Genomic DNA, 144,179 nt, shown 5'->3' with positions numbered 1-144,179 from the left:
GAATACATCTTTGAGGTCCGCTAATTCGTCGAGAAACACGATCGTCGCGCCCTTGTTGAGATGCCGGCATTCTTCGGTGAAGTTGGTTACCAGCAGCTGAGCTTGACCTCTCCGGAATTTCGCGATGCCTCTTGCGATGCCGACACCTCGTTCTAAGAGCAATTGGATATTTCCTTCGACGATGCCTTCAGCGGTTTCTATGTGTGTGCTACCTACGCTGACTGCGACGCTTGATCGGGGCGGCACGGTCAATTCTCCGTCGAGGACGTTTAGAGCGACGTGTTGCGTCGAAGTCGTCATAGTAGGTATGGCTTTGTCTGCAGAAAGCTTGATGAGCTTGGGACGGAGGTCGATGGTAGCCCTATTTTCATTTAGGCAGTTCATGCCTAAAATCACGTCTCGGGAGCACTGCTGCAAGACCACAAAGCTAGTGGGGTAAGTACGCCCATTTACGGTTATTCTTGCAGTACATCGTCCCGATGGAGTAATCAGGTTGCCACCTGCGGTGCGAATTAGCGGGCCATCCCAAGCGGTCGTAACTTTCCTGACTGGGAGGTTAACAATCCACTGATGACTGAATAGTCAGCTTCGGTGTCTACTAGGGCAATGACTCTGCGACCGTCGACATCAACTTCAAGGTGGCTTGTTCGCGTCCTCGCATTGTACGTGGGCCTTGGTGTCCGATCTCGGCTGCGTCGTTTCTTCAGGTCATGGCCGGGGCATACCGTTGTTACTTCGCTGGGCGGCGGTGTCGGCTTGCACTCTGGTCGTATTCTCGTCGATGTCGTGTGGAGCGGCGATGAAATGGTTGCGTTGTCGTTAGTGGTCGTCGGCGGCGGATGATCTTCGTCTTTTTGCCGTTGAGCAACCTCACCTCCAAAGGTTGCTGCCTTTAGTTTCCCCTACGGGGGCTACGAGACTGTCCTTGCACGTAACTGCTGCCCGGCGACGCAAATCGGGCATTGTACGGTGATGGGGAGCGTGACAGACGCCTCGGCGACGAGTGCTCTCCGCTGCGCAGGAAGTCACTGATTTCCTGTGGTCGGTCGCCAGGACGGGGTCGGGGAGCGTCGACAGCGAAACTACGGAGGCCGATCCGCCTGCACGGGCAGTGACGAAGGATGTGTCCTGCCTCACCACAATGGAAACAGAGCGGTCGGTTGTTAGATGTCTTCCAGGCGTCGCATTTCCTGAGGCTTGGAGATCGTTGGTAGGCTTGGCGGACGAGGGCCAAGGCGCGGCTTTCGGAAGCAGGATGGTAGCGACGAGGGCTTGGGAGGTCGCGTCGGCTTGGGAGGTTGCTTCGGGGTGCAGGACGGCATAATGAAGCTGCATAGTCCATCGCTCCTGATTCATGCTCTGGAGCCGTTGGAGTCGTCGCTTTAGGAACGGCCAGCGCCTGCTGAACGTCTTCACGGACAACGTCCGCGAGCGTCGCCACCTGGGGTTGTTGCGATGATGGCATCAATCGGCGGAGCTCCTCTCGCTCGACCTCCCGGATGAGGTCCCGAAGGTTCTTTCCGCTTGCAGATGCACTGGGGTAGCGGGTTGAGCAGTCCGGCTGAGGTGGTCGCTCGTAGTGGTGCATCCGGGTGGCCAACGTCTTCTCGAAAGTAGACGCCTCCGTTTCAAAATCCGCCACGGTTCTTGGCGGATTTCGGACAAGATTTGCAAAAAGCGATTCTTTAACGCCTCGCACTCTCACCTTCGTTCATGTTAGGGTCGGCGCGGCGAAAGAGGCGCTTCATCTCCTCAACGTACGCCAGGACAAGCTCGTTAGGAAGTTGAAATCTTGACTGAAGGAGGGCCTGGGCTTTTTCCTCTCGGACGACGCTTGAAAAGGCAGTCAAAAACGCTTCCTTGAAAATCTCCCGATCCTTCATAGCTGCCTTATGATTTTAGAACCAAACTCGGGCATATCCTTGAAGAACAAAGTAGACCTGCCTGTGTTTCGCAGCGTCGTTCCAGCCGTTGAATTCTGACACACGGTCGAAAAGGTCCATCCAGTTTCCAGCATCTTCATCCGGTCGTCCATAGAAGCAGGGGGGCTCACGGTGCTGGACGAAAACAACCGGTGCTGTAGGCTGGGCCATTGTCAGCGTTGATGCCTTCCGAGATCAAATGGGGTCAGGCAGCAGACCGTGTTCGGGTAGTAGGCCTTGAAGTCGGCGGCTGCCTCGGTGACCTGTAGGCTGGTATTCCAGGGGGACAGGAACACTGCTTGGGTCTTCGCTTGAAGGATCGAAGGTAGCACCTCCACCAGATGTCACGTAGTGGTGACAAGGCCGTTCACGCCAAAAGAAGACACAGGCGTGATGGTACTGAAATAACTCTTTATTGGGGCCGACTTGCGCCCGCAAAAGAACTAAGGAACTTGGCGGCGGCGGTAGCAACAAACGTGCTCGTCGGTCGTCGAACAAACAATGCCCGTCACACTCGTCAACGCTCAATTTAAAGGCTGCTCAGAGCAATCTAGATAATGTCACAAACAGCTACCAGCACAAGCTGGAACATTCTAGAAAGACACGCGAGTGGCCGGAACCTTCGGGACAGATCCCGGTGCATCTTGCGCTACAACAAAACTGATAAAGGTGTGACTCGCGACATCGAGCATAAACAGACAAAGAATGCATAAATGATACGCGATCCAGAATCAGACTAATAAGGCGACGGCTGTTAAAAAAACAACAAAGAGTTTTGAAGGTTTCGCGGCAATATCATTCCTTTAATCAAGCTTCTCATCGTTTCTACAAAACTATCCGTCTCCGCGACGCACTCTAGCTGTGTCTCGATTTTACATGGTAGAGGAAAATACCTGTAACCATCTCGTCACTAAGAAGCCAAATGCATAGTTCACTCTGTTTTTCAAAGCCAAAAGGACAAACAACTTATTTGTTTATGTCGGGCGTTGCCTTTAGACTGGCGTCATGCATTTAATAACACGTTGAAGAAATATCGATGTGATCGACAGTAGCATGTCCTGTCTGAACAAGCATGTTCCTCACATATTTTCTCAAATGTGAAACATCTGATATAAAGTGGAGGATACGACCAGGTTCAGTAGGGTGCTGTGTTCTTCAAGCAACCGTTTCTTTCCTTCCATAGATGCCAAATAGGCACCACATGCTCCTATTGTATGTAGCTCCATCGCGCGTTGAGAAGACAACATGCAGACAGGCATTCTCACACATTATCACGGCTTCAGCGACTATCTTGGCTAGGATATCCACCTTTACACTGCTGGGAGGCAAATACACCAATGATCTGGTGCCACTTCCGTGTGGATGGTTGGAACAAGGGAACGAGGCCATGATCACCGGTTCAGAACTTCACTGCATTCTTTGGTAAATAATCTTCTGTCAAGTATTTCAGCTGATGAAGTTAAACAGGGACATCTGTATTTCTATTCAACCTTCCAAAAGGCTCGTTTGAGTGCTCTTTCATGACATGACACATGACAATCCGGTCATCATTATTTACAGTAACAGTAAAAGCACTGCACAGTGTAAACTCTATGGTCTTTTAGATAGGGGCGAAGCAGCAACCATACGAGCCTGTGAACCCAAAACAAAGATGAAGCATATAGGCACTGTTTTCCTCATGACTCTCCCAGTGTCTATGAAATATTTTATGAGTCAAACAGCTGAACTGACAAGCACCTGTCAAAGCCCAAAAGCAGCGTTTGCTATTGAATGAGCTCTGAAACTCTTCTAGAGGGAAGGCAGGCTCACTATTGGAATTACTCTTGCACCAAGCATCATGAGTAAAGTATACAGGAATACCAAGGTGGACCTTTGTTACAGGCAAGTATAAAAAGAATTCAAAGACTATGTCCAGTGCCTTTCTCAGTGTGCATACCAGGTCATGAACCTTGAGCCCGGTCATAAGTTAGATGTTCATCATGACGTTCTGATGCTGACATTTTAAAACTCCTGTCTCAGGCTTCAAATGTTTTGACTTCCATAGAACACTTTTATCTTGGGATATCAGTCACCTCCACCGGCTATTGAACAAGCTTCTTCTCACTTGAGTACTGAATTGTGGCCCTCTCACAGAAGTGGCAGGTCAGCTGCTGGAGAGATGACCATAGATGCTGAGCTGTTCAGCGCCATAGTTCGTTGATAATGCACCGCAAAGAATGCACATTTTTTGTGCGAAACCAGGCACAAAGGGCCGTTTACTATGTTCTACGCGTTTACCCGTGGAACCTTGTAGCCCTATGATAGAGCATCCGCCTCGCATTCGGGAGGTACCGGGTTTGAACTCTTGTGTCACTGGGTACAGATCGGTTTCCAATGGGTGCAAGGTTTCCTCCGGCCTGTAGTCCAATCTTCTAGTGTGCAATGCTTAAAAAGTAGGCCATACTGCAGTCCTGGTCGGGTGGGTTCGGCACCCGAATCGGCTGCGCGAGCTGGCCAGTTTAAAACCGGCACCGGACAACCAGCGGTAAAAATGGGTCCATGCATCCTCCGGCCTAGCTCCCTTCCCTCACAATGGGGTGCGCTTGGAAGAGGCTCTGCTCCCCAGATGCGGCAGCACATACTTTGAAATATTTTTGGTGAGCAACTACTGTCAATATTAACATGTGTTTTTATTCGTAGAGTTATATGTAGCTTGGCTGGGCCAAGAAGTACCGTTCAAATAGTTGAGGTTTAAGCTTATCGAAAAAGGTTCATTCATTGCTACTGCTTCCCAATTTGCAGCCCGTGAAGTCTTACAGGTAGATCAGTCACGCTTATGGTGTTATTTTCACAACATTGTTTTGCAGTAATGTGTTTTCTCTTTACTTTAAATCACATGTACTAATATTTCTGCAAATAATTTTTATCATCCCCATTTGAATCGGGCCTAGAAAGTTGACACTCACGCACCACAAGTGTCAGCTCATGCGCTGATCACAACAATCTTAATAAATAATGATAATGGAAGTTCCTAAGGCAGCCAATTAAAAGGAATGCATTAAAAAAACAAAAGCGCAAAAGAGTAACACCAATGCAATGTGACATCAACCAATACAACAATGCTTGCCGCCTCGTCAACAGAGGGCACTGAGAAGTCTCCGGATATACTTTCAGCTCGGGTAAATTCCTGTTTTACCTGAATTGCAGTCTTGCGCTGGGGTCCACTAAAAACATTTATGGTAATAATACCTGTCATGTAGTGTCCCACGAGGTCAATGCTCCACATTGTGACCACCTCCAATAGCTGCCGGCACTGCATTTGCAGCAAATTTCTGACGCAAGTGTTCGGCTGCGTGGCTCTAGTTTGGTTCAATTTGAGAGCTCTTTTCAAGCGGTTGCACACTTGCATACTGTTGAAAATTAGTACCGCAGCTTTCCCCATTAAGTTAGGGACATCTGATGGCTGCAACTGTGAGCGCTGCTTGTGCAGCTGTGCAGGCTATGCCTGCAATGTGCGCTCCGCCAACTGCTTGTTCTCCGCAGCTCTTCGGGGTGATTCTGACCCAACTGGCTGGCAATAAACTTCAATGCTTCATCACTAATAGAACCTGGCTTGTGCACCAGAAAAGTAGTGTAATACTCACGCGGGCATACAGTTACATCCAGTCCATTATCTGAGCAAAGCCGCAGCGGGGTATTTTCTGGTTTCATCTGAAAGCACAGCTGTACTTTTTTGGTGCCGGTACCAGTTTAGGCCGTACTCTGGAAGGCCCTCGGGGAGCTTCATTCACTGCTGTGGGTGCCGCTGGGTTGGATGTGAACAGGAGTCGCTACTGCTGGGGCACACAACCACCGTTTGCCACAAGGTGAACTACAGGCACAGATAGGGTGTTCGTTTGGCCCTTCGGAAAGGCACCACAGGTGAGCGGTGGCCTTGTGAGAACAACTGGTGCAGATAACGAAGGCCAAGAAAATGCGGAATGGGTTGAAATTGTACATCAGCTGGCTTAAGAAAGGACACTTCATGTGCAGCACGTATCATGGACAGTTAAATAGACTGCTGTTTGGTATACAAGTCGCTGTTTTCAAGGGCAGAGGTGGTTCAAGGTACTGAACTTCTGTGCAGACTTGTATGGAAGCTTGGTGTATGCTTGCGGCCAAAGCAAATCATTCATACTTTTGTTGCCGCTTCAGGGATGTTGCTATGATTGCTAAATAAGATAACCATATTTCATAGGGCCTCCACTGAAAAATAGGTGAACCAGCTAAAAATTACACAATTTGAGATATTACACTGCATAGAACTACAGCACCTTTTTTTCACTGCAAAATAAACTACTAAGGACATAATTTATATCCAACAAGTGACATATAAGAAAATATTCAAGTTTAACTATTGCCTTTTTATTTTACAGGAATTTTGAAGTAACCAAGCTTGCATGAGCAATAACAGATTGCACAAAGTGAGAGCTATCGGTTCTCTTCACATTAAAAGCCCACAACTACTCATTTGCTTTCGAGACATTTGTTGGCGAGAAGGGTTTGTACAAGTTCTAAACAAGCCAGTATTTGGATAAGAATCTGGGTACTTTACAAGTTGAGGAAGTCTTCGCTACAAAAATACTCTGGTGATGTTTCACATTTCTTGAATTGCAATACTCCTATTAGCTGCACATTCTGTGTTGATGTGGATTGTTTGTTTTATTCAGTGTCTTACGAAGAACGTACGTTACTGCTAGAGAATCGATTCGAAGGAATGGTGAAGTAGCATTTCAGAACTCAGCCGGTGTGCCAGCAGACAGCTTCATTTCATTGCAGAAACTTTGATGGCAATCCACTTTTATTTCTTTTAAAGATGATGTTGAATTCAACGACAAGGCACCTGCATTGCAGCCTGCGTTGCACCGACCTTTTATTATATATTTTTAGCGGCTATTGATGAATTCCTGTGTGGTGTGTTTACTAACCAGCCATTTAGATACGTTGACATTTATTTGTCTTACATAATCAGAGAAATAACATTTTGACTCTTTAAACGTTATGGGAAATGTTTGAAGTTTGCTCATGAACTTCCAATCAAATGTGCGCTGCAAGTTTTTATCTCAGCTCGGAGTTTTATTTCGATCACATCTGCTGGAACTCAGCTCCACGAGCGCAGCAAGGGCGTCTTAAGATGCCCATTCAAAGATAGTTAAACGAGCCGTAGCTAGTTCGTGCCTGGAATCTTTTCTAACAAAGTCATGCCTGCGTGCAATGCACACCAGCGTTATAACCATAAAAACCTGCTGCTTTCAGCTGGCTTCTCATGTGAGATCAGCTCAGATGTTGCCCAGAACCTTCTTAAAAGGTAAACAAAATGAAACCGTGCCAACAGCAGGGAGCCATTGCCCCGAAGAAAGAATAGAGTCATTCTGTATAGGCGCAAGGTCACCCAAAAAATAAAAAGTGGCAAGCAGGCATGAGGTCAATGTGGTTTTTCAGCGCCATGAAAGCCCGCAGGGTATGTCCAAGGATCAGTGCGGATGATGCTCGATGATGTAAAACCTGACAAATCATTTGTCAAATGTGCCATGTGCGTTAAGTGGGCCAGACAGGACGCTGCTTGAATGAATGCACAGTGGATCATCAGCATTCAATTAGTAATAAAGAAGACACACATTTTCCTGCTCATTGCATGTGTGGGTTGTGAAGCACTATTTAAAAGTATTAGTATTTTGGGTAGGAGCACTGACAAAGTAACCCGTGAGATTTTGCTAGCGTACCATACAAGACAAAAGACGATAATTGTGTTAGTGAAACTGCTGTTTACTTGTACAATGCGGAAAAGAAATTTTTAACCAGCTTTGGTTGACTGTAGCGCAAGTTATGATTTGCCCTCTTATTCCTTCTGCCCCTCCCTTTTGTAAGCACTTGTGCACACAGCTATAAAAGTGGCTCTGACGAATAAATAAACCTGTTCATAATTCGCGCTCTTCTGCCTACATTGTGTTTATTTTTTCTATGTGCGCCTTTCTTCGGGCAAGTCGTTCATACAATAGTATGTACCACCTTGCCTGACAAGAAGTCTCAAGCTACCAAGCGAAAAGCTGCACTAAGGGAGTTTCATCAAAATATTCATACTTAAGATCATATCTGGTGTCTGTATGTGATGCCTTGGGAGCAAATGACTTCACAGATGCAGCACAGGGGGAAGGGCCCTGCAACAGAACTGTCCATTTTGCATGCTGATGTTCCCCTCATATCTTCTGTGGCTTTATCGCATTAGCGGACCAGGACGGATGTTGACCGAGTAGCGAGGCACGATTGGATATGCTGCCTTTGTTAGCTCTATTTAAAGCATACTACAGCCTCATCCCTTTTTGTATCTAATTAGCAAAATTTATATTTGCTCATGACACCTCTTCTACGTAGCACAAGTCATATAGGGCTTCAGGCTTAAAAATAAGCTGTGACTACGCCGCGCCACAAACTGTCCCATTAGTTGGAATTGAAAGTGTCCAATGATTGGGTGTACCCAGAAAACCCAATCGCTATCAACACGAATAGTGTTACCCTTATCGGGTGAAAGCGGATACAAATTACACATAATTTTTTTTTAAATGGTAGACACTACACAGAGCTTTTTAATTTGGCTTGCGCTTCACAACGTCCTTGCATTAGAACATTACCGCAATTACCGCTTTAAAGTTTATTATACTTATGCAAAACGCATGCCGGTTATATTCATTTTCATACATTTATTGTCACAATACAATAAATTACTACCCTGCCTTTGAAATAAACAAAATACAAACTACGGGTTTACCTGAAGATCCAACCGAATCTTTTTTTGTATCGTGGCATTCGTTTATAAGTTGTAGCCATGTCGCGTTGATTCTTTCCAAATAAACGACATTGGCCAAAGCTTCACCTTTCTTCCATCCCCTGCTTTTTGATAGATTACAAAGCAATATGAGCACTATGGTGCCGAAATAATGAAAAAAGCTGGAATTCAAGAATGCGTTAACAAATCAAATTTTACAAGAAAAATAATATGATATATTTTTAGAGTGGGCATATAGCTGCATAAGTAAGTAGACAGCATTAAGCGAAGAAAACAGGACAACTGTGCACTGACAACTGTAATGTACACAGGAAATTTATAGATTAGCACTGTTTACACACAAGCTCAAGTTAATGTATATAAGCTGTGTAACACCTGTGTTCTTTATATGAAACTGTTCTTTATTCAAAGATGTATATATAAAAATGTTTAAAATAACACAATAGCTGAGAAAGCAGCTTGAAAAAATGAATTCTGTCACCATGTGAAATGTTAGTGCGAAAAGAAAGGTGGTTTTTTGTCTAGTCTTTGCTGTCACCAAAACAATTGTCTTCAAGAGAACGTGTCCGCCGGGCGAGCGATGGAACCGTGGTAACAACTGCCTTGAACTTTAAGGTAGACGGCAAACACTCAATTTGCCGCCCGATGATGCGCTGGCTGGACGCTGTGAAACGCCACCTGGCGGCCATTTGATTAGCGGCCTCTGCACTGGATTGTCAGCATCGCCCAGAATGGAGGAAGCTGATCAAGGCCGCCGACCCCCAACAGGATAAGGCGTTTCTGATGATAATTTCCTTGTCTTCACATGTCATTGTAGTATGCGTAAGCAACCCCTCTGTCAAACTAACAGGTACCGATATAATCCTAGATTAGCAAAAAAGAGTTATGAGTGTGATGCCACAGGCAGTAGCGAAATTTTTAAATACACTGGCAACAAAAATCTACAAGGACAGTGTTAATGTACTCCTTTTTCTCAATAAACTACATTTTCTAGTAGACACGTGTTCGTACTGGTTGATTTCCTTGTGTAGCGTAATTAACACATCAAATTGTACAACCAACAATTCTTCACTGCTGATTTGCTTTTATAAACATACTGAGAGCTGCAAAAAAAAACGTTAACTTTTATCAACAGATTAAGCAGTGTATCCTACAACAGCTACGTCACTCCTCTAACAAAGTACCCCATAACAGTTTTTAACTCGGGCACATGCAGAACATAGGTATGTTATAAACCATAGATCAGCTAAAAGATGTGAAATGTACTAATTTCCGCTTTCCCTTCTGCCCAGGGCACTCATCTGGCACAAGTACTTTTGGGGTCAGGAAAGCTTTTAAGATGTACTGAGGAAAGGCACTTCACTTCTTTCACAAAAAAACCATTGATAATTAGAGACCGAGCTGAATGAACATTGACATCATTGGAGATTTTTTTGAAGTCAGCGAAGATGGAGTTCTGCACCTATAACTGCGAAAAGGAGAAAGGTAACAAATGAGCAGAAAGCAATTCAGAATGTCAGAATGAATTCATGAAAAAATAAGACCGTCATGCTAAAACACCCATAACGAGCCACAAACAAAACCCTTACAGAGTAGTCGCGGATTACTTTTATAATATTACATGATACATATCCACTGAATCGCAATACAGCAGAGTAGAATGCAATTCCTCCTTTATGGCTGTACGCATAATTCCTCCAGGCTTCAATGCTCGTTGAGCACAGACTAAACCTGTTTTAAATGTTGCTGTGCAGTTAATACGTAGTCCACACATAAAATATCGGATGAAAAGCTGCCGAAACAACAAAACGCATTTCAGAACTACACATATAACAGTGTTGATAAAACATTTTACCTATAAGCATGCATAGACACACGCAAACAAAAAAAACTGAATTTCGGTGCGCACAGCAGTCATGTTGCTAGTTGTACACCCGAACATTTAGGCGCACAAAGAGCAAAGAAATACGAACTGTGATCTAACTTGCAATCAGCCAGAAAGCATTCAGAATGTTTTAACTGTAACCGAAGCTGCTACCTAATAACCACTTTCTTAAGACCACTTTATTGCAGGTGAAACAAAAGTCTGTATCAAGTGATGGAAGGTGTAATGAAAATTCATTCCAACAATTCTCGCCGCATTTATATACTGATAACAATTGAAAAGGAACGAAGCAAAGAAATAGCTTATTACTACTTTACAGTGCAATATACTACAACAGTCATTATTTCTCAGAGTAAATAAAAAGGAAGCTCGGCAGCCGAAGGACACCATGGCCACCTCAACTAGGCTCCTCTGCTCTATGCCATGGAGAGAAAACGAGGTAAATGAAAGAGAGAGAGAAAACTTTTAATGAGCATAATAATCAGAATTCGCAGGAGCTGGGTGGTCGGTGCCCCCTAGTCCAGGGCTCCGCTGGCAGCAGCTGCCTTGCGGACTAGCTGGATAATCCAGGCTTGCTGGTCCAGGTTGTCGCTGGTTAGGGCCGCCTCCCACTGCTCGTGTGTCGGGCATGGCACTAGTAACGTTGGGTCAGGTTTGTCCTGGCATTCCCAAGAGATGTGATAGAGTGTGGGGCTTGCACCGCACCAACGACAGTAACTCGTGTATTTTGTTGGGCTTATCTTATTTAAAATGTGAAGATTAGGGAGCGTGTTTGTTTGTACTTTTCTCCAGTCTATAGCGTCTGAGGAAGGAAGTTGTTTGTGTGGTGGTGAGAAAATTCTTTCTAACCGTAGGTGTTCCAGCCTGTCGCCGTAGGGTCCTAGGAGAGGGGTGGGGTAGGGATGGGGATTCGTCCGGTTTGTGAGAGCTCGGGCCAGATCATTCGCTACCTCATTTCCTTCTAGGCCTTCGTGTGCAGGTGTCCACGTAATTGTGTGCGTCTGGGTGATGGAACGTAATATTGCACACGCTCTTCTGTGAGGTTTTCCGGCCAGGTAGTCCCTGCAGGCTGGTTGGGAGTCCGTCACTACGTGTGATGACTTCCTTTGGCGGTCTTGTGTTTTTATGGTGACGGCTATTGCCAGTGATTCCGCTTCCGCAGGATCCTTGCATAGATGGAAGCCTGAATAATTGGCCTCTTCTGGTGGTCAGCTGCAGCTATTGTGAACTTGCCAGGCTCGCCGTAAGCCCCTATGTCCACGTAGACAACTTCCGCGTCTTTAGACAATTGTTTTTCCAATGATTTGACTCTGGCTTTCCTTCGACCCTTCTGTAACTCGTGGTGCATGTGCTTGGGTATCGGGTTCACATAGATGTTGTTTCTTGTGGATGTCGGAATTTGTGATTTGATCTCAGAAGTTCTTAGTGCCTGTCATAGCCCTAGTTTTGACAGGATTTCCCTACCCGCCTGCGTTGTTGTTAGGCGTTGTTTCTGACTCTCTAGAACCGCCTCCTTGAAGCTCCTCGAAGTTGTGCACTCCGAGTGCCCAAAGACGTTCCGTTGATGTTGTTGGCGGGAGGTTTAGGGCCGTTTTACAGGCTCCTCTTATGATAGTGTCAATGGCGCTTTTATCAGTGATTCTAATTTCGTGATATGGGAGCCCGTAGGTAATCCTGCTAACGACTAGGGCTTGTACAAGGCGGAGGGTGTCCTCCTCCCTCATCCCTTTCCTGTGCCAGGTCACCCTTCTAATCATTCTGGAAATTTGGTTGACTGTGTTTTTGAGTGTTTTGATTGTATAATCCACTCTCAAATCGCTTTGCAACCACAGCCCCAAAACTCTGATCTTGTCCTTCTCTTGAATTGTCTGGTCTCCTAGGGAGAGCTGAATTTCTCCTGGGGACTTGTAATTTCTTCTGTCTAGCCTGATAAGTTCGGATTTTTCTGGGGAGTATTGAAGACCGCTCTCCCCGGCAAATTCCTCGACTAGGTCTATAGCGGCTTGCAGAGCTTCTTCTTTTCGCGCCAAGGATCCCTGAGTAGCCCAGATGGTGATGTCGTCCGCGAATGAAGTGAAGCCAATATCATTGCGGGTCAACAGTGTTTTTGCTAAATTTATCATTGCTATCTTAGCATTGGAGAGATTATAGAACCCTGCGGTGCTTTGTTCGGCATGGGCACTTTTGGTGATCGGATCTCTTCAATTCCTATGGTGGCTGTGCGATCTGAGAGGAAAGCCTTCACGTATTTGAAGATTTTCTCCCCGCAGTTGATAATTTTTAATTCGTGCAATATGGTTTGGTGGCCAATGTTGTCAAATGCTCCTTTGAGATCTAGTGCCAGAATTAAATTTTCGCCTTTTCGGGGTATGGCGTTGATGACTTCTTCCCTAATCCGGAGGAAAGCATCTTGCGTGCAGAGTCCCTTGCGGAAGCCCAGCATGCAGGAAGGAAAGATGTTGTTTTCGTCGATGTAATTTTGGAGCCTGAGGTGGACTACTTTTTCATAGAGTTTTCCCAGGCAAGAAGTGAGGGAGATAGGACGGAGACTCTCCACAGCCGGTGGCTTTCCAGCCTTTGGTATGGTGATGATATCCGCGTGTCTCCAAGCTGATGGGATCTGTCCCTTCTCCCACAGTTCTTCGTTGATGTACTTCGTTAGGTCTTGCAAATGTTCGGTGCTTAAGTTCGTAATCATGGCGTAGGTGACTTTGTCTCCTCCAGGGGCCGTGTTTCTTGTAAATGTACGGGCGGCTGAGTAGACCTCCGCCAGTGTTATGGGGGAGTCAAGGGAGGGGTTTGGTTGAGCCGCATTTAAAGTTTGGCAAGCCGGAGTAGGGTCTCCTATGTATTTCTTGTGCATGGCGGTGATCAACTCTGCATCTGTGCCCGGGTATTTGTGGGCTATGGTGTGGAGGGTTCTTCTTGTGGCCGTTTTGGTTTTTGAGGGGTCTATCATGCTTCTTAATATTGAGCATGCTTTAGCCATGCTTAGGGTACCTTTCAGTGAATTGCAGAAATCTGCCCAGTTTTGCTTGGCGACCTTTATAGCATACTCTTGTGCTTCAGCCGTAACCTGTGCTATCTTCATTTTAAGTTTTCTATTTAATTTTTGCATTTTCCACCATTTCAATAGACTTTTTCGGGCTTCCCATAAATGTAGGAGATCTCTGTCTACTTCTGGGGGTTTTGTCGTGTTGATGGTCTGGGTCGTTTTTGCATGAGCATCCTTTAGGCTTTGAACCCAATCTTCAATGGTTGTGATGCCGTCGTGTGGCGGTCTAATTTGTCTGAACTTATCCCAGTCCGTTATGTTAGTAGAGCCAATGTTCCTTTTCATACGGGTTGTCATTAGGGATAAGCTAAAGATTTTGTGATCACTGCCGAGTGTGTCTTCTAGATTGGTCCACGTGCAATGTCTTATGTTTTTGCTGAAAGCTAGGTCTGGGCAGGTGTCTCTGCTTACACTGTTTCCTATTCTAGTGGGGGGGACAAGGTGTCCGTCATAAGACAGAGATCCAGCTGCTCAGCCGCTTCCAACAACTTGGTTCCCTTCGGGGTGTCGTTGTGGTAGCCCCATGCCGTATGTACAGCGTTTAGGTCCCCCATAATAATAAGGGGGTTCGTTCCCGCTATGCGTGTGCATTCCAGTAAAAGTGGCTTGAAATCTTCCTGCGTGTTTATTGGAGGACTGTAAAGGTTTAGGACAAACACACTCTGCTTTCTTCTTTTTTGAGAGATGACCTCGATGAGAACTTGATTAATTTCACTGAAGGGAAGGTCGTGCAGTATGACTGTTAGTGTGGGGGCCACTAGTGTAGCTATTTTAGGTGCCGTGTCATGTGTGTATGTGAGGTATCCTTTGAGGTATGTTGTGCATCCTGTTTCTTGGAGATAGATGACGTCCGGAGGTATCTGTTGATTTTGAATAAACATCTGCAGGGAGCTGCGTTTCCTCTTGAAGGAGCGACAGTTCCACTGCCAGAGTTCTAGGTGGTTTGGCTGCCGGTTAGGGGAGGCAGCCATCAGCGTTGCTCGCCACTAACTCGCAGTCGTTGAGATCTGTCATGCCAGCGGACCTTCGGTGGGCTTTTAGTCGAGGGTCATCGGGGATTCCCGTGCGTTTTCGCGCCCCCTGAGTTATTATTTGGATTTTCGAATTGAATTCTTCTTGAACTGCCGCAAATTGAGTTTGCGTGGCAATTTGTTGGTCTTGGAGTTGTTTGGTTAGTTGTGTCATGGTCTGCTGCATTTGACTAATCATTTGTTGCATTTGAGTAAGAATGCTTGGTGTGTGTTTTCTTGAGTGTGAAGTCCGAGAGTTTGTGTAAGCGGTTTCTGCCGTTGCGTTTGGAGTACACTCACCTGTTGAGTTTGAGATGCGGAGGTGTTTACAGCATTCTGTACCGGTTCTGGCTGTACCGATACTATTGATGAGTTTTGGGGGCAGTTTGCTTCTGACCCATTGGTAAGAGTTGTTGTAGTTGTTGTTCTACCTTATTAAGGCGTTTCTGTTGTTCTGATAGTTTGATTTTCAGTTGTCTATTTTGCTCTTCGAGCCTAGTGCAATCCTGGCATGGACCATACCCGTTTAGGGCAGTGGGAGAGGCAACCTGAGCCCAGCTTACCCTTTTGGTGTCGTGCTCTAGCTTGTCTGGCGTCGCCCCTATCTCTTCTGGTGGTCCCTGCTGGTTGGGCCTAATCTGTTGTGTCTTCTGTTGGGAATAGTAGGCTCTCAAGTCCCGTCCCTTGGATCTCGATCGGAACTGGGGTCTCTGTTTCTCTGCCAGCTGCTGTTCCTCCTCTCCTATGAAAACCAGCGGCGCTCCATCGGCTTGATCTGCTGATCTCTCCGGCTGACGTGCTGCTTGGGGGCTTCTGTTGCTGATTGTTATTGCTTTGTTTAGCTTTGTTGTTGTAACGTCCGATATGCGCCCTTAGGCGCTGCTTGCAGGCCTTGTCTCCCGTTGGGTGGTTTCCCTGGCAGGCCACGCACTTGGCTTCACAGGTGTGGTTTTCCTCTGGTTCATGAAGGCCGCAGTTCCGACATACTTTGGCGTTGGGTGTTGGGCAGACATCCGCTCTGTGGCCTGCCTTGAGACAGTCTTGGCCGATCTGTTGGGTTGGTCGATGTGGGTAACATGCCGTCTCTCCCCCGTAATAGATGACGTAGCGGGGGAGAATGGGGCCTATGAATGTTAGCACTGCCGTGCGAGACTTTCCCAACATTCGTGCTTGAACGATCTCGACCCCTTTTGTGCGTAGTCGGATGTTTGATAGAAGCTCCTCTGATGGTGTGTTTGGATCCACTCCATGAATAACTCCTCTGATCACGTCCTCAGGCGCCGCCAGGTAGAAGTTGACTTCGTAAGCCTTGTTTTCCAAGGTCAGACTCTTGATGTGCCGTATGGCGTCCCAGTCTCGTCGTAAGGAGTGCTGACTATGATGATGTTCGATCCTGTGCGGGGTCTCACAACATCGTGAAAGCCAACATCGTGACATGTCAAACATCAAAACTAGTTGAGCACTTGCTTCAAGCATGTTGTCCCACTGTAGGCAAAGTAACACATGCTGAGATATGCTCTTTTAACGACTAGCTAAGATTCTACAGTGTTACACCAAAATCAAAATATACTTTAGGTTTAATTACATTAACATAACAGGAGCCAAAACTACGCAAACAAAAGCAAACAGTAAATCCAGTTCCCTAGAACAAAACACAGACTTAACTGCTCAAATGTTCACCTTGACTTATACCAGCGCAGTCTTCACTGTGGCTGCCCAGACCATCAGTTGCAGTTCCAGCACAGTACTCACTGCTCTTTTCTTGATAGAGGTGATGTGCTTGCATTATATGTTCATCAACGCCAAACTGATTGCAACATCTTAATAAACATTCCTGAGAAGGGAAAAACACATACCCAACATACCCACTTTGGTCTTCAAGTAGATGCAGAGAAAGGTCAGCATAAGAAGCGACATCACACTTCGGACAGAAGAATGACGACAGCAATAGATGGCACTCAGGGAGATGATTTAAATAGTCAAACATCTCTCCAAATGCTATGGTGCAGTTTTCTATACTACAGACAAGATGCCAACAAACAGCAATATTTATTAAAGTAGTCTGAGATTCATGTAATGATCGTACTTCACTTGGTTTGAATGTCACGTCCTGCCCATATCCTAACGCAAGCTTGGATGCAAAGGATCTATCCAATTTGCCTTTCTAAGTGCTCTACGCATTCAGCAGATTGTGAATGCAGATATTCGAAGCTCTGAGTCATTCTACCAGAGCTCTGGTTGCTTACACAAGTCTAAAACCTAGGAGCAAAATTTTCTATTATTTCCTCTCCCTGTAGATGCAAGCTGAACATCGGTTTGCTTATGCAGGAGCTCTGCTCTGTCTGAGAGAAGAGTGCCTTAAAGTCAGTAGGTCAAACCCATGGATAGGTACTTCTTCATTTGAGGCCGCATTTTTATGTGTAAGTGCCTATGGAGAAAATTGTGCACAAGACTGAGTTGCTTCCACACGATCGCTCGTTAAATATTCTTCTATGAAAGGTTTCAGTTGATGTACTACATGGTCATCTGCATTTCTAAACAACATTCCAAAAGGTTCTTTTGAGTGCTCCTTCATGACATGGCACATAAAATTCCAGTCGTAATTTCGAAAGTCACACACTGTACAGTGTGAAATCCATGGTTTATTTGATAATGGTGAAGCAGCAGTATATACCGGCCTGTGGACCGAAAACAGACACCTCTAGGCGCTGCCATCCCAATGAGTCAACAAGTGTTTACGAACGATTTAATGATTCAACCAGCTGCACTATGGTGGCTAGAAGGGTTTAGGTGACTCGATCGGGAGGAGGTGAGCGCCGCGCCTACATTTCATGCCTTACCTAGGTGGCGCTGCTCTCCCTATTGCGATGCGTCGAGCGCTCGGCGCGCTGGAAAGGCTGGCCGCGCCGCCCCCGCCTAGCTTGCAGAAAGCTGGATATTTGCGTTCACGCTAGGTGAATCTCCGCAGGTTAGTTTGAAATCGGAGTGAAGAGTTGACAGCCTACATTGACCGTGCGCTTTTAGCTCGCGAACGCGTTCGCTAGAGAGCAATCTTGCGATTTTCACACGATATCGCGACGCTCAACACAACGAATGGAGCGCTACAGAAATACGCAGCCATGAACCTCAGCAAGCAAACCAGCATGTGAATATGAACAGACTCATTAAAAATTGGAATCTTGGACCATGGTCAGGAACAACATGTATCACCCAGACGTACTGCACGTATAAATATATAAAAGTGACTCTTTGGAAACTGGAAAGTAGAGTTAGGAACATCATGTATCCCAGATGCATACTGCACATAAGTAAACATTTAAAAGTGTCTCATTGGGAAAATCGAAAGCTCAGACAATGAAGAGGAACATCATGTACGACAGAAACATACTGCGCACAACTGAAAATATAAAAGTGACTCAATGAAAAATGGAAAGCTTAAACCATGGTCAGAAACATGATGTATCCTAGCAAACATACTTCATATATATATATATATATATATATATATATATATATATATATATATATATATATATATATATATATATATATATATATATATCATCATCAGCCTGATTATACCCACTGCAGGGCGAAGGCCTCTCCCATATTTCTCCACTTAACCCGGCTCTGTGCTAGCTGCATCCACTTGACCCCTGCAAACTTCTTAATCTCATCCGCCCACCTAACTTTCTGCCGCCCCCTGCTACGCTTTCCTTCCCTTGGAATCCAGTTTGTTACCCTCAGCGACCATCGGTTATCCTCTCTTCGCACTACATGTCCTGCCCATGTCCATTTCTTCTTCTTAATTTCTACTAGAATGTCGGTAACTTGAGTTATTTCTCTGACCCACTCTGCACGCTTTCTATCTCTTAATGTTACCCCTACCATTTTTCGTTCCATAGCCCTCTGGGTTGTCCTCAACTTAAGTAAAACTCTTTTGGTTAGCCTCCACGTTTCAGCCCCATAGGTGAGTACAGGTAAGATGCAACTGTTGTATACTTTCCTCTTGAGCGATACCGGTAAGCTGCTAGTCATAATCTGCAAGTGCTTGCCAAATGCGCTCGATCCCAATCGTATTCTTCTTGGTATTTCCTTTTCGTGGTCCGGGTCTGCGGTTACTACCTGTCCTAAGTAGACATATTCGCCTACTACTTCCAGTATTTCGCTACCTAATGTAAACTGCTGTTCCTTCCCGAGGCTGTTGAACATTACCTTAGTCTTCTGCATGTTGATTTTCAAGCCTACCTTTCTGCTTTTCCTGTCTAGGTCATCAATCATTATTTGCAGTTCATCCCCCGAGTTGCTTAGCAAGGAATGTCATCAGCAAATCGCAGGTTACTGAGGTATTCTCCATCTACCCTTATCCCTAACTGCTCCCATTCCAAGTCTGAATACTTCCTCTAAACAAGCTGTGAATAGTACTGGGGAGATTGTGTCTCCTTGCCTAACACCTCTCTTTATGGGAATTTTGTTACTTTCTTTATGCAGAACTATGGTTGCTGTGCAGCCGCTATATATATCTTCCAGCACTTTCACGTATGGCTCGTCTACCCCCTGATTTCGCAATGCCTGCATCACCGCCGAGGTTTCAACTGAGTCAAATGCTTTTTCGTAATCAATGAATGCTATGTATAAGGGCTGGTTATATTCCGAGCATTTTTCTATCACCTGATTGATGGTATGGATATGATCGATAGTAGAGTACCGTTTCCGAAACCCTGCTTGATCCTTTGCTTGATTGCAGTCTAAGGTTGTCCTGATTCTATTAGCGATTACCTTAGTAAATACCTTATACGTAACAGACAGTAAGCTGATTGGTCTGTAATTTTTAAGGTCCTTAGAGTCCACTTTCTTGTGAATGAGGATAATGTTTGCATTCTTCCATGGTTCCGGTACTGTCGATGACACCAGACACTGCGTATACAGGGTGGCCAGGTTTTCTAGCACGATAACCCCCCCCCCCCCCCCCGTCCTTCAGCAAATCTGTAGTTATCTGATCCTCTCCAGCTGATTTCCCCCTTTTCATAGTTTCTAGTGCTTTCTTGACCTCGTCCTTCGTCACTGGTGGAACGTCTGACTGTTTTTCCCTACCGCCAATCTCATTACGGTCCTGACTACTTTGGCTACTGCAGAGATCTGTATAGAACTCCTCGGCTACTTTGACTATCTTTTCCATATTAGTGATGACGTTGCCCGCCTTGTCCCTTATCGCATACATCTGGTTTTTGCCTATGCCCAATTTCTTCTTTACCGCTTTAAGGCTTCCACCGTTCTTTACAGCATGCTCAATTTTCTCCATGTTATACTTCCTAATATCGGCCACCTTGCGCTTATTGATTAGCTTTGATATCTCGGCCAATTCGATCTGGTCTGTTGGATTGGAAGCTTTCATACTCTGGCGTTTCTTAATCAAATCTTTCGTCTCCTTAGACAGCTTACCGGTATGCTCTCTAACTATCCTACCGCCTACTTCTACCGCGCACTCAGTAATGATATCTCTGAAATTATTGTTCCTTGCCTCTAGGGTAATGTCGCCATCCTCAGTTAGAGCTAAAACCTATTCTGCAGCGAGATCCTGAACTCTTCTGCTCTCCCCCTCACCGCTAATTCGTTGATGGGTTTCTTTCTTACTAATCTGTTGCGTTCCTTCTTCAGATTTAGGCTAATTCGGGACCTCACCATCCTGTGGTCACTGCATCGCACTTTCCCGGTTACCTCTACATCTTTTTCATTTTTTTCATTTCATTTCATTTAATTACCCTAAAGGCCCAAGTGGGCATTACATAGGGGGGGGAGAAGTCATAATAACATTGTACAAACGTTTCATAGTGTCATCACATGTTAACAACAAAAAAATGAGAAAAAGTGATATACAGAACTAACAAACAATTACAAACAATATTACATACGTAGATCAATGGCAACACGAGCACAAATCAGAGAAAAACAAAAATAAACGAGCGTAAAAACTATAAAACAGGCGTAGTTCTCAATTTATTAAACATTTCCGACTAAGCAGGGAACATCGTTTCCAAGGCTTCTCTAAATTTTTCATGGTTCGTGAGGCAAACAATATTTTTATTTAGATCGTTCCATTCACTAATTGAGAGATGAAGGAATGAATACTTTAACAAATTTGTTCGCGCAAAAGAAGGCTCCACTTTGTGATCATGGTCGCGGCGAGGAAAGATTTGAGTGGCCGGTTTTATTTTCTCGATGCTGTAATTTGAAGGGTTATAGTAAAGCTTGTGGAAAAATATTAGGCGATTAATTTTTCGCCTGATCTCTAAAAGCCGGAGACCTAACTCTCGCTTAATTAAAGAAATGCTAGAATACGAGGAATAATTGCATGCAATAAAACGCGCAGCTTTGTTTTGCAGAGATTCAAGTTTAGCTATTAGGTATGATTGATGAGGATTCCAGATAATCGAGGCATATTCGAGTTTCGGCCGTACGATTGTGTTATAAACAAGAAGTTTAGTGTCTTTGTTGCAATGACGTAATGACCGTCGCATGAAACCCAGGGTTTTGTAAGAGTTCCCTAATATGTTGTCAATGTGTGTGTTCCAAGACAGGTTGGCTGACAGGTATACTCCTAAGTACTTGTGACTGGATGTGTTCTCAATGGCTAGGTTATCAATCTTATAAGTGTAGTAAATTGCTTGATTACGTGTTGTGAAACGAACAAGTTTAGTTTTTTTAATATTCATAGTCATCTGCCATTCAGAGCACCATTTGATTAGGCGTTGTAGGTCATTTTCTAGTTGTAAACATTCGGTGAGGTTAGTCACAGAGCGATAAATAACGCAATCATCTGCAAACAATCTGAGCGAAGAAGTAATGTTAAGAGAGATATCATTTATGTATATCAGGAATAATGTGGGCCCTAAGACGGAACCCTGGGGTACCCCGGATTTTATTACCTGAAATGAAGATAGGGCATGCTCTATTTTAACGGCCTGTCGCCTATTGCTCAAATATTCCTCAACCCAATTAACCACTGTGCTATTAATGTTAATGTGCCTCATTTTAAGTAATAATCGTTTATGTGCTACGCGATCAAAGGCTTTTGATCGCGATTGTGTTCAACCCCCGCGATAATGGCGGGGGTTGAACACATTATGAAGTCGATTTCATTTTTAGTCTCTCCGTTAGGACTTTTCCAGGTCCATTTCCGGTTCTTCCGTTTGCTGAAGAAGGTATTCATGATTCGTAAGTTATTGCGCTCTGCAAACTCAACTAGTAACTCCCCCCTGCTATTCCTAGAACCAATGCCATAGTCACCTACTACCTTGTCTCCTGCCTGTTTTTTCCATACCTTGGCATTGAAATCGCCCATTAGTACAGTATACTGCGTCTTTACTTTTCGCATTGCCGATTCTACATCTTCGTAGAAGCTTTCAACTGCCTGGTCATCATAACTACATGTAGGTGCATAGGCCTGTACAACCTTCAGTTTATACCGCTTATTAAGCCGAATTACGATGCCTGCAACCCTCTCATTAATACTATAGAATTCATCTATATTACCCGCTATATACTTATTGACAAGGAAACCTACTCCTAGTTGTCGTCTCTCTGGTAAGCCTCGATAACACAGTACATGCCCATCTTTCAGTACAGTGTATGCCTCATTCGGCCTCCTAACCTCACTAAGCCCTATGACATCCCATTTCATGCCATCTAGTTCCTCTAACAGCACTGCTAAGTTAGCTTCACTAGGTAGGGTTCTAGCATTAAACGTTGCCAGGGTCAGTTTCCAATGGCGGCCTGTCCAGCGGAGCCAGACTTTCTTAGCACTCCCTGCTGCGTCACAGGTCTGACCGCCGCCGTGGTCAGTTGTTCCGCAGCCGCTGGTGACTGAGGGCCGGGGTTTTATGGAGCTTATCATAGGAGGTTGCGGCCAATTACTGCACCAGGGTGGCCAACTCCTGTTCTGGTGAGGGAGTGCGTTGCCGGAGGTGTTCACCGGCATCAGGTCGCACCCCAAACCTGTTTATGCAACTCCATCAACACACGGATTTTTTTTTCTTTCATCCGGTGGAGAATTGCGCGGCACCGGGATTTGAACCCCGGTCCTCTTGCATGCGAGGCAGATGTTCTACCGCTACGCCACCGCTGCACCTTATATATATATATATGGTAACTGAAATTATAAAAGCCGCTCATTCAAAACTGGAATGCCTGAAGTGAACATTTCAGAGCAGTCGTCGCTGTTTTAACATCTTCAGTCGCTCCCGCGTTTCGTCCCCTTTTGCGTTCTGAGATTTCACGTAGAAATGAATCCTTGTGAGCGCACACAACTATGTGATTTTGTTTTTGAGTGCTTTTTTGTGTTCTGAGCAGCCTACAAGAATCAACTTTGTAAGCAGGAGAAGAGATATCAAATTCATGAGGCTGTCGCTTTTTGCTTGCTTCACACTGAAGCAGAGAGTGAAAGTCTTTTCTAGTGACATGACTGGTGCACTCAGGTGCTCAGATAGATATAACTGTTCTCCTCTGTAAACAGCTGCTGTCAGGGCTGCGTCAACTGGGGGACTACGTTACTTATTTTGGACAAGCTCCTGGCAGCACTCAGCACTTTGCTGTTGCAATGCTTTTCCGCGTGACATAACCGACCACGTAAAAATTAGCCTGGAATCACTTGCTTGAACACACATCGCACGATGATCAGGGTCACAAACACTCAGGACTTCATATACTTTTGTAAAGTCCCCAACATCCAAAAACTCATCAATTATTTTCTGTGAACTCGTTTCGTTTACACTAGAAGCATCAAGATGGTTCCTTATAAGTCCAGTAGAAACGTTTTGTTGGTGGTCTTGCAAGTTTTGAAAGCATACCGTGTTCACACATATTAAATATTGGCTGGCAGTCGGGTGCTCGATGCAACCAGACATTTGTCGAACGATGCGCAAATATCTTTCGATGGGGTCCTGACAAGAGTGTCTTGTCATGAGATAATGGAGCCCCACCTCGGTTGTCAAGAGCTTGAGGAAATGTAGTGTGCTTGTAAGAGTCACGCGAAGACCTTCAGCTGTGCTATTGCTGAGGAAGCCTTTCGATCCAGCAGTATCTTCCCTGGAGTTTATGCAGAAGAAGAAACTTTGTATGCTTCTTCGTGGTTCCCTCAATGTCTCAGGGCAACTGAGATGCATCTCTCTGTCATTGCTTTAATCAAGCTTCTCGTCGTTTCTACAAAACTAACCGTCACCGCGACGTACCCTACACCGTCTCGATTTTACTCGATGGAGGAAAAGACCTCTAAGCATCTCGTCATTAAGAAGCCAAAGTTCATTCTGTTTTCCAAAGCCAGAAGGACAAACAACTGAATTTCGTTATGTCGAGCGTTGCCTTTAGAGTGGCGTCATGCATTTAATCACACCTTCAAGCAATATCGATGTGATCGACAGTAGCGTGTCCTTTTGACACTTTAATTTGTGTCTGAACAAACATTTTCCTTACACATTTTATGAAATGTTAAATATCTGATAGCAAGTAGAGGAAACGACCAGGTCCTGCAAGCAACCATTCCTATCCTTCCATGAATGGTAAATAAGCGCCATATGCTCCTATTTCATGTAGCTCCATCGCGCGTTAAGAAGTCAACATGCAGACCGGCATTCTCCATTCCTATCCTTCCATAAATGGTAAATAAGCGCCATATGCTCCTATTTCATGTAGCTCCATCGCGCGTTAAGAAGTCAACATGCAGACCGGCATTCTCCATTCCTATCCTTCCATAAATGGTAAATAAGCGCCATATGCTCCTATCCTTCCATAAATGGTAAATAAGCGCCATATGCTCCTATTTCATGTAGCTCGATCGCGCGTTAAGAAGTCAACATGCAGACCGGCATTCTCACATATTATCACGACTTCAGCGACTATCTTGGCTGGGATATCCCCCGTTACATTGCTGTGGGAGGCAAATACACCAATAATCTGGTACCACTTCCCTGTGAGTGGTTGGTACTAGAGAACGAGGCCATGATCACCGGTTCAGAACTTCACAGCCTCCCTTGGTAAATATTCTTCTATTAAGAGATTCAGCTGGTGATGTACAACAGGGACATCTGCATTTCTGTGCAACCTTCCAAAAGGCTCGTTTTCGTGCGCTTTCATGACATGACACATGGAAATCCGGTCATCATTATTTGCAAAGTCCAGTAAAAGCACTGCACAGTGTAAACTCCATGGTCTTTTTCATAGTGGCGAAGCAGCAGACCATACGAGCCTGTAGACCCAAAACAAAGAAGAACCCTGTAGGCACTGTACCTCATGACTTTCCTAGTGTCTAGAAAAAATTTCATGAGTCAAACAGCTGAACTGACAAGCACCTGTCAAAGCACAAAAGCAGCGTTTGCTATTAAATAATTTCTGAAACACTTCAAGAGGGAAGGCAGGCTCATTACTCTTGCACCACGGTACTGGCTTAGCATCATGAGTAAAGTATACATGAACACCAAGGTGTACCTTTGTTGCAGGTAAGTATAAAAACAATTCAAAGACATAGATTTCCAATACTTTAGGAGAACATTAAGTCCAGTGCCTTTTTCAGTGTGCATAACGAGGTCATGAACCTAGAGCCCGAACATAAGTTGGATGTTCATCATGAGGTTCTGATGCTGACATTTTAAAACTTCTGTCTCAGGCTTCAAATGTTTTGACTGCCACAGAACCCACATAACACTTTTATCTTGGGATGTCAGTCACCTCCACCGACTATTGAACAAGCTTCTTCTCACTTGAGTACTGACTGAATTGTGGCACTCTCACAGAAGGGGCAGGTCAACTGCTGGAGAGATGACCACAGATGCTATAGCTGAAAAGATGAAAATTCCTGCATTCTTTCAGCGCCATATTTCGTTGACAATGCACCGCAAAGAATGCACAATTTGTGTGCGAAACCAGACACAAAAGTCCGTTTACTATGTTCTACGCGTTTACCCGTGGAACCTTGTGACCTTCTGATAGAGCATCCGCCTCGCATTCGGGAGGTACCAGTTTTTAACTGTTGTTCAACTGTATACCGATCGGATTCGAATGGGTGCAAGGTTTCCTCCAGCCTGTTGTCCAATCTTCTAGAGTGGAATGCTTAAAAAGTAGGCCATACCGCACTCGTAGTAGAGTGGTTTCGGCGCCCGAATCGGCTGCGCGAGCTGGCCAGTTTAAAACCGGCACCGGACAACCAGCGGCAAAAATGGGTCTATGCGTCCTCCGGCCCAGCTCCCTGCCCTCCCAATGGGGTGCGCTTGGAAGAGGCTGTGCTCTCCAAATGCGGCAGCACATGCTTTGAAATACTTTTGGTGAACAGACGACTGTCAGAACTAGCAGGCTTTTTTATATTTGTAGACTTATATGCAGGTTGGCAGGGCCAAGAAGAACAAGCAGTTAAAATAATTGAGGTTTACATTACCAAACTTCTACTGTATTTGATTGCGAAAAAGGTTTATTGCCACTGCTTCCCAATTTGATGCCCATTAAGTCTTACAGGTAGATCAGTCATGCTTATGATGTTATTTTCACAACATTGTTTTGCAGGAATGTTTTTTCTCTTTACTTTAAATCACCCGTACTAAATATTTCTGGAACTATCTTTATCATCTCCATTTGCCTCAGGCCTAGAAAGTTGACGCTCGGGCACCACAAGTCTCAGCTCATGCGCTGATCACAACAGTCTTAATAAATAATGATAATTAAAGTTCCTAAAGGCAGCCAGTTGGAAGGAGTGTGCAATAAAAAAACAAAAGCAGAAACGAGTAACACCAATTGTGACATAAACCAATACAACAATGCTTGCCGTCTCCACAACAGAGGGCACTGAAAAAGTCTCCGGATATACTTTTAGCACACTTGAATTCCCGTTCTAGCTGAATTTGTAGTCTTGAGCTGGAATCCACTTGAAATATTTGTGGCAATAATACCTGTCGATGTAGCGTCCCACGAGGTCAATTCTCCACGTTGCAACCGCCTCCCAAAGCGGCCAGAGCTGCATTTGCAGGAAATTTCTGACGCAAGTGTTCGGCCGCGTGGCTCTAATTTGGCACAATTTGAGAGCTCTTTTCATGCGGTTGCACGCTTGCATCCCGTTAAAAATTAGTACCACGGCTTTTCACATTCAGTTAGGGCCATCTCCTGGTGGCTGCAACAGTGAGCGCTGTTTGTGCAGCTGTGCAGGCTATGCCTGCAATGTGACATTCCGGCCACCGCTTGTTCTCTGCAGCTCTTCGGGGTGACTCAGACCCAGCTGGCTGACAGTAAACTTCAATGCTTCATCACTTCAATGCCTCAGCCAGGCTTGTGCACCAGGCAGGTGGTGTAATACTCATTCGGGCATACAGTTTACATCCAGTTCATTTCTGAGCGAAGCCGCAGCGGTGTATTTCCCGGTTTCATCTGAAAGCACAGCTGAACTGTTTGGTGCCGGTGCCAGTTGAGGCCGCACCCTGGAAGGCCTCTGGGGACCTTAACTCACTGCTGTGGGTGCCGCTGGGTTGAATGTGAACGGGGATCGCTACTGCTGGGCACAGAACCACCGTTTTCCAGAAGGTGAACTACAGGCACAGATAGGATGTTGGTTGGGCCCTTCGGAAAGGCACGCTAAGCATGTAACAACAGAGGTATTCTTCAACACAGAGGCTTTACAACACCGATCAAACACGAGAGAGACACATAAACAAACATCAAATTGTTTACCGGGCACAGCTGCAGTCCGACGCCTAGAGAGTCACGATGTGGCCGCCATACAAGACGAGCGCCGCTCCCTCGCAGGTCCGTGAGTTTGCCAGGAGCGCGTGATCCCCGGGAGTCCAGCCGAAGAACTAGCGAACACGTCGCAAACACTGACTGACTTACTGATTACGCAAGCGGCGCGGTCGCGCCGCGTCTGTTTGTTAAGGCGCACTAAGGCTAGCGCGCACACACACTTAGCATCGCTGGTTAGAGTGCTCCCTTTTCCTCCCGTCGAGCCGCGCGTCGTCATTGGCTAGGACCCGTAGAAAATTCTGGAGAGCTCTGGCATATTCCACACTAATGAATCACCGTCATCGCCGGGTGATGAAAAAGAGGGTGACGGCGACGCGTACAAAGCTACGCGCTCTCTCGTGTGAGGAAGGGGTTTCTTCTCGAATCTTGTGAAAGTACCCATGCGGCGACGCGCGGGCCTCGCGCCGCGCCGGCTTAGTAAAAATATGCGCCGATTTCGTGACACTGCCCCTCCCTTAAAGAATATTGTCCTACAGTTTTCACCACACACGAACATAGCGCGCACACGCATGCGCTCACAAACTACATTGGGCAAATGTCCACATCACATTGCACATACATTGCACAAATTTCACGAATTGCAAACACAAATTGCAATTCACACATCAATGCCATGTTCACAAACATAACAATGCACTGTAGTCGGATACACATGAAAATCAGCAACATAAAAGCGCCCCACGTTTTTTTTTTCTTGAACGAGCTGTCCTCAAGGTGCACTTTGAGACAGTTATTTTGGTTCCCGCCTTCATCGATCTCCTCTAGGCTCGGCTTAAATAGTCGGCTCCCACATTTTCGCTACCTTTTATGTGTTCTACCCTAAACTGATATTCTTGTAGAAGCAAGCTCCAACGTAACACATGGCTGTTCAAGTGTTTTGCCTGCTGGAGGAACCGGAGTGGCTGGTGGTCGGTTTGTACTATGAAAGATGTTCCATAGAGGTACGTGTTAAACTTCTCGATTCCCCACACAAGCGCTAAGCACTCTTTCTCACTGGTACTGTATGCAACCTCTCTGGCAGATTTCTGCTAGCATAAGCTATGGGGGGAAGTGTACCATTATGAGGTTGCAGCAGAACCGCCCCAACGCTTGTGTCGGACGCATCTGTGCGTAACACGAAGGGTTGCTGAAAGTCTGGAAGCCGCAGAATTGGAGAGGTAGCTATGTGCCGTTTCAATTCTGTGAAAGCTATCTCGTGTTCTGGTGTCCACTTGACTAGGTTACTTTTCCCTTTTCTTTGAGAGTTGCGTAAGTGGGGCACTGGTTTCGGCGTAGTTTGGAATGAACTCCCGGTAGTATCCGGTGAACCCCAGGAAAGAACGCTCTTGCCGCTTTGTTTTTGGGGCTGGTGCTGCCTGAATCTTTTCTAGAATTTCCCCCAGAGGCGCTAGTTGTCCCCTTCCGATTCGGTGTCCTAGAAAGTCTATTTTATCTACTCCGAGTTCACACTTGCTGGGGCGAATTGTTAGTCCAGCGGGCTCAATTCTCGTGGAGAGTTGTTCCAGTCTAATGAGGTGTTCTTCCCACTTTTTGCTGGCCACGAGGACGTCATCATAGTAGTGATACACATCGAGAAGACCCTCTGTGATTCGTCGCATCAGTTTCGCGAAAACGGCTGGTGCGGTTTTAATACCAAAAGACATGTAGCGAAACTGGCAAAGTCCAGACGTGGTCGAGATCTCCGTTTTAGGTTTCGAAGCTTCAGAGAGCAGGATCTGCCAGTATCCCTTCACGAATTCAACTTTGGAAAAGAACTTGGCTGTTCCGACGCTGGCGAATACCGAGTCGGCCCTCGGCATGGGTTCCGAATCGGCCACCAACACAGTGTTCAGCCGCCGGAAGTCTACAACGAACCTGTTTATCTCGTCTGATTTTCGTACGAGTAGTACGGATGAGTTATATGGTGACAAGGATTCCTCAATTCTTCCCAATGCCTTCATCTCTCGTACTTCCCTTTCCACGTTTTCACGAGTAGTGAAAGGCAGCGGATACTGCCGCACATGTATTGGGATGTCATTTGTAAGTTCTAGATAACATTCGATCCAGTCAGTTTTTCCTGGCATGTTAGAGAAAATCGCATGGTGTTTAGTCATCAACTCTACAATTTCAGTTTTCTGTACTAGAGATAATTTGGGCCCAAGCCTTACATTTTCCAACCCTTCTGTCTTTTTAAATTCGGGAACTGGGAGGCTCTGTTCTTCGTTCAGGTCAGACACTGCAATAGTTAGGCATTGAGGTTTTCCTGTCGGGTTTACTCTTACCTCGTATCGTTTTAACAAATTAGCATGAAATAGCTTCAGACCACTTGGCGTTTGATAGTGTAGTCTACATCGCTGTTTCTGTCCTTTACCTCGAAGGGCCCCTTCCACTGTGGGAGTTCTTATCGATCGGGAGCAGCACAAGCACCTTGTCGCCCGGTTTAGCCCTTCGGTTGTACACCTCAGCATAGCGGGCACCAGCGTTTTCCAGCTCTTCATGTGCTAGTCGGCACGTCTCTTCAAGTCGGTTCCGAAGGCCGAGTACGTGTTGTGGTACGTTGTTTTTGCTTCCTCATCCGAATCTTCGTTAGTCCAAACTACTTTGAGGATCGTCAGAGGGCCTCTCACGTGACGGCCGTAGAGGTGTTAGAAAGGAGAAAATCCCAAGCTGGCTTGGGGCACCTCTCGGTATGCAAAACGTAATGGAGCCAGGTAGCGGTCCCAACGCTGGGCTTTTCTGCGCACATACGCTTCAACATCATTTTGAGTGTTCCATTGAATATTTCGACTAGGCCGTTAGCCATAGGGTGGTACGGAGTTGTTTGCAGTTGGCGTAGCGATAGAAGTCTAGCTACTTCCTTTATGAGATCCTAGGGGAAGTTACTTCCCCGGTCGCTGAGTACTTCCCTAGGCACCCCGACCCTGGAGAACATCTCGAGCAGCGCTTCCGCGACCCGCTCGGTCTCGACAATGGGGAGTGCGACAGCATCTGGATAGTGGGTGGCATAATCTATCAAGGTAAGAATATACCAATTACCGCTTTTGGATGGTGGTTAAATTTGTCCTACTACGTCGATCGCCACTCTCGAAAATGGAGTTTCAATTATAGGCGCCTTCCCGAGAGGGACACAGGGTACGCGACCCTTTGGAATCGTTCTCTGACAGATGTCACATGAAGCGACGTATCTCTTAACATCTGTACAGATACCACGCCAGAAGAATTCCTCCAATATTCGAGATTTCGTTCTTTTACATCCGAGGTGACCGGCCATTATGCCGTCATATGCCGTCTGTAGGAGCGTGTTTCGGTGTTTCTATGGTACTACCAACTGTCGCAGTCGTCTCCCTGTCGCGTCGGTATAAAATCGATACAACACCTCATTGTTCTTACGAAATTCTACACTACTTTTCCCGTCTCGACATTTAGATGTTCTGCCCATTTGCGTGAAGCACGTTTTTAGTGTTTCGTCTTGCTCCTGTTCTTCTTTATAGCTTCTATCTTCAGCCGCTTTAGTCACATTGGGAGTCTTCAGTGTGGGAAAGTTCCTTCCCTGAGTTTTGGCTTGTGCTCGTGTTACGGCAGCAACGCTATCGTCTGCCGTTTCCTCCTTCGGTTCAATTTTCGTCGTCGCTGACGGTTCCAATTCACAGCTGAGCGAATCTTCTGGGTCGTCCGCCCCAAATTAAGATCGTACAGGGGGCGTTCTGCACATAGTGCCGTTATCTCTCCACTATAGTAGGGCGTCTTCACTCGGGCTTCGGGCAGGACTCTAATAGTTCCATCGGCAAGATATACAGGTCTCTTCTGCCCAGTAAGTTGGTCGCTTCGAACTAGTTCTTTTTTATCATTGCCGTGCTACAGGCAGTGTCTCGCAACACCGAGATGGATCTTCCTCCTACTTTTCCTGTGACGACAGGCATCTTCTGCGATAAAACCTCAGCCCGTGGTCCCATGGCCGCGTTCACAACTGGTACTTTCTTGCCACTCTTTAGTTCCACAAAGCCGTCAGCATCTTCTTCCAGGTGGTATTCCGATGGAGTGTCTATGCATGCTACCTGGGGGGGGGGGGGGGCGGGACTTTGCCAGTGTCAGGACATATGCTTGCTCTATGGCCCTTCCGTCCACAATTTGAACACCCCGTCGACATATTATTTGTGAACCGGCTCCGGCAGTTAGATGCGTAATGTCCAACCTTGTTGCACAGGAAGCACTTCAGCGGTGGCTTTGAGCTTGTTCGTGTATTGCGGAAGTCGGGTTTCTCTGGGTTGTCAGCATTTATGTTTTTAATCTTGGTCAAATTCACTCCTCCTTGTGCTTCCAGAAATTGGCCCGCAAGTTTCATCATTTCTTCCAGGTTATTCACTTTTCGTTCTTATAAATAAAATGACAGACCAGGGTGACAGCTGTTCAGGAATTGTTCCTTGATTAGTAGTTCGCGAATGGCGCCATACTCTAATTTAATTTTCGAGAGTTCAGTCCAGCGGTCAAATAGTGACTCAATGGCATAACATACTGTGCTGCCGTTTTACCGTCCATAGGGTTTCCAATCCTGAACTTCTCACGAAACCCATCCGTCGTAAATCTAAACCTTTTAAGTATTGCAGCTTTCACCTTGTTATAGCTGCCTGCATCCTCAGGAGGAAGTCTTCCAAGTACACTTAATGTTTCGCCGCTAAGGCAAGTGCTCAAGATGGTAGCACATTCACTGTCTGTCCAATTTGCATTTATGGCGATCCTTTCGAAGCGCAAGAGGAACGCATCGAGATCGTCTCTTCTCTCGTCGTACTTCGGGATCAATTTACTTGCGTCTATCCGCAAGCTGCTATGTCCTTCACTGGGGCTATACACTTCAGCAAAACCATTGTTGTTCCTTTAATTTTGGAGCTGAAGTTTCATAGTAATTCCTTTTCCCGCTGAAATTCCTCTTTCCCCTCCTTTCGAGCTTTCTCTCGTTCTTCCACGGTTTCTTTTCGAGCTCTCTCTCGTTCTTTCTCGGCTTCCTTTCGAGCCCTCTCTTGTTCTTTCTCGGCTTCCTTTCGAGCCCTCTCTCGTTCCTCCTCGGCTTCCTTTCGAGCCCACTCTCGTTCTTTTTCTGCTCTCTCTCTTTCTTCCTCCGCTTCCTTTCGAGACCTCTCTCGTTCTTTTTCTGCTCTCTCTCTTTCTTCTTTCTCTCTCTGGCTAACCCATTTGCGCAGTTCGGCACCGGACAACCCCAGCTGGGTGCCAGACTCAATCAGCTCTTTCAGATTCATATCTGAAGCGCGAACCGTTTGGGTGTAGACTAAAGCCTGCTCAGCGAACCTCGCCTAAATGCTTCCGCGCGGCACTACCTCTCGCTATCGCTCTGCTGATACACTGTTTACGACCTCTTCGTAAACTCTTCCAGCTCGTTCTCCGTTCTCTGAGCTTGAGTGCACCAAAAGTCCTGTCGCGGACGCTAGAATAATTGTCACCCGTTAATAGTTAGGGGGATTATTAACGATGCACCCTTAACGGTGCGCACACTCCCAGACACCCTTAGAGTGAGTGGGGGTAGCTGTACCGGTCGCAAAGGAGACGCCCTCGACCAGCGTGGCAAGCTCAGCCGGAATTCAACTACCTTGTATTGACATAAGGGGGTGGCTGTTTCGTGCCCAGCTGTCGCCGGCTCAAGCCAGAGTAAGGGTCGGAGTCAGAAGTAACAAACAAAAAAATCTTTATGCACAGCAAGAGACGATACAGAGGAACACACAAACACTGTAATTGCACAGACGAGAGGTTCACAGAAAAACGCTAGGCATGCAACAACAAAGGTATTCAATAACACAGAGGCTTTACAACACAGATCAAACACGAGGGAGACACATAAGCAAACACCAAATTGTTCACCAGTCCGACGCCTCGAGAGTCACGATGTGGCCGCCATACAAGACGAGCGCCGCTCACTCGCAGGTCCGTGGGCTTGCCAGCAGCGGGTGATCCCCGGGAATCCGGCCGAAGTACTTGCGAACACGCCGCAACCACTGACTGACTGACTGACTGACTACACAAGCGGCGTGGCCTCCATATATAGGGCGCGCCGCGTCTGTCTGTTAAGGCGCGCTAAGGCTAGCGAGCGCACACACTTAGCTTCGCTGGTTAGAGCGCTCCTTTTTCCTCTCGTCGAGCCGCGCGTCATCATTGGCTAGGACCCGTAGAGAATTCTTGAGAGCTCTGGCATATTCCAGACTGATGAATCACCGTCATCGCCGGGTGATGAGAAAGAGGCTGACGGCGACGCGTAAAAAGCTACACGCGCTCTCGTGCGAGGAAGGAGGTTTTTCTCGAATCTTGTGGAAGCCTCCATTCGAGCCTCGCGCCTCGCCGGCTGAGTAAAAATGTGCGCCGAATTCGTGACAGTGGGGTTGAGAATCGCGCACGTACACTGCAGTGCGGGGGCGACCAGGTGGGTGTGTCACATCGTTGCATGGCACTGAACAACACGTATGTAGGACACAGGCACATGGACCACTATATCCGATGCATCCAGGCAGCTTCATGTCCTCCGCGCACACATGTGTTTCCTGCAATGCGAGAACGTCGCACTGCAGACGCAGGAGAAGCTAGTTCTGTGTGGCGGCGGCGCAGTGAGCGTCAGTTCCACTGATACGCGGCCTTGAGGTGGTTGGTCTGTTAGCCATGATGGGTGAGAGCTTGTTGTGCTGCCAAAGCCGCAGCGCACACGTGTCGCGCTGGCGAATTTTCAGGAAGAATTCGACAAGAGCGCGAACCGCTGCCGAGAGAGCTGCAATGACAGTGTCTTTGTTGTCAGGTGGTAATTCAGAGCGGGGCTCGCTGCTGGGGGCTCTCTTCCCAAGGACTCGCTGGAAGTCGCTGCCTTACTTGTCAGCGGTACGTCTGTCTCCGTCGATTTTCGCGCCGGCAATTGCCTGTTGCGCATTGGCAGTGGAGGGGGGCTTCTACTCCCTAGCTGAGCGCCAAGCTTCCTTCCTTCTCATTGTTTTGTTGGTGGTAGCCAGGATGGTGGCCCCTTTCCGCTTTTATGCCACCTTGGACATCGGGGCTCGGTGGCGGCGTGTGGAGGAACCACAGTTTACACACCTTGGCATCGCTGCGTCGCAGTCTTTAGTTGAGTGGCTTGCGCCACAGCTTAGTCAGCGCGAGGAGGAGGTGCAAGGCTGCAAGAGCATAAAAATAATGTAGGAAACAATGTAATTTCTGGGAATATAGCCAATCACTGCAAAAATGTGAAAAGATATCTTGCGCCCCTGTATTACATAATTGTTCGATTATCGGCAAAGGGCGAGATCGTACGTCTAAGGAGAATATTGATGCTATCAAGCACACCATCTGTTTATCGAAGAAAGTATTGTCGCTGGCCTCTCGCGCTCGTACACGCAAAGCACAGACAGTGTCCACGCCGAGAAGCGGACGAAGATCCTTTCCGGTAGTTACATCAACCGGCACAACGTTTCGATGGAAATTAACTCGCACTGCAACAACTCCTCGTAGGGAGCACAGCTGAGCTGCAATGGCTTCTCTTGTTGTTGAGAGAAATGCTCTTCGACTCGATGGGTCGGTAGAGAACGGTTTGAGTTTCGCTTGAACGCGCCGCGCTTTTGGAGCGGAGAAGGGAGACACCGGCGTTGGCAGCAGGTGAGCGGTGAGCGGGCTCATCGAACCGAGGCAAGCGCTTGCCTCGGTTCGGAGCCGGCGCAGCGCGGTGCACTAATTGGTCGTCTGCTCCCTGCGTCTCCGAGTTCGAGGGAGCTTGAGGGGAGAAGTGCTGGACAGCTTCTGCTGTCTTGCGGCGGAGCCCCAGCGTGGTTGCACTGCATAATTCTTGAGAATGCATAAACGACCTCGTGCAGTGAATAATCACTTAGAGAGGGTGACCTCGCTTCTGTGGGCGGTGCATCAGCTGAATTTTTAGCCGGCCCACTGGTCGCGATTGATTCGCGGTCAGTTTGGCAGTCTCTGGTTGCCTGTTTGTTTGTTCCCTTGGGGAGCAGGTGAGGCAGCCGTGGAAGTGGCTTTATCTTGTGTGAGCTTGGGAAACGCGGTCTCTGCTGAAATGGCCGTGTGATTGCCCTGTGTGGACGTTCCAGGCAGATCGTCCCAGTCGGCTGCAGCTATTTCAATGCTACTGTGTGGCTGGTCATTGGAGCGTGGAACTTCTTCAGAAGAGTCCTCCCAGTAAATGACAGTGTAAACATTTGTTTCCCGGTGTGCAGGGGTTCAGGAGGAGATAGGCTCGAGGAATAGAATAGAGCTCTTACCTCCTGCTTCGATGGGTTGGTGGTGACGACGGCGTCCTCTTACCAGCATCTTTTAGGCTGTTTGCGAAGTGTATGCTGTTGAAGAAGCACTGAGCTGTGTCGATTGACACCGGGTAACCTCAACGAGTTGCCGGTCTTCGTCTTGGAGCTACATAAAGCGGTTGGCTTCAGCAAAAAGTTGCTGGAGCGCGCGAGAGAAGCCTACACTTCCTGCTCGGCGGTGGTGGCGGCCGGCGAGCCGGGCGCGGGTAGGAAGAGGTGTCTCATCGTGTCTGTGAGACGAGAAAACAAAATTGACTGGGTAGTGGGGATTGGCCCTTGATAGGGGCAAAGGTAAGCTACCTAGATAACTGTGTTATGAATTATAGTACTAGAGATATAGTTAGGGAGAAGGAGATAAAAGAAGTGGAAAAATAGCGAAAATGAGCCGAGATACTGCATCTCCCCAGAGCGCACTGCCGCGGTCGTGTTGCGGTGTGCATTATCCCCTCGGCTGGTTGCGCTGGGCCCATCGTCAAGGACGCGCGCTGGTCGGTCGCTGCCCCGGAAAGTCATATAGAAGCATGCTCGGAGGAGCGGGGAGAACCCGTAATTTCCGGTCTATATGTGAGGCAGCTTGTGACAATCTCGAGGTCTTCAGTGCCATGTACATGTGAATTATAGATATAACATGAAAACAAAAACACAATTTCCTTCTTGAACAGAGCCCAAATCTGCGAAAGAGGCCTTCGGGCGCCTCGCACTTTTAGAGTTTTGACGAAGGCACAAGAAGCGCACAAAATTAATGAAATTTTTCTCCCATTGGAGTTTATAAAAAACGTCATTTGGATCGCGCCAAAATGCTGGAGTTGAAAACAGATAACAATTGGTTAAAAATAATTGGCCTCGTTACGGCTGAACTTTACATGAAAAAAAAAACGCATGTATCGTACACACGGACCGTCGCCGGCGAGTCAAGTTCCTGGTTGTGGGACGCTGGATCGATTGCTCTGAAACCATCGTAAGTTTAGTGGAGTAGAAAACGACCTGAAAGTGGTAGTGATCAGGAGACCTCATTTTTCTCGGTGGTCTTTCTCCAGATATGAAACTGGTCCTGCTGCTATCAAACACTTCATATATGTGTTTCAAAAATCTCATACGCGCGCCACCCTATAGGGGGCTCTGATAACACATAAGCTTCTATATTCCTTTCCACTTGGAGTTATGGATCGATTCCGCCTCGTCTACTATCAACGATAGCTACGGCTAGCTTAGGTGGAAGTGAGACGATTGCCTCGCAGTGGCGATGGTGCAGGGTTCATTTGCTGAAATTCTTGGATTGTAAAATATTTTGTCACTTTATTTATTATTTACTCTTGACAAACCCTGCATTTTCGCTGAGGGTTCTGAGGACGACTACCGTGCAAGATCATTCGACAAGTAGCGTATCTTGTGCTTTCCTTACTTTTGCTACAGCTCAGTGAGCTAGTCCGTTTTCACGCAGTAATGTTGAATATTTCCCGATGCCCTATATAAGTACGGGCGTGGGAAATCACAGGGACCTTAATAAAAAATTATGTACATTACGTCGCAGCCGCCGAGATAGACATTAACTCTAGAAGAGGCCTACAAATGCGTATCGTGCTTTCAACTCCGGTTATGCAACGAAAGTTGCTTGTTCGCTAGTCTGCACTGTTAAATTTCGTACGTATTTCACGTCTGTACATGGAAAGAACAGCAATTAATAAAAGATACTTATAATTTTTTTTCTTGCTTTCCCCGTGTGACACTGACATCGCACAGCACACGGGCGTCTTGCTTTTCGCCTCCATCGAAAAGCGGCCGTCGAGGCCGTGATTCGATCCCGTCATCCCTGGAAACAGTAGTCGAGCGCTGTGCCCTACCATGACACCAGCTGTCGCGTTGCAACGAGTTTCTTTCAGAGGCACGGTTAGAGCTCTGACATCATCCGAAGCCTATAGAGTAATACACAACCTTGCTATCCTCAAAGTCGTTCCAGAATTTCCCACTGATTCGTCCTCTTTTTAGAAAATAAACATTAGGATTAAGCTGGAGACATGTATGCCATTCATGAGGTCGACCAAACAACTCCGTGAGTGCAGCTTATGTCCATCTTACCCTGTCTGCCTATCCAGCTTACTCTTTTTTTCTGCTTTTCTGCCACCTGTTGCATGTCACACCGCCGGTTGTCCAGTCTGACATTACCGAGAGTGGGACCCCGCAATGGTGCGTCAACAGCAGCCTCATTTAGAAGCTTGAGATGAATTCACACGATTGGCAGTTATGACTGAACGTTGATATCAATCTCATTTGAGGCTCGAATGACATCACTGCATACTACAGCTTCAGCTGCGGCGTAGTGTTCAGTATTTATGCAGTATTAGCGTGCACTGTTCGTTACAGAATAAATAACACTTTAGGCATTATATTCTCGTGTGTGATGATGCCAGGGCTTGCTCCCGCGTGCTCTGGGTGAATCGGCAGTGGAAAAGAGAGTAGGGTTCGGTTTATTGCTCACGGAGACGGTCGCGACGCGGCTTCATGTGGTGCAACGACAAAAGGTACGATGGGTAGCACTATACTTTGAGCTAATTTGCGCTTCAATTCGGTTTAAGTGCTTCGAGGTTATGTTATTGTGGGAGGCTTCGATGTATTCTTAGGGGAACGTCTACCCTACGTGCACAATATTTGCGAAAACATTGCTAGGAACAATGAGCTGCAGTCACGTCACATAATGCATCAGTCCTTTCTTTTTATGAAGAAGGCTTCATTCTAGTCCCGGGCTATGTTGTCTCGACTTTGTGGGCGATTGCTCTGCCCGAGGGATACACAAGACACACACACACAGCGGACCGTGGAAGAATAAACATCTTCTTCTCAATGTCTGTCCACGCAGTTCATCATCATCATCATCATTTATTATTCCTTTAAATATCCCTATCAGGGACAGAAGAGGGAGGGGGAGACAACGGTGAGAAAGGATCATGCATTAGCATAAAAACAAAGGAAAATAATACAAAATGCTTAACATTGAGCAATTTGAAAAAAAAAAAAAAAACGTTAAGGAAGAAGAAAAGTCAGGCAACCGATACAGTGTACACAAAATACAGATAACCATGTAGCAAGGCATAACAAAGCAAAGATATGTAGTAAAATCAACCATACTAAACAAGAGTGGTAAAAAGATTAAATACAGAAAATTAGACGTTGACACAACAGTGCACGCAAATCGGATTGCTATTAATAGACCGCAAGAAAAACTGTCTATGGCAGGTCGAAATTACGAGTAAGTAATTCCCTAAATTTGGAGGGATTAGACTCGGTAACAATGCTTTCGGGAAGTGTGTTCCATTCCTGTATGGCGATGGAAAGGATTGATTGGTTGAAGGCGTTTGTGGAACCATGCAAACCTTGTACGCTACGGGAGGTAAATGAACGGCGAGATGAGCGGAAAGGAGCAGTAATAAGTTTTCTCGGATTGCAGGAAAGGTGAAATATAATTTATGCAGAAGACAAATGATCGCAAGTGTCCGACGAAGCGCTATGGGGTGAAGGCCGAGAGATTATTTCAAGTCAGTAACGCTCTGTCGAGCTGAATACTGGGAAGCTATGAAGCGTGCTGCACGATTCTGGATGGCTTCCAGCGACTGGATCAAGTAAGGCCTGGTGGGGGTTCCATATTCCTGAGGCATACTCTATTTTCGGGCGGATGTATGTTTCGTAAGCTAGTTGTCTAACGGATGGAGGGAATATAGCCAGCGTTCTTCGGATTAATACAAGTCTTTTGGAGGTGCTAGCACAAAGTTTCGTGATATGGTGCACCCAAGTTAATTTGTTCGTTATTTCAGTATCGAGGTACCTGTACGACTTTCTTAGTGATAATGCAGGGGAGTTTAGGGAGTACGGGAAGTGAATAATGGAGCGTTTACGTGAAATGTGCATGAATTTACATTTTGAAATATTAAGCTCCATGAGCCAGTCGGAGCACAATTTCTGGATTTTATTGAGGTCGGTTTGTAAACGGTCCTGGTCGGTATTATTGGAAATGCGGCAATAAATGACGCAATCATCCGCAAAAAGGCGGAAGGATGACGAAATCCCATGTGGCAGGTCGTTGATAAAAACGAGGAAAAGAAGTGGAGCGAGAGCGGAACCCTGAGGTATTCCGGAGATGACATCAGTATAGTTTCGGATGCATGACCACCAAATGACGGTGAACTGTGAGCGGTTGTTTAAAAAACAGAGGATCCAGGTTAAGATTAGAGGGTCAAGTGATAGGCATTCAAGTTTACTTATGAGACGCTGATGAGGTACGCGATCAAATGCTTTGTAAAAATCTAGGTAGCTGTTTGAAGTAAAGAATCTAGATTTAGGTGAAGATCGGTTGTAAATGCGAAAAGCTGTGTTTCGCACGAGAAGCCTGCCCTGAAACCATGCTGCATGGGGAAAAAGAAAGAGTTATGATCGAGGTGATTTGCAATATGGGAGCACAGAATATGCTCGAAACGTTTACATGAGATGCATGTCAGTGAAACGGCACGATAATTCGAGGGGTCGGTACTCTCTCCGGTCTTAAAACCTGGCACAACTTTGCTTGATTTCCAGTCATCTAGAATTTTATTGGTGTTGAGAGACGGGGCGAACATGAGTTGCAGGATTTGGCTTGTGAAATGCTTAGTTTCCTTGAGAATGTTAGCAGGAATGTCGTCAGGTCCGGGATATGTAGTCGGCTTGAGGCTGTCAATGAGTCCTGATATTACCTCCGATGAAATGGTAACAGGCAGCATTGAAGTGAAATTCCGGAGCTGTTTTTGGCTGGCTCGAGAGTAAAAATAGAGGTGAAGTATGAATTTAATGCGTCAGAACGCTCAGAAAGCGGGACATGTGTGCCATCGTGTTTCGTTAAAGATATATTGTAGGAGCTGTTATTATTGCGTATCAGCAAATTCCAAAATTTATTGGGGTTAACTCGCAATACACCTAGAAGATCTTTGCAATAAAATTTTCTTTTGGATGACCGCAATAACGTAGTGTATTGGCGAAGGCACTCAAAGTCATCATCATCATCATCAGCCTGATTATACCCACTGCAGGGTGAAGGCCTCTCCCATATTTCTCCACTTAACCCGGTTCTGTGCTAACTGCATCCACTTGACCCCTGCAAACTTCTTAATCTCATCCGCCCACCTAACTTTCTGCCGCCCCCTGCTACGCTTTCCTTCCTTTGGAATCCAGTTTATTACCTTCAGCGACCATCGGTTATCCTCTCTTCGCACTACATGTCCTGCCCATGTCCATTTCTTCTTCTTAATTTCTACTAGAATGTCGGTAACTTGAGTTATTTCTCTGACCCACTCTGCACGCTTTCTATCTCTTAATGTTACCCCTACCATTTTTCGTTCCATAGCCCTCTGGGTTGTCCTCAACTTAAGTAAAACTCTCTTGGTTAGCCTCCACGTTTCAGCCCCATAGGTGAGTACAGGCAAGATGCAACTGTTGTATACTTTCCTCTTGAGCGATACCGTTAAGCTGCTAGTCGTAATCTGCGTGTGCTTGCCAAATTCGCTCCATCCCAATCTTATTCTTCTTGCTATTTCCTTTTCATGGTCCGGATCTGCGGTTACTACCTGTCCTAAGTAGACATATTCGCCTACTACTTCCAGTATTTCGCTACCTAATGTAAACTGCTGTTCCTTCCCGAGGCTGTTGAACATTACCTTAGTCTTCTGCATATTGATTTTCAAGCCTACCTTTCTACTTTTCCTGTCTAGGTCATCAATCATTATTTGCAGTTCATCCCCCGAGTTGCTTAGCAAGGCAATGTCATCAGCAAATCGCAGATTACTGAGGTATTCTCCATCTACCCTTATCCCTAACTGCTCCCATTCCAAGTCTCTGAATACTTCCTCTAAACAAGCTGTGAATAGTACTGGGGAGATTGTGTCTCCTTGCCTAACACCTTTCTTTATGGGAATTTTGTTACTTTCTTTATGCAGAACTATGGTTGCTGTGCAGCCACTATATATATCTTCCAGCACTTTCACGTACGGCTCGTCTACCCCCTGATTTCGCAATGCCTGCATCACCGCCGAGGTTTCAACTGAGTCAAATGCTTTTTCGTAATCAATGAATGCTATGTATAATGGCTGGTTATATTCCCAGCATTTTTCTATCACCTGATTGATGGTATGGATATGATCGATAGTAGAGTACCGTTTCCGAAACCCTGCTTGATCCTTTGCTTGAGTGAATGAGGATAATGTTTGCATTCTTCCATGGTTCCGGTACCGTCGATGACACCAGGCACTGCCTATACAGGGTGGCCAGTTTTTCTAGCACGATATCCCCCCCGTCCTTCAGCAAATCTGTAGTTATCTGATCCTCTCCAGCTGATTTCCTCCTTTTCATAGTTTCTAGTGCTTTTTTGACCTCGTCCTTTGTCAACTCAAAGTACTTGTCCCATTTCACAGATGATCCGGAGTTTTTTGCATCACGAAAAAGGCGTTTCTTTTTACGTGCTCGTTTTCGTAATGTATTGGAATACCTTCGTTTTGTGGCATCCCCGCGGATGCAGATAAGTGGGACGTAGGCGTCAATGAGGGATAGGAGTTTGTGTGAAAAAGCACCGATTTTTGTTCACGGATCTTGTAGATATAGATAAGTGAAATGACGTAGGGAAGTGTTCGAGGTCGGAGTTTATGCTCGCGAAGTCGGCCTTCCCATAATCTCGGATGTATTTAACAGAAGGTTGGCGGGTTGGGATTTCAATCGTAAGATTAAAGAGGAGGAGACAATGATCACTCAGGCCACTGGAGAATGAAAAGGATTGGACTAATTCCTGAGTAGAAACAAGGATCAGGTCGAGAATATTTGAGCCTCGGGTTGGCTGATTAACTGCTTGGAAAAAATTGAAGTGAAGAACCAGTTCCAGTAAATCTTTAGACTGGCGAGATTACCCAGTCAGGGCCTCCCAGTCGATGTTGGGGAAGTTAAAATCGCCGCAAAGTATAAGACTGGCATAAGTAAATTTGGACTGCAAGTCAAGAAGTACAGAGTGAAGGTCCGTGATAAAGGAATGATCTGTATCAGGTGCTCGATAACATGCAATTAGTATGTTGGTACACGTTGAAAGACAAATTTTTACACACATTATTTCGCTGTGGCAGTTTAATTCTTATAGAGCGGATGATAGAGAGGACTTTATAAGAGCAAGAATGCCGCCTCCCCGGCGATCTACTCGATCTCGCCTGTGGAAGCGAAAGAGATTGGCTGTCATGCAATAATTCTGACTCTTGAATATCAGGCGTTAGCCAAGATTCAGTAAATAAAAGCGATGTTAGTGCTACGATCTTCAAGGATGGCTTCAACTATCTCTTTCTTTGGCATGTAGCTTCGTATATTTTTTAGAAGGGCGTCAGGGTATTTGTTAGCGGGGTGTCAGGGGTCGTCGTCGGGAGAGCAGCTAGGCAGCGGAACATCCAAGATTGAAGAGAACGAAGCGACGGCGTGCGGCTTTCTTTATAGCCCCCGTGCGGGACCGGTTATCCCAGAACGAGCGAGGAGAGGGAAGGGGTAAAGGGGCGGCGCATCAGTAGCCGCGGGAAAGCTCCCTTCAAATATGGCTGGCGGGGTCCCCACATCCACCCTCCTCTAAATGACCGACCCGAGGTCCGGCAAAGGCCGGGGCATGCCCGAGCCCGTGTTGGCGTCCAATGAGCAGGCTTGTCGCCTGGTTCTGGAGGGATGCCCGCTCAGCTGTGATCAGTAGAACAGCGCCTCAGCCTTAACTACCTTATCCTAAGGTTAAAGCGTCGGCTACGAACCGGGATGCTACCTGTACGCCTTACTTTGGGGGAGATCGCTGCATCGCCTTGAGCTTCCACCGCTTTGCTATTATCGTCCTTGCGAAGGTGGTAAGCTTTCAAGTCTGCGACAAGCACCGAACCGGCGGTTTCCCCACTCATCAACAACCACTGCTAGTAGGTGAGCGGCGTAGTCCGTGCCGTGACTTCGAACGGTGCAACGCACTTGTGCGCTAGCGACGGGGCGAAACCCCACGCTGCGTTACTAAGCGGGTGTGTTCTTTTCAGTATCAGGTCTCCCGTGTTGAAAACGACGTGACGACGACCTTTGTTGTTCTGATCCGTGCGCGTGACATTGAGGTTTTCACGAGCCCGTTGCCTCAAGGCGCTCGCGGAGCTTGGCCGCGTACTGCGCAAGGGGAGGGGGCGCGGGCCCCGCCGCGTCAAGTAGGCCATTCTCTAGCGGAAAAGCGATCTGTAGAGTTGCTTTGACCAGCTAACCGCACTAGCATAAGAGGGCTTCAGCGCGACAACACTCCTTGTGCTATACAGGCGAGGGGAAAACAAGCCTCTGCGCCGCCGCAGTGATTAACCTTAATGTTCAAGCCTCATTTGTAATTCTTATTTGAACAGAAGCAGCAAATCATTGACACTCCAAGACATACTATGAGTAGGATTAAAAATGTATCTAGTAACCACCTCCAAGAATTCCTCTGTGACTAAGTACACCACAGTTAATGATTTCTTTGTTACCCAAACAAAAATGGTTCAATAAAACCTACTTAGAAGACTAATAATTTCGATGCCTTTGGCTTGTTTCCTTTAGTAATACATCAAAAGCTGTTTTAGGGTACTATTCGGCGGAGAAATGGACACGATGCATACCACGCTGCGTTAGCAATTGCAGTGGAATCAAGGCATTGCGCAGATAGTACGAAGTTTAAGCTTTGCTGTGCTAAACAAGAACTTTGACGCTTCCAGTGGTTTCGGTGTCTGGATTAATCCGCCAGCGGCCGTAAGTGTGAGCTGACATTGCGTAGAACAAACGCGTTCTCCTTTTTCTCTGCATTTCAGCTGCATCGAAATTCAGTGAATCATGATGTTCCAGCTCCCTCCCTTCATCTACAAGAGTAGGAAGTAATTTCGATGGCTGTGACCCAAAGAAGCTTTGCCGCAGCCTTCCACTCCCTATGCTCGGACATGCACATCAGTAATTCCGCTAGCCTGATACAGCTTTGGCTTGCGTATATAATAATTTGCGCACCTTGACGATGTTAAAGGGGATTGTTTTGAGCCATAAAAGTAACAATTACGAGCCACTCGCTAAACAGCTGCTATGAACACGGCCCTTGTTAATAATTTCAGAACTTTGATATCTTGCCGGGGAGCACCTACCAGCAGTTTTGTTCATGAGTTGTATGCGATCATAAAAAAACAAGGGCATGCATGGTAACGCTCTTAATTTATTCCGAATAACTACACTGAGCGGTTTCTTAGAAAGGAAATAAAAGTATACACACCTGGAACCTCATTGTAGATAGGTGAACGACTTCATCCAGCACAGGGCAGACTGCAATCGCTTCTTGAGGTCTGTCCAACGACCCATCATTTAGCGCGTATGACCTTTTCATTTTCACATCAGGAACATGGACTAAACAGTGAACTAGTGATAGCTGAATGCAGGATGATGAAATTGCCAAATTTCGGCGAACGCGCACGACCCTTTCGAACTTGCCTCGGCTCTCGGTCGTGCTCCAAACCGAAATGGCGCGAATGGCTGACGCAAAGGCGATGGGGCCGTACCCTTTTAAACGGGCGATAACGAAAGGAACAGAAAAAAAAATACACTCCACCCGCATGCCAGCGCACAGCGTTGCCAGATCGGGGCGCAATTGCATTCCAGCATGGAGGAAGGAAAAAAAAGCTTGGAGAGGCCCTGACGTCAGTTTTCTGAAGTCGATATGGCGGCATGGCTGCATGGCTGCGCGGCCGCCGATCTGCAATGTCTCTCCTCCTCCTTTACCCTCCGCATTTTATCTCTTCATGACGCTCACGTACCTCGGGCCTTTAGCAACGCTGTTGCTAGTGGTCCGAGTTTTCATAGCAAAAGCAATGCCATTGCTAATGGCCCGACTTGGCTAACCCTAGATTTTGACGTCACTTCCTCCACACTTTCTCCAATGCATTGGGAATAAGTGGTGTCCAATCTGAACGAGCCGCAAAGCACGCTGGGTAATTCCGGCTTCCGAGTCGATCGGCGAGACGCGCGTCTGCTGCGCTGTGCTTGAAACTCGGCATCGACAAGCTTAAATTCGACTCTGCACGTGTTTTATATGCGTGAATAAAGTCGTAGAAAAGGTCGTAATGATCTGCACGCATGTTATGACCCCATTTAACGTTTCGTATTTGAAGAAAACGAGTAAAAAGTGTTGCCAGTGCAACCATTACAACGTGTGTCGTCTGTTCGCGCTTAAGCATGCATCACTCTATCGGCTAAAGTTCGTTTTTCGTTGATGTTATCATGCAGTCGCTACATATATCTCTGTAATATACTAGAATAAGCATTATTAGAGGTATTTCGCTAGCAGAAACCGGATAATTAGACTGCCGGCAACCGCAGTTTAGCGATACGTAGGAGCGGACCTTCGCGCATGTTGTAAGACGGCTAAGAGCTGAAGGCATGCAAATGCCAAACAGCCATTGTGAACTTTTTTTGCAGCCTTTACAAAGCTTTAACGGTTTATGGAGAGAATCAGAGCAGCTAGAGTTTCATGTCTTGTGGTGTACTGAAGCTGCCTGCAAGCACGGCCAGTGCACCGTATTTTAGTTGCTCAGCCAAAATTGTGGCATACTATTATAACAGTGTGTTGTGCTATTCCTCCAGTAGATCTAGATTTATTTACCAGTGTTTCGAAACCTTAAAAGCGTGCACAATGCTATTTTAAGCTACATGCTCTTGACAGCTCATCCTATTTTGTTTACATATGCGCAAGTTTTTTTTTCTGAAAACAGATGGAAAGAATGCCAAAGAACTGTATCATGCTTAACATCATACTGTCAATCGATAAAAACTTTAGGAGGATCTCGAAATAAAAATATCTCAAGCATTTGATTTTTACTTGATGTATTACGAAGATGCAACTGCATGATGCATGAATCATACCCCAACATGTATGTAGCCAAGACTATAAGGCCAAAAAATCGTCTACTAATGCTTGTTGAGGGCCTAGGTCGGCTTTTTGTAGCTATTCCGGGAGTCAGAGAGACATATCCACTTGCCGAGGCTGCAGTGCATGCGAGAAGACACCATTCATAAACAAAATTAACCGAGCAAAGTATGTGGGACATTTTACATCTTTCACATACAACTTGGGAAGCTCTCCAGGTTTTGAAATTTCCATGCTTGATTGCCCACTACTGATTGCTGCATTATGTCGGTTAAGAAAGGGAAGTACCAAAACAAAAGCTTTGTTTTAATGGCATCTCTTGAAACCTGCAGAAACATCAGAATGCGAAACCACCACTTCTTGCAATCAGCTTGGAAGAGCCTGTAACTACTTTGCTGCTCTGTACTTTGTGCTTGGGGTATCGATGGACAGAAAAAGTAGACTGTGTGCATTCAGATGTTTCCAGTGGGCACATAAGCTGTTAATGCATACATACTGAAATGTGAGAATGTATAACTTCTGCACTATATGCAACGTGTTTAAGGTAAAGGAGTCATGTACAAAAAGCCAGGCATAAAGTCAACTTGTCTTGTGCTACTTTATAATGAAAACATCAATTGAAAGCAATATAATGCTTAGCAGAGCTTTGCTACGGGCACCAGAGAAGCAGTCAGGCACAAGAAAATAGCCAAAGATAGAAGTGACTGTAGTCTTTATACATAGCCATGAAAGAGCAAAGATTCTTGGAAATAGGAAGCCGTTCTCGTACTGTAGTTACACCTCATATTACTTTCACCAGCAGAACTTTTTGCAGCACAATTTTTACAGCATGTGATCAATGACCTTAAAGCAAGGCGGACAGTGGCAAAATGCATAGTACAGGCTGTGCAAATGAGCTTCAATAGACCTGTGGGCGGGTAATAGCAAGCGGTAAGAAAATGCACACAGCAGAGAAACCTTGCCTCTGGCAAGATTCATACTTCTTACCCTTACAGACATAAAAGCTGCTAACTAGACTAGCCTCTGCCTACCTTGCAGAATTTTGCACTTCTTGAGATATCCAATGGCCACCAGTTCCTTATTTTCTATCTGTAAGCCACGTATCGAATGAAAATAACACAAACTTCATGTATGCATGTCACGGCTCCGGAAGCAGTGCGGGACACCTTCCAGAACCGAGGCAAAGGGGTTGGAACTTTGACGCCCATCGTTAGCCGGTAATTTTCAGCGTTGCGAATGAGAACAGAGCCACGAAGTCAATGATGGAAAAATAAGAAACATATTCTCAGTATTTTACACAGGATTATACGATGTGAGCATTTACATGCATTTAAGGCAAAACCGTAAAGATAGCGTACATGGAAAACTAGCAATTACAAATACATCAGTCAAATTCTCGCCATCGAGCTACATGAAAATTGAACACAGACATTTAAAATGGGATAAGACGAGTGTAGAAAACGTTCAGAGGAAATTAGGAAACGGGCATATTGTCCGACCAGCGCGGCGGTACTCCACTCACAAAGGCGACGCAGATGGGTAGCTCTCAAAGGTGATGGTCCTTCCAGAGCCCTGGGCGAAGTCTTCGTGGTGCAATGCGGCGGCGGTTCGGGGAGGCCGGAGTGCTTGGAGGCGAGAGGCGCACTGGTTGGGTCCGAGTCGGCTTCTTTTCTAGCCAACGGTTGACAATGCACAAGACACGCCCACTCAATACTTCCCTCCCCTAGTCAGGGTCCGTAAAAACAAACACAGCACACACAGGAAGGAGCACGCAGGCCCCGCAACTTCCACACTGCATGGCCGCCATGTTGCGGATGGAAAAAGTAAGTCACAACCAAAACAACCAAAAGAGGATGCCAACAACTTCGGTCCTGCTAGGGGTCACTTTGCAAAACAAGCAGGAAGGACGCCCCCGCTCGAACTGCGAGGGGGTTTGTCTATGCATGGAAACTACCCCGCGACGGGAACGCGCACGTACGCGTGCTCTTCCCACGACCGACAAGGCAGAGGCACACATAATTCACTGGCATATCTCAATCAAATCTTCTAGAATACTACATATGCTCATTTGCCATATTATGAAATATAGATGCGGCCACTTTTGTGACAATGCAGCACCATCACAAGTAGCTTTAGACATTCATTTAAAGGTCCCCTGAAATGGGTCATCAAGAAGGGTAAACAATGCCATAACACTGATAGATATTGAACCACCCATCACTCTCCAGCAACAATTTTCGATCTAGCTTCTGCTAAACCAGAGATATCGGCGATTAAAATTGACCCTCCAATTTTCCCTCTCAACTCGTACGCCGAAGGGAGCCATAAAAAATGGAGAATACAAGCAAGTTCAAAGCTCCGCCCAGAAATACGTCACTTCGACGAACTTCCGGTTGACGCGCGCTCGCTCGCTGGCGTACTCGCGTCAACCCTTCCTCGCTCGCACACGCCTGAGGAGTTCGCCAGTTCGCGCAGCGACGATTAGTGTAACCGCGAACCCCTAGTTAGCCCATGTTACATTGCGGACTAAACCATCGTTAATGGTTACACCACTAATCGCGGTTATCGCAAACCGAGCTTGGCAACCTCGGTTTGCGTCGTTAATCGAGGATATGACGGCGTCTGTTGACGGAGGCTACTCGTCAGCGCCCGAGTGCCCGAAACGTACGAGCGGGTCTGCTTCACAAAGTTATTCATTTGCCCACTGTATCACGTTTAAAGATGGATGTATAGAATATGGCGCCGCCCGACGTCTTCGATTACGGCCGACAGCGCAGCGACTGCGTACTGAAGCCTTGTCTTGCCTGCAGTATCGTTTGAACGGCTTGTTGCTGAGCAGAACGTCAAAAAATGCGCGGCCTTAGCTATGAAAGTACACGAGTTTGCAACGCTTGCAGCACGGGATGCCGCGAGCAGACTGAGGTACGTTACACAATTACCGCGGGGGTGGTGCGCGTGAGTGCGGCGAACGACGGCGCCGTGCGTGACAGTCCCTAGTCGTCGCTAGGCCTAAATTGTTTCGCTTCGAAGCCGCGGTGGTCGGCGTTTTGGAACTGATCAACGCTGTCGTAAATCGTCTACTTATGAAACTGCCTTATAGTGAATCCTATCCTGCCGTAGCAAAAAAATTATAGGATTAATTCTGGCGACGCATTAATCGCAGAGCTAGTACGAGCAGATCGGATCAGCCGAAATGCGCCAGCGGCAGCTGACTTGAGCAGAAAATTGCTTGTATCACGGCTATCGCTCTTACCAGCAATTTGCTGCTGGTCAGCGATCCTCACGAGGGCTTCATGCTTGATATTCGGCTCAGTATTCCAGACGCCAACAACTTTTAGCACGCTTTATTTCGGACATCGGTGCTAACGACCCGCCCTGTCGTTCGCATACGGTATGCGGGAGGAGGGGCCACAGCGGCGGTGTTTACGGCGGTCGAGGAGGTGCTGCCATCGTGTGGTGCTTGACCGTGCTGTTGACGCCTCGTCGGACGACACTCCGGCACTCCTGAAACCACGTTATAGAAATAAGATATTCGTAAATGCAGCTTCGTTCCGCCGATCACTGCGTCGCTTCGGTTGTTGTACTTGATGGGCAATGGCCGCCTAACCGATAAGGGCGGCAAGCAAGGGCGACAGAGTTCGAGCAGCGCACGAGCAGATACTTTCGCAGCTACCGGAAGTGTATCTGTGACGTCATGGTTGCAGTGACCGCAGCGAATGGCAGCTTCTAGCAAGCCTTGCCAGTCAACTGACCCGTGACGTCACGGGTCAAGGAAATAGTTGCATGCGCCACCGCCAAGCGACATTCTCTCTGCCCGCGAATTTCAATAAACGCTGTTTTTAAAAATTAATAATAAATCGCTGGCTTTGTTCCAAGGAGTTATACTTTGCGGTAATGCTCAAAAGGATGTGTTCTACACACTGAACACGTTTATCAGTGGCTTCTTGGGGGCCGTTTCCGTGGACCTTTAAGGTACACAACAGAATGAACATTTTGCAGGGGTCAATACTGAGGGCGGAGATTGCGTTCTGCAGAGCAAAAAACACATGCGACTCGTCCCTCGAATCACCTGGCCTTACCGGCACATCGGTAAAAGTCAGAAACTAGTTGATTAACCGATAACCCGGAGACAAGGGCACCAGGCATATATGGAAGAGCGTCCCGTGAAATTTATAATAAGTTGTCTAAAAATTGATAAACGGGGCGTGCTTGTGGCCTATGGCATACACAACCTAGATAGTTAGCACAGTATCAATTTAGTATCCATAAAAATAATCGTCCGACACAAGGCTTGAAATATATTTCTATTTTAACGTAACTATAAATTAAACATTGAAATTCTTTAAGACAATACTGTATGAAGTTTAGTTTTGAAATTAAGCTATTGTTACCACAACAGCAAGATACTGACACGGCTGCTAACGGTTCCCAGGTGCGCCACCGTTATTGATGCCGCTGGACATCGTCTGCTGCGAAACATAATAGAGGGAAGCTTTTAAGGGCTTGTACGGTGAAGTGCGCACGACTATGTTGGTGACTTCTTGATGCACGTTTGGGATTACCAAAGATTAGCCACACCTGAGCGTCCTTGAATTGAAGTCCAGCATTGCTGACGCCTTGCGCCAGAACGTTTGCAGTAATGTATATGCAAGACAGCGTATTGGTCCCTTTGTTAGCTGCATGGCTTCCAAATAGCCGTGGGTATTCTTGAACGCCAGAGAGAGGTATAGGTTCAGTGGAAGGTGACTTGCGGCAGATGTAGATGACGAGCTGTGTAGCTCAGGAATGATGAAGCCCTTCAGGATGTGCATCTCGGCTCCATCAGAAGAGCGGCCACAGATGGGTACTATCCGGAAAAAAACTAATAATAGTCGGTGAGGGCGCCTGCGGAAAAGCGTGACTCCTGATAGTTGTCAGTAAACATCAAATTCCCGAAGTCTTCGTGCCAACTGTCGTTCAAAATTACGTCGCCGAAATCGAAGTCGACGGTAAACAGGTTGAACTGGCCCTGTGGCACACACCAGGCTAGGAGGACTACGACCGTGGCACCTGTCCAACCCGGACACGGGCGTCATTCTCATGTGCTTCAGCACCGACTCGCTGGGGAACATCTTAGAGAGGTGGAATCCCCAGGTGCCTAAGTCCTGACCCGGCTCGTCTATCACCCCAGTGGAGAACAAAGAGGTCGGAATGGCCCACGCACACTTCGGGAGCAGGCCAAAATAAAGCAGAAGCTCGTGGTGTCCAAGGGAGAGTGCACCATGTCGGAGGTCCCTGGACATGGATGTCATTTTCACGTGCTTCAGCATCGACTCGCTGGAGAACATCCCCGAGACGTGGACGTCCGATGTGCGTCACGTTTGCATCAACGCGCCCATCGTCGTGGTGGGGAGCGAAAAGGATCTCCGCAATCACCTGCACATACTGTGGGAGCAGACCAAAATTAGGAAGCCCATGGCGTATGAAGAAGGGCACACCATGTCTAAGATAAACGTATTCTGGTACTTGAGTGCTCCATGAACACAAATAGCCCTACACCTCTACTTCCTCTACTCCTACCGCAATGTTCTTTCTTCATCTACACATAACCCACGCGTCAATGTAGAGTTTTTTGATTATTTTTAACAGTATATTAACATCCAGGATACCATATATTAGCTCAGTCTTTCCTTTATATTGCTGACACTTTGATGTCTCATGACGTATGACTCGCTGGTGATAGCGCACTTTTTATACCAGGACTTTGAACTGTTATCCGGTCATTGACAGGTGACGTCAATTGTTGTTGACGTCCCGAGGGGACGACGTTCCTGCGACACATTTTGCGGACCATTCCGGCGCCAACGTAGCCTACTAATGTATTCGGATTATGAAATGGGCCTCTGCGCGTGCACAGCAGGCGGCCGGAAAACGCGAATTCCTTTACACAATTGGGTCTCTCCTCTGGAAAAAATATAGTAATGTTCGGCGAAAAGAAGTGAGCGTAAGCTTCTTTTAAGGATTTGGTGGCCATATTTGGGATTGCGCAAATATTTCTGGCAACATGGAAAATTTTCATTTTGAAACCAAAAGATTTGTCAAAATACTCGAAGGAATAAACCTTTTTTACGGATCAAAAACAAAGGAGACACTTGAGTTCTGCAGAAATAATAATAAAAAAAAAACATGTGCTTCATCTCTCACCTGGCTCCTAAAGACACATAGGTAATATTGAGAAACTGATTGACAAACACATAATACGGAGACAAGCGTATATCGCCAATATGGAAGTGTCGTGTTTTTAATTGTAGTGATGTGCAATAAGCTCTTGTCTATATATGTATGGGTGGTGCGTACTTGTGACCGATAGCATACACAGCCTAAAATATTTATTGAAGGTGCTGCTAGCTCAACACCAAGTCTATAACCAGGGAAATAGTGAGATACATGGCTTGAAATGTATTTCGAATGTTGTATTATGACTATGATTTAAATATAAAATATATAGAGGAAAATTGCATGAATGTTTAGCTTTAAAAATTATACTAATGGTCACGCTAGAGTATGATACTGTCAAAGCTAATAAGAGCTGCCAGGCGCAAAAGTGATAACGATTCTGGTGGACATCGCGCGATACCATTCCGAATGGGGAGGAGCTGATAAGATTAAGTGTGCACAGAGATGTTACTCACTTCATTCTGGTGCCCGGCTCTTTGGGGTGAAATGCTTTGGAAAGGGGTCATAGGTCCCAAATAGTTGCTCCGATGGGTCATTGATTCGTCCCGTCATCGGACAACAATAAGTCCGCTTTGCTCAATGCTCAATGTCAGGTAGCTTCCGGTAGGAGTAGATTTTTTTTTTTTGCAAAATTGTATGGCTTTTATTTCAGTGGAATTGTTTTTTCTTGCCTTGTGCTAGAGTTACCGCCTCGCGGGTTCGATGCCCCGGTACCTACCGGTTATCAATGGGTACAAGCTTCCCCCGAGCTGGTGCTCGGCTCTTTGGGTTGAAATGCTTGGGAAAGTAGTCATAGGTTCCAAATAGTTGCTTCGATGGATTAGTGATTGGTTCCATCATCGGACAACAATTATTCCGCCTTACGCGTCAAAATAATAATTTGTGGAGCTTTGCTTCTTTTGTCTCAGTTTTTCTCGCCAGCTCGGCCTTGCAGGTCGTAGGGTTATGTTCGAAACTCCGCCACTCGAAGAGGCGCTAAGCAGGGTGAGCAGAGCCTCTTCCAAGCGCACACCACTGAGAGAGCCGGGCGCCAGGCCGAAGAACGCTCCTACCAATTTTTACCGGTGGGTGTACTGCGGCGGGTTTCGAACTGACCATCTCCCGCGCCGGACACGGGCGCCCAAACCACTCAACCACGACTTTTTTTACATTGTTTTGCTTTCATTTCTGTTCGTTTTTGATTCCGTACCTTCTAAAAAATTTCAGTTTCGAAACACGTTCTAATCAGGGGAAAGGTTGAACATTCTACCGCTAACACTTTGGGTTGAACATAATATGGAGGAATATTTATGGAGGAACAGTTATACCTAATTTATTGTGAAAATATAAATACGAAATTTGTGATTAGCACATGGATCACACAGTCAGTGCCAGCTGTTATTCTAAAGAAAACCTTATTTTCAACGCCGTACGCAGGATGCGTCAAGGAGCACTTCCATCACTAGGATTGTCTAGATCACTAGAAAAGATGAAGCCCTTCAGGCAGTATATATCTGCTCCATCGGAAGGGCGACCACAGATGGCTGCTATCCGGAAAAAACTAGTAATTGTCGGCGACGGCGCCTTCGGAAGAACGTGCCTCCTGATACTTTTCAGTAAGCATCAGCTTCCCGAGGTCTTAGTGCCAACTGTTTTTGAAAACGACGTCGCCGAAATCGACGTCGACGGTGAACAGGCTGAACTGGCACTGTCACACACAGCAGGGTAGGACTATGATCGGCTGTGGCACCTGTCCTACCCGGACATGGATGTCATTCCCATGAGCTTCAGCGTCGACTCGCTGTGGAACATCTTCGAGAGGTGCGTCATTTCTGCCCCAGCATGTCCATCACCCCAGTGGGGAACAAAGACATCCCCAATGGCCCACGCGCAGATCGGGAGCTGGCCAATATGAAATAGAAGCTCGTGGCTCCCAAGGAAGGGTGCACCAAGTAGGACGTCCCCGGATACGGACGCCATCCTCACGGGCTTCAGGATCGATTCTCTCGGGATCATCCCCGAGAAGCTGACATCCCATGTGCGTCGCGTCTGCACCAACGTGCCCGTCGTTGTGATGGGGAGCGAGAAGGATCTCCGCAATGACCAACACACACTGTGGGACCCGATCAAAATTAAGAAGCCCTTAGTGTCCGAAGAAGGGCACATCATGGCTGAGATGAATGTCTTCTGATACCTGGCGTGCTCCTCGAAGAGAAAAAATGGCGCTACACCTCCACTTCTTCTACTTCTACTGCATATGTTCTTTCTTCTACACCAAACCCACGAGTCAATGTAGCGTTTTTCGATTATTTCTAACTTTATAATAGCATCCAGGATACCGTATATTAGCTAGGTGTTTTCTTTATATTGGTGACACTTATGTCACATGACTAATGACTTATGACTGATTGGTGTTACAGCACTCTTTATACCAGAACTTGGAACTGTTATCCGGGCATAGACAGTTAACGTCAATTGCTGCTGACGTCCCTAAGGGACCAAGTTCCTGCAACACATTTTTCGGACACTTCCGGTGCCAGCGTAGAATACTAATGTATTCGCATTATGAAATGAGCCTTTGCTAGTGCACAGCAGTCAGCAGGAAAACGTAAATTCCTTCACGCAATTTGGTCTCTCTGCTGGAAACAATATAGTAATATTTGGCGAAAAGAAGTGAGAGCATGATCCTTTCAAGGATTTGATCTTTACATTGAGGATTACGCGAATATTTTCCGGCGACATGCAAAATTTGCAATTTTAAGCAAAAAGTATTGTCAACGTTCTCGACGGAATCAACCTTTCTTAGGAAACAATAACAAGTGCGACACTTGAGTTCTGCAGAACAAAAAAAAAACACATGTGCTTTATCACTCACAAAACTCTTTAAGATTGACACATAGGTAATATTGAGAAACTGATTGCCTAACAGATAACACGGAGACAAGCGTATATCGCTAATATGGAACTGTCCTGTGAACAATCGTAGCGAACGTGCAATAAACTGTCTGAAAAATTGTCGGTTGTGCGTACAGCCTAAGGTAATTATTGAAGGTGCTTCTAGCTCAACATTAAATTTATAACCAAGGAAATAATCATGGGAAATACGGCTTGAAATATATTTCGAATGTTGTATTATGACTATGATTTAAATATTAAAACATCGAGAGGAAAATTGCATTAATGTTTAGATTTGAAAATTATACTAATCTTCACGCTACAGCATGAAATTAACACAGTTATTAACAACTTCCAGAGCCACAAGCGATAACGATGCTGGTGGACATCGCTCTATCCCGGTCGGAATGGGGCTTGTATGATGAAGTGTGCACAGCGATGTTAGTAACTTCATTCTGCATATGTCGGATTATCAAAAAATAGCCGCGTCTGAGCGTCCTCTCCTTAAAGTCAAGCTTCGCTGACGTCTTTCAGCGGATTGCTTGCCGGACTTAGTTGCAGCGAGCTGCACGAATTGGGATACCCGGGGACCTTCAAGAATGCTAGTGAAGGATATGCTCAATGGGAGGGGGCTTGCGGTAGGAGTAGATTTTTTTTTATTAATTGTTTGGTTTTTATTTCAGTGGAATTTTTTTTATCTTGTGGTGCTGTTACCACTTCGCATTCGAGTCGTGCCGGGTTCGATACCCGGGTATCCACCAGTTATCAATGGGTACAGGCTTTCCCTCTGCCAGGTGCTCGGCTCTTTGGGGTGAAATTCTTGGGAAAGGGGTCATAGGGCCCAAATAGTTGAAAAGTTGGGTTAGTGATTCGTTCCGTCATCGGACAAGTTTTAGCTTACCGGTCTCCAAGATCCGCTACTGGGATCCGCCACCGCGCGTTCCACTGCGCATACCAAGAACCCCCTTGACGCCGACAGATGGCGCCATATACTGGATGTCGGCACACACTCCTGCCGCATCTGGAGCAATCAGCTTGACCCACGCAGCCCACGCGCGGTAGAGAACCACAGTGGCGGATCGAGGATCACGGTAAGCTAAATCTCTCTATCAAGTCCACCTATTATGTGGAGCATTTTTTTCTGTCTTAGCTTTTCTCGTCAGCCCGACCTTCGTAGGTCGAAGGGTTATGTTCGCAACTCCGCCACTCGAAGAGGCGCACAGCAGGGTGAGCAGAGCCTCTTAAAAGCGCACACCGCAGAGAGAGCCTGGCGCCAGGACGGGGAACGCTTGTGTCCATTTTTACCGGTGGGTGTCCGACGGCGGGTTTCGAACTGACCTCCTCCAGCAGCCGAGACGGGCGCCCAAACCACTCAACCACGACTTTTTTTTATTGTTTTGCTTTTATTTCAGTTTGTATGTGATTCCGTACCTTCGAAAAATTTGTTTCCATATACCTTATAATCTGGTTAAAGGTTGAAAATTCCACCGCTGAAAAACGTATGGAGGAATGTTCACAAAGGGAAAGGATCACTGTATTTTACTATGTCAATGACGCAGACATACATAGAAAATTGTGTTATACCTAATTTATTATGAAAATACGAAATACGAAAATTGTGATTAGCACGCTGATCACAGTCAGTGAAAACTGGAATTCAAAAGAAAACCTTGGTTTTAACGGTGTACGCACGATGGGTCAAGGAGCACTTCCATCGCCAGGATTGCCTTGGTTGCTAGAAAAGATGAAGCCCTTCAGGCAGTGTATCTCGGCTCCATCGGAAGAGCAACCAGAGATGACTGCTATCCGGAAAAAATCTAGTAATTGCCATCGACGGCGCCTGCGGAAAAACGTGCCTCCTGATAGTTTTCAGTAAGCATCAGCTTGCTGCTGTCTTCGTGCCAACTGTCTTTGAAAACAACGCCGCCGAAATCGAGGTCGACGGTAAACACGTTGAACTGGCACTGTGGTACAAAGCAGGGCAGGAGGACTACGATCGGCAGTGTCACCTGCCCTACCTGGACACGGACGCCATTCCCATGAGCTTCAGTGTCGACTCGCTGGGCAACATCTTCGAGAGGTGGAGACCCGAGGTGCGTCATTTCTGCCCCAGCACGTCCATCACCCCAGAGGGGAACAAAGACATTCGCAATAGTCCACGCACAGTTCGGGAGCAGAACAAGATGAAACAGAAGCTCGTGGCGGCCAAGGAAGGGTGCACCATGTCGGAGGTCCCCGGACATGGATGTCATCCAAATGAGCTTCAGGATCCATTCGCTCGGGAACATCCCCGAGATTTTTACATCCGATGTGCGTCGCGTCTGCACAAACGTGCCCATCGCCGTGATGGGGAGCGAGAAGGACTTCCCCAATGACCACCACACACTGTGGGAGCCGGCCAAAATTAAGAAGTCCGTGGAGTCCGAAGAAGGGCACACCATGGCTGAGATCAACGTCTTCTGATACTTGGAGCGCTCCTCCAAGAGAAAGAATGGCCCTACACTTCCACTTTCTCTACTTTACTGCATATGTTCTTTCTTCTTCTACTCCAAACCCACGCGTCAATATAGCGTTTTTTGATTATTTCTAACTGTATAATACCATCCAGGATACCGTATATTAGCTCGGTGTTTTCTTTTATTGGTGACACTTATGTCACATGACTAATGACTGATGACTCATTAGTGATACAGCACTCTTTATACCAGGACTTAGAACTGTTATTCTTGCACTGGCAGTTGACGTCAATTGTTGCTGACGTCCCGAGGGAACCAAGTTCCGGCGACACATTTTGCGGATCCTTCTGGCACAGCGTAGCCTACTAATGTATTGGCATTATGAAATGGGCCTCTGCGCGTGCACAGCAGGCGGCCGGAAAAATGAATTCGTTTACGCAATTTGGTCTCTCTGCTGGAAACAATATAGTAATGTTCGGCGAAAAGAAGGGAGTATATCATCGTTTAAGGGATTTGGTGGTTACATCGAGGATAGCGCAAATATTTTACGGAGCCATTTGAGCTTTGCATTCATAAGCCAAAATAATTGTCAAGGTACTAGACGGAATATGCCTTTTTTAAGGATCTAAAACATGGGCGACACTTGAGTTCTGCAGAACCAAAAAAAAAAAAAAAACATGCGCTTCATCTCTCACCTGGCTCCTAACGACACACAAGTAATATTGAGAAACTGATCTTCTGACAGATAACACGGAGACAAACGTATATGGCTAATATGAAAGTGTGCCGTGAACAATCGTAGTGAATGTGCAATAAGCAGTTGTCTCAAAATTTATGGGTGGTGCGTACAGCCTAAGACATTTATAGAATGTGCCGCTAGCTCAACACCAGGGAAATAATTGTGGAACCCACGGCATGAAATATATGTCGACTGCTGTATTATGACCATGATTTGAATATTAAATATCTAGAGGAAAATTGCATGAATGTTTAGCTTTCAAAATTATACAAATGTGCATGCTACAACCTGATGTTGGCACAGTTAATAACAGCAGCGAGACCCACAAGCGATAATGATGCTGGTGGACATCGCTCGATCCCATTTGTAATGGGGACGAGCTTATAAGATCAAGTGTGTACAGCGATGTTAGTGAATTCATTCTGCACATGTCGGATTATCGAAAAATAGCCGTGTCTGAGTGTCCTTACCTTGAAGTCCAGCTTCGCTGACGTCTTTCACCGGAGTGTTTGCTGGACTTAGTTGCAAGATCTTTGCTAGCTGCACGAATTGGGATACCCGGAGACCTTCAAGGAAGCCAGTGAGAGATATGCTCAATGTCAGGTGGCTTCCGGTAGGAGTAGAGTTTTTTTGGCAAAATTGTTTAGCTTTAATTTCAGTGGAATTTTTTTGCCTTGTGGTAGAGTTACCGCTTCGTATGCGAGAGGTACCGGCTTCGATGCCAAGGTACACACCGGTTATCGATGGGTACAAGGTTTTCCCCGACCTGGTGCTCGCCTCTTTGGGGTGAAATGCTTGGGAATGGGGTCATGTGTCCCAGAAAGTAGCTCCGATGGGTCATTATTTTTTGCTTCTTCCGACAACGATAAGTCCGCCTTCTTCAACGCTGAATATCAGGTGGCTTCCGGTAGTAGATTTTTCTTTTGGCAAAATTGTTTGGTTTTTGTTTGAGTGGAATTATTTTTGCCTTGTGGTAGAGGTACCGCCTCGCATTCGGGAGGTACCGGGTTCGATGCTCCGGTATCTACCGGTTAATAATGGGTACAGGGTTTCCCCCGGCCTGGTGCTCGGCTCTTTGTGTTAAAATGCTTAAGTAAGGGGTCTTAGGTCACAAATAGTTGCACCGATGGGTGAGTGATTCATTCCGTCATCGGACAACAATAAGTCCGCCTTGCGCGGCAAAAGACTATTATGTGGAGCATTTTTTTTCTATCTCAGTTTTTGTCGTCAGCCGGAACTTAGCAGGTCGAAGGGTTATGTTCAAAACTCCGCCACTCGAAGAGGCGCACAGCAGAGTGAGCAGAGCCTCTTCCAAACGCTCACCGCTGAGAGGGCCGGGTGCCATGCCGGATAACGTTTGTACCCATTTTTACCAGTGGGTGTCCGGCGGTGGGTTTCGAACTGACCACCTCCCGCCCCCGAGACGGGCGCCCAAACCACTCAACCACAACTTTTTTTAATTGTTTTGCTTTCATTTCTGTTTGTATTTGATTCCGCGCCTTCGAAAAAATTTGTGTTGCCATGCACCTTATAATAAGGGGAAAGGTTGAACATTCCACCGCTAACACTTTGGCTTGAACAGAATATGGAGGAATATTTACAAAAGGAAAAGATCACTGCGTTGTACTACGCTATTGGCACAGACATACATAAAAAACTCTGAAGTTCTTGAATGAGTTTAACAGTTATGCCTAATTTATTGTGAAAATACGAAATTTGTGATTAGCACTCGGGTCACACAGTCTGTGCCAGCTGCTATTGAAAAGAAAACCTTGTTTGCAACGCCGTACGCACGATGAGTGAAGGAGCACTTCCATCACTAGGATTGCCTAGGTCACTAGGAAAGATGACGTACTTAGCAGTGAATCTTCCCTCCATCGGAAGAGCGACCATAGATGGTTGCTATTCAGTAAAAAACTAGTATTTGTCTTCGACGGCGCCTTCGGAAAAGCCTGCCTCCTGATAGTTTTGATTAAGCATCAGCTTCCTGAGGTCTTCGTGCTAGCTGTCTTTGAAAACGACATCGCGGAAATCGAGGTCGACAGTAAACAGGTGGAACTGGCACTGTGGCACACTACAGGGCACGACGACTACGATCGGCTGTGGCACCTATCCTACCCGGACAAGGAAAACATTGCCTTGAGCTTCAGCGTCGCCTCGCTGAGGAACATCTTCTAAAGGTGGGCCCCCGAGGTGCGCCACTTCTGCTCCAGCATGTCCATCACCCCAGTCGGGAACAAAGAATCCGCAATGGTCCACGCACAGTTCGGGAGCTGGCCAAGATGAAACAGAAGCTCGTGGCGCCCAAGGAAGGGTGGACCATGTCGAAGGTCCCCGGACACGGATATCATTCTCACGTACTTCAGGATCGATTCGCTCGGGAACATCCCCGAGAACTGGACATCCGAAGTGTGTCGCATCGACACCAACGAGCCCGTAGTCGTGATGGGGAGCGGGAACGAACTCTGCAATGACCACCACACACTGTGGGAGCCGGCCAAAATTAAAAATTCCGTGGAGTCCGAAGAAGGGCATGCCATGGCTGAGATCAATGTCTTCTGATACCTGGAGTGCTCTGCCAAAAGAAGGAATGGCTCTACACTTCCACTTCCTTTACTTCTACTGCATATGTTCTTTCTTCTTCTACACCAAACCCACGCGTCATGTGGATTTTTTTAACGGTATAATAACATCCAGGTTACCGTATATTAGCTCAATGTTTTCTTTTATTGGTGACACGTATGTCGCATGAATAATGATTTATGACTCATTGGTGATACAGCACTATTTATACGAGTACTTAGAACTGTCATCCGGTCATTGACAGTTGATGTCAATTGTTGCTGACGTCCCGAGAGAACCATGTTCCGACGATACATTTTGCGGAATCTTCCGGCGCCTATGTAGCCTACTAATGTCTTCGCATTATGAAATGGGCCTCTGCGCGTGCACAGCAGGCGGTCGGAAAACGTGAAATCCTTTACGCAATTTGGACTCTCCGATAAACACAATATATTAATGTTCGGCGAAAAGAAGTGAGAGTATAATGCTTTTATTTATTTATTTATTTATTCAGGGTACCCCTAAAGGCCCTCCAAAGGAGGGTATTACATAGGGGGGGGGATACAATTGTAAAATGCACGATGCAATTGGCAACAATTACAATAAGAATCGTTATATAACATCAAAAGAGGAAAGAAAAACAACACCAAATATTCTACACATTTCCGTCACAGCAAAGTAGCTCTTGGAATTTTTTTATGTTAGTTTCTGTAGCGATGTGCGATGGCAATTTACTCCATTCAAGGATAGTGCGAGGTATGAATGAATTGGCATAAGATGATAAATGACACTTTGCGCGTTTAACTTTGAAGGCATGATCAAGTCGTGGAAAAATGACATCTGCGCAGTAGTGGATGGTGATAAAGCTTATGGAAAAGTGTTAACCGAGCGTGTTTACGACGACATGATAAGTCTTCCAGTTCAGCACGTTGTTTTAATGCTGTGACGCTAGTGAAAGGTGAGTAGTCTGAAAAAATAAAACGCACAGCACGGTTCTGCAAGGATTCGATGTTGGTGATAACATAGGCTTGGTCAGGGTCCCAAATAGCCGCAGCATATTCAATTTTAGGGCGTATTAGAGTGATATAAGCAAGTTTTTTAACATGAATAGGAGCGTGTTTGAGAGTACGTTTAAGAAGACCAAGTGAACGGTTAGCAGCAGCTAGGTTGAGGTCGATATGGTGATGCCATGTTAGATCAAACTGAAGGTGCACGCCAAAGTATTTGTAAGTGTTTGTTAGTTCAACAGCATCGTCATTGAGCATGTAAGTGGTTGAAATGCGAGCGGTACGACGGGTGAAAGATAAATGTTTAGTTTTAGAAACGTTTAAAGTCATTAACCAGGATGAGCACCATGAGCTTACTGCGTTCAGGTCCGATTGTAGGAATTGGCGGTCCCTGTCATCAATAATGTTACGGTAAATTACGCAGTCATCTGCGAAAAGACGAACTTTAGATGTTACACAGGCAGGTAAATCATTAATATAGATTAGAAAAAGCAAAGGCCCAAGCACACTTCCTTGGGGTACACCAGATGTCACATAAGTCTAAGAAGAGTTGGAATTATTAACTGAGGTATACTGAGATCTACAAGAAAGAAAGTCCTTAATCCAGGTGAGCACATTAGGGTGGATGTTAAGCTGTGCTAGTTTTAGTAAAAGTCTGTGATGAGGGACCCGATCGAATGCTTTCGAAAAATCCAGAAAAACTGCGTCGACCTGAAAGCCTGCGTTAAGTAATGATTGTAAGTCATTAACAAAACCAGCTAGTTGAGTGTCACATGAAAAATCCTTGCGAAAACCGTGCTGATATTTGAAAATAATGTTATGATCTTCGAGGTAGTTAATGACTTGGCTATGAATGATATGTTCTAGAAGTTTGCAAAAGTTGCTGGTTAACGAGATGGGTCGATAGTTAAGTGGGGAGGAACGATCACCTGATTTGAATATAGGTATTACCTTTGCTACACGCCAGTCATTAGGAATTAGGCCGTTCGATAACGACTGCGAGAATAAACAGGACAAGATAGCGGAGATGCTTCTGGATGTATTTTTTAGTATCTTATTGCTAAAGCCAAGGTGATCCGAGCTACTTGTAATTTTGAGATTGTTTAATAAAACTGAAATACCTGCTTCGTTAATTACTATGTCAGGCATGCAGATGTCATGAAATGTAGTTAAGATAGGAAATGAGCTAATGTCTTCGTTGGTAAAAACTGATGAGAAGGTAACGTTAAGAACCTGAGCACAATCGGATTCATTGATTATGACGCCATTACTGTCGGAAAGCAAAATGTCAGGGTGAAAGCTAGGATTTACGATGCGCCAAAGTTTACGAGGGCTGTTGGTTAACAGAGAGGACAAGTCATAATTGAAAAACTGACGTCGAGTGGATTTTAATAATAACTGGTATTCTCTGTGCATTACCTTTCCCGCGTGCCTAAACTACCGTCTTTTTTGGCCTGCCGATAAAGTCGCTTTTTTTATTATTTATACGCCGCAGCTTGTGATTAAACCACGGTGTATTGCTGCTACATCTAATGGACGTAAGAGGCACAAAGTTGTCGATAAGGTTAGTAAGGGTAGTTTTGAATAAATCCCGATTTTGCTCAACAGCGCTCAATAAATATTGATTTTTGAACTGGACAGCGAAATAATCTAATTAAGTGTTAATTCTTTCATAATTAGCTCTGTTGTAACATCTGATTTGTTTAACAGTAGTTTTCTTGTCGTTAAAGGAACCGGTAATGCGTCCTGTTATTACGTCGTGATCAGAAATGCCGTCTAAATAAATTATGTCTGAACAAATATCAGGATTATTTGTTAGTAATAAATCAAGAATGTTTGCGGTGCTCGATGTGCGACGTGTGTGATTGGTGATAAGTTGCGACAGCGAAAAATAAAGACATGATTGAAGAAACATATGAGCTTCGGTTTCACTCGCTGTGACGGATTGTGTAAACCAGTTTATGCTAGGGAAGTTGAAGTCTCCAAATATGAGCAGTGTAGAGTTAGGGAAACGCGTACAAATTTCACACAGGATTCGATTAAATTCAGCAGAAAAGCAAACAGTCATATTAGGAGGACGGTAGATAACACCAATGATTACATCAATTGAAAAGCACTTAAAGAAACCCATACACATTCAAGAAAAGAACTAACCGTCACAGGTACAGCCAACAAATCGTCTTTTACCGCCAAGAGTACACCACCTCCTCTACGGGTTTGTCTGTCATTTCGAAAAATACTAAAACGTTTTTCGGTGACAAAAATGGTGTTATCGGGAACTAAGTCAGTGAGCCATGTTTCAGTTAGCGCTATTATTGATGCGGAGCATGAGTCGATCAGCGAAGATATTTCAAAAACCCTTTATACAACACTACTGATGTTAGTGTAAAGAAAAGCAATGGTTTTATTGGTATTACATGATGATCTTTCTGAAGAATTGGAAGCTGGTGCTTTATCTGGGATAAACGAAAAACGTCACTCTTCTGTGGAATGCTGAAAAACGCAGACCACGCGGGCAGCCCGAGTGTCCCACACATAGACGTCATTATTAATATGCAACTTATTAAAAGCGAGACGAATGCGGTCACCTTCCTTTTTTACAGATTTCGCGTACTGCCAGAGATTACGGCGCTTTTGTCGGACGGCCTCAGAGTAATCACGAGAGAGCTGTAGTCTGTGTCCTTCAGCTTGGAACCGTTGCTCAGCACCAAATCTACCTCTTTATCATTATAGAAGTTAGCAATGATAGGTCGCGTCTTTTGTGCCGAAAAACGACCCAAACGATGTGCTCTGACGATCGAAGTTGGCACCACACCAAGCTTAACCGAACAAAATTCACCTATAATTTGCTCCGAAGTAGCCCACGTTTCATCGCCTGTATCTTTGATTCCGTAAAAAAGAACATTTGACCGCCTAGATCGGTTTTCTAAGTCATAAATTTTGTCTTGCATTCTAGATAATTCTAGGTTAGGGGCTAATGAGGACTGTGCAGATGGTGCCAATTCGATTTTGGATTCCAATTCAACCACACGCTCTGTTAGTGCATCCAAGTCATTCTTTACGCTGATGTGAATGTTAAGGACCTTATTCAAAGATTCCAAGATGGTAGTATGGCTAGCTTCCATACGTTGGACCGCAAGAGCAACGCTGTCCAACTTTTCCTCTTGTGCTTTATTCATGGGCCCAGGGTTGGGTTCAACGTCACCACCAATAAGTAGGAGGTGCCAAAGGTACATCAATGCAGCACGAGCACGTTTGAAACAATTGGGTAGCCACGACACCGCGAAAAGACAAACATCATCGCTACGGTAACAGTATGCTTTGTACTGACTAACCTGGAAGAACATCAGCGGTGAACGTGACATCGTAACTGCGGTGCCGTGGTCCGATGCATCCGAGAAAAGTGCGCGTTTTTCAGCTGTTGGGTCAGCTGACGCCGTTCCACCTTGCCGGACTTCAAACGTCGTAGCATTCAGAACTGGCGGCGGCAGTAAAGGAGGCGATGATGCGGCGCAGTTGACAGACGATTCGGTCGCACAATTCCTCGAGGCATCAGGACACCAAAAGGGTTGTGGCGCGATCAGTCGTAGGGGTGCCGGCGTGACAGGGGACAGCTGGCCCAAGAACGAAAGCAGCAGCAGCTGGAAGAACATCAGCGGTGAACGTTACATCGTAACTGCGGTGCCGTGGGTAGCTATATCGAAGATTCCGCAATTATTTTTCGACGACATGGGAAATTTGCATTTTTAGGCCGAAAGAATTTTCAAGGTTCTTGACAGAATCAACCTTTTTTCGGGATCAATAACAAGGGCGATACTTGAGTTCTCAAGAACAAAAAACAACAAATGCGCTTCATCATTCACCTGACACCTAAAGACACATAGGTAACAAAAAACAACAAATGCGCTTCATCACTCACCTGACGCCTAAAAGACACATAGGTAATATTGAGAATCTGATTGCCTAACAGATAACACGGAGACAAGCCTATATCGCCAATATGGTCGTATCCTGTGAACAATCGTAGTGAATGTGCAATAAGTTGTCTCAAAATTTATGGGTGGTGCGTACTTGTGACCGATGGCACACAGAGCCTAAGATATTTATTGAAGGGGCTGATAGTTCAATATCACGTCTATAACCAGGGAAATATTTGTGGGACACACGGCTTAAAATATATTTTGAATGCAGTATTATTACTATCTTTTAAAGATTAAAATGCCTAGAAGAAAATCGCAGGAATGTTTAGCTTTAAAATTGTAATAATGTTCATGCTACAGCATGATATTGACACAGTTAATAAGAGCTGCCAGACCCACATGGTTGACATCGCTCGATCCCATTCTTAATGGGAAAGAGCTTATACGATTAAGTGTGCACAGCGATGTTAGTCACTTCATTCTGCACATGTCGGATTATCGAAAAATAGCCGCGTCTGAATGTCCTTACCTTGAAGTCCAGCTTCGCTGATGTCTTTCAGCGGAGTGTTTCCAGGCCTTAGTTGCAAGATCATTGCTGCTGCACGAATTGGGACACCCGGAGACCTTAAAGGATGCCAGTGAGAGATATGCTCAATGTCAGGTGGCTTCCGGTAGGAGTAGATTTTTTTTTGGCAAAATTGTTTGGCTTTTATTTCAGTGGAATTTTTTTGTTTGCCTTGTAGTAGTGTTACCGCTTCGTATGCGAGAGGTACCGGCTTCGATGCCAAAGTACCCACCGGTTATCGATGGGAACAAGGTTTTCCCCAGCCTGGTGCTCGCCTCTTTGGGGTGAAATGCTTGGGAATGGGGTAATAGGTCGAAAATAGTTGCTCCGATGGGTCATTGATTTTTTCCTTCTTCCGACAACAATAAGTCCGCCTTCCTCAACGCTGAATGTCAGGTGGCTTCAGGTAGCAGTAGATTTTTCTTTTGGCAAAATCTTTTGGTTTTTGTTTCAGTGGAATTCTTTTTGCCTTGTGGTAGATGTACCGCCTCGCATTCGGGAGGTACCGGGTTCGAAGCCCCGGTATCTACCGGTTAATAATGGGTACAAGGTTTCTCCCGGCCTGGTGCTCGGCTCTTTGTGGTAAAATGCTTAGGTAAGGGGTCTTAGGTCACAAATACTTGCACCCATGGGTGAGTGATTCGTTCCGTCATCGGACAACAATAAGCCCGACTTGCGCGGCAAACGACTATTATGTGGAGCATTTTTTTTGCTGTCTCAGTTTTTGTCGGCAGCCCGAACTTTGCATGTCGAAGGGTTATGTTCAAAAGTCTGCCACTCGAAGAGGCGCACAGCAGAGTGAGCAGAGCCTCTTCCAAGCGCACACCGCTGAGCGAGCCGGGCGCCAGGCCGGAGAACGCTTGTACCCAATTTTACCGGTTTGTGTCCGGCGGTGGGTTTCCAACTGACCACCTCCCGCCCTCGAGACGGGCACCCAAACTACTCAGCCACGACTTCTTTTTATTTTTTTTTTTTTGCTTTCATTTCTGTTCGTATTTGATTCCGCGCCTTCGAAAAAATTTATGTGTTGCCATACACCTTATAATAATGGGAAAGATTAAACATTCCACCGCTAACACTTTGGCTTGAACAGAATATGGAGGAATATTTACAAAGGGAAAAGATCACTGCGTTGTACTACGCTATTGGCACAGATATACATAAAAAACTCTGAATTTCTTGAAAGAGTTTAACAGTTATGCCTAATTTATTGTGAAAATACGAAATACGAAATTTGTGATTAGCACTCGGATCACACAGTCTGTGCCAGCTGCTATTGAAAAGAAAACCTTGTTTGCAACGCCGTACGCACGATGAGTGAAGGAGCACTTCCCTCACCAGGATTGCCTAGGTCACTAGGAAAGATGACGTCCTTAGCAGTGAATCTTCCCTCCATCGGAAGAGCGACCATAGATGGTTGCTATCCAGTAAAAAACTAGTATTTGTCTACGACGGCGCCTTCGGAAAAGCCTGCCTCCTGATAGTTTTGAGTAAGCATCAGCTTCCTGAGGTCTTCGTGCCAGCTGTCTTTGAAAACGACATCGCCGAAATTGAGGTCGACAGTAAACAGGTGGAACTGGCACTGTGGCACACAACAGGGCAGGACGACTACGATCGGCTGTGGCACCTATCCTACCCGGAGAAGGAAAACATTGCCTTTAGCTTCTGCGTCGCCTCGCTGAGGAACATCTTCTAAAGGTGGGCCCCCGAGGTGCGCCACTTCTGCTCCAGCATGTCCATCACCCCAGTCGGGAACAAAGAATCCGCAATGGTCCACACACAGTTCGGGAGCTGGCCAAGATGAAACAGAAGCGCGTGGCGCCCAAGGAAGTATGGACCATGTCGAAGGTCCCCGGACACGGATATCATCCTCACGTACTTCAGGATCGATTCGCTCGGGAACATCCCAGAGAACTGGACATCCGAAGTGTGTCGCATCGACCCCAACGAGCCCGTAGTCGTGATGGGGAGCGAGAACGAACTCTGCAATGACCACCACAAACTGTGGGAGCCGGCCAAAATTAAAAATTCCGTGGAGTACAAAGAAGGGCACGCCATGGCTGAGATCAATGTCTTCTGATACCTGGAGTGCTCTGCCAAAAGAAGGAATGGCTCTACACTTCCACTTCCTTTACTTCTACTGCATATGCTCTTTCTTCTTCTACACCAAACCCACGCGTCAATGTAGCGTTTTGAGGATTTTTTTACCGGTATAATAACATCCAGGTTACAGTATATTAGCTCAATGTTTTCTTTTATTGGTGACACGTATGTCGCATGAATAATGATTTATGACTCATTGGTGATACAGCACTATTTATTCGAGTACTTAGAACTGTTATCCGGTCATTGACAGTTGATGTCAATTGTTGCTGACGTCCCGAGAGAACCATGTTCCGACGATACATTTTGCGGAATCTTCCGGCTCCAATGTAGCCTACTAATGTCTTCGCATTATGAAATGGGCCTCTGCGCGTGCACAGCAGGCGGTCGGAAAACGTGAAATCCTTTACGCAATTTGGACTCTCCGATGAACACAATATATTAATGTTCGGCGAAAAGAAGTGAGAGTAAAATTCTTTTAAGGGTTGGGTGGTTACATCGAAGATTGCGCAAATATTTTTCGACGACATGGGAAATTTGCATTTTTAGGCCGAATGAAGTTTCAAGGTTCTTGACATAATCAACCTTTTTTCGGGATCAGTAACACGGGCGATACTTGAGTTCTGAACAACAAAAAACAACAAATGCGCTTCATCACTCACCTGACGCCTAAAGACACATAGGTAATATTGAGAATCTGATTGCCTAACAGATAACTCGGAGACAAGCGTATATCGCCAATATGGTCGTATCCTGTGAACAATCGTAGTGAATGTGCAATAAGCTGTTGTCTCAAAATTTATGGGTGGTGCGTACTAGTGACCGATGGCACACAGAGCCTAAGATATTTATTGAAGGGGCTGCTAGTTCAATATCTCTATAACCAGGGAAATATTTGTGGGACACACGGCTTGAAATAAATTTTTAATGTAGTATTATTACTATGTTTTAAAGATTAAAATGCCTAGAAGAATATAGCAGGAATGTTTAGCTTTAAAATTGTAATAATGTTCATGCTAGAGCATGATATTGACAGAGTTAATAACAGCTGCCAGACCCACAAGTGATAACGATGCTGGTGGACATCGCTCGATCCCATTCTTAATGGGGATGAGCTTATACGATTAAGTGTGCACAGCGATGTTAGTCACTTCATTCTGCACATGTCGGATTATCGAAAAATAGCCGCGTCTGAATGTCCTTACCTTGAAGTCCAGCTTCGCTGATGTCTTTCAGCGGAGTGTTTGCAGGCCTTAGTTGCAAGATCATTACTGCTGCACGAATTGGGACACCCGGAAACCTTAAAGGATGCCAGTGAGAGATATGCTCAATGTCAGGTGGCTTCGGGAAGTAGTAGATTTTTTTTGGCAAAATTGTTTGGCTTTTATTTCAGTGGAATTTTTTTGTTTGCCTTGTGGTAGTGTTACCGCTTCGTATGCGAGGGGTACCGGCTTCGATGCCAAAGTACCCACCGGTTATCGATGGGAACAAGGTTTTCCCCTGCCTGGTGCTCGCCTCTTTGGGGTGAAATGCTTGGGAATGGAATAATAGGTCGCAAATAGTTGCTCCGATGGGTCATTGATTTTTTCCTTTTTCCGACAACAATAAGTCCACCTTCCTCAACGCTGAATGTCAGGTGGCTTCCGGTAGGAGTAGATTTTTCTTCTGGCAAAATTGTTTGGTTTTTGTTTCAGTGGAATTATTTTTGCCTTGTGGTAGAGGTACCGCCTCGCATTCGGGAGGTACCGGGTTCGAAGCCCCGGTATCTACCGGTTAACAATGGGCACAACGTTTCTCCCGGCCTGGTGCTCGGCTCTTTGTGGTAAAATGCTTAGGTAAGGGGTCTTAGGTCACAAATACTTGCACCCATGGGTGAGTGATTTGTTCCGTCATCGGACAACAATAAGCCCGACTTGCGCGGCAAACGACTATTATGTGGAGCATTTTCTCAGTTTTGGTCGTCAGCCCGAACTTTGCATGTCGAAGGGTTATGTTCAAAACTCCGCCACTCGAAAGAAGAGTGAGCAGAGCCTCTTCCAACCGCACTCTGCTGAGAGAGCCGGGCGATAGGCCGTAGAACGCTTGTACCCATTTTTACCGGTTTGTGCCCGGAGGTGGGTTTCCAACTGACCACCTCCCGCCCTCGAGACGGGCACCCAAACTACTCAGCCACGACTTTTTTTTAATTTTTTTGCTTTCATTTTTGTTCGTATTTGATTGCGCGCCTTAGAAAAAATTTATGTGTTGCCATACACCTTATAATAAGGGGAAAGATTAAACATTCCACCGCTAACTCTTTGGGTTGAAAAGAATATGGTGGAATATTTACAAAGGGAAAGGATCTCTGCGTTGTACTACGCTATTGGTACAGACTTTCCTAGAAAACTCTCAAGTTCATGGAAGAGTTTAACAGTTATAACTAATTTATTATAAAAATACGAAATACGAAGCTTGTGGTTACCACTCGTATCACAGTCTGTGCCAGCTGCTATTCAAAAGAAAACCTTGTTTGCAACGCCGTACGCACGATGAGTGAAGGAGCACTTCCATCACCAGGATTGCCTAGGTCACTAGAAAAGATGACGTCCTTAGCAGTGCACCTTCCCTCCATCGGAAGAGCGACCATTGATGGTTGCTATCCAGTAAAAAACTAGTATTTGTCTTCGACGGCGCCTTCGGAAAAGCCTGCCTCCTGATAATTTTGAGTAAGCATCAGCTTCTTGAGGTCTTCGTGCCATCTGTCGAGGTCGACAGTAAACAGGTGGAACTGGCACTGTGGCACACAACAGGGCAGGACGACTACGATCGGCTGTGGCACCTATCCTACCCGGACAAGGAAAACATTGCCTTGAGCTTCAGCGTCGCCTCGCTGAGGAAAATCTTCTAAAGGTGGGCCCCCGAGGTGCGCCACTTCTGCTCCAGCATGTTCATCACCCCAGTGGGGAACTAAGAATCCGCAATGGTCCACGCACAGTTCGGGAGCTGGCCAAGATGAAACAGAAGCTCGTGGCGCCCAAGGAAGGGTGGACCATGTCGAAGGTCCCCGGACACGGATATCATCCTCACGTACTTCAGGATCGATTCGCTCGGGAACATCCCAGAGAACTGGACATCCGAAGTGTGTCGCATCGACCCCAACGAGCCCGTAGTCGTGATGGGGAGCGAGAAGCAACTCCGTAATGAGCACTACACACTGTGGGAGCCGGCCAAAATTAAGAAGTCCGTGGAGTCCGAGTAAGGGCACACCATGGCTGAGATCAACATCTTCTGATACCTGGAGTGCTCCGCCCAGAGAAGGAATGGCACTACACTTCCACTTCCTCTACTTCTCCTGCATATCTTCTTTCTTCTTCTACACCAAACCCCCGCGTCAATGTAGCGTTTTAAGATTATTTATAACGGTATAATAGCATCCATGTTACCGTATATTAGCTCAATGTTTTCTTTTATTGGTGACACTTATGTCACATGAATAATGATTTGTGACTCATTGATGATACAGCACTCTTTATACCAGGACTTAGAACTGTTATCAGGTCGTTGACAGTTGATGTTATTGCTGCTGACGTCCCGAGGGAACCATGTTCCGGCGATACATTTTGCAGACTCTTCCGGCGCCAACGTTGCCTACTAGTGTCTTCGCATTATGAAATGGGCCTCTGCGCGTACACAGCAGGAGGCCGAAAACGTGAATTCCTTTACGCAGTTTGGACTCACCGGTGAACACAATATATTAATATTCGGCGAAAAGAAGTGAGAGTATGATCCTTTTAAGTATTTGGTGGTTACATCGAGGATTGTGCAAATATTTTCCGACGGCATGGGAAATTTGCATTTTTAGCCTAAAGAATTGTCAAGGTTCTCGACGGAATCAACCTTTTTTAGGGATTAATGACAAGTGCGACACTTGAGTTCTGCAGAACAAAAAACAACACATGCGCTTCATCATTGACCTGATGTCGAGGCTGACATCCACCACTTGCTATGGGACTGCCCAGCACTCAAACCAACACGGTTCCGGCACCTGAGCATAGCTGGCCTTTCAGCAACCAATCCTGCCTCATACGTCACTTGGACGCAGGGACCTCATCATCGCTCACTTCTGGACTTCATAAAATCAGCCAACCTTTTTCCATTCATTTAATGATTGATTCATCCTTCATCTCATAATCTACTGATTCCGTGACGCAATACATATCGACAAAAAAAATTAACAGCTGCCAGACCCCCCTTAGCGATAACGATGCTGGTTGACTTTGCTCAATCCCATTCGGAATGGGGACGAGCTTACAAGATTAAGTGTGCACAGCGATGTTAGTCACTTCATTCTGCACATGTCGGATTATCGAAAAATAGCCGTGTCTGAGTGTCCTTGCCTTGAAGTCCAGCTTCGCTGACATCTTTGAGCGGAGTGTTAGCAGGAAGTAAAGTTTTTGGTTGGGATGTTGATGGGTGACTGGATGGTGGAGCAAGCCAGTAAGTTGGTGGAGCAACTTGGTAAACCACCGGAGAACTTTATACAAAAGAATAAGAGGTACAAGAGTTATATTCACAAAGGAAAACTAGCCGCGGTCGGCCGCGCCGACCGCTACACAGAGCGACAAGGGACTCCGCGTCCCCGCAGTCGAGCTTGCGCCTCTTGCCCCAGCTCCAAAGCAACCACTAGCTACTCCCAGCCGACCGCTAAACAGAGCGACAAGGGACTCCACGTCCCCGCAGTCGAGCTTGCGCCTCTTGCCCCAGCTCCAAAGCAACCACTAGCTACTCCCAGCCGACCGCTAAACAGAGCGACAAGGGACTCCGCGTCCCCGCAGTCGAGCTTGCGCCTCTTGCCCCAGCTCCAAAGCAACCACTAGCTACTCCCAGCCGACCGCTAAACAGAGCGACAAGGGACTCCGCGTCCCCGCAGTCGAGCTTGCGCCTCTTGCCCCAGCTCCAAAGCAACCACTAGCTACTCCCAGCCGACCGCTAAACAGAGCGACAAGGGATTCCGCGTCCCCGCAGTCGAGCTGGCGCCTCTTGCCCCAGCTCCAAAGCAACCACTAGCTACTCCCAGCGCTCACCAGCGCGAGCGTCCTAACGCAAGGAGGAACCCGGGGCCCGTCCCGCGTTCCAGAGATCAGTCAAGAGCGCGCCCCTTTCCACACGTAAGAACATAAAAATACAGTAACCTTAGCTCTTTCCCGCGTATGTGGGCCACTCGTCGCAGCCTGTCCGACCGTTTCGCTTACTGACAGTTGTGCACTAGCAAGCTACACGTTATGCAGCGGGACGAAAGCCAGACCCCTCTCACGGGATTTATGGCCCCCGCCCGTTCTCACTCGGGCGACGGGACCGCGGGGTGCCGCGTTAATGAGGTCCGGCTGGAGGGAAGCGGAGGGTCTCTCCCATCTCCCGTAACAAAGGGACACGTGTGGCGGGGGTCCGAACGAAGAGCCTGCGCTCTTGAACTAATGGTCTCCTTCTAGGAAGTAAGGGTTTGAAAACAGACCAGACGGGCAGTTCGCACCACGGCACCCCGCCGAGGCATTCCTTCCCAGTCAAGGACGCCAAAAATACAAACGGCAACGCGCCGGACCTGACACAGGACTTAGTTGCAAGATCTTTGTTAGCTGCATCGATATGGTTACCCGGAGACCTTCAAGGATGCCAGTGTGAGATATGCTCAATGTCAGGCGGCTTCCGGTAGGAGTAGACTTTTCTTTTGGAAAAATTGTTTGGTTTTTGTTTCAGTGGAATTATTTTTGCCATGTGGTAGAGTTACCGCCTCGCATTCGGGAGGTACTGGGTTCCACGCCCCGGTACCTACGGGTATTAATGGGTACAAGGTTTTCCCCGGCCTGGTGCTCGGCTCTTTGTGGTAAAATGATTGGGAAAGGGGTCATAGGTCACAAATAGTTGCACCGATGGGTTAGTGATTCGTTCCGTCATCAGACAACAATAAGTCCGCCTAGCGCGGCAAAAGACTATTATGTGGAGCATTTTTTTTCTGTTCCAGTTTTTCTCGTCAGCCCGACCTTTGCAGCTCGAAGGGTTATGTTCAAAACTCCACCACTCGAAGAGGCGCACAGCAGGGTGAGCAGAGCGTCTTCCAAGCGCACACCGCTGGGAGAGCCGGGCGCCAGGCCGAAGAACGCTTGTACCCATTTTTACCTGTGGGTGTCCGGCTGCTGGTTTCGAACTGACCACCTCCACAGCCGAGACGGGCGCCCAAACCACTCAACCACGACTTTTTTTTTCTAATTGTTTTGCTTTTATTTCTTTTCGTATTTGATTCCATACCTTCTAAAAAATTTATATGTTGAAAAACACCTTATATACAGGGGAAAGATTGAAAATTCCACCGCTAACACTTTGGGTGGAACATAATATGGAGGAATATTTACAAAAGGAAAGGATCACTGTATCTTACAACGCTATTGACACAGACATACAAAGAAACCTGCCATTTTCATGAATGAGTTTAACAGTTATACCTAATTTATTGTGAAAATACGAAATACAAAATTTGTGATTAGCACACGGGTCACACAGTCAGTGCGAGCTGCAATTAAAAAAAAAACAACCTTGTTTTGCAACGCAGTACGCATGATGGGTCAAGGAGCACTTCCATCACCAAGATTGCCTAGGTCACTAGAAAAGATTAAGCCCTTCAGGCAATGCATCTCGGCCCCATCGGAAGAGCGACCACAGATTACTGCTATCCGGAAAAAACTTTCAATTGTCGGCGACGGCGCCTTCGGAAAAGCGTGCCTCCTGATAGTTTTCAGTAAGCATCAGCTTCCCGAGATCTTCGCGCCTGCTGTCTTTGAAAACGACTTCCCCGAAATCGAGGTCGACGGTAAACAGATGGAACTGGCACTGTAGCACACAGCAGGGCGCTCAAAGACGGAGCCCGGCAAAGGCCGTTTGCGCCGCCTTCGCTGCATGCTTTCGTCAGTATTTCGCGCTAGCCCTCAGAGAGACAAACTGGCTGGTCTCTCTCTTTAACGTGATGGCATTAAATTCCTCGTTCTTTAGAAAACCCGGCGTTGTCGGCGTTGTAAGCGAAAAATCACGGGGTCTGGAAAGCGATAGTTGGTAGGTGACAGTGACTTTGGTAAGAGGCAGGTGACTAATTGGTCAACATGTTTTTGTGACGTCACGAGATCACATGACATGGCAGGAGCTGCCAACTTGGACGTTTTTTTTAAATGGGAGGATTAGATTGGAACCTATCCCTCCGTGACCCTCGGATCCCAAGTAAGGCCCTCTACTGCTCCTATAGGCCACGCTTTTTTTTCTTTATTGCCTGACTTTTGCAAGACAAAACAAATACACACAAGACATTGATATTATAATCCTGCCAGGGGCTGGCTTTTCTAAAATTCTTCAAGATCCATCAAAGGTTCTACCTTTTGCAACCACTCAGGATTATCATCGTCAAACTTCACAATCTCGATAAACCAATGGAGAGCCTCGCGGAAAAAAATTCGTGCAGGACAAGCATCAGGATCGCAGTGATATCCTGGTATGCGTGAAAGCCATATTGCTGTTACAGGGAGTAACAGTATATGAATGTATGTATGTATGTGAAGGTACTGGCAGTAGGGTAAACTGATCCAAGTCCCTGGGACTCTGGCATGGTAGATGGCTAAGTGCTCCTGATAATTTTGCAAACGTGTCCTGGGTGACGACTCCGCCAAAGTACCTTGGCGTGCCACTGGAATGCTATCGTGATAGCGAGACATATTGGAAAGCATGCACAGATGACAGCTGGAAAGGGCAGATAAGTAGAAAGGAACTGGTTTATCAATTTTTGCAAGAGCCATAGTGTGCAACCTCTTCTTCATTTCTAGGCTGTGGTATGTAATGCAAGTTTCACACTGTGCAAGATTGAGTGTGCAGAAGCTGCATAGGATATTCGCGGTTTTTGTGTGGTCTTCAAAATGGGAAGGATGCAGCCGCACGAATTTATTCAGAAGTGTCAAGGATGGAGGCGTGGGCTCAGGGCATCTTTTTTTGCGACAGATTGTCAGCAGATTTCTGTTCCTGCGTGACGTTCATGATCCATTTTTGTTCATTGTCTGCCAAATTAGGCTTGGACGTGCACTGCCAGATTTTGTTGGGCCAACCGAATGTTACACGGGAGGTATTTTTGGTTACTTTAGAGAAGTTGTTCAAAGTGTGGGATTTCTTTCTGCAAGATTTTGAAAAGAATATTTATCAACTGTGAAAAAGAAAAAGTTGTACAAAGATTTGTACAAGGATTTGTGCGACGCTGTTCTTCTGGAGCCCACCTATAGGGCCATATACATGGGAGGCCCTGGCAGGAATGTACTGAAGAGGGTAAAGAGAATGAAAGTGCCGGCAGCGGCTAAATCTTTCTTTTTTAAGTTGCATACTGGAACTTTGCCAGTAACAGTGTTTTTGCAACAAAAAGGGTTATTTCTTCCGTGAGGGGCACATTGCTTAATTTGTAAACAGCCAGAAACGATAGATCATGTATTTCTTCACTGTTGGGAAGGAGTTTATTTTTGGGACGTACTTCAAAGAACCATAAAGAAAGATTTACCTATTAATACTTACGGAATACGGTACTTACCCACGCAAAATAAGGAGGGGGCTCTATATGATTCAATCATGCTCCTATAGGCCACGCAGGCATGTTCATACTGCTGGGTTAAAGTGAGGCTTCGTATATCCATGTCGGGCGGTCTTTCATGTAATGTGGTAGCTTGCGACTGTACAATGACGAGCATGTTGTAGATACAGGAGTGGAGGCAAGCTTAACATTTTGGAGCCGTTCAGGGAGCAGTAACGATGCGATTTTTGAGCAGATTTCGAGAATTGAAGGGAGAATTTTGGTGAAATCTAGTTATTTTTGGCAACAGGTTTCTTAAGCCGCCCGCCTTTGATAATTGCAGTTTTCTATTCCTGACACACAGAATCGCCAATATGATTCCTTTTTATGCAACATTAAATGTTTATCCGACTAAGCATACATCCCTGAGAAAGAAAGAAAATGGCGAAAACATGTCGATTTGTATAAAATAACACATGCTGACCAAAGGAACACTTACGAATAAACTAGCAGCAAACGGACTGCTTGCTGGTGCACTTCATAACTGAACACCAAGTGCGACCTAAAGCGTCTACCTATTTTGACTTGATAGATTCAAACGTAGGGTCTACCACTTTGATGTCCTCAAGCAGTGTCACTAGAAAGGAGTTTACATCAATAAGAAGCACGTTTCTGCTGTCTATCCTTTGCATATTTTTTTTTATCCTATGCCTCTGCTGACAAACCTCCGAAGCGCTGGTCAGTGTGCCATCAGAAAGGACAGAGGCACTCATGAGTAGCCTTAATTTTCATCCTTCACCTTCTTTACTTCACTTTTCTAGTGATTGGTACCCTTGAAAAACCACCCCATAACGCTTCACGATAAATGTATGTTTTTATCTAAAGTAAGCCTGACATGGTTGTCATTGACAAAAGTATCGGAGTACCTCTTGTTCTCCCAGCCAAAGCATTAGGACAACTTGTGTGTTTGGTTTTCGCTACCGGACAAGTTCCCTAGCGGCTCTCGGTACTTCACGATATCTGCTTCGCTTGCTGCTCTCGCTTCTCTCTCTCCACTGGCAATTCAAAAGGCTGCAAGAAACTGCTATGTCACATGCATTGAGCATTCTTTCGCAATTTCCTCCAATCGCTTGTGGCCCATATTGAGCTAACTTGCGACAAAATATTTATTATGCACCGTGCTCTCGTAAGTGCAAGATGTGTTAAACCTCCGCCCCCGGTGCTGTGGCATTATTCCCGTGTTCAGTTAAATTTGATATCAAAACACTGCGGCATCCGTTTGGAGCAGTTTTGGAGCAATATTCTCTTCTGAGTCGGATGGAGCAGGGAAAGCAGTTTGGAGCAGAATGGAGAACATTGTGCAGTGATCCCTCCCTTGTAGGTAATAGAGGCTTTGCAAATGAAAGAATAAGTTAATAAGCGAGTATCTGCAGGTGGAACAGTTGACGGGTATCGCGTCGTAACATTAAGGCGGAGCTTAAGTACCTCCTTTGTTTGTTTGTGTGTGTGTGTGTGTGTGTGTTTGTGTGGTTACCGCATCGCAGCGCTAACTTCAAATTGTTTAACTGCTGAAGGCTGACACTGTGTTCGGACCCTGGCGTGCGGCTGGCTGCTTTACCATGCAGGAATAGAAAAAGAGAGGACCAAGGAGCACTGCACTCCTACAAAAACTTTTGCACATGAAAGGGATTCGCCTAAATATGCAATAGGGTGCAAATCATCGCGTTGACTCCCTTGCCGCTAAATAGATACGACGCATGAATAATTCAAAATTCAGTCATTCTAAGCACGGAAAGAGAACAATTGCTAAAGCATGCCGAGTGAGAATATACGCAGTGTGAGCATGCCGAATAAGTGAGGTCCGCTTGAAGCTATAACTGAGATAAAGACGCACGCACAGGCACACAGCGAAGGGTACTTTCGCTACAAAAAAAAGGCAAGCAATCGCAGATAACGAAGAACAACAGAATTCTAATGTTTCCTCAAGTGAGGCGTAAATCAAATCTCACTGCTATTGCGCGCCTTGGAGGTTGAAAAAGAGCGCTAAACACGTCCAGTAATACGTGTTGCGTGCTGTGCCCTACTTAAGAGCTACGGCGGGGACTTGGCGGCCATGAATATTTACCTTCATGTATACAGTGCTTGTAACTTAGCCTTGGAAGCGATAACCAGCGCCACTGTGAGCATGACGACGGATGTGGCACATCCTGCCAGCACGTGCATCGGGAACGCAGTCGGAGTAAGGAGCAGGTAGCTGGCTTGCATGCCCTCTTGTATTTACCTGTGTCTTCAGTGCTGTCAGGTGTGGTGACCTAACGATAAACTCCAAATAGTCACCGTTACTAAGATTTACAGTGGCTGCTAGCTGAATCTTGTCAGTTGACTCTAATTTTGTCTCTTTTCTCATAAAACACCTAGAGTGAGGTCAGCTACTGTCTTCCTCTTTGCCTATGGATAGGCAAGATTGCACGCTTGAGGGATGTGGATTGCCACAGGGTTACGTCACACTCCAGTTTGCAAAGGGTCACAGTTTCCTGTTCAGTCTCAACCAGAGGGCCAGTAGAAAAGTTTTCATGAATCTTCGCTCTGCAGACGAGGAAGGCTGCTTGTCATACCCGTAAAACTGATGCGCGCATTACATGTAACTACATTTTCAAACATATTGACCTGCATTGAAAACTTTATGACTTTCGGGAATACGAGAACCTATGGAGACTATATACTCATAAGCGTATGGCGCGCTTCTGTAACGGTAGTTTTAATTCCAGCCACCCAAGTATTTCGCCAAGTGCAGCATCCAAAGCGAGTAGCTGGTTTAGGTTTCTGGCGATAAATTAAAAATATGTTTGCACTGCACATGACGACACTCAGTGCTTTCTTATTTTCTAATCAGCGTATCTTCACTGTGGGCTCTTGATCTGTCCAGAAAGAGCTGTTCGCATGATGCGTATTAACGTAAGTAAACTATGTTTTTGAATCTACACGAAACAACCGTTGGAGCGCTCAATGCCGTTAGCATTGAGCTGGGTCACTCAAGAGACCTCTTTAATACAGTTCTTCAAGCGCCTCTGTCCAATGCATCGACAATTGCTCACTGAATTGTCCCTGCGACATAAGACCGAATGAAATAGAAATCGGTTTGTTTGTTGTTTGCTTGTTTGTTTTGGAGTATTTATGCACCCCGTAAACAAAATTAATATTTATCCCTTTTACTTGGCATCGTCGGAATAAAAGAGCGACGCTCGAGAATCGCTGAGGGTTGCCGGGACGAGCGTTGCTTCTCCGAAAGAAGTCGCTTCCTGAAAGCATTGGACCAGAGTGTGAAGATGCCCTAACTTACAAGCGTTCGCCATCAAGGCCCTGCATGCATATCTCACTTCACATGTTCCCCTCGTCTCACTCCTTTCTTCGTAACTTAAAAAAAGAAACACTATTACATAAGGAACCAACTTTTGTGTTCGCAATCGTATTATTCTTCCGCTCGTATCTCTCAGATCCTGGCATAAAAATTTGAGTAAGATGCAAAATTTGCGGCTGAGCATGTTCCACCTTGAAAATAAGTCCAATACGTGTACAGCTTGTCCGGACGCTTACTGTCACTTAATTTATTTAGTTTCATAATTCGAACAAAGAGGAGGCCAGTCCTTCGTATAGAGGTGCCCCTGCAAGGTGTAACATAACAACTGTGCCTAATAAGGCAGGAAACAAGCAATCCTCGAACATATAATTCAAAAATAACTCGCAGCTGTCAGTATCACCTTTCCTCTCGCGGTCTTCATCATCATCGCGAGTATAGCGGAGTGATCCGAGTTCAATCACAGGCCCAGCCTAATTCTGCGCCCCATGTCTTAACATTTCATCCAACAAACGCTCAATATGCTTAGGTATCTCTACCGTTGCCATACCACATCGCTATCTCTTAAACGCGATACATCAATGAAATGCGGCAATCACAAAAGCAAAGCTATAAGCAAGAAAAACAAAAAACAAAAATGGTATAGTGTGGTATATGGCCAAATGCTGACTAGGGGCTTTTCTGCGATTTCGGTTTCGGGTCCCACGTGATATATATATATATTGTAAGGGAGTGTTTATTCAGTCGACCCAGATGGATTCAGCTGCTCAGGATGCACTCGCAGCAGAGCTTCAGGCGTAGTGAACCACGAAGACAGCGACCAACTTCTTCGTCCTCGGATGCGCCAGCATGCGCATGCGATGCAGGCCAGCGGCGGTTGTGGCGACGAATGCAGCGACCTAATCGCGATTAGGTGGCAGGCTCGTGCGCCTCCGGCCTGCCGAATGTAGAATCATGTCTCAAGGATTTGGGCTGTCGCGCCTCTCTTCGCCCGAGGACGGCGGGCGCGGAGACGTCAAACGCGCGGCTGACTTGATGCTCTATCCGCCGGCGCCCACGGCCGCTTTTCAGGTCCCGCTGGCAGCGGCGGTGCACGTGCATGACACTAGTGCCCTCGAGAGCCCTAGTTTGGAGAGCAAGCTTTTACTGAATGTCATCCTCAGTCCTTACTATTATTGACGGGGTTTGCAGGCACCACCGCAACTGCGGACTAACAATTGCCCGGCCAGTTAATCACACTGCTCACTCTTCCCTTTCCTCAAAGCCAACCTGACACCCCTTTCCAAAAATGACATTTCAGGCAATGCAAGACAATACTGATGGGTGCAAAATACAATCAACAGGTTAGCATATCGACGGCAACCGACCAATTATAATGACTACAGGCAGTAGAGTACCAGGTTTCTTAATTTCCCATCTTGCTATGCAGATGAGAGCGTCTATAAAATATGTATCAGCGCATTTCGGGCACCTCTTTTGGAAGTGTCTCCAAAATGGTATTCTGGGTGACATTAAATCTCTAACGTGCTCTGCAACCACAGTAATGGACAACCTCTTCCTATCGACGGCTTGCATATGTGCTTGAAACCTTTACTCCACTCCTTTCACTGCTGCAAACTGTTTCAAATGTTAGAATTTTTTTGTTGTTAAGATTTCGCAAGCGCTCGCATGGCGTATACGCGTTTGCCAACTTCTATGGGTTGAAAAAAGCTTGGTTGGTTTGTGGGGTTTAACGGCCTAAAGCAACTCAGGCTATGAGAGACACCATAATGAAGGACTCGGAAAATTTCGACCACCTGCGGTTCTTTAATGTGCACTGACATCGCACAGCACACGGGCGCCTTGCTTTTCGCCTCCATCGAAAAGCGGCCGCCGGGATCGAATCCCGGCCTCGGCGGCCGCTTTTCGATGGAGCCGTAAAGCAAGGCGCCCGTGTGCTGTGCGATGTCAGCGCATGTTAAAGAACCCCAGGTGGTCGAAGTTTCCAGAGTCCTCCACTACGGCGTCTCTCAAAGCCTGAGTTGCTTTGGGACGTTAAACCTCACGAACCAACCAAGCTTTTTCAACCCGTAGAAGTTGGTCAACGCGTATACACCATGAGAGCGCTTGCGAAACCTTAACAACAACAACAACCACAACAAAAATTCTGAAAAGCGTCGAAAAAATAATTCGGCGTACATTTGTGCGCACGTGCTTGCGTTAACAGTAAAACATCTATTCTCCTTTTGCCATTTAAAGACGATTATAAAGACGATTCCGTTGCAGTCGCGACCATATTCAATGAAATCCCGGTTCTTTGACCTTCTATCGTATTCTTCCGTCCTTATCTGTTTTCCGCACCCGGCTTCCTCCCGTTCGTCACTCATCGAGGGAAACAAAGATATACCAGAAGAGGGGGAGAAAGAAAGGCACGTGCGTCTAGCGGCGGGACGCCTCCGAAGAACTTTGTCGTCTCCGCCGCGTGGAGCTGCTCGAACAAAAGGCGGCGTTTGAGTCACCCTGGGGGTGCCAGCGCGCGCATGACGCAATAGCCCACTCATGACACGCTTCGGCGGGGCGTTGATTCCGACAGAACCGCTTTCCCCAGGTGGTTCACTCCGCCGCGGAGCGCGCGCCAGGCCGGCGTCACGCAGGCCTCCTCAGCCCAGCTACTACATGCTGTCTCTGCAAGTGCCGAGCGAGGTACATCCCCGTGGCCGGAGCAGCTGGAGCTGCTTGTCTCCTCGATAACGTGCAGCCAACCGAAGCCGAAAGGGGAAGCGTGCGAAACACTAACAAGAATAAAATCACTTCGCTGACGAGGTGGCCACTACAAAAGTATGCCGCCCCGTTACATCGCAGGAGTAAGGTCGACCGTCAATTCGCTGGTCTATTCGAGCTTTTTATGTTTATGCACATGTGTAATTCATGGGATGGGCATGGAGGAAAACTGAACAAAAAGACAGAATTTTGAATCGTGCCCATCAACTGTTAAGACGAGGTTTGTTTTCTATGACGGAAGACCTTCGATATTTTTTTTGCTGATTGCTGCCAATGCCCGTAATGCGCTTGTTTCTCGGCTCAGTTACCATTTTGTTAGACACTTCGACGCCAAACGGAAAAAACTAATTGAAGTGCCTTTCACCGAAACTTATATTGTTTTGTTACGGTATCAAATTAGAATGAACCCTTCGTTGTGCACATAAAGAAACACAAGAGAGCACCGCTGTTATTCATATGGATGTAGTTAAAAAAAGTGTTCCATGCAACAAGTTCTGCCCCTGAATGACTAGTATGTGTGTAAATGCGTGACATTTTTCAAGACGTCGGCAAATTACGAGCGCAGCACGCGTTTGGCAAACACCCATGGCGCCGGCACTTGTCTCACCCAGTGAGTAGCTTGCAACATTGAGGCCTACAGACAGCGTGTTCAAGGGCCGATACACGAAAGTTTTTGGCCGTAAGGTTTCTTGGTAATCGGGCTTCCCCCCTTGGTAACTACTGTGTTGCTGGCTGCTGCGACTTGCCCTAGCACGGGTACCGGCCAACCTCACTACGCCAGCTACATTATCACCGACATTAAGTTTGAAGTTCGAAAAGTGCTCTGCGTGCGTCCCCATGGACGTCGTACTGGGGTACTTCAGAGAAATAGCACTCTCGCAGATCCTGTTTCCCATCAACATAAACTTTTACATGCAAGTTCTTCGTATTCGCGATTCACCGAAGACCGTACACAATGTGCAGCGCTCTGAAAAGAAGTTAGACCAACCTGCCGTCCTGGTGCACATGCTTGCCCTGGACTGGGCCAGAACCTCCCACGGTGGTTTGTGTTGCAAAGGTCTCTTTTATGAGGATCAAAGAGTCGTTATTTTTACTTCGAAATAGGCAAACTAAAAAAATAATCTATAAGACAAACGAGGCGACATTACTATTGTTCACGCACGTGCTATGGATAACAAATGAAACGCGTACAGAGAACTGTAGCCCCAGCGAAAAAAAAACAAAAAAAACCCCGCACATTTGTTTCGAAGAGGACATAGAGGAAAGGTTGATTAACATATCTAAAGCACTCACTTCTGGCCTTCGAGGTGACATTGACATGTGTTAAGTTTCCCCAGGCTGTCTCCTCAATATTCTGTTCGTGTTTTAGTTGTCTTGTTCGCTATTCATTTGTTGCTAGAGGCAGTACCTGAAGAAGGAGGAGTGAGGGACAACTTCCCCTCGCAACCGAGTTTATCTTTTTCTCCGCCGAGCAATTCTCTTAGCAGTGGGTGTAGCATGCTGGACTTCGACTAGTTAACCTCCATGCCTTTCTGAAAGATTATTTGTTTATTTCAAACCGACAGAGTTCAGATAATTTGTCATTGCCGGCGTTCTAAACGAAAGGTCACGAGCGGGAGTCTGGCAGGTGATGTGGCCAGGCACTGGCCGGTCGTCCAGTTTCGTGTCGACACGACTACACAACATGGCAGGAGCTGCAAGTTCGGGTAGCTCCTTTGGGATAGCAGTTGAACAACACTGAAACCCTTGCATCCCGAGCCAGAAGCGCTACTCCTATATAGGCACGCCGGCCCTGGCTAAAACGCGGCTTTATACCTATGTGTGGTGGTCTCTTACATAGTGCGGTAGCTTACAACTATTTCTTGACGAGTACGTGAGAAATAATAGAGGCACAAATTAAAGGGTGAGCGATTAAGCGAGTAGCAAAGTTCATGCACGTGAAGGAGCATCTGCAAGGAGAGCCGGCGACAGGAGCTATTAACTTTGTCGCGTCATATGCCATTAAAGATAAAGCCACCTCCCACCCCCCCCTCCAATTTTTTATGTACCTGAACCTCGAAGCAACTTGGCATGCAAGAAATTTCGTCGGGCTTGTCACAAAAACATCCTGGCTATGTGTCTGCTTTCGTTGTTAGCAACACTGTTCCTATGAGGGCGTAGAAGGTTCTTGAGTGAGAAACTCAATACGGACTTGTCATTCAGAAAATCGAAGCAGAATATGTCCTATTTCTCTGCTATTACCAGTCTTTTCCAGTTTACCCACCACAGTGGCAAAATTATGTACTCAATTTTATTTAATTGCTGATTGTGTTAAAATCGTGCTGAAATAAATTTCTGTTTGGGTAGCCGCTTCTGGTCAGCAGCTAAAAATTAGCAGTGTAATTAGCGTCACGCTTATAGATTACCCCGCAGCGGGAATGCATACGTGCTGTTCATTGTCTTTATGTCATGCCTACTACAATAGGAACGTTGTGACTGAATTCTTTATATTTCTGCTTCGTTACGTCACATTGAACATGACTTACGCGCAAGGCATGTCCGCTTAGAATCAATGCCTGTTAACGGCGTCTCGGCGCAAATATTAATTATTTTTTCTTCAATCAACTTTCCACTTGTGACACGCGCTTCAAATGAGCTCTCAATGGCGGATGCAAAGAACGAGGACGATATGGAGTTTCCACAAGCATGTCTATGAAAATGTTATGCACGCGGCGAGCCAACCACACGCGCTAAACATACCACATTCGAAGAGAGAAACTCACCCATAACAAAGCACGGTTGAGAGCCTATACGCGGGGCAGACTGTACAAACGTTTGCTCTAACGCAACAGCGAATGCATTTCATTGAAACTTTGAGCATTCCTAAAGCACGAAAATCTGCCCCATACTTATGGAGTTTCACTTTTTTCAATTGTGTGAGAGTATATTGCTCCTGCATTCATTGCTGATGACCTATATTTACTTTGTGCTTCGCGGCATAGATTATTAGAGCCAGTTTTAACATGGTTGGCATTAGAAGTCACGTCACGAAGAAAAGCCGGTATTCTTCATATATTTGTGTGCCGGAGGAGGGGGGAGATGAGGAGAAGTAGGGGGGGGGGGGGTTGTTGTGCTGTTTTCCGGGAGGTATCCCTATTGAAAAAACTCATATGTAGTTGTCATATGAGTCTCATATATATGAAATTATTGGATATGTGTCATATGTGCTTGTATGTAATATGTGTCCCTCATATGGCACATATGTGTCATGTGTGTCTCATATATATGCAATTGGATATGTGTCCCTCATATGGCGCATATGTGTCATGCGTGTCTCATATATATGCAATTGGATATGTGTCCCTCATATCCTCTAGCATGATATGAGGGCACATGCACGTAACCATACGAGGGCCTCATCATGGGGTACTACCTCATTACTCATGTGCACTGTAAAGCAATTCAGGGGCATGTCCAGCTAACAGCTCTTAAGAGGCAGGCAGGCTTTCTGAACAAGCTTCAAACTCTTCAGTGCAGCAAATGCTGCATCCAAGTAACACATGCAGATTCAGCAGCCTGTTCAGTGAAATTCAGCAGCCTGTTCAGGTTTCAGTGAAATATACTTTTTCGTTTTGTCTTTATTTACTTCATATCTCGCAGCATCTCTGCAATATAGCGGTTCAGCTTTGATCGCCGCACTTTTGCTTCTTCAGCAGCACCTGGAGTGTTCAATATATAGGCATCAAATGCATCTGAAAGAGTAAAAGAATAAGTTGTGGTTTAGCTCCGGTTAACCCTAGTTGAATTGCGAAAGCAACAGAAGTTTCTTTTGCCTGCAACATTATTCCCCATCATGCCCTATTAGTGTATGGTGCTACATTATTGGGGGCACTTAAAGGGGTTATGAAATGCCTAAAATGAGGTAAAGCAAATCGGACGAGAGATAGGTACTCCCTCAGTTAATTCACCGCAAGAATTTTTCAGCTAGCTTCATTAACACCGGATATATCGGCAATTAAAAATAGCACTCACCCTCTCCCTTCTAAACTCAACACTTGGAGACACACAAAAAAAAAAAAAAACAAAGAAAACAGCTCGGGAACTCCGCCCCGCCCCTGTCGTGGGACTTTCGCAGCTACCGGAAATATGTCAGCCACGTACTGGGCGTCGCGGCTACAGCCAATGGCAGCCTTCGCGAAACGTCACTCTTGGCACTTGTAATGTAGGAACTCACAGCAGAATAGTTCCAAATCTCACTGCCCCGCGAGAACCGAGCAGCCCACGAATTTCAAAAAACGCAGTTCTAAAAAATTAATAATAAATCACTGCCTTTGTTGCAAGTTGTACTTTGGGGGAACACTCGGAAGCATTCGTTTTACACATTCAAAACGTTTATCAGTGACCTTTCAAGCCATTTCCTACCACCTTGAAGCTCATCCTTTAAGGGTATGACATGAGAGCATAAGCTATCAGCCCACATATAAAGTCACGCTTCAACCAACCCCTATGGGCGTGCCTGCGTGTCATAGGGGTAATGAGAATGCAAATGGTTCTGGCAGGCTGATTCTGATATCACCCTCCCATATGGAAGGAGCAACTCGAGTTGGCAGCTCCTGCCCGTGGCATAGGGGTAATGTGAATTCAAATGTCATGGCAGGCTGATTTTTTTATGAGGAGACCGTAGCTGCGCCTCTTCATGGCTTAGCTGCGGCCACCCGAGATCTCGCTTTGGCTGTCGTAGTATTGCTTTCGCAATAATAATCATCACACAATTTGATACAGGTAGGTACTGTAAAATAAAAGCACTTAAATTGTGCACACTGAGCCAAGAGACCAGGGTTCAATTCCAGCCATAGCAGTCACATTTCAATGAAAGCGAAGTACAAAACCTGTGCTGCATTGGCAGTGCACATTAAAAAACCTCCAGGTGGCTGAAATTACCCAGAACCTTCCTTTAAGACATCCCTCATAGCTTGAGTTGCTTTGGTACATTTACACTCCATAAATCAACCATGTAAATAAGAGAAAGACTAAATAAAAAGATGTAAATGTAAAAGATACTTACTGCCCACTGCTGCCAGCTTTTCTGGGCTCAGCCCAGGCTTCTGCACACTGTCTGCAGTTTTCAAAAAACGCCTGCACGCCGCTCCGGTGACGCTCCTTCCACGAAGAGCCGGGACCCCCCACAAAAGTTTTGCTGTATCCTTGCAAAACAAGGAGTCTCGGCCTCGGGAAAGGAGCCAGCGCCACCGTTCTGCACTAACGTAGTGGCCATTCCCGAGGTGGACCTGCAATAAACGGCATATTCTTTGTATAAAGCCTTATAACAGGTTTAGGAGAGATATATTATTCTGTACATTAAAATTGCTAGATACCCTTTTTTCAGAATTGCCACATTTTTATTATTAAGATAATGGCAAATTTCCTTGCACACGATAACAGTAAACATAACACGCATCCGCTCTTCTTTGGACTCGGAAGCACATTAGACTAGTTAGACCGCATGGTCGCAACAAAGATGTGCGAAGTGAAACTCTATTAAGCTTCCTTTGGTAGTCATTTTGCCGAAACCTCCACTAATTCAGGCTCGACGGCATGGTGGCAGCACTGCTGTGGTGCCAAGCACGGTGGAAGAAGAAAGGTGCTCCACCGGCGAGGCTGCTCTGCAGCGAGCGAGCGGCCGCTTAGTGCGACTGGAAGAGAGGGCAGCCGCTAAGGGCGGCACATGTTCTGGGGGACATCCTCCGCTGATTCTGCTGACGTGCCTTTGGAGTAGCGACACCCGCAGTGATAATTTTCCCTTCAATCATAACTAAAAGACCATAACATGGACACATTTCTGTTTTCGTTATTTACACGTCCATTTCTGAGCAGGAAGAAGCTTTCTTACCGCTTACTGATTAAATAACTCAATTTTCGAGAGAGGAGAGAGAAGCATCATCTCGAGCAGATGACGCCTAGTGCTCACTGCCTCGGAGCGCGCTTTGAATGCACTTCTAACGGACTGCTACTTTGTGTGGCCAAAAAAGAGCGGCATCATGTCATCATGCTGCCGATAGCAATGTCTTACGGGTGATTGGCAGGTCAGCTAACGTGTGTACAATGATTTGCCAGACCATATCACGCAGTCTCTTAGATTGCGAGTGCATCGATTCACGTGCTCTGACCAGATATCTACCTATCTACCTTTCATGGATTTCTCTACTGGAACGTGATGTTGTACACCTCAAGCAAGAAAGCCAGTTGCTCGCCCGGCGGCTCGCATTTTTCAAATGCTAGAGAGGGTAGAAGCAGTTTTCCGATAATATGCAGTAAACTTAACCGTTACCTCACAATCGACGAATCGCACTGCATTTCCATGCGCTGAGCATAAATTAAATACATATGACAGCGCATCCTTTAAATTACTATGTTGCAGCAAGGTTGCGACTGTTCAGTGGACAAAGACGATAGGAAAAAATAGTTGCAGTTTGAGAAAGCTTGCATAAGCCCCTATACGCCATTGTGGTAGTGAAAAAAAAAAGCTAGCCGGCTATCGAACAATCGAATGATGGCATATGTACCATGGTTGCTGCAAGCCTTAATATTTACAGCGGTGCTCGGTAACCCAAACAGCCGCGAAGTAACTTTGAGTCCACGGAGTGTGCTCGCTGATATTTGATAGGGCCTAAGCTAGCCGTCGTGTATGCGTGTATCTGACTATCGAGAACAACGACATGCGGTGCTGTTTCTCGTTCTTTGTTTTTTGCACTTTCTCTAAGTTTTGTTTAAGCATTCAAGCAGAATAACGAACCGGATGCCTTAAACGATATCAGCTACCTGCTTATATACCTCGCACGTACACCTTTTCTTGTAAAAAAAAAAAAAAAAGAAATAAGGACTATGGACAACAAAGCTTTCTCTGATTTAGTACACAATTAAAACAACAGATTGTAGCATCCTAGCTTGAAATTGTGCCATGTTTACCTACATCATAATTTTATGATGTAGTAAATGTGAACACATTGGCACTCCTACGGGCTCTGCTGTTTGAATATTTTGTCATTATGGTTATGCCTGAGTGGCAGCAAAAAAGCACTGGTGTCGTGCGTATTATACAATCGACGACCGATTTTTTGGATTCTCAACGAACCACGAAAATCTCTGAAAAATCGGGCAGTCTGAAAAAACAAATGTGCACGAAAAAAAGCTCAGCAACGCGTTTCACATGCGTTGCCGAGCATAGTGAGTAAGCCTAGCCGTGGTTGTGTTGATGCGAGAACTATGTTCTGTCGCTACTATGGTTTGCATTTACTTGAATCGGCTTCAGTTCTTCATGAAGCTGTTTCCGAATTTCTTTTTTTTTTTTCATGCAACGTGGCAGCGAGAAGGCACTCAACAAATTCAGGTGTTGTGATCCAGTGGTTGGTGGTGGTGGTGTGCCTCGACAGTGGGAAAACCTACTCTGTCGATTTGCTTGGAGCTAGTACGCCCGCCGATGCGTGGAAGTCTGTAGCACCCACAACGCTATGCAATTGCTTCCGCCACGTGGGATTTGTGCTGAATGACAAGTCGGCTGCCTTGGACGAGGAGAGCATCGTCGAGCAGCTCTCAGGCAGTGAGCAGCTCATTCACGACCTTCGCACTGCTGATGTCAAAATTTTACCGGCCGTCTCGTTTTCAGAGTTCACAGACGTGGACCATGAGTCGGAATTGTGCGCTGGGCTTACAGATGTAGAAATTATTCGCCAAGTGCTTGTGGAGTCTGAGAGCGACGACGACAATGACTCACCTGCAGCAGCGCAGCCGACGCAAGCTGAACTGATGCAAGCGAAATTCAGGCGGACCTGTTAGCACGGAAGCAGAGCGTGGTGCAGAAAAGCATTCCCGACTTTTTCCGGCCTCAAAGTGAATAATAGGCGATAAATTGAGCTTTTTGGGTGCAGATTTATTTTTTCGGGCTGCCCGATTTTTCGGACATTTTCGTGGTCCGTTGAGAATCCGAAAAATCTGTCGTCGGCTGTATTGTTACATTACCAAACTATCGTGTACACCTCCAAGTTGCATATCAGTTAAGAAATCATTCATGCTGCCCTGGGTCGAATTACAACCCATAATGGGCAGAAATATAAAAGTACACCCTCCAACCAAAAAAAAAATTGTTTCAAGCAAGCAAACGCCCCTATGTGTCAAAATCAAGCGCCCATCACAGGTGCGCCCATAGAAGCGCCAGTGAAACGAGCAACGAGACAGGCCCCCAGTACCGGTGCTGCCGCTGGCGGCCACGTCATGTGTAAAAGTCACACTAAGCGGCCACTCCTCGCCGCACAGTCCTATCACCTCTCTCTTCCACCGTGGTGCCAAGTATATTTGGGAGCACCAAGCTAACAAGCAGTGAGATCAGGCCTACAACGATTGGTCTCTTCCTGCACCCCTGCTTTTTCACGTGGCGCAGAACAGGTTTTTAAACATTCTAAAATGCAGCACAAGAGGCTGCACTAATTTGAACCGAAGTGTAAGAGGCTTTAACTGCTAGTTTTGGAATTAGGCTTGGGGCTATTGTACAGGCTAACATTTTTTTGCACTATAACAATTAGATGGAAAATTTCACGTCTGTGAGGGATCCGCCTTGATGCTTGGCTACATGCTCGGCAGCATGTTACCGCAATTTCCAGATTATTTTCACCTACACTTGCCAAGAACGGGAGCAAAAAACATTTTATGCTGACAAATTACTTTTAAAAATGCAAACGATTGAGCCATCGCACCTGATCATTCACCTCAGTGAGAACACCCGGGTGTTGTGAGGCTGCAGGACAGTCACTGGTAGAGGCCTGCAAATATGAAATGTGCACATTCTCATTTGCATACAAAATAGTAACGCACATACTAGATTAAAGGGTAACCTCATGAGAATTTAGAATATTCTGAGCTATTGCATTGCACTTCTGAGGCCTCCTTATCAAATTTCAGAGTTTTCAGAATTGGAATAGAATTAAACTATGAAACAGTGACAACTAGGAAATAAACCAAAACTGGATTCTGATAGAGTCTATGTGCAGTTTTATTTGCACGCTGGTGACTGCATGAGTAACAGCTTCTGCTCCCCTGCCTGAAGAAGAGCCTTCATAGGAAACTATGCCCAGGCTCAAAATACCCATACCCTCCCATAACCTACAATATGGGCTTGATCAAAGACTCACAAAGCCAACAACAGCTCCCTCTAAAATCAAGGCCAAGTACGATAGGTATTAATAGAGAAATGCTTTGTAGCCTCCCCTCCCATCCATTGCAATTACACGAGATTATTTTTGCCTATATCAAGCAAGCCTAAACTTCCTTCTCCCAGGGCATTTCACATTTCATGCATTACAAACAGGGAAAAAAAGATGAGTGCACTTCCTGCGGTAAATACTCTTCAAATGATCACACATACCAGTAGTGTCATACAGCCGAACACAGGACAAATAACTTCATCTGCCCCCTTGCACTACCTCTAAAAGCTAGAGGCTGCTCTGCCTCAACATCTGCAACATAAATGGCGGTCTACTCTGACTTCCCATACCAAGCATATAATCCTGCTGGATTATGTGTGACTTGTTAGATGTCAAGGACGAAAACGCTTCCCCTTCTCATCTGATGAAGATTATATATTTATTTAAAGAACCCTTAAAGGCCCTCTTTAAGGGTACTAAAAGTGGAGTTGACAATAAATTCATTGTCTCTCTGACAGCATCAGTCATTATTTGTCTCAAATAACCAAAACAAAAAAAAAATCTCAAAATATTTTCGTCCACCAAACGCAGACAGAATATAGACAAGCATGCCGACACCACATGCAAGACAGCAGTACAAATCACCCTGACTGAAGCCACAAAAGGGTAGAATTTTAAACTACATAATTTGCAATAATACGAAATGCCACCTAGCTGTAAAATTGTTCAGAAAGAATAGGAAAGCTCCAAAGGGCCTACTGTGAAAGTTTCAATGAAATAACAAAACCCCCGAAGTTGCCCTTTAAAATTATACTAGATATGGATTCATAACAAGCTATAACGATGTATGAAGGAAAGAAGCCAACAGTCACCCCGCCGGGGTGGTGCAGTGGTAAGACGCCCGACTACTGTGCCGGAGTACCCGGGTTCGAACCCGACCTCGGTGGCTGCGTTTCGATGGAGGCGAAACGGAGTGGCGTCCGTGTGCTGTGCGATGTCAGTGCACGTTAAAGAACCCCAGGTGGTCGAAATTTCCGGAGTCCTCCACTACGGCATCTCTCATAGCCTTAGTCGCTTTGGGACGTTAAACCCCACAAACCAACCAAGAAGCCAACAGTCGGCGAGGCCAAGGAAAGCGTTGGAGATGGTACTTTAGGTCTTTTTATTTTTTTTTCTTTTTGAATGTTTGCTTAGATAATCACAGAAATTAGTAATGTAATCTGTTTAGGGGAAAGATAATTAAACACAAAATAGAAGAAAAAACAACGTGCTGATGGTGGGAACCGAACCCACGACCTCCGAATATCGCGTCCGGCGCTCTCCAGCTGAGCTACATCGGCCGCTGTCCCCCCTGCTACTTGCTTGGGTATTTATGTTTTCTGTATACGAACCTTGAGAGTGTTCACCAGCGCCACCCTCAGCCATAGCGGTGGACGTAGAACGTCCATTGTTACCGCCAGCGTCCCATAGGACGTGATCAAGAGCGTGGGCGAAAGCTGTGCTAGAACCCTCTTACGCTACCTATGGCTTCAAGACTGCCAGAACCGAGACCCCCGTAAGCTACAAGCAGATCAATTAAGGGGAAATGAGGGTGCTCGTTATAATACATGAAGAAAAGAAGCCAACAGTCAGCGAGGCCAAGGAAAGCGTTGGGGATGGTACTTTAGGTCTTTTTATTTTTTTTTTCTTTTTGAATGTTTGCTTAGATAATCACAGAAATTAGAACTTGATGTAGTCAAGTATGGATAATGTATACCAGAGCTTCATAAATGACTACAATCCTTTCTGTTCTTGATTCAATCAACTGTATTGTGTGGCCAGAGTGGAAAAATCACTCTGCATTTGTAGGTATGAAAACTAATGAGTGTTTATGATGAGGATAAAGTAAAATGTGTATCACACGAGGCTATAATGCCCTAGAGCAAATAGCACGATACTATGGTTTGGTTTGAGAGGTTTAACGTCCCAAAGCGATTCAGGCTGTGAGAAAAGTCGTAGTGGAGGCCTCCGGAAATTTGGAGCCCCTGGGGTTCTTTACCGTGCACTGACATCGCACAGCACATGGGTGCCTTGCTTTTCGCCTCCATCGAAAGTGGCTCCCGAGGCCGGGATTCGATTCCGCATCCTTGGGCACAGTATTCCAGTGCCGTAACGACTGCGCCACCCCGGCGGGCCATAGGGGGAGACTATGGTGATAGCCGAGGGGTCTAAAGCATTGGAAACATAATTGATCTGTATGAGCTGTCAGTGGTTCAAAATACCGAGAGCTGTTGGGTGTTTTTTTTTTATGCTCCATATACCATTTCGATAGAAAGGTTCGCTGCAGACCCATGTTTAGCATATTGTTTGTTATGGTGTCCACATTATTTGCCTGCACTGCCATGAATGGAAGCTAAAAGATTTTCGAGCTTAGAAATTGGTTCTAAATATGAAGGAAAGTTACTCTACCTGGCCAGTGACCTCGGCAAGGGCACCCAGGTTGGGTTGCTGAGGTGTCATGCTGGTGGAAGCCTGCAAAATGTGAAAATTGTTCAACTACTCCATTCCACTACTATGCATTACTATTTTAAGGCAACTAAAATGAACAAATTAACAGCCTACCTGGTAGCAGCTGTCCTCTGGTGGCTGAATGTCCACTGGGTACTACATGTAAGACGCAATATGAAATAAGATTACAGTAACAAAATTATACTGGACTAATAAAACAAATAAAATGAAGTCTCACTACCCTGCTGGTTCCCAATCAATGTTTTTTTTTATGCTCCATATACCATTTCGATAGAAAATTCCATGTTTCTTAAAGGTTCCACTGCAGACCCATGTTTAGCATATTGTTTGTTATGGTTTCCACATTATTTGCCTGCACTGTCATGAATGGAAGCTAAAAGATTTTCGAGCTTAGAAATTGGTTCTAAATATGAAGGAAAGTTACTGTACCTGGCCAGTGACCTCGGCAAGGGCACCCAGGTTTGGTTGCTGAGGTGCCATGCTGGTGGAAGCCTGCAAAATGTGAAAATTGTTCAACTACTCCATTCCACTACTATGCATTATTATTTTAGGGCAACTAAAATGAACAAATTAACAGCTTACCTGGTAGCAGCTGTCCCTTGGTGGCTGAATGCCCACTGGGTTCTACATGTAAGACGCAATATGAAATAAGATGATTACAGTAAAAAAATTATCCTGGACTAATAAAACAAATAAAATGAAGTCTCACTTCCCTGCTGGTTTCCAAATTTCTTTTCTTTACTTCAACTTGCAATAATTTCAATTCTATTGGTGTACCCGTGTAATTCAAATTAATGAGCTTTTAGTGTAAAACTGAGAAAAGCAAAGTGCAGGCAGTGAACTTCTATAGCTTGCAGTGCTCAAGATTATTTAAAAGAAAAAGTTCTGTCATGCTAGTAATCATGCTAACAACAGGCTGGAAGCGAAAATGATTCAGTCCTACACGTGAAATATGTTTCCAACTGCTCAGTGTAGTTGAAGTAGCAACCGTCACTGCATATAAACTGCTTAATGTGGAGAGAAAAAAAAAACTAGAAGTTTCAGAAAAGCTCGCTAACACAGCATTCTTGTTTTTTTTTGAAGACATGCAATGAACGTCATAAGCTGATGGTTAGTTCTATACCTCAGTGTTTTGAAAGTCCACTTGAGAACGATCAACTTGAGCTGCAGGAACTGTTGCTGTCGATTTCTTCGTCAGCTGGCTGCCATGTGGAGCTCCTGGCATCTCTGTAATGTCATTGCCACTAGGCTCCTGCACAAAATAGACATTTCTAAAATGCTCAGCACCTATAAAGAGGCATATAATTCCATACAGGAGGAATGATTTTTTTTTTACCGCTGCAATGTGCCACATAGAGGGAATGAGACATGCGGCAACAGCATAAGACAAGATATGAAGCAAAGAAGCCAACAGTCGGCAAGGCCAAGGAAAGCATTGGGGATGGTACTTTTTTTTTTAATGCTTACTCGGATAATCACAGAAATTAGTAATGTAATCTGTTTAAGGTAAGGATAATTAAACACAAAGTAGAAGAAAAAACAACGTGCCGATGGTGGGAACCGAACCCACGACCTCCGAATATTGCGTCCGGTGCTCTTCCAACTGAGCTACATCGGCCGCTGTCCCCCCTGCTACTGCCCAATACCCAAAAAAGTAGCAGGGGGGACAGCAGCCGATGTAGCTCAGTTGGAAGAGCACCGGACGTGATATTCGGAGGTCGTGGGTTCCGTTCCCACCATCGGCACGTTGTTTTTTCTTCTACTTTGTGTTTAATTATCTTCCCCCTAAACAGATTACATTACTAATTTCTTTGATTATCCGAGTAAACATAAAAAAAAAAGTACCATCCCCAACACTTTCCTTGGCTTCGCCGACTGTTGGCTTCTTTCCTTTATGTATTATAACGAGCCCCCTCATTTCCCCTTGATTGATCTGCTAAGACAAGATAGTTACTTCAACAAGTCCATGGTAAGCTGCCATTAGCAGCAACGGCACATTGGGTCTGTTCAATTCGGCTGCACTTTGCTGCACTAGTTCCACAAAGTGCAGCACTTTAGTATTCCTTTTGCCAGTGCAGTGCATGCCTGCCCTTTTGCATATTCATTTACTGAAATTCCCAACCTATAGGCACCGTGCAGGAACCCAGGGGGCAGCCCTCGTGAACAGGCAACGCCATTAGTGAGCACCAGAGATTTTCCAGGAGAGTTGCGGCTGCCAGGGCAAGTGCTTAATTAAGGTGGCCGTAGGAAAGTCATAATTATAACTCTGAGGAGTAAAATAAGAACTGTGGACCCTGTAGACAGAATTTCAGCACATACCTCATTTACTCACATAATGAACCTACCTCCCACTTTTGTGACAGAGAATATATTTTTTAAAATGTCAATTGTTAATACATCCCTGTTTCACATCATTGTCATTGCAGGCCATAGTGCATACCTTGCAAACATGCCAAATGCTTCTCATTGATATTAACATGGTATATTTTTTTGGTGTTACATCATACAACGAGTGAAGGGGGGGAGGGGGGTGACTTGCACTGCACAGCAAGCTTTGCAGAGTGCCAAGATGCTGCCAAGACCATTTCTCAAGACCCTCTATCCATCTTTGCATGCCAGCAGTACCAGCAAATCACATGAAAATGGAATGAGACAGTTCTCCCATGCCATAGGGCTTCTGCACAAGTTCAAAATGGTCGGCTCCCTCTCATGAGCGCAAAAGAAAAGGTTTTTCTGGTTCAAATTTTGTGTCACATCACTCGACTTCAGAATTCATAAGCCTAGATATGTGAACAATTGCAACATCTAGTTATCTCGCATAAAAAAAAGTTCTTTTTTTACTCAAACAGTTTTCTTTATACATACCTTCGGGCAATTACTACAGCGTGCTGCCATCCAGGGTTCTGCATATAAAACAGACACACCATTAGAACCATACTGAGCCAGATATTTCACATTTCTTGCTCAACAAAAGAGCTTTGATTTGAATTCTTACAGCTTTTCAGGCTACGCATGGTTATAAGATCTTGCACAGATCATCTTCAGTGCAGGATCTAAGCACTACACTTGTTTCTATAAATTGTCCAAATGATGGTCAGTGGTCCTTTTAAAGTTAAAATTATTACAGTTCTCAAATTCAAAAGTGTTTGTGCATAAGACTCCTTACACTGATGCCTTTCTGTCACCTAACTGTTGAAGCACAACAATTAACTTGCATGGCAGAAATCTGTACATTTATAAAAGCACAAACACAAACAGCAGGTTTGTGCACCTAGAACTATACCAGTAGAACTCTGACTCGAGGGCATAAGTAAGGTGCGATGCTTCCAAGAATTTAGTTTAGGTCCACATTTCGTTTTATTAAAGCCGCATCCTAACATAGCACTGCGATAAAGCATATGTCCACATCAGATGAAGCCGCTCACACCTATGCAAGTGCTTGCATACTGCAATCAGCACAAACAGACCCATCTTGATATTGCAAGTTATTGCTTATCTCTCACCGAATTTGTTCAGGAAAGCGTCTTCTAGCCGATCATGGCGAGCTTGCAACTCTGCTTTCTCTTTCCGTACTTGTTTGAGCCTCTGCAGGAGGGTGTTGCTTTTTTTTTGCTCCTCAACGAGCAACCTTTTCGGCACAACATCGTCTTCCGAGCTTGACTCCTCCTCGGACATCATCTCCTGTAGTTTCAGCCTTTTGGCCTTCCCCATCTTTCGTGCAGTCTCTTTTGCTGATACAGCCTGCAGTAACATGTCCCACATCATGTGTTTATATGTTGCAGCATGAAAACAAGGCAAAACATATAGTAGAACAGAGACCAAGCTTGATTGCAAAATTCCCTAATGAAGCTAAACATATATAGTACTAAGCATAGCTGTAAAGGTACACTAAACATGGTTTATTCAGTATGCATTTACTTCTAATAACTTCAGCATATCTATATGAAAGAACCAAACAAGGGTTGAGGGGAAGTCTCAGTTTGCGAACCAAGGCAACATTTTGGCAATTCCCCTTGTCGAAACATTGGCTTCACTTGTGACTGAGACTCCACTACCCTTGTTCAGTTCTCTTTCTTATTCTGTATCTATATTTTCCCCTTCATTCTATCCTGAATCTTGAACACATCTAGAAACTATAAACCAGGCAAACAGTCACTGAAACTGAAATAAACATATGGTATTTTTTTTTATTTGAGGTGTTTATTCTTGGGAAATTAGTAGCGTAAACATTTACCTGAGAATAAACAATTAAAAAGCAGAAGAAATAACTGCTACATGGCATCTATGGGATCCGAACCCATGACCCACTCCAGTGCAGCGCTCTACAACTAAGCTACGGTGGCAGATATTCAATGTCCTAGTTTTTTAGGTATTTATCTCACAAGTAACCTAACTTTCAGTTTTCATCCATGCCCCCCTCAACCATAGCAGTGTACAAAGGACCATTCTGTCGTGCCACTTATGCTCACTTAAATGATGCCCAGGAATGCTATGAGATTCCCTTTCAGGTATTAAAAGAATGCCACGACATTTCAGTTTTCTACACGTGATAAACATGCATGCACACATTTTCTTGTCCCCAGAGCACAAGGCCCACTACTGTTGTGACAACCGCTGATGAAGACAAAGAAGAGTTATATGTACAGTAATGGACAAATTAAGTTAACCTGCAATGTTGGAGCAATAAGCCTGAGGTGATCACGCAGGGTAAAGACATTTGCAAAACTAGAGACAACACGATAAAAACTGATTTTTTGTGCTAGCCAAAAGCATACAGGCACATATTGTGGAAGTACATACTGCAGGACGAAACAAAGAGAATGTCACTTGGCGCACCTCACACCAATAATATCGATCCAGGTGCACCTCTGCGCCCTTCTGTGTCTGTATATTTCTGGTTATCGTCTAAAACCTTTAGCACTTGCATGATGCTAACTGTAGCTTGCATATGCCATCCTCAGTCTGAAAATAGCTTGTCCATGACTGTACAGCAATAAGCATTTGCTGCAGCATGTCATGAAAGAACACACACAATTTGGAGCTTAAATTGCATGAAAACGTTCCCAAGATATGACAAAAAGAATTGCCCTATGCACTTCTCAAATCCTATACAAAATTCACTGTTGCAATAGGCAGCAGCAAGACAAGGCAAAATTTATCTCAGTACATACATTTGTCTTTTCAACTGTTTCCTGCGGTGGCAGAACTTCGTCAAAAATAAATTCCGGAACGGGAATTTTCTTTTTCGCCATTCTCTGAACGAGATCCGTCTGTGTTACTGAAACACAATGAATGAGAGAAGAAATAATGAAATGTCATTATTTAAGTGACAGCAAAGCCAAGACAAGCTACGAAAATGCTAGGCATTATCGCCTCATGCAGTCATGCAGTTACCGATAATTTATGAACATATACCTCACTTATGTCAGCACTACTAATAACGTTTCCGCGCACCTCTCCGCTAAGCAGCTTCGCCACCAAACTTCGTTAAGATCAGAGAAGCTAATTTCATGGGTTGTGAATGCATCACGGCGGTGTATTTGGCACGCTACTGAAATATGACAGACCGCACAGCGAAGTAATCGAAAAACTCACCTCCAAGTTCGATTACTTGGGCCGGATAAAACCCCTCATCTTCTTTTCTTCCGCCGCACCAGTAGGTATCTTTCTTCTTTTTTGCAACCTCGGTTACCGAGGTCGGGGAATAGTCGCGTATCAAAGACACGTGCACGACCGCTCTAGCGCCGTCACTGTATTTTACGTAGGCGTAAGTAGGAACTGACGCGCTCATGACAGATTAGAGTGAGCAAAGCTGGCTATCGCAAAGCACACGACACTGCTAACACTGCTAAGACCAAGAAACAGTCCGTGCAGTATGATCGTACGCATGGATGAACTATGGTGGCTAGAAACGTCGTACGGTTAGTAATCAACTCGGATTGGCTTGGCGGCGCAAAGACTACTAGCAAGCCGCAAGCACCGCAAGCGCCGCAATCAAAAGGGGAACGGCTCAGCCTGGCTCAGCGATGGAGCGCCACAATATTGAAGATTAACTAGCAGAATACACTGCACCGAACAAATATCTAAATAGGAAGTAAGGGGTCGTCTTACAGCTATTATAATCAGATGCCCATATCAACTGCATTTAATTACCCCACATTTCCTAAATATGTACGATCCGCACTGAGCCTTCTGTGCAGCAGTGACTAACTTATATAATAGAAGGTTTCATACATTTTGGACGATTAATAACCCAAAACCCAAGGGCACTGTCCAGCTCGGAATCTATAAGCGGCGAAAAAAACAACAAATGATATCCTGTATATTAGAGAACGGCATGTCATCCTTTAGCAGACGACGCGGACTAATTATCTTCAATTTTTCACGTTACCATGCATGACGTAAATGTGATTACTACACAAGTACCAATATTGCTTTCGGGCGAAAATATGTATTTTCAACGTACTACAAGAGACAAACGAAACAGCCACTCTTGCTCGATGGTGCCGTGCTAGCCAACCCATGCCAATAGCATTGGTAGCTAATGACGGCCAGTTTTTTTTTTTTTTTTCGTCTGGGAGTGGTGCACACTGGTTGCACATCGAGAAGCCTGCACAAATAGGTCTTCATTTGCACTTTTTGCGTCATACCGCCATGAGCAACAGCCAATCTACGACTCCGAAACGTCGCAAGCTTTATTTGTCTAATGAAAGCAGCGAGTTTGTTGTGCCACGCTCCACACTGTGGTACAATAAGCAACGACTAAATGCCCCGAGCGTGGCAGCTGCAACGCTGCCTTCAACTTCTGGCATCAAGGACCTGACTGTCTCCGTGCCCGGTAACAGCGCTGCAAGCGAAAGTAACTGTAGCGAAGTTGACAGCTGTGAGCAGCGCTCTCAGTTGGGTGACAGTGGCGAAGGAGACACCAGCGAGACCCACGATGGTGCTCTGCCAGACATTGACCACCTGGAACCACGGATGGGTGCTGCTAGTGAGAGCGGTTGCAGCACTGAGGAGTGCGATGATCCGGACGGCGGAGATGATGGTGTTGATGAGCCGCACGGTGCTGTGCCACAGTTCGATGACACAGAGCTTTTAGCTCGTTGTGTTCAAGATTTCGGGCGCAAAACGCTTCCCGGCTCGACTACAACATTGGCGGAGGCAATTGTGTTGGTAATGGCCTTTGTTGTCGCCCACGGGCTGACTTGGTCAGCCCTTGGTGATCTACTTAAATTGATCGATGCCTTATTTGGATTTCAACGATCAGGCCTACCACATTCGAAATACTTATTCAGAAAATTGTGGTCATCTAAGTGTACAAGTTCCGTTCAACAGCATTTTTACTGTGAAACATGCTTATCGCTACTGCAAAGCAGCAAACACAGCCACAAACTTTACTGCAAGGTGTGTAAAACAGAAGTTGAAGTTAGTGTAGTCACGAAGAGGGGAAGTTTCTTTGCCATAATGAGCCTCAAGGAGCAGCTCCACCATCTTGCAAAAAAAGTTGGAAAAGTGCTTTTTGCAAGTCTGTCCAAATTGGCTGAGGGAGTTGGTGCTGGAAGCAGAACGATGACAGACATAAGCGATGCGGCAGCGTGCCAAGGCCTGCGGCAACGGGAACATTTAAAGTGGAGCGACCTAACCTTAACTGTGAATACCGACGGAAGCCCACTCTTCAAATCCAATAATTCGTCAATCTGGCCGATACAGTTATGTGTAAACGAACTTCCACAACCTCATCGCACTCAAAATTCTTTCTTGGCTGGATTATGGTTTGGGAACAAACATCCGGATATGCCTCTCTTTATGGGAGAATTTGTCAAGGCTGTACAGAGTGTTGGCAAGGTTGTGTGGCAGCATGGTGCTATGGCTGTGGTGTCGAACCTGTACATTGCGTGTGTATGTGTGGATGCTCCAGCCCGGGCATCTGTGGGCAACCACACACAATTTAATGGCCGGTTTGGATGTCCCTGGTGCCTAGATTGTGGGAAACTGGACAAAGGTAAGGATTTCACTTCACCAATATTAATAGCATTCAAACCATTCTGTTGTGTTAAGGCAGTGATTGCATAACAAAACTACTTTTCATATTCCGGAACTAGCAAATGCCACTGCTTACCAATAGAATCTGATTTCTTTATCACTGCTGACAGTGCAGAACTCAAGACTGGTGTGTCCTTAGCTTGTTCAAAGAGTTGCTAGCTCTGCATATACTGTCTTTAGCTGATGTCACCTTTGGGCACCGACAGGTAGGCTAATAAATGGCATTTCTTTATGCCATCAACAATATTATCTCATTTTGAGGTACTATAGTTAACATTCATGATGGCCCTCCAAAACATTGGACCATGCCACGAGCACTATTTTAGCTAAGAGTAGCAGGCTCATTGCTGAGTTTACCAAAGAAAGCTTTTCACTACAGTAGAGACTGTGTATTTTGCAGCGAAATTTTTTTTGGAAGCTTTCTTGAAAACAAACTTGTCATTCTTTGTTGTGGCCTGTTGACAGATGTTCTTTTTATTTTCAAATTTTGTTTTTGTACAATAGTGACCTTACACTGAAGTCACTATTTTTGCATTTCAGGACGACGTCTGTATACCACAACTGAGCCACCTGCAAGAGAGAGGACGGGAGATAGTGTCCGCAAGGACATGAAACTTGCCTTGGACCTACAGACACCAGTCAATGGTCTAAAAGGACCATCACCTTTCTGGCCTCTGAAGTACCTCGACCTTGTATCTTGTTACACGGTCGAGTACATGCATTGTGTGCTGTTGGGCGTTACCAGGCAGTTCACCGACTACTGGTTCGACTCATCGAGCTGCCGTGAGAAGTTCTACATAGGTGAGCATTTGTTCATGATCTCAATTAGATTTTGTGTTTTTCAGATGACGTAACATTCTGTAGTGAACTATGTTGCTTCCTCCAAAAGTGTACCTAATGTAACAATTTTACACTACTCAGTACATATAGCCGGGCTTCTTAGTGTGTAATGAAGAAAAGTGCAAGAGCAAAAGGTACGAACACTGACAAAGTGAGGGGATTGAACGAGCACTATATACTGATGTAGTTATCATCAATTGCATATCAATGACACGTCAGTGGTGCTAAGTGGGAGTGAATTCTTCTCAGTTAGATTTTGCTTACAAACACTTCATCCTAGGTTATCCCCTACCTCTTCCATGTCCGTACTTGGTGCTACTGTATCTTTCGTAAACTTACATATGTGTACTAACTGTGCAGGGCGACCAAGTACTGTGAATGCACTGAACAAGCGGCTCACTGCTATAAGACCACCACACCATGTCACACGTCTGCCTCGCTCAATCCAAGAGAGGCACTTTTGGAAAGCGCACGAATGGCGAAACTGGCTTCTTTTCTACTGTGTGCCATGTTGCCTACACACCCTCCCTGCTCAGTACCTGAGGCACTTTGGCCTTCTCTGTGAGGCAATTTTCATCCTTCTGCAGGAGCAACTTTCATCTGTTGCCATCAGTTATGCAGGTGAGTTCAAGCATTTTGTGTCTGGAGCATGGTAATTTCATTCTGTATGGTGATGACAAGGCTATGTGTGCAGATCAGATTAAAGTAGCATATGTGCCAAGTATTGGTGCCAAGATTCCTTTTTAATGATGCATTTAAAGCATTACATAGGTCACTACATGGTTGGCTAGCTTAAAATAAATAATCACATTTCTTCTCTCATGCTTATTACGTTTCAACATCCGAAAGCTTTTCTGGCTATCACTTCAAAGGTCAGTATAGTTCATGTGAGGCTTGGAAAAACTGCAGTAGATATATTCGATGCTGCTTCATTCATTGTAATTGTGGCTGTGGCTTTATATTGCTGGAAACTAAGATGACACAGTAATTATATAACAATCTTTTCATGCCTCACAACCATTACTTGGTTGTTGAAACAAACAGTATAAAAGAAGTTCAGTTATGAAAATAAATAGCGGTCATTGATGTATACCAAGAGGTGCTCCATATATACTAGTGCCTCATGCATCATTGCAAAAAAAAAAAAAAAAGATATTTTTTAATAGCATGCCTGGCAATTGTACTTTGTGTTTTCGAAGAAATAATTTTAACAGTGAAAAGCACAGGGTGCTAACCATTACCTTCCCTTTAATCACTTAAAGGGAAGGTAATGGTTAGCACCCTGTGCCTTTCACTGTTAAAATTATTTCTTCGCAGGTACTGGTAACATCAAGGGGTCTCTCAGGATTCCTACACTGTCGTTCACCAGACTGTCTGAGGCATCAGTCTTTCGGATGGCCATGGGGGGCTGCCCAAGGCTGAGTAGAATCTTGTGTCTTAGGTTGGCTTTGCCATCTGCAATAGGATGGGCACATGGGTCACCCTATCCCTGTCCACTGTTAACGCCAACACTCAGTCCACTAATGAGTGGCGAAGAGCTAAAGCACATGACCCCCCCCCCATTTGTTTTCGGTCCTTCCTCACTTTCATACTGCACTTTTGCAATGTACCCCATCTAAAAAGAACAAGATATGATCATTGTGATTAGTGCGAGAGTGAAGTATTAGCTTTGCAGCACGCAGAACGCAAGCGCAGTTATTGACAATCAGAGGAGGAGGTAAGAATTAATTGACTAGTCCGAGACTCTGGCATGTAAAGCCTTTTATCTTCTAAATTGGAGAAGAAGCAGTGGAACAATTTGAGAGATGTAGGACGATAGTGATGGTGGTGGTGGGAAGTGGTTTTCCTTCTTTTCTCATCTAATTGTTCCAGTTGCAATTTTTCGATGCTGCCACCGCCACAAGATGGAGGAATTGACAGGAAACCAGTAAAAACTCTTCTCCAATTCCTAAGCATGTAACTTTCCTGCACTTTTTTTGAACATCATTAACATTGAACATTTGATTAATTGTAGCCAAAAAAAAACCTTTGGCCGTCTTGCCCAAAGCTAGCCAGGGAACAAAAAGGACATGCCAGCTGCCTCTATATTTTGTACAGCAAGTACCTCCCCTGCAGGATTTCTCCATCCCATTCTTTGTACCCAACTTCAAACTTGAAGCCTTGGGAGCCCAATTGCATATTGCCAGAGTACAGGGGGTACTTCAAGAAGGTGGATACCATAAAAAGCTTTCTGTATTTTTTACTTGGTCATCATCTTTTTTTTTTAAATGAGTTGTGTGCTTGTTTTTTTATTTTGTGTTCTTACAGAAATAAACATAGCAATATAACCACTTAGTATGTTGAGGCTTACCATCGAGAAACCTGAGCAGTACAAGTGAGCTATGATGCTTTCCCAATATGCACGTGTCCAGTGGGATATGTGAAAGGAAGACCAAATTGGGCCAGTTTTGAGTGCTCAACATTTTGGCTGAATGGTCATTACCTTTGCGATCATAAGTTCATTTTTGTTAGGTATAAAATAGCACTCTTACTTTTTTTATTTCAGATCGCCTCCTGCAACGGTTTGTAAGCCGGGCTGCATCATTGTATGGGGAGCGTTGCATGAGCTTCAATGTGCACCAGCTCTTGCACTTACCCCAAGCAGCCCGGAACTTCGGACCCCTGTGGGCCCATTCTGCATTTGGATTTGAGAGTGGGAATGGCCACATAGTTAAGTTAGTTACGGCAGCAAATGGTGTGCCCAACCAAATCTTGGAGCGCATAATAATGTCCCAGGAACTACACCTCCTGCTTTCTTTGGATGTTATTCCACCAAGGAGCATGCAGCTGTGCCGCAGTTTTCTTAGCTATCCCAATGTGGAAAAGGCCCATTATGCGCAAGGTGCCTGCATGCTTGGTGCACCAAAAGATGTGCCAGTGCTCCTTCCAGCTGAGAGAGCTGCTCTGGAGTTGTTTTTGAGCAGCGTACCTCAAGTGCAAGAATATTTTCTCTTTGTATATCAAGGAACTGTGATGCATAGCCGGGAATATAGGAGGGGAATCAAAAGTGACAGCAGTGTTATTGAATCGTATGAGGAAGAATTTTTTGTTATAAAGAGAATTTTCGAGGTGGTCAATGTCGGATGCCCAAGCAGTGGCAAAATTGTATTGCTGTGTGGCAAAATTGTTTGTGAGGAATGCGAGTTAAATTTGCCAGGCCACATAATAAAGTGCTTTTTTTCTCTAGAATGCCCATTGGTGGCACTTGACCTGAGTATGGTAGCTAAGCCCTGCATTCTTGTGACCTTTAGCAACGAGGAAAATTATATCTGCAGAATCCCAAACCTCATTGAACGGGACTAGGCGGGCATTGTTTGGAAGTTGAGTGCGACTTCAAGAACGGAATGCTATGTATCAATGATGCAGTGAAAGCTGTTTTAAGGAGAGTTTGCACAAATAATGCACAGAATTTCTTACAAAAAAAAACAAGGTGTTTCAAGAAAATGTTTGTGAGTTACAATTTTATGTATCACATTTATCTATTTGCACGTTTTTCTCCAAAATGGCTTTTTGTACAATGCTGAGATTAAGAGTGCAGAAGGGCTTATTTTTTTTTTATAGACTTGGGACTAGAGTAACAAGCCTGGACAAAAATTCACATGTTCTAGATTGTTTTTTCTTTTTTTTTGCTCAGTCAATTCACAATTCACTACGTTAAAGAGAAAAAATTACATAAAATATAGCTTTTATGTTGGCTTATAAGTCAGAGGAAAACGTTCAAACGGGCAAAGAAGCTCTTTTTGTAACAGTTTCATGTCTACTATATTTCGGCAAACTTTCATATAATATATCTTTCATTATGCCATTGATATAATGGCATATTTTGTTTTTACTAAATCCCACTCAGTGCCCACTGCATGGCAAATGCCACTTCCACGTCTTTCCGGTTTAGGTCCAGTGCCAGCTGCAGCCATCTTACTGACGTCTTAATCTCACCTGTCCCCCTGGTTCTTTAGAAACCCATACTATGCTTGCTTTCTTTTCAAATCCTCTTAAACGGTCATCAGTTGCCTTTGCGTTATGCCTGGCTAAAGCGCATTTATGCTTGATCCCACCTATAATGTCATCTCGTCTGATTTGGTTGATCGAATTTAACGTCCCAATGCGACTCGAACATGCTATAGTGGAGGGCTGAGGGAATCTCAACCACCTCTGGTTCTTTATTGTGCACTGATATTGCATAGCACATGGGCACCTAGCCTTTCACTTCCACCAAAAAGCTGCTGCCATAGTCGGGATTGGACCTCGCATCCTTGGAGACAGCAGTTGAGTGCCTTAACCACTCGACCAATGTGGCAGAGCATCATACACTTGTGTTTTTTTTCCCTGACATGTGCCACTGTGCTGTGTTCCTTTTTTTTACTTTATTTTACATAGGTCTGTGCTGTCCTCACATTAACATCAGCCTTTTTCGATAGCCTGCACATTTCTTTCTGTAGTTTAACCTTGGCAAAATACAGCTGCTGTGTGCTGTCCTTTTGAAGGATACTCCAATCTTCTATTCATGATGTAGGAGTACCTGCCAAATGCATTCCACCCCATTCTTATGCTTCAGTATTGCACACTCATGACCCAGATCTGTTGTTGGTGTCTGTCCTAAGTACATTTGTTTTTTTTTTTGGTTGCAGTGCTTTGCTGCATATCATGAACTGTTGTCCTCTTCCCAGTGCTGTTTACCATTACTGTATATTTCATGTTGTTTTGTAGAACCATCATTCTGCTTTTCCTGTCTGCATATGTGGATATGCTTTGGTATCATGGTATATGTGGTATGTCTCGAAGCTGCACATTGGATATGACAGAGATTGTAGCGGAGAGTTCCATATGAATTGAGAATTGATCACCTGCATTTTATTCTTCAATGCGCACTGACAGCACACAGCTATGGTACAGTCATGTTTACATTTTTCCATATCCAAGCTCCACAGCCACGAAGCAATAGGTATGGTGGCACCTGCTATTCTGTGTGATGTCAGAATTCAAACATTTGTTTCGTATATCCTGCTATTAAGGTACACTGTAATGGCTGATCACTTCAGACATATAATCAAGCATTGGGCTCCCTAGAAGATGCTATATGTTATCTGCAACAGCTTGCTAAATGAGCTTTGCCGACTGACCGCAAAATTGAGCTAACTACACTGCATTTAATCTCGCTCTGCTGCTTTGTGATGAGCCTGTAAAATTTACTACTTGTTTTAGTGTAACAGGCCATTTATGTCACAGCACAGCACATGTCACTGACCTAGCTTTTGTAGTGTTCTTTTGAACTTAATGACTTAAACCAAGTGCTGCCACTTGTAGACTAAAACCCATCCTGATGCCACCCTGTTTCTAAGCTAAGTGTTGGGCCATTTTTGCTGCTTAACACATTGCATACCGCAGAGTTGATAAGAAGGTAGACGTTGGAATCTAAGATGAAACAGGATGGCGGACATACTAGCTACCCTCACGGGATCAGTCAGACAGAGATGCTACAATTGTACTATGTGAAACCCGACGAAAGAAGAGGAGAGAAGGGGTATCAGGCTTGGCGTCTCCTTGCAGTTCCTCCTGCCTGATGGAGGCACTGTATTTATGGCTACCCTGTTGTGTCCAATAGCAATGGAGTGGTCAGGATGGACTTGCCAAGGCTTACCCTGTAGCAGCTGTTAATTCCCAGCAGGGTTTTCAGCCTATTCTTCATGGCATTGTGAATGTGTATCAGCCCATATTTTCAGTTGCCATGTGCAGCAGCTCGTCAGGACTGGGGACGTGGAATCTGGCTTCAAAACATTGCAAAAATTCAACTCTATATAGGCTGCATTCTTTTGTTATTTTCTATTCAGATAGTACCCACAGCACCTGACATCATTACAGGGGGGGGGGAGGGGTTTACAGCTTGGAAGGAAATACATTTTTATTAACACAACACATTTGCACCTCTGTTGAACAGTTCCATTCTGAGATTGATTTAACAAAGAAGGATCTCACTCTGTATAAAACTTCAACAATTTTGTCATGTTTATGCAGTGTCGAGTACTTTTAATTGAACATCATTGAGCCATAGTAGTGAATTAATCGATATGCTACTTAAAATATGGTCTCATTTCATGCTGTCATATTTTAATTATATACTTCTAATATTTTACACTGATGTGTTGTAAATAAACTGTTCCGGGAATGTATGTATCCGGTACATAGCTTTGAAAAAACAAATACAGTGCAGCATCAGAGTGGCATATATGCTCATGATATATATCATGCTGTTATAGGGTGAAATGGTGTGATGAATGGAATTGAGTATCCCAAAGGTGCAGTTACTTATCCATGCAGTGGAGGGATCAGTTTTTATCCCCTGAAAACATTTAGTTATGAACTCAAGTGTTACTAATGTCTTTGGGTACGTACGTGTACCACTGTTTTAGTTGCACGTTTTTTTTTATGTTCGCATTTCATTCTTTGCATTTTCTGTTATCATGTTCGGTTTCATTCTTACCCTGTTTTGGATCAACAATATGCTCCTTTCATGTATTTGATTGTACCGCGTCCAATGTACCGTAGTAGTAGATTATTATTTCTGTATGCTTTTTATATGTCCCCCTCATCCAATGCTCTTCGATGCCTGTGATTGCACAAATAAATTAAAATAAAAAATGAGCCATGTGAAAGACACAGGGTGAAATGTAATGCATATGAATCTGTACCAGACATATATGCAAAATATTCATATGAGCTATAATGTGATGCAATATGAGGTCATATGAGCCATATTATCATTCGTATCAGTGGCTTGAGAGACACATATCAGTCCATATGAGGGACATGAGGGACACGTTTCAGCTCATACGAGGTCCATATTACCTTAAACGAGGCACATATCTGCTGAAATGAGACACATAGGTGCTGATACGTGTCTTATATGAGACACATAAGGGCTGATATGTGTTTCATATTGGCCTCATATCATTTCATATGAGCCTATATGAGACACATAAACTTTCATATGAAACACATATGTATCCATATGAGATTTTTCGATAGGGATATATGTGCAGGAGATACGTTGAATGGCATGATGAATCGTTGATTTTATATTACAGATACATGTTAGAGCCAGGTACAATGAATGCGGGAGCTGCGATGTCAGTAGTCTGTGGTTGTACTTATAGGAAGATACTAGTATAGTACGGGCAAATATGGAACGTCGAGCACTAGTTATGGGTAGTCGTATAGTAAGCGGTAGTACTGACTATCGGGAGAAACTGTGTGGAGTGATTTTTCAAATGGTGCTATTGGGTATGGTATTTAAAGTGGCTCCGAAGAAGATGCTTAGTAGATGCAAACGAACGCTGCAAAAGAAAGCGTAGAGAAGCAGAGGGGAGATTGGGCTAACGCATCGGCATCGCATTATGCCGATTGTGCACCCGTATTATTTTTTTAGAAACGTTGTTCCTCATGTCACACAAATTACGGACTACCTATTGCAGGTGAAAGGGCCCCATTACCTTTATGAAACACACAGGAACGTAATGGAGTAATGAGGGATACCTGCTGTAGCAGCTGCTTCGGCGGACATGTTTGCTGTGAGGCGCGAAGTGTTTTAATATTTTCTTTCATATATATTTCTTTCCGCCCCCTTTTGCGTGCACGAGGCAGTCATAGTCATTGGAGGTGGATGATTAATTATTCATACAATAACGGCATGTGGGTTATGTCCTGAATCCAGCCATTTCGCCATGTTTTTCGTGGTGCTCACAGACCGACGGACGGACAGAAATATGTGGAAGAAAATGACGAAGGTGTAGCCAATAAATCGTTTCCTGTATTGCAAACGTGGCGAATGCAGTCAAGACCATCAGGACTATTGTGATGCTAGAGATGTCAATCGCCCGCACCACGCGGTCCCTTCCCGGTGGCCTGAGCTACATCCTTCTCAACCGACAAGGCCACTTAGTGCAATTCTACCGATACGGACAATGCCTGACCATGAGCTGCTCTCCACACGACTCATGTAACCACGGGGCAGTCGGGGGTTGAAGCTCGAGCCTAGGCCAAACTTACAAACGATTAAATTAGTTTGGTCAAATTTATGTGATTTAACGTCCCAAAGAAAACCCAGGCTATGAGAGATGCCGCAGTGTAGGGTTTTGTAAATTTCGGGGTTCTCTAAAGTGCACTGACATCGCACAGCAAACGATGCGCCCTGCTTTTCGCCTCCACCGAAAAGCCGCTGCCGCGGCCGGGATTCGATTCCGCTTCCTTGGGACGTACATAGGCAGCTTGTTTCATATTTACATTCTAAATGTATCCGCCTTCGTGATTACGCAGCCACAGATTCACTCAGACGCCCGACTTTCGCCAACCACGGATATTTGTCTCACATCATTTTTTCTGGCACGCTGCACATAATATATATATTGTAAAGAAGACAAGGAACGGAAAACGCTGCGGCATCGCCATCACCATCGCTTGGCTCCGGCGCCCATCTCTCGTGCTTGAAGCTGTGCCCTGCGGCTGACAATTCGACCCTGCTGTGTCCGAATTACTGGCAGCGCTAGACGTTCAAACGAACTATTGAATCCACATTTCACTTGGTGGAGGTGCTGGGACATGTTGCTGGGACATGGAGGTGCTGGGACATACTCGGACATGTTGTGTGTAAAGATGGAGTTCTGCCTGATCCTGAGAAGCTGCGCGCCGTCGCTGACTTTCCGAAACCGACCACTTTGAAACAACTGCGAAGCTTCGTGGGCCTCTGCTCATACTTTCGTCGTTTTGTTCGGAATTTCGCAACCATCATAGCCCCCCTTACACAGCTCTTGAAAGGCACCCCTAACCTCTCCTCTTGGTCGCCAGCCTGCGATGATGCATTCGCGACACTGCGCAATGTTCTGACGTCACCGCCAATCCTTCGCCATTACGACCCTACTGCACCTACGGAACTTCACACCGATGCCAGTGGTGTCGGCCTCGGCGCCGTCCTCGCCCAGCGCAAGCCTGGCTTCTCCGAATACGTTGTCGCCTACGCCAGCCGTGCTCTCACCAAAGCCGAATCCAACTACTCCGTTACCGAAAAGGAGTGCTTAGCAATCGTGTGGGCTGTAACGAAGTTCCGCCCTTACTTATACGGCCACTCCTTCGAGGTAGTTACAGATCATCACGCTCTCTGCTGGCTCGCGTCTCTCAAGGATCCGTCTGGCCGTCTCGGGCGCTGGGCTCTCAGGCTTCAGGAATACGACATCCGTGTAGTGTACCGCTCTGGCCGCAAGCACTCTGACGCCGACGCTCTTTCTCGGTCACCGGTGTGCTCGCCTAACTCATCGTCCCCTCCTCAAGCATCCTTGTCAGCACTCACCATTGAGGATATGCCTTTCGAGCAACGACAAGATCCTTGGGTTTCTAGCCTGCTAGATATCCTTGGCACTACTTCCGCGGCTACGCATCCTCGGGCACTCCGCCGACAGGCCTCCCATTTCGCCATTCGGGACGGCCTTCTCTACCGAAGGAACTACAACTCAGACGGCAGAACGTGGCTTCTTGTCATTCCGCGCCACCTCCGCTCCGAGGTTTGTGCCCACCATCACAGTGACCCGCAAAGCGCTCATGCCGGCGTCCTCAAAACCTATGATCGAATTCGTCAAAGGTACTACTGGCGGGGAATGTACAATTTCGTACGTCGCTACATTCGCTCTTGTACCGCCTGTCAACAACGCAAGATTTCTCGCCATCCTGCTGGCCCTCTTCAGCCTTTACCGTGTCCAGCTCGCCCGTTTGATCGCGTGGGAATCGACCTTTATGGTCCGCTACCATGCAGTGCCACTGGTAATCGATGGGTCATCGTCGCCGTCGACCACCTGACCCGTTACGCCGAGACTGCTGCACTTCCCGCGGCGACAGCCCGAGAGGTAGCCCATTTTCTTCTGCACCACTTCATTCTTCGACACGGCGCCCCCCGCGAGCTACTGAGTGATAGAGGTCGTGTCTTTCTTTCCGAAGTAGTCCAAGAGCTCCTGTCGTCTTGTAAATCGATACATTGAGCTACAACTGCGTACCACCCGCAAACAAACGGCCTCACGGAGCGCTTCAACCGTACGCTTGGGGACATGCTCGCAATGTATGTTACATCTGAATCTGGAAGCTCCAACTGGGACCAAGTACTGCCATTCGTAACGTTCGCGTACAACACTGCCACCCAAGCAACAACTGGTTTTTCGCCCTTCTTTCTCTTATACGGCCGTGAACCATCTTGTACTCTGGACACAATTTTGCCATACCATCCAGATGCCTCTGAGTACAGTGCTTTGTCAGACATTGTACAGAAGGCCGAGGAATGCCGTCAGCTAGCTCGCACGTTTACCTCCAACACTCAAGGCTATCGCAAAGATCAGCATGATACCGATACCCCTGCTCCCACGTTCCAGGCCGACAGCTTCGTTTGGCTATGCGTTCCTGCCACCAACAAACTAGACACCAAATACCACGGACCTTATCGAGTCTTGGAACGCACATCCCCTGTGAACTACGTCATCGAGCCAGTTACCCCTTCTTCCGACCACCGCCGTCGCGGCCGCGAGATTGTCCACGTTAGCCGCCTCAAGCCATATTACAACCCTCTGGTCGTCTCTTCTCCCTGAGTCGCCAGGATGGCGACTTCTTCACGTGGGGGAAATGTAAAGAAGACAAGGAACGGAAAACGCTGCGGCATCGCCATCACCATCGCTTGGCTCCGGCGCCCATCTCTCGTGCTTGAAGCTGTGCCCTGCGGCTGACAATTCGACCCTGCTGTGTCCGAATTACTGGCAGCGCTAGACGTTCAAACGAACTATTAAATCCACATTTCACTATATATATATATATATATATATATATATATATATATATATATATATATATATATATATATGACACTTCTTCAGGTGAAGTTGAAGACCAGCTCCAGTGAGACAGCTCAGGATTTGGTGCAAGCGCACGAGGTGCGTCGGAAAATCGGGAGAGAAAACGATGATATCAACCAAATAACAAAGGCAAATGTTCCACTTGAGGCCGCGTAAGATGTTGTCCGTCACTCGCTCAAACATAGCAGGAGCGTTGCAAAGACCAAACGGCTTCACAGTGAACTCATATAGTCCATCAGGGGTAAAAAAGGCTGTCTTGGGGCAGTCAGACTCAGACATAGGGACTTGCCAATAACCAGAGCGCAGGTCCAGGGAGGAAAAGAACTCGGCTCCTTGTAAACAATCGATGGTGTCGTCAATGCGCGGTAGTGGGTATACGTCTTTACGCCTAATTTTGTTAAGACGGCGGTAGTCAACGCAAAATCTTCTGGAGCCATCCTTCTTTTTCACAAGTACCACTGGAGACGACCACGGACTAGATGAAGGCTGAATTACACCACGTTGTGGCATGTCGTCGACCTGCTCAGCAATAACACGGCGCTCCGTAGGCGAAACACGGTAAGGGCGCTGGCGAAGAGGGGCATGACTGCCGGTGTCGATGTGGTGAGCAACCTCGGCCGCACTGCCCAAAGAAGTCGTCTGCACGTCAAACGAAGAACGGAACTGGTTCAGTAGAACTGACAGTTGCTCACGGTGAGTCGGGTCGAGGTCACTGGCCACAGATGATTGAAAAAGTTCCCAACTCGGTATATCGGAAGACGCAGTAATCGTCGTTAGGGAGGCTACGTGGACACTCTGTGGTAAATACCAGTCAACATCAAACGGCGAGATGAGGTCAGCAACTTCAATATGGCCAAGGCATTCGTCCCGAAGTAGCGGGACCACAGCGGTGGAGGCATTCCCAACAACAATGTCAGCGGCGCCGCGGTTAATATCGATGATAGCAAAGTGGTGAAGGAGTTTACGGCGAGAAGGGAACATGGGAGAAGGCGCAAAAAGAATAGCTGCCTTTAAGGAAAAGGGTACACACACGGGAACAACCACAGCACAATTGGGCGGAACGTCGGTGTCGTCGGCGACACGTTTGACGCAAAAAAAAGACGGCGCATCGTCAATAACCACATCACAGAGCGCAGAGAAGGCGACGTGGGCACGGGCGCAGCGAATAACAGCATTGTGGCGGGACAGGAAATCCCAGCCAAGAATTAAGTCATGCGAGCATGACGCAAGCACTAAAAACTCGACTATGTATAACACGTCCGCGATGACGACACACGCTGTGCAAGCAGCAGACGGACGAACGGAATCGGCGCTGGCGGTGCGAAGAGAGAGTCCAGAAAGCAGGGTGGTGACTTTATGAAGCGAGCGACAAAAACTTTCGCTAATGACGGAGAGAGTGGCCCCTGTATCGACGAGTGCAAGGGTACGAACACCATCAACAAAAACTTCGAGAACGTTCGGCGGCGACAGACAAGGACTTGTGGTAGACGATATGTGCGCAGTTCGTGCCCCAGGAACTGCGGCGGCTAGTTTTCCGAGTCTTGTGTCACGCTGCGACGCCGCATCGGAGACACGGACCGACGCCGAGGGGACGGCGAACAGTGCAGTGGAATGTGCTGGCGGCCCGACGAGTTGTGCGGCTGCCCTGGAGATGTAACCGAAGGTTGGCGCAAGGTTTCGTATTGATAATTGCAGTCATCCATAGTGCGTGCAGGGGCAGAGCGCAGAGTGCAACAGCACAGGCGGGCGACGTGGCCGGGAATACCGCAGGCATAGCAAATAGGCTGATTGTCATTCGTGCGCCAAGGAATATAGGGAGACGTCGTATATCGGAACCGTGGGGCGACAAATGGTGGCGCCATAGTCGGCACGTACGCAAAGGACTGTGGCGGCGGTGGGCGGGCAGTAACTTGTGCATACGTCGGAGGCATCTGTACTTGCACAGGTAGAGGCGGCACTACAACAGGGGGCTGTAACTTAATGGTGCAGCAAGAGGTGTGGTCTGCAGTGGAATAGGGTCGGCATGAGGTGCGACAGGCACTGGCTGGCCAAAACTGGGAATGGCATCAGCAACCTCCTGCGTGATCGTGTGTCGGAGAGAAGGATTAAGCAGCTGGGCTGCAGATGACGGGCGTGGGCCAGACAAAAGCCCAAGCTGTCGGGAGACCTCATCCCGAACGAAGTCTTTGATGTCAGCCAAAAGGTCGCTGCTCACAGCCAGGCCAGAGATGGACGCAGCAGGTGCGGGAGAGCGACGAGTGCAGAGGCATTGCTTGAGCATTTCGTCGAAACTTTGGCAAAGGTTGTATACTGATGCCACCGTGTTTGGGCTCTTTGCCCACAGCATGTGAAATGCATCGGCATCAATGCCCTTCATCATGAATTTTATCTTGGCAGCCTCATCCATAGAAGGGTCGACACGCTTGCATAAATTAAGGACGTCTTCAATGTAGCTTGTGAAGCTTTCGCCTTCATGCTGAACGCGTACGCGCAGGGCTTCTTCAGCGCGTATTTTCCGAACTGTGGGACGACCGAACACGTCCGTGAGCTTTTCCTTGATGGTAGCCCAACTTGGCATGTCGGCCTCACGATTTAGATACTAGAGGTTAGCAACGTCACTCAAGTAGAAGATGACGTTGCTGATTTTCACGCGGTCATCCCAGTTGTTATGGCGACTTACCCGCTCGTACGAGGCCGACCAATCGTTAACGTCCTGGTCACCCTACCTGCTGAAAACTGCGGGGTTTCGCTGCCGAATAGCACCGGAGCATGAGATGGACTGCGAAGGGGCTGCTACCGGCTGTTAGCCTACCTTGTTTGTCGCCATAGGTGTCGTACGGCTGCGGAGCTCCACGGTGATCGTGTAAGCGTCGCACCCCGCACCTCCACCAAATGAAGAGGGGTTTATTGGGGGTTATTCGAAGGACTAGAGACGGCGACCGGTGAGACAAGACGATCCTAGAGCGAAGCAAAATCTCGTCCGAACAAGACAGTCCGAGCTCTCAGTGCGCGCGCCAGCTGATTGGCGTCTTCATCGTCGTTAGTGTCGGCGCTGTATCATCTTCTTCCTTACAAAATATATATATATATATATATATATATATATATATATATATATATATATATATATATATATATATATTGTAGTGTCACACCAACGCTCGGTGACTGTCGACGATGAAAAGAACGACGAGTGTATGTTGAAAGGCGCGTGCTGAGAAGATGGCAGACAAAGAAGACGCAAGAGACTGACGCGCTAGTTAAATGGTCGACCAGAACACCGACATGAGCTTGAACGTACCCTTATATTTGGTGGGGGCTGCTCTTCGTTCCCTCCTCTCACGCTGGTGCTTCGCAGACCACGCTCGCTCCGCCATCCGCTATGCCTGAGGCGACAAAACAGACCACCACTTCATGCTCGACTGCTCCCACCGCTTCCCCTACCATCCTGGGCTCGGGTGGGCTTTGCCAGCGTGACCCCAGCGTCTTCAGTGGTGCCAACGACCAGGATGTGGATGATTGGCTATCCTCCTACGAACGCGTAAGCGCCTACGACAAGTGGGACGATACCACCAAGTTAACCAACGTCCTCTTTACCTCACCGATGTAGCAAAGTTATGGTTCCGCAACCACAAACCCGACCTGCCCACCTGGTCGACCTTAAAAACGAGCTTTTTCGAGGTGTTCGGCCGCCCCGCTGTGCGCAAACGGCGCGCCGAACAACGCCTCGAAGCCCGCGCTCAGCAACCTGAGGGAACGTTCACCAGCTACATAGAGGACATTGTGGATCATTGTAAACGTGTTGATCCTTCTATGCCCGAAGCTGACAAGATCACCAAAATCCTGAAGGGAATCTCCGATGATGCCTTTCAAAAGTTGACGGCCAGAAACCCGCAAACCGTCGTCGAAGTGGTTCAGCTCTGTCAGAGTTGCGGTCTCATTTCAGAACCACCTTCCCTCCTTCCCGAGATCAAGGCCTTTATACGGGAGGAAGTGGCTCGCCAACTGTCGCCGCTCTCCGCTTCTACCGCAACCACCCCATCGCTAGATTCTGCCCTTCGACGCACCATCCAGGAGCAAGTTGCAGACGTTTTACCGCCAATCTCTCAAGTTACGCATGTGACAGCCCCGCTAACGTACGTCGCTGTCGCCGCCAGACCAACACCCTGCCCTGTCGCGTATGCTGCGCCGTTACCACCGCCACCACCTCCGCCCCGCCCTTATCTGCCTCCTCGACGTCCCGTCAACAATCCATGGCTGACCTCCGACAACCACTCAATCTGTTATTCATGTGGCGTTCGTGGCCACGTCTCCCGGGTTTGTCGCCAGCGCGCGCTGTCGTACCGCAATGGCCCCCGCCTGTACAGTTCCAACTACAGTTCAAACTATGACCCTTCCCCTCCCCCTGTCGCTGCGGGCACTTCTACGGACTAATTTTATCCTTACCGCTCCTCCCACTGCTCCCGCCGATCACCGTCTCCCCGCCGTCGTTCCTTCTCGCCTCTGCACCGTCGCTCTCCTGCTGGCCCGGAGAAAAACTAACAGCCGCAGTTCCGGAGGAAAGAACTGCGTTTTCTTCTACTTGTGCAAGTCCTCTGCCTTCCCCGGCCAACGATATCGAAGTGTTTATTGATGGCGTCGCAGTTTTCGCGCTTGCGGACACTGGCGCCGCTGTGTCTGTTATAAGTGCCAACCTTTGCCGCCGACTTCATAAAGTTACGACGCCTGTTTCGAAATGTTTTCTCCGAATTGTCAGCTCACATCGCATTCAACCGCTTGCGGCGTGTACAGCTCGAATTGTCATTCAGTGTGTTTTGTACGTCGCCGAATTTCTTGTGCTGTCTCACTGCTCTCACGAACTGATTCTGGGTTGCGACTTTCTCACCCGTCATCATGCGATTATTGATTGTGCCCGAGCCAACATCGAATTGTCTCCGCTTTCACCTGCCGCCTCGTTCGACACAGCGCTCCACGTCGATAAGATAACCGTGGCCGAAGAAACTGACATCACCGCCTGCTCTACCGTCCTCGTGCCCGTTTCCTGCGGCTGTTTTTCTTATTCGACTGTTCTTTTCACTCCGACTCATGCCGCTAATCGTCGCCATTGCTTAGTCCTGCCTTTCGCCCTTCTGACCTTCTGTGGTGGCTACAGCGCCATGTACGTCTCTAACCCGTTGCCTTGTCCGTCACTGCTTCTTCGTGGAGAACGTCTTGGGCATGCCGAGTCCTTTGATGATGCTATGACATATGCCGTCTAAGAAGACCCAGCCCCACTTCAGCTTGATACTATCGACTTGCCTGCTTCTGTACAGAACGGCAACTCCACTGCAGCTTTTTCTGGCTGTCTTGATGCCAGCCTTTCAGCAGATCAACGCGTCCAGCTCGTCAGCTTGCTTCGGCGCTTCAATCCTCATTCGACCTTCCTCAGACATCTTTGGGGCGCACATCTGTTGTCACATTGCATCGACACCGGCATGCACGCCCCGGTACGCCAGCGCCCTTATTGCGTATCGGCTGCAGAACGTCAAGTTATCATCGAGCGCGTTAATGATATTGGTTCAGCGTGGCGTCATCCAGCCTTCACACAGCCCTTCTGCTTCTCTACTTGTTTTCGTGAGGAAAAAGGATGGCTCTAAATACGGTTCTGAGTTGATTACAGGCGATTGAACAAGATAACGCGAAAAAGACGTGCAGCCCCTTCTACGTATTGATGACGCTCTCGATTGCCTTCAAGGTGCCGAATTCTTTTCATCTCTGGACCTTCTCTAGGGCTACTGCATGTACCCATCGCAGCTGACGATCGACAAAAAACCGCTTTTGTGGCACCTGACAGTCTTTATGAATTAAACGTCATGCCGTGTGGATTATGCAACGCGCCGGCCACCTTCGAGGGCAAGATGGACACAATTCTGTGCGGGCTCAAGTGGCATGACTGTCTTTGTTACCTGGACAATGTTGTCGTGTTTTCAAACGATTTTGCGTTACAATTAGGACCGTCTCGAGCGTGTGTTAAAGTGTTTTACTGATGCCGGCCTGCTACTAAATTTGAAAAAGTGCTGCTTCGGAGCTCGCCAGCTTCCTATACTGGCACACGTTGTTTCGAAAGACGGTGCTCGTCCAGGTTCTGCGAAGCCCCGTGCAGTAGCTGAGTTTCCATGCCCAACTTCTTCTAAAAGAGCTGCGTAGTTTTATCGGGCTGTGCTCGTATTTTCATCGCTTCGTCCGCAATTTCGCTTTGATCATCTCTCCGCTGACTGAGCTCCTTGCCGGTGACGACATTCTTTTGTCTTGGACATCCGAGTTTGATGAGGCCTTTTCGACGCTTCGGCGCCTTCTAGTGTCGCTTCCGATTCTCCGCCATTTTGACCCTGCGGCGCCTACCGAAGTTCGCACTGATGCCAGCGATGTAGGGCTCGGCGTTGTCCTTGCACAACGAAAGCCTGGCTGCCCAGCGTACGTTATTGCTTATGCCAGCCGCACCTTAACAAAGGCCAAAAAAATTATTCTGTAACCGATAAGGAGCGCTTGGCCATCATTTGGGCTATTGGGAAGTTCCGCCGAAATTTCTACGGTCGTCCCTTTTCTGTTGTTACGGACCATCGCGCACTCTGCTGGTTGTCCACCCTTACAGACCCATCCGGCCGTCTTGCTTGTTGGGCACTCCGCTTACAAGAGTACGACATTCAGGTCACCTACCGGTCTGGCCGTAACCATTCTGATGCCGACGCCCTGTCTAGGTAACCTCTTCAATGCGGTTCTGACTCGACAGCTATCACCATAGGTGACTCATCTTCACTAGAAATTGCCGACCTGCCCAATGAACAAAGGCAAGACACTTGGATCGCTTCTCTTCTCACGCTTTTATCTACCCCTTCTCTGCGCCCAGCTTCACGAATGCTTCGCTGCCAAGCTCGTCATTTTTCCATCCGCGACGGCATGCTTTAGCGCCGAAATTACCTTTCCGACGGACACAAGTGGCTCCTTGTCATTCCTCGGCACCCCCGTTCGGGAATATGCACCGCTTTTCACGCCGATCCTCAGTGTGCCCACGCTGGAGTGTTGAAAACTTACACTCGTCTTCGCCTCCGCTATTACTGGTAGGGTATGTACCGCTTCGTGCGTCATTACGCTCGCGCATGCCAGGAATGCCAACGCCGCAAAAAACCCTCCACACCACTACACCGTTCCGATGCAGCCCTTGCCCTGCTCCAGCCGGCCATTCGATCGTGTGGATTGATCTTTACGGGCCACTACCAGTCACTCCAGCTGGTAACCGTTGGGTCATCGTGGCTGTTGACCACCTTACCCGCTACGCAACATCTTCTTTACCTTTATATATATTGTGGGGTTCTCACGGGGCTGCGGCTCCGCTCTGAGAACCGAGGCCACACCGCTAGCTATGACCACAGCCGTGGCCGTGAAGAACGTCACACCGAGACAGACATAGCCAGCGGGCCACGTTATTTATTGGGAACGCCGAATGATCTTCCTCGGTGTCATAGCAGCATCTGCGCGCTAATGCGTCGCGGCGTCGACTCCGGGTGAAGCTGCTCTCCGCCGAGATGAGAGGGGAGGGTGAAGGAGGGGCCGTTCTCTCACCCCCGCTCTCTCCGCCGCAGCGCCGGGGGAGGGAGGCCAGGAGGGGAAAGATGAGGGCTCCCCGAGAGAAAGAGAAAAAACAACGTGCCGATGGTGGGAACCGAACCCACGACCTCCGAATTTCGCGTCCAGTGCTCTTCCAATTGAGCTACATCGGCCGCTGCCCCCCCCCCTTCACCTTTTTTGGGTACTAATGTTATCTGTATACGAAACTTTTTTTCTTCTACTTTGTGTTTATTTATCTTTCCCTAAACACATTACAATACTCATTTATGTGATTACCGAAGGAAAAATTAAGAAAAAAAAGACAGTACAATCCCAAATGCTTTGTTTGGCCTCGCCGACTGTTCGCTTCTTTACTACATGTATTATAACGAGCACCCTCATTTCCCCTTCATTTATCTGCTTGTAGCTTACGGGGGTCTTGGTTCTGGCAGTCTTGAAGCCATAGGTAGCGTAAGAGGGTTCTAGCACAGCTTTCGCCCTCGCTCTTGATCACGTTCTACGTGACGCTGGCGGTACGCCCACCGCTATGGTTGAGGGTGGCGCTTGTGAACACACTCAAGGTTCGTATACAGACAGCATTAATACTCAAAAAGTAGCAGGGGGGACAGCGGCCGATGTAGCTGAGTTTTAAGAGCACCGGACGCGATATTCGGAGGTCGTGGGTTCGTTTCCCAACATCGGCACGATGTTTTTTCTTCTACTTTGTGTTTATTTATCTTTCCCCTAAATGCGATTACCGAAGTAAAAATAAAAAAGACAAAGTACAATCCCCAATGCTTTGCTTGGCCTCGCCGACTGTTCGCTTCCTTCCTTCATATATATATATATATATATATATATATATATATATATATATATATATATATATATATATATATATATATGGGGCTGCTGGGCGGCCGCGCCCAGCAGCCCCACTGACGTCAATGGAGAGGCTTGCGCGCTGCGATGCGTCGCCCATATCGGCTGCAAGCGGTCGCCAGGACCACTTGTTTTTAAACTATTTCCAAATTATCGGCTCCACCCAAAGTTTTCAAATCTTAATCGAATACTCATAAAGGCCATCTCGATTAATTGCTTGAATTAGAATTTTACCCCAAGCGGCATTTCAGGTGGCCTTTAAGTTAGGATTCAGTTCATGCATGACTCCTATTTCAAGCACAACACAGCGACATGCCACTTAACTGTTAGAAATAGGCACGATTCTGCCGCATTATTTTACTAATTCAGTAAGAACGCTTACACCTTAACCTTTGCAGCTAAGTATAAGCATCATAGTTTGAGGTGTCAATACAGGGCCAATATGCGAACCATCAGCGCTGTTTCAAAGGAAGCGCTAACACATGTATAAACAACGAAGATCGTTTTCATCATTACCGCTGTGCGGGTCGCTTTCACAAATATGCGCACAGCGAGAGACGTGGCGAACGGAAAAAGAAAATTTGAAAGATAAAGAAGACAAGAAAAAAACAAAAACTAGATTCTACACAAATGTGATGGGTACTCGACATTAGCATTACTCGGACGACAAGCGAATACAGGCAAGCAAATACGCATGTTTCAATGATCGCAGCGACAATCTACTCATAAAAAGAAAGAAAATGTACTTAAGAGTTTCGCATAACTCAGCGCCACACGAAAGAACGGGTCAACACGGCGGAGTGTGTTGTGTTTCTTCGCATGGCTGAATAATATCCCAGGGTACATTCAAAGCTTCAGGCACTGCACAGAGCACGCTAAAAGAAAACTTAACTGACACAATTTACACCTCAGTAATTGGTCGATAATCTAGATTTCGAATTCACAGTGAATTCCGCGCTCAACGTCAGCCAAAGCCGGAGTGGACGACGGTGCAGGGAGGCTGTTTCTCTCTACTACCGAGTAGCAAGAGACTCTACTGGGAGAAGACTATTTGCCGGGAAAGTTACTTTCCTTTGTCCCCACCAGGAAAACGGGTAATGCACCAGAGCACAACGTTATCTACGTTTCTTCGCTTTCGTAACCGCTCACTTGCACACAGCCGAACATATTACTATAGGCCCGACGTGAATTATAGGCCTAAGGCCTGATCGCTCCATGGCTTCGTCGCTTGATGTGAGGAAATGCAGGCCAAAGTATCCAAGCAGACGGTCCCGAAAGAAGCACTGGACACACATCCGTACATGGTATCCGTACAGTTTCGGCGCATAAAGGACAAAGATTTCCGGTGTAAACAAAAAGAAAAAGAAATGAAAGACCTAAGAGCGTACGAGCTCGAAATGCCACAGTCCACAGAAGAAAGATACTGGCAAGCCTAGTTGCTACTCCATTTTTCCCGACGATACTCCTTTTGTCACAATAGTACAGACCTAGCCTTCATATCTAGGTGAAATTGCGTATAAGCGCGTAGCCCCGTCGACTTGACGTAGGTACGAGGGAAGTTGATGCCTGTGTGGTTCTGGCTTATATGCATCTTAGAAATGCCATCATGTGGACAAAACGTAGTGGCTATGTGTGAAGAGATTGCTGAAGGAGCAACGAACGCTATCGTGTCATATCCTTAAGGCGGATTTTAAGTGTTTCTGTATAAGTTTTTTTTTCCCTTCTGCTTACAGCTTATATGGGGAGGAGGGCTAAGTAGAAAATAATACTAGCAATAAATTACTTGCAGCTAAAGCATTAGCATATAAACGTTTCCTCCAATATTTACTTCGGGGTGAGGAGTGGAAACAAAAATAAAAATTGAGGGGAACTTCGTCACAACCCTGCTAGCATTGGTTGTACCGTTACAAGGTTACGGCTGAAGGTTTCTGCGGCAAAGGCACGGGGATAAAACAAGCGGGATCCGGATTCCCCTTTCATCAAAAGAGGAAACGCTCACCAAGAACTGTTTGCTTATTTCTGTTTGGCCCGATATGAATGATTCACAGGCAAACTAGCCACACGGTTTCTTACCTCACAGTTCAACTGCGATTTGCCGATGCTGTTAACTCTTGCACAATATGTCCCTTTTGAGCTGCACATTCACGACACGCTCTACTATATATATACATTGCGGTAACAGGTTGGTTCAGCGTTCTCACATGTATAGCACCATGCCTGATTGAACTGAAGCATGGGCTCTCACATGTATAGCAATTTGTAGCCAAGAATGCATCACTCCGTGCGGAGTTGACTGACGATCGAAGAGCGCGTCGATGATGGGAACGGCATGAGAACGCCATCTGGGGGGTGGAGAAGGGAGAGGATATTTTTTTTTTGATTTGGTAGCGTTCTCCAGAAAATCGGGCGTCGGCGTTATGAACAAAAAATGCTGGGCATGTCTCCGGTTTGGTTTGTAGTTTACAGTCAGACGGCCGTGCTCGGGCTGGCCATCGGGTAGGGTGCAGTCACGAGACCACATGACATGAAAGCCGCTGCCAACTCGGTTTCGCCTTTCTACGCAGTCTTGGCTTACTGTCTGTGTCGGCATATGATCTTACCAGGATCCCTCATTCTACCTTTTGCATGTTTCAAATCTACCTCTCCAAACCACTTCCGCTATGGGTCTAGACTTTCTGCGCTTCTGGTTTAGCGGGTATTTATGCAATATCTGGGCAGCTTTATTAAATGAGGTTTTAAGTTCAGAGCTTAGTGTCGACGTACATCGCCGTGTTCCGTTCTTGTGTGCTTAGCCCTGCTGAAAAAAAAACAATGAAATCACTGAACTGCCCTAAACATTCCATTCGAGTGAAGGCACGGCAGGTTTCGGGGATACCGCTTGATTGTTGGCAATTGCCTCGCTTTGACGCTGTTACTGGAGACGAAGTGAAATCACCTTCGCAGTGTGTCATCGGCGCCTGCATCGGGGCCGGATGCGACGGCCAAAAGCTGCGTGCTTTCGACGCTCTGCGACGCATAGAGAATAATTCCATCGGCGCACGCTTTTACACACCCTGAAGCAACCTGCATCGTGGGACAGGGAGCATATGGTCCCATGACAAGGTTGATGTGACTACTATGTTCCAAATATCTTACATTCCAAAATGTTCCCCATGTCACAAGATGGCATTTTCGCGGACTAAGGGTGCATGGTGTTAAGTAGGGGCCACAGCGCTAAGGACATTGACGAGGTGATACAGGAAGAGAGGACATCTTTTACTGACAACGTTAAGTGTACGTGTTTCTGAATATAACGGCTGAGGTTCATTTTAAGAGGTGGGTTCTACAGGTCGTACAAATGAAGCAAACAGCACGAGTTAGACAGTTTGATAAAAGTCTTGAAAGAAAATTAAACGCGGTAAATGCATGCGCGAGAGAAGTAAACGTTGTCATCTGTCACTAAGAAGAAAATAGAAACACGCGAAATAGAAATACATTATAGAATTTAATACAGAACAGAATATTGAAATAGAACATGCGACTCTTTCATGCTTCTTTTTGGTCACACATGTAAGCTCCGACTCCACTCCCACGCATTATTCTGCAGCGTTAAAACTCTATTCATGCATTTTATCAAACTGATTATTCGGCTGCCTCGAGCTGTTTGGTTTGTTTGAATAGCCTATAGTTCTCTCTCTGATAAGCCTCAGTCGGTAATTGAGCACCTTTTTAGCCTTGTCACCTCCTTGTCTTTAGCCTTGATCTACTCACGATTCCAAATTTCCTTAGCCGATCCACATACCTGCAGACGCCGGGATCTGCATGCAATAGAGCGCAGCGGATGTCCGGAATCGAGAATCGGAAGAAAGGAAGAAACACAATGGCTTTATTACACAAGTCCAGAAAAATAGCACAGGTTATCAACCCGGCAGCAAGGAATAAAATGTGTGTGTGTGTGTGTGTGTGTGTGTGTACACACACACACCTGGGGGATGACTGCGCGAATATGTTCTGAGAAAATTTGTATCTTCCAAGCGAACCAATTGTTAAGGTACACAACAGAATGAACCTTTTGCAGGGGTGAATACTAAGGGCGGAGATTGCGTTCTGCAGAACAAAACAGACATGCGACTCGTCCCACGAATCACCTGGCACTACCGGCACATCGGTAAAAGTCAGAAACTGGTTGATTAACCGATAACACGGAGACAAGCGCACCTGGCGTATACGGAAGGGTGTGCCGTGAAATTTGTAATAAGGTGTCTAAAAATTGATAAACGGAGCGTGCTTGTGGCCTGTGGCATCAACATCATAGATAGTTAGCACAGTATCAATTCAGCATCAATAAAAATAATCGTCCGACACAAGGCTTGAAATATATTTGTATCGTAACATAACTATAAATTAAACATTGAAATGCTTTAAGACAATGCTGTATGAATGTTTAATTTTGAAATTAAGCTAATGCTACCACCACAGCAATGTACTGACAGGGCTACGAACGGTTCCCAGGTGCACCACCGTTAATGATGCCGCTGGACATCGTCTGCTGCGGTTCATAATAGAGGGAAGCTTTTAAGGGCTTGTACGGTGAAGTGCGCACGACTATGTTGGTGACTTCTTGATGCACGTTTGGGATTATCAAAGATTAGCCACACCTGAGCGTCCTTGAATTGAAGTCCAGCATTGCTGACGCCTTGCGCCAGAACGTTTGCAGGAATGTATACGCAAGACAGCGTATTGGTCCCTTTGTTAGCTGCAAGGCTTCCAAATAGCCGCGGGTATTCTTGCACGCCAGAGGGAGGTATAGGTTCAGTGGGAGGTGACTTCCGGCAGAAGTAGATGAAGAGCTGTGCAGTCACTAGGAATGATGAAGCCCTACAGGATGTGCATTTCGGCTCCATCATAAGAGCGGCCCCAGATGGGTGCTATCCGGAAAAAACTAATAATAACCGGTGACGGCACCTGCGGAAAAACGTGCCTCCTGATAGTTTTCAGTGAACATCAAATTTATGAGGTCTTCGTGCCAACTGTCGTTCAAAATTACGTCGCCGAAATCGAAGTCGACGGTAAACAGGTTGAACTGGCCCTGTGGCACAGAGCAGGCTAGGAGGACTACGACCGACTGTGGCACCTGTCCAACCCGGACACGGACGTCATTCTCAAGTGCTTCAGCATCGACTCGCTGGAGAAAATCCCCGAAAAGTGGACGTCCGATGTGCGCGCGTCTGCATCAACGCGCCCATCGTCGTGGTAGGAAGCGAAAAAGATCTCCGCAATGACCAGCACATACTGTGGGAGCCGACCAAAATTAGGAACCCATGGCTTACGAAGAAGGGCACACCATGGCTGAGATTAACGTATTCTGATACCTGGAGTGCTCTGGTAACTCAAATAGCCCTACACTTCTACTTCCTCTACATCGCCCGCAATCTTCTTTCGTCATCTACACCTAACCCACGCGTCAATGTAGCGTTTTTGAATAAGTTTAACAGCTTAATAACATCCAAGATACCATATATTAGCTCAGTCTTTCCTTTATATTGCTGACACTTTGATGTCACATGCCTTATGACTCACTGGTGATACAGCATTCTTTATACCAGGACTTAGAACTGTTATCCGGCCATTGACAGCTAACGTCCATTGTTGCTGACGTCCCGATGGGACCAAGTTACGGCGAAACATTTTGCGGACACTTCCGGTGCCAACGTAGAATACTAATGTATTCGCATTATGAAATGAGCCTCTGCACGTGCACAGCAGGCGGCCGGAAAACGTGAATTATTTTACATAATTTGATCTCTCTGCTGGAAACAATAGAGTAAGATTTGGGGAAAAGAAGTGAGAGTATAATCCTTTCAAGGATTTGGTCTTTGCATTGAGGATTACGCGAATATTTTCCGGCGACATGCGAAATTTGCAATTTTAAGCAAAAAGTATTGCCAACGTTCTCGACGGAATCAACCTTTCTTAGGAAGCAACAACAAGGGCGACACTTGAGTTCTGCAGAACAAAAAAAACACACACGCGCTTTATCACTCACATGACTCTTAAAGATTGACACATAGGTAATATTGAGAAACTGATTGCCTAACAGATAACACGGAGACAAGCGTATATCGCTAATATGGAACTGTCCTATGAACAATCGTAGCGAACGTGCAATAAACTGTTGTCTCGAAAATTATCGGTGGTGCGTACAGCCTAAGAAACTTATTGAACGTGCTGATAGCTCAACATTAAATTTATAACCAAGGAAATAATCATGGGAAATACGGCTTGAAATATATTTCGAATTTTGTATTATGACTATGATTTAAATATTAAAACATTGAGAGGAAAATTGCATGAATGTTTAGCTTTGAAAATTATACTAATGTTCACGCTACAACATGATATTAATACAGTTAATAACAACTTCCAGAGCCACAAGCGATAACGATGCTGGTGGACATCGCTCGATCCCGGTCGGAATGGGGCTTGTATGATGAAGTGTGCACAGCGATGTTAGTCACTTCATTCTGCATATGTCGGATTATCAAAAAATAGCCGCGTCTGAGCGTTCTCTGCTTGAAGTCCAGCTTCTCTGACGTCTTTCAGCGCATTGCTTGCCGGACTTAGTTGCAAGACATTTGCTAGCTGCACGAATTGGGATACCCAAGAACCTTCAAGAATGCCAGTGAAGGATATGCTCAATGCGAGGGGGCTTGCGGTAGGAGTAGATTTTGTTTTCAATATTTGTTTGGTTTTTATTTCAGTGGAATATTTTTTTTTGCCTTGTGGTACTGTTACCACTTCGCATTCGAGTGGTGCCGGGTTCGATACCCGGGTACCCACCAGTTATCAACGGGTGCAGGCTTTCCCCTGCCAGGTGCTGAGCTCTTTGGGGTGAAATTCTTGGGAAAGGGGTCATAGGTCCCAAATAGTTGCACCGTTGGGTTAGTGATTCGCTCCGTCATCGGACAACAATAGAGAGTTTTAGCTTACCGTGCTCCGCGATCCGCTACTGGGATCCGCCACCGCGCGTTCCACTGCGCATACCAAGAACCCCCTTGACGCCGACAGATGGCACCATATACTGGATGTCGGCATACACACCTGCCGCATCGGGAGCAATCAGCTTGACCGCGCCGCCCACGCGCGGTAGAGAACCACTGTGGCGGATCGCGGATCACGGTAAGCTAAATCTCTCTATCAAGTCCGCCTTGCGCGGCAAAAGACTATTATGTGGAGCATTTTTTTCTGTCTCAGCTTTTCTCGTCAGCCCGACCTTCGTAGGTCGAAGGGTTATGCTCGAAACTCCGCCACTCGAAAAGGCGCACCGAAGGGTGAGCAGAGCCTCCTAAAAGCGCACACCGCTGAGAGAGCCGGGCGCCAGGAAGGGGAACGCCAGTGCCCATTTTTACCGGTGGGTGTCCGACGGCGGGTTTCGAAATGACCACCTCCTGCAGCCGAGACGGGCGCCCAAACCACTCAACCACGACATTTTTTTATTGTTATGGTTTTATTTAAGTTTGTATGTGCTGCCGTACCTTCGAAAAATTTATGTGTTTCCATATACCTTATAATCTGGTTAGATGTTGAAAATTCCACCGCTGAAAAAAGTATGGAGGAATATTCACAAAGGGAAAGGATCACTGTATTTTACTATGTCATTGACACAGGCATACATAGAAAATTGTGTTATACCTAATTTATTATGAAAATACAAAATACGAAATTTGTGATTAGCACACTGATCACACAGTCAGGGAAAACTGCAATTCAAAAGAAAACCTTGGTTTCAACGGTGTACGCACGATGGGTCAAGGAGCACTTCCATCGCCAGGATTGCCTTGGGTGCTAGAAAAGATGAAGCCCTTCAGGCAGTGCATCTCGGCTCCATCGGAAGAGCGACCAGAAATGACTGCTATCCGGAAAAAAATCTAGTAATTGCCATTGACGGTGCCTGCGGAAAAACATGCCTCCTGATAGTTTTCAGTAAGCATCAGCTTCCTGCTGCCGTCGTGCCAACTGTCTTTGAAAACGACGTCGCCGAAATCGAGGTCGACGGTAAACAGGTTGAACTGGCACTGTGGTACAAAGCCGGGTAGGAGGACTACGATCGGCTGTGTCACCTGCCCTACCTGAACACGGACGCCATTCCCATGAGCTTCAGTGTCGACTCGCTGGGAAACATCTTCGAGAGTTGGAGACCCGAGGTGCGTCATTTTGTGCCCCAGCACTTCCGTCACCCCAGAAGGGAACAAAGACATTCGCAATGGTCCACGCACAGTTCGGGAGCGGAATAAGATGAAACAGAAGCTCGTGGCGGCCAAGGAAGGGTCATGTCGGAGGTCCCCGAACATGGATGTCATCCTCATGAGCTTGAGGATCCATTCGCTGGGGAACATCCCCGAGATTTTGACATCCGATGTGCGTCGCGTCCGCACAAACGTGCCCATCACCCTGATGGGGAGCGAGAAGGACCTCCGCAATGACCACCACACACTGTGGGAGCCGGCCAAAATTAAGAAGTCCGTGGAGTCCGAAGAAGGGCACACCATGGCTGAGATCAACGTCTTCGGATACCTGGAGCGCTCCGCCAAGAGAAAGAATGGCCCTACACTTCCACTTCCTCTACTTCTACTGCATATGTTCTTTCTTCTTCTACTCCAAACCGACGCGTCAATATAGCGTTTTTTGATTATTTCCAACTATATAATACCATCCAGGATACCGTATATTAGCTCGGTGTTTTCTTTTATTGGGGACACTTATATCCCGTGACTAATGACTGATGACTCATTGGTGATACAGCACTCTTTTTAGCAGGACTTAGAACTGTTATCCGTGTATTGACAGTTGACGTCAATTGTTGCTGACGTCCCGAGGGAACCAAGTTCTGGCGACACATTTTGCGGATCCTTCTGGCACAGCGTAGCCTACTATAATGTATTCACATTATGAAATGGGCCTCTGCGCGTGCACAGCAGGCGGCCGGAAATCTTGAATTCCTTTACGCAATTTGGTCTCTCCGCTGGAAACAATATAGTAATGTTCGGCGAAAAGAAGGGAGTATATGATCTTTTAAGGGATTTGGTGGTTACATCGACGATAGCGCAAATATTTTCCGGCGACATGTGAACTTTGCATTCATGCATTCATAAGATAAATGAATTGTCAAGGTACTAGACGGAATATGCCTTTTCTAAGGATCTAAAAAAATGGGCGACACTTGAGTTCCGCAGAACAAACAAAACATGCGCTTCATCTCTCACCTGGCTCCTAATGACACATGAGTAATATTGAGAAACTGATCTCCTTACAGATAACACGGAGACAAACGTATATGGCCAATATGAAAGTGTCCTGTGAACAATCGTAGTGAATGTGCAATAAGCTGTTGTCTCAAAATTTATGGGTGGTGCGTACAGCCCGAGATATTTATAGAAGGTGTCGCAAGCTCAACATCAAATCTATAACCAGGGAAATAATTGTGGAACACACGGCATGAAATATATGTCGACTGCTGTATTATGACCATGATTTAAATATTAAAATATCTAGAGGAAAATTGCTTGAATGTTTAGCTTTCAAAATTATACTAATGTTCACGCTGACACATGATATTAACACAGTAACAGCTACCAGGCCTACAAGCGATAACGATGCCGATTGACATCACTTGATCCCATTCGGAATGGGGACGAGCTTATACGATTAAGTGTGCACAGCGATGTTAGTCACTTCATTCTGCACATGTCGGATTATCGAAAAATAGCCGCGTCTGAGTGTCCTTACCTTGAAGTCCAGCTTCGCTGACGTCTTTCAGCGGAGTGTTTGCAGGACTTAGTTGCAAGATCTTTGCTAGCTGCACGAATTGGGACACCCGGAGACCTTCAAGGATGCCAGTGAGGGATATGCTCAATGTGAGGGGCTTCCGGTATTAGATTGTTTTTTTTTTGCAAAACTTTTTGGCTTGTATTTCAGTGCAATTTTTTTTTGCCTTGTGGTAAAGTTACCGCCTCACATTCGAGAGGTACTGGGTTCGATGCCCGAGTGCCCGCCGGTTATCAATGGGTACAATGTTTCCCCTGCCTGGTGCTCGGCTCTTTGGGGTGAAAGGCTTGGGAAAGGTGTCATAGGTCCCGAATTGTTGCTCCGATGGGTCATTGATTCGTTCCCTCATCGGACAACAATATGTCCGCTTTGCGCGGCACAGGGCTTTTATCCACGAGAAGTGGTCGTCCGATGTGCTTCGCGTCTGCACCAACGTTCCCATCGTCGTTATGGGGAGCGAAAAGAATCTCCTCGATGACCACCCCACAATGCGGGAGCCGGATAAAATTACGTAGTCCGTGGAGTCCGAAGAAGGGCACACCATGGCTGAGAACAGTCTTCTGACACCTGGCGTGCACCGCCAAGAAAAGGTATGGCCCTACACTTCCACTTCCTCTACTTCTACTGCATATGTTCTACACCACACCCTCGCGTCAATGTAGTGGTTTTTGATTATTTCTAACTGTATAATAACATTCAGAATACCGTATATTAGCCAGGTGTTTTCTTTACATTGGTGCCACTTATGTCACATGACTAATGACTTATGACTCGTTGGTGATGCAGCACTCTTTATACCAGGACTTAGAACTGTCCGGGAATTGACAGTTGACATCAATTGTTGCTAACATCCCAAGGGGACCAAGTTCCTGCGACACATTTTGCGGACACTTCCGGCGCACACGTAGATTACTAATGTATTCGCATTAAAAAAAATGAGCATCTGCGCGCGCACAGCAGACGGCCGGAAAACGTGAATTCCTTTACGCAATTTGGTCTCTCCGCTGCAAACAATATACTAATGTTCGGCGAAAAGAAGTGACAGTATGATCCTTTTAAGGATTTGTTGGTTACATCGAGGATTGCGAAAATATTTTCCGGGGACATGGGAACTTTGCATTTTTAAGCCGAAAGAATTGTCAAGCTTGTCGACGGAATCAACCTTTTTTAGGGATGAATAACAAAGGCGACTCTTGAGTTCTGCAGAACAAAAACAGACACATGCGCTTTACCACTCACCTGACTCCTAAAGCCACATAGGTATTATTGAGAAACTGATTGCCTAACAGATAACACAGAGACAGGCTTATATCGCCAATGGGTAGTGTCCTGTGAACAATCGTAGTGAGTGCGCAATAAGCTGTCTCAAAATTTATGGGTGGTGCGTACTTGTGACCGATGGCATGCACAGCCTAAGATATATATTAAAGTTGCTGCTATCTCAACATCACATCTATAACCAGGGAAATAATCGTGGGACACACAGCTTGAAATTTATTTCGAATGTTGTATTATGACTATGATTTAAATATTAAAAATATCTAGAGGAAAATTGCAGGAATGTTTAGCTTTCAAAAGTATAATAATGTTCACGCTAGAGCATGATATTGACACAGTTAATGACAGCTGCCAGACCGACAAGCGATAACGACGCTGGTGGACATCGCTCGATCCCATTCGGAATAGGGACGAGCTTGTAAGATCGTGGATCACTGCCTTGTCGCGGCGGAGGGGCTTGCTAAACTCGATGAAGTCGTGAGCTTTGCTTTGTAGGGCCACCCAGATAGACAGGTCACGGCAGAGAGTTCTGACAAAATGTGATTCACTGGATAAGGTAATGGCAACACACTCCAGTATTTCCTGCCAAGAAAAACCTATGGCCAGTCACAATACCATTAATGATATGGCGCCGGAAGATCAGCCCCCCAGGTTGGAAGGCGCCCTACCTGTTACTGGGGATGAACAAAGGGCGATTCCTAGTAGCTCCAGGACGAATGAAGCGGCTGGGCTAAAGCCAAAAGGACGCCCAGTTGTGGATGTGTCGGGAAGCGACCGGAAAGTCCGATGTTGCAAGGAGATGTACCACATAGCAACATGGAATGTAAGATCTATGACGCAAGGTAAACTGGATGTCGTCAAGCCAGAAATGGACAGATTGAACATTGATAACTTGGGTATCAGCGAGCTCAAGTGGACTGGAATGGGAGAATTTAACTCCGGCGACCATTATGTCTTTTATTGTGGGCACGAATCCAAGTGAAGGAATGGGGTCGCTCTCATAGTAAACAGAAGAATGGGCAAAGCAATGCTAGGGTACAACCTCAAAAACGACCGAATGATTTCACTTCGGATCCAAGGTCACCCTTTCAACATAACAGTTATCCAAGTCTATGCACCGACCACTACTGCTGAAGAAGCTGATGTTGAGAGATTTTATAAGGACCTACAATGCCTTTTAGACCGCACCCCTTCATCAGACGTCGTTTTTCTCATAGGAGACTGGAACGCTAAGGTCGGGAGTGAAGAAATATCCGGAATTATTGGCAAGTTCGCTCTTGACGAGCCAAATGAAGCTGGGCAGAGGCTAGTAGAGTTTTGTCAAGAAAACAACCTGACCATAGCGAATACTCATTTTCAACACCACAAGAGGCGTCTGTACACATGGACTTCACCGGACGGTCTGTACTGTAATCAGATCGATTATATTCTTTGCCGGCAAAGAAGGAGAAGCGCTATACAAGCAGTAAAAACAAGGCCTGGGGCCGATTGTGGCACCGATCATCAGCTTCTTGTTGCCAAAATTATGATTCGATTGAGGAAAACGCAGAAAACTAGAAAACTTTTCAGGTATGATCTGGATCAAATTCCATTAGAATATGCTGTGGAAGTGAGGAATCGATTTCAAGAATTAGATCTAGAAGACAGAGAGCCCGAAGAGATGTGGACTGATGTTCGTGACATAATACAAGTTGCTACTAAGGTAGTTCCAAAGCAAAAGAAATGCAAGAAAGCAATCTGGTTATCTGAAGAGGCTTTGCAAATAACTGAGAAAAGGAGGATGGCAAAAGTTATGGGGGAAAGAGAAAGATACAAGGTTCTCAATGCGGATTTTCAGAAAATAGCAAGGAGAGATAAGAATGCCTTCCTGAACATACAGTGCCAAGCAGTTGAGGACCACAACCAATTGAGGAACACAAGAACTCTGTATAAGACAATCAAAGATATCAAAGGAAGCGTCTGTGCGAAGCTGGGCATGATAAAGGACAAACGAGGCAAGGACCTCACTGAAGCCTCAGAGATAAAGAAGAGGTGGCAGGAATACACAGAAGAACTGGACAAGAAGGACCCGAATGTGCAAACCCAACATAAGATGGTTGTGATTTGTTATCTCGGGCCGGCATCCTGAAGAGTGAAGTTGAATGGGCCTTAGCCAGCCTTGCTAAGAACAAAGCTAGCGGAATTGATGGCATTCCAGCTGAGTTGCTTCAAAACCTCAACCATGACGCTGTTAACATTCTGCATACATTATGTCAGAAGATTTGGACAACCCTGCAGTGGCCACAGGATTGGAGGAGGTCAGTTAAACATCCCCATTCCAAAGAAAGGCAGTGCCAAAGATTGTTTCAACTACCGCACGATCGCGCTTATTTCGCATGCTATCAAGTTGATGTTGAAAATCCTCCAAGGTAGGCTGCAGCAGTATGTGGTTCGGGAGCTTCCGGACGTGCAAGCTGGGTTTCACATGGGCAGAGGAACTAGAGACCAAATTGCCAACCTTCGCTGGATCATGGAAAAAGCAAGAGAGTTCCAGAAACCCATCTACTTCTGCTTTACTGATTATGCGAAAGCGTTTGACTGCGTATATCACAGCAGATTGTGGCAAGCTCTCCAAGAGATGGGAGTTCCAATTCACCTCATCTGTCTCCTCAGGAACCTGTATGAAGGACAAGAGGCCACAGTCAGAACTGGGCATGGTCTTACTGATTGGTTTCCGATTGAGAAAGGAGTGAGGCAAGGCTGCATACTGTCGCCCTGCCTATTTAACCTATATGCAGAGTGCATCATGAGGAAGGCCGGTCTGGACGAGTCTTCAGCTGGAGTGAAGATTGCTGAAAAACGTATCAACAACCTTAGATATACGGATGATACCACTTTAATGGCAGAAAGTGAAGTGGAACTGAAGAGACTTCTGATGCGCGTACAAGATGAGAGTGAGAAGTTTGGGTTTAAACTGAACATTAAAAAGACAAAGATCATGGCGTCTTGCCCTATCAAGTCGTGGAGCATCAATCGACAAGAAGTGGATGCTGTGACAGATTTTCTCTTCTTGGGCTCCAAGATTACCTCGGAAGGAGACTGCAGCCATGAAATTAGGAGACGCCTGCTTCTGGAAAAGAGAGCAATGGTTAGGCTTGACCGCCTAGTAAAGAGCAGAGACATTAGTCTGCCAACCAAGATCCGTATAATGCGTGCTATGGTCTTTCCAGTTGTGATGTATGGATGCGAGAGTTGGACAGTGAAAAAGGCTGATCGCCGAAGAATTGACGCGTTTGAATTGTGGTGCTGGCGAAGAATCTTGAGACTTCCTTGGACATCCAGAAGATCAAATCAGTCGATATTGTCGACCATAAACCCTGACTGCTCATTGGAGGATCAAATTCTAAAGTTAAAGCTCTGCCACTTTGGTCATCTGATGAGAAGAGAGGAGTCGCTGGAGAAAGATTTGATGTTGGGAAAGGTTGAGGGTCGCCGGAGAAGGGGTAGGCAGCGAACGCGATGGTTTAGATGGCATCCTCGAGGCACTGCAGATGAAGTTATATGATGTTAGGAAGATAGTGAGAGACCGGAAAGCGTGGCGTGACATGGTCCCTAGGGTCATGAAGAGTCGGACACGACTGAACGACTGAACTGAACTGTAAGATGAAGTGTCCACAGCAATGTTAGTCACTTCATTCTGCACATGTCGGATTATCGAAAAATAGCCGCGTCTGAGTGTCCTTGCCTTGAAGTCCAGCTTCGCTGACGTCTTTCAACGGAATGTTTGGAGGACTTATTTGCAAGATATTTGCTAGCACCACGAATTGGCTACCCGGAGATCTTCAAGGATGCCAGTGAGAGATGTTGCTCAATGTGAGGTGGCTTCCGCTAGGAGCAGATTTTTTTTTGTTGGCGAAACTGTTATTTTTTATTTCAGTGGATTTTTTTTGCCTTGCGGTAGAGTTACCGCTTTGCATTTGGGAGGTACCGGGTTCGATGCCCCGGTACCTACCAGTTATCAATGGGTACAAGCTTTCCCCCGGCCTGATGCTCGGCTCTTTGGGGTGAAATGCCTGGGAATGGGTTCAGAGGTCCCAAATAGTTTCTGCGATGGGTGAGTGATTCGTTCCGTCATCGGACAACAATAACTCTGCCTTGGGCGGCAAAAGACTATTTTGTGGTATTTTCTCAGTTTTTCTCGTCAGCCCGACATTTGCAGGCCGAAGGGTTATGTTTAAAGCTCCGCCACTCGAAGAAGCGAAAAGCAGGGTGAGCAGAGCCTCTTCCAAGTCCACACCGCTGAGAGAGCCGGGCGCAGGCCGGAGAACGCTTGTGCCCATTTTTACCGGTGGGTGTACGGCGGCGGGTTTTGAACTGACCGCCTCCTGCACCCGAGACGGGCGCCTAAACCACTCAACCACGCGACTTTTTAATAGTTTTGCTTTTATTTAATTTCGTATTTGATTTCGTATACTAAAGAAAAATGTGTTTCCATACACCTTATAATCAGGGGAAAGGTTGAAAATTCCACCGCTAACTCTTTGGGTTGAACAAAGTATGGAGCAATATTTACAAAGGGAAAGAATCACTGTTTTACTGCTCTAGTTACACAGACATACATAGTAAACTGTCAAGTGCATTAAAGAGTTTAACAGTTATACCTTATTTATTATGAAAATACGAATTTGGTGATTAGCACACGGATCACACCGTCAGTGTAAGCTGCTATTCAAAAGAAAACCTCGTTTGCGACGCCGTACGCACGATGGGTGAAGGAGCACTTCCATCACCAGTATTGCCTAGGTCACTAGAAAAGAAGAAGTCCTTCAGGCATGTCGGCTCCATCGGAAGAGCGACTACAGATTACTGCTATCCGGAAAAAACTGGTAATTGCCGGCGACGGCGCCTTCGGAAGAACGTCCCTTTTGATAGTTTTCAGTAGCATCCGCTTCCTGAGGTCCTCGTACCAGCTGTCTGAAAACGACGTCGCCGAAATCGAGGCCGACGGTAAACAGGAAGAACTGGCACTGTGGCACACAGAAGGGGAGGAGGTCAACGATCGGCTGTGGCACCTGTCCTACCCGGACATTGCCTTGAGCTTCAGCGTCGACACGCTGAGGAACATCTTCCATAGGTGGACCCCCGAGGTGCGCCACTTCTGCCCCCGCGTGTCCATCAACCCTGTGGGGAACAAAAATATCCGCAATGGCCCACGCACTGTTCGAGAGCTGGCCAAGATGAGACAGCTCGTGGCGCGCAAGGAAGGGTGCACCATGTCGGATGTCCCCAAACATGGATGTCACCTTCACGAGCTTGAGGATCGATTCGCGCGGGAATATCCCCAAGAAGTTGACATCCGATGTGCGTCGCGTCTGCACCAACGTGCCCATCGTTGTAATGGGGAGCGAGAAGGATATCTGCAATGACCACCACACACTGTGGGACCCGGTCAAAATTAAGAAGCCAGTGGCGTCCGGAGAAAGGCACACTATGGCTGAGATTAACGTGTTCTGATACCTGGAGTTGTTGTTGTTGTCCTCTAATTTGATTGCACATACCCGCACAGGGGAATCGGCCAAGAACTGGGGTGCAGAGATATTAGATTTCGAGATCTATAACTACATCGCAAAAATAAATAGAAATAAATGATAGGGAATAGAGAAGGCAATGTAAATATGAAAAACCAAAACAAAAAAGAGTAAATACTAACGCACGCAGTAGGAGAATACTAAGATTTATATGTACAGATTAAAAATTCAAAGCATATTAGCAAGGTAGGCATTTTGTTTCTATTAAGGAGTTTTGAATGGCGTTAAAAACAGGCCTGTGGCTGTACCCAAGCATGGTGGCATCGAACGATAATAAAATTTGGCGGCTCAAATTAAGATCCAGCTGTTGTAACGGCTTCTCTAAATACTGTTTTCTCTTCATAGTAAAACGGCGGCAAAATATCAAGAAATTACCTATTATTTCCGGTTCCTCGAAGAATGCGCAGACGGGGAAAGCGCCAAACCAGACTTGTGAATATAGAAATTCAGGGCGGAATACGACAGCGTAGCCTGGTTAGAGAGACCTCAGTCTGCCTTGATTGACATGATTTCCTATTCCAAGAATACTCGAGATGCAGGTAGTCATCCGATGATAAAACAGATCCAGACTGCGTGCTTAGTAAGGCAGGCCTCCGAAATCGTGCTGCTGTTATGTACGGTGTTGCCGGGAGGATGGGCAACACAGGGCTATTCAGAGATTCTTTTGCTAATCTATCAGCAATCTCAGTGGCTGTCACATTACTGTGGCCTGGTACCCACATAATATTTACGAGGCTAAAATGTGAGGGGAGCAATGAAAGAAAGGTGTTTAAAATTGGCGAATCCATATTCAAAGAAAGCGACAAGCACAAGAAATAAGAGTCTGTAATTACAGCCACTGTTGAGTAAGGTGGGTCTAGTTTGCGCAGAGGAAGCACCACCACCAGCAACTCCGCCTGGAAAATTGGAGTAAAATCCGGAAGACGGACTGAAATGCCCAGTCTAAAGCGGACAGTATATTCCAACGCCGGCTTTTTCATTAAACTGAGAAGCATCAGTTGCTATCATTAGGCTAACGGGAAGACTGTAAATTATCTTCTAATAATCCATTTAAAATGTGAGGTGATAAGTGTTTTGCATTATTTGGGAAAATGTCATCATAGAAAATTTGAACCGACGATGCACTTACTTTTGTTGGAAGGATGTTAGAGAGAACTACATGCAAAGGTTGTAACAGATTTTGCAGTAGAATTACCTGCGGGGTATGAAACCGAGGCCATCCGACTCCAAAAAAGGAGTCTGGCTAGGGAGCGGTGAAATTGATAGGGAGCGGTGGAATTGTGATTCATATATTTTAGATACGTCTGGACAGTCAGGAATTGTAATCTAGCTAACAACGGTGGTATTCGAGCTTCAAGGTATAATACGTTGTTAGCCACAAATTTGGTGAGCCCAAGGCATAATCTAAGCACTTCCCGCTCTGAAAGAGCAAGCGGACGAATTTTGTAAGCAGGTGAACCAGAAAATAACACAGATCCAAATTCTCTAATTGGGCGGATATACATAACATAAATCACATAAAGTGCGTCTCGCCGCATCCCAGACCTTGGATTGCTTAACCTGCGCAACATACCCACAGCACGAGCCCCCTTCGCTGCAACATGTTCAATGTGATCCCTCTATGCCAGATGGTCCATCGTAAAACACCCCTAGATATTTCAAAGACTTAACTTGAGGAATCATTTTCTGCCTAAATCTTAGAGAAAGATTTACCGGATCCTGAATTTGGAAAACAAGGAAAGCGCACTTTTTAACGCTTATTGTAAATCTTAAGTCACATAACCAATTTTGAAGGGAGCTTAGGTACAATTGCAGGCGCCTGTTGAGGATTGAATGTCAGGTGCAGCCGTAAAGAACGCGATGTCATCCGGATAGACATACGTGCGAACATCTTGATGAGTGGGAATTGAACTCATTAAAATGTTAAAGAGCACGGGCGAGAGAACTGCCCCTCGAGGGACACCTCTGGTTTGTTGATATCTGCCAGAATGCACTCCATTCAATGAACAGTAAAATTGTCTGTTTTGTAGGAATGTAGATATCCACACAATTAAATATTGTGAAAAACGTAGTTTCTAATCTGTGCAATAAAATTCGGGGCTCTACACTATAAGAAGCCTTCTCTATATCGACAGTCACCAATGCAGCATGCATTTTTTGGCGCCACGCAAGAATTCGACTCTCAAGGTCGGTATGTGCATTCCATATTGAACATTTTGCGCGAAGTCCGATTTGACAGAAACTAAGAATATGTTTTTGTTCCACAAACTCGGTAACCTGTTGGAGTACAACCCTTTCAATTAATTTTACCAAGTTTGATGTTAAAGATATTGGTCTGATATTGTCCAAAGTATAGCCACCACCATTATGTTTCATTAAAGGAATCACTTTGGCTAGTGTCCAGTCACCAGGTATCCAAGAATGAATAATTGAGTAATTTACCAATTCTAACAAGGAATTTAGAGACACCTGAAAGAGGATCTAACATTTTTGATGTTACTCCATCAAGGCCAGGCGCAGCAGCTGGCAGTGTCATTGCAATCGAAGAAAGCTGAGAAAATGTAATTGTAGGGACATCCTTAACCTTATCTACTGGGCCTACAAACATAGGGGATTTGGGAAGTGTTGACAAAAAACACTTTTCTAAACCTTTAGCGATGTTTTCTACTGTATTAAGAGCTTCTTTAGGAGTCGATACACATGAGGGTAAATTTTCTGAGACAGGAATCTTTCCGTGATTTTAAAAACCTGAAAAGTGCACGTCGGTTGTTAGATTGTGGAAGGTAATTGAAATGCTCAGTATCATAATTATCTTTCGCTTGTGCGACTGTGCGTTTAAATGAAGCTGCAAAAAATTTATAATCATGCCAATTTTGGGGGCACTGGTTGTGAAGGAGCTTCTTCCATGCAGCCTTTCTTCTTCTATAATCACGCGGACAATCTGCATTCCACCATTTTGTTGATGTATTTCCTTTAGATGCATGTACTAAGAATTCACAATTCTTACGACAGGATGCAATAGCCTGGCATAATGTTTACGATTTTAACTCTTCCGTAGCCTCAACCACTGACTCCAGAGACGAAATCAAAAATAAGTGAAACTGGTTATAATTAACGTATGATCTCAATTCAGATGTCGGCGGAGTTAAGCGGCAGTTAACCTCGAAAACAATAGGTATATGGTCGCTAGAGGTGCCACCACCAACTGACGACCAATTTAGTATATCACAGATTGACTGTGAGCACGTACAAAAGGTGGTAAGCCAGAATTCAGTTAAGAAGGTTATTGTCTGAAAGCCAATACCACAGACGCTCGCCGTAGGGATCCGTCTTGTAACCCCACGAAACATGGTGCGAATTAAAATCTCCAGCCAAAATAACCGAATTTTGACAATTAACTATTAGGTGGTGTAGAGATCTGGTGTCCTGAACACCACGAGGGAAATAAACATTCGCTAATGTAAACGGACTGAACCCTGGAATTTCAAAATCTAAAGCCAATAATTTGGAATCTAAAGTAGAATATTGAAAATAAATCTTAGCCCTAAGACAAAATTTTGAAGAAACTAGAATTAGTAACCCACCACCTCTTGACTGCCGATCTTGTCGGAATTATCGATAATTTTGTAAGTGAAAATGTTTTTCAGTTGTAAGCCAAGTTTCTTGCAAAACAATTATGACTGGATTCTGTTTTAAAGAAAGAAAAACAATCTGCAGTAGCTGAAAGAAGAGATCTACAGTTCCACTGAACAAGCTTTAACGTTCCTATGTTTATGTAATCCGGGCAGCAGCAACAGCCTGCCCCAAAATGTT

At 46.0% G+C, this 144,179-nt stretch overlaps 2 protein-coding genes, 2 non-coding genes and 8 pseudogenes across 4 annotated transcripts; 10 read left to right on the top strand and 2 right to left on the bottom strand.

Annotated features, from left to right (window-relative positions):
* Nucleotides 1-51,439: 51,439 nt before the first annotated feature.
* On the top strand, nucleotides 51,440-52,171 carry LOC146184519 (rho-related GTP-binding protein RhoC pseudogene; annotated as a pseudogene).
* Nucleotides 52,172-54,335: 2,164 nt separating this feature from the next.
* Nucleotides 54,336-55,142, top strand: LOC146184518 (ras-like GTP-binding protein RHO pseudogene; annotated as a pseudogene).
* A 2,394-nt stretch (nucleotides 55,143-57,536) lies between these two features.
* Nucleotides 57,537-58,321, top strand: LOC146184517 (rho-related GTP-binding protein RhoC pseudogene; annotated as a pseudogene).
* A 2,461-nt stretch (nucleotides 58,322-60,782) lies between these two features.
* LOC146184516 (ras-like GTP-binding protein Rho1 pseudogene) lies at nucleotides 60,783-61,615 on the top strand (annotated as a pseudogene).
* Nucleotides 61,616-67,577: 5,962 nt separating this feature from the next.
* LOC146184515 (ras-like GTP-binding protein Rho1 pseudogene) lies at nucleotides 67,578-69,178 on the top strand (annotated as a pseudogene).
* Nucleotides 69,179-87,030: 17,852 nt separating this feature from the next.
* On the bottom strand, nucleotides 87,031-99,187 carry LOC146184512 (uncharacterized). The gene is made up of 10 exons (XM_084609401.1): nucleotides 98,956-99,187; nucleotides 98,318-98,355; nucleotides 96,576-96,704; nucleotides 96,035-96,076; nucleotides 95,882-95,944; nucleotides 95,546-95,587; nucleotides 95,393-95,455; nucleotides 92,498-92,563; nucleotides 88,816-89,038; nucleotides 87,031-87,502 (listed from the first exon to the last, which is right to left on the bottom strand). The coding sequence occupies exons 1-10, from the start codon at nucleotides 99,161-99,163 to the stop codon at nucleotides 87,393-87,395; spliced, it is 984 nt and encodes a 327-aa protein (XP_084465527.1). The 5' UTR covers nucleotides 99,164-99,187; the 3' UTR covers nucleotides 87,031-87,392.
* Nucleotides 96,998-97,070, bottom strand: TRNAL-CAA (transfer RNA leucine (anticodon CAA)). The gene has a single exon. It is a non-coding gene; the product is annotated as a tRNA-Leu (tRNA).
* TRNAS-UGA (transfer RNA serine (anticodon UGA)) lies at nucleotides 97,125-97,197 on the top strand. The gene has a single exon. It is a non-coding gene; the product is annotated as a tRNA-Ser (tRNA).
* Nucleotides 99,188-103,944: 4,757 nt separating the features above from the next.
* LOC146184511 (uncharacterized) lies at nucleotides 103,945-108,172 on the top strand. The gene is made up of 3 exons (XM_084608805.1): nucleotides 103,945-104,296; nucleotides 104,696-104,956; nucleotides 106,881-108,172. The coding sequence occupies exons 1-3, from the start codon at nucleotides 104,104-104,106 to the stop codon at nucleotides 107,675-107,677; spliced, it is 1,251 nt and encodes a 416-aa protein (XP_084464931.1). The 5' UTR covers nucleotides 103,945-104,103; the 3' UTR covers nucleotides 107,678-108,172.
* Nucleotides 108,173-128,617: 20,445 nt separating this feature from the next.
* Nucleotides 128,618-129,152, top strand: LOC146184510 (rho-related GTP-binding protein RhoC pseudogene; annotated as a pseudogene).
* Nucleotides 129,153-131,550: 2,398 nt separating this feature from the next.
* LOC146184509 (rho-related GTP-binding protein RhoC pseudogene) lies at nucleotides 131,551-132,375 on the top strand (annotated as a pseudogene).
* A 7,235-nt stretch (nucleotides 132,376-139,610) lies between these two features.
* LOC146184508 (ras-like GTP-binding protein Rho1 pseudogene) overlaps nucleotides 139,611-144,179 on the top strand; it is an 8,084-nt pseudogene continuing 3,515 nt past the window's right edge.

Source organism: Amblyomma maculatum, chromosome 7 (assembly GCF_055883805.1).
Source record: "Amblyomma maculatum isolate TAMU_Amacu chromosome 7, ASM5588380v1, whole genome shotgun sequence".
Taxonomy (NCBI): Eukaryota; Metazoa; Arthropoda; class Arachnida; order Ixodida; family Ixodidae; genus Amblyomma; species Amblyomma maculatum.
This window is presented reverse-complemented; position numbering and strand designations above follow the sequence as displayed.

Excerpts from the sequence above, each read along its gene's own strand:
- LOC146184512 (XM_084609401.1), bottom strand. The coding sequence starts at position 99,163 with ATGGGGAAGGCCAAAAGGCTGAAACTACAGGAGATGATGTCCGAGGAG. Across the intron at positions 95,945-96,034 it reads CAAGGGACAGCTGCTACCAG|GCTTCCACCAGCATGGCACC; the intron begins GTAAGCTGTTAA and ends CACATTTTGCAG. Across the intron at positions 87,503-88,815 it reads AAAGCTGGCAGCAGTGGGCA|ATGCATTTGATGCCTATATA; the intron begins GTAAGTATCTTT and ends TTACTCTTTCAG.
- LOC146184511 (XM_084608805.1), top strand. The coding sequence starts at position 104,104 with ATGAAACTTGCCTTGGACCTACAGACACCAGTCAATGGTCTAAAAGGA. Across the intron at positions 104,297-104,695 it reads CCGTGAGAAGTTCTACATAG|GGCGACCAAGTACTGTGAAT; the intron begins GTGAGCATTTGT and ends CTAACTGTGCAG. Across the intron at positions 104,957-106,880 it reads TGTTGCCATCAGTTATGCAG|ATCGCCTCCTGCAACGGTTT; the intron begins GTGAGTTCAAGC and ends TTTTTATTTCAG.